At 38.4% G+C, this 128347-nt stretch overlaps 8 protein-coding genes and 1 long non-coding RNA gene across 10 annotated transcripts; 3 read left to right on the top strand and 6 right to left on the bottom strand.

The window, feature by feature from the left end:
- Window positions 1-5050: 5050 nt before the first annotated feature.
- LOC103445087 (limonoid 21-O-acetyltransferse-like) lies at window positions 5051-6698 on the bottom strand. Its single transcript, XM_008384054.4, has one exon. The coding sequence runs from the start codon at window positions 6602-6604 to the stop codon at window positions 5171-5173; it is 1434 nt and encodes a 477-aa protein (XP_008382276.1). The 5' UTR covers window positions 6605-6698; the 3' UTR covers window positions 5051-5170.
- Window positions 6699-7277: 579 nt separating this feature from the next.
- Window positions 7278-10917, bottom strand: LOC103445067 (cytochrome P450 714C2-like). The gene is made up of 5 exons (XM_008384036.4): window positions 10446-10917; window positions 9261-9487; window positions 8893-9134; window positions 8307-8679; window positions 7278-7866 (listed from the first exon to the last, which is right to left on the bottom strand). Exons 1-5 carry the CDS (start codon window positions 10762-10764, stop codon window positions 7441-7443), a joined length of 1587 nt encoding a protein of 528 aa, XP_008382258.1. The 5' UTR covers window positions 10765-10917; the 3' UTR covers window positions 7278-7440.
- Window positions 10918-37637: 26720 nt separating this feature from the next.
- On the bottom strand, window positions 37638-40723 carry LOC103445066 (cytochrome P450 714C2-like). Its single transcript, XM_008384035.4, has 5 exons — window positions 40292-40723; window positions 39960-40186; window positions 39558-39802; window positions 38917-39292; window positions 37638-38229 (listed from the first exon to the last, which is right to left on the bottom strand). Exons 1-5 carry the CDS (start codon window positions 40575-40577, stop codon window positions 37804-37806), a joined length of 1560 nt encoding a protein of 519 aa, XP_008382257.1. The 5' UTR covers window positions 40578-40723; the 3' UTR covers window positions 37638-37803.
- A 7638-nt stretch (window positions 40724-48361) lies between these two features.
- LOC103412066 (putative casein kinase II subunit beta-4) lies at window positions 48362-52397 on the top strand. The gene is made up of 5 exons (XM_008350667.4): window positions 48362-48957; window positions 49597-49815; window positions 50822-50931; window positions 51022-51187; window positions 51847-52397. The coding sequence occupies exons 1-5, from the start codon at window positions 48696-48698 to the stop codon at window positions 51975-51977; spliced, it is 888 nt and encodes a 295-aa protein (XP_008348889.2). The 5' UTR covers window positions 48362-48695; the 3' UTR covers window positions 51978-52397.
- Window positions 52398-78108: 25711 nt separating this feature from the next.
- On the top strand, window positions 78109-81816 carry LOC103445065 (uncharacterized). Of its 2 annotated transcripts, XR_011583027.1 has the most exons (4): window positions 78126-79461; window positions 80393-80654; window positions 81229-81544; window positions 81579-81816. XR_011583027.1 is itself a non-coding variant. In XM_008384033.4 (3 exons), exons 1-3 carry the CDS (start codon window positions 78446-78448, stop codon window positions 81406-81408), a joined length of 1458 nt encoding a protein of 485 aa, XP_008382255.1. In that variant the 5' UTR covers window positions 78109-78445; the 3' UTR covers window positions 81409-81816. The 2 variants fall into 2 exon arrangements, 1 of the variants encoding a protein (XP_008382255.1); XM_008384033.4 differs by having other exon boundaries at window positions 78109-79461; window positions 81229-81816.
- An 887-nt stretch (window positions 81817-82703) lies between these two features.
- Window positions 82704-84601, bottom strand: LOC103445064 (large ribosomal subunit protein eL43). The gene is made up of 5 exons (XM_008384032.4): window positions 84481-84601; window positions 83556-83595; window positions 83178-83266; window positions 83007-83089; window positions 82704-82914 (listed from the first exon to the last, which is right to left on the bottom strand). Exons 1-5 carry the CDS (start codon window positions 84481-84483, stop codon window positions 82851-82853), a joined length of 279 nt encoding a protein of 92 aa, XP_008382254.1. The 5' UTR covers window positions 84484-84601; the 3' UTR covers window positions 82704-82850.
- Window positions 84602-86938: 2337 nt separating this feature from the next.
- Window positions 86939-90628, top strand: LOC103445063 (metacaspase-1-like). The gene is made up of 5 exons (XM_008384031.4): window positions 86939-87464; window positions 88925-89255; window positions 89804-89924; window positions 90013-90273; window positions 90377-90628. The coding sequence occupies exons 1-5, from the start codon at window positions 87086-87088 to the stop codon at window positions 90434-90436; spliced, it is 1152 nt and encodes a 383-aa protein (XP_008382253.1). The 5' UTR covers window positions 86939-87085; the 3' UTR covers window positions 90437-90628.
- A 1488-nt stretch (window positions 90629-92116) lies between these two features.
- LOC139197549 (uncharacterized) lies at window positions 92117-95172 on the bottom strand. The gene is made up of 2 exons (XR_011583026.1): window positions 94889-95172; window positions 92117-92541 (listed from the first exon to the last, which is right to left on the bottom strand). It is a non-coding gene; the product is annotated as an uncharacterized lncRNA (long non-coding RNA).
- A 2121-nt stretch (window positions 95173-97293) lies between these two features.
- LOC103445060 (eukaryotic translation initiation factor 4G) lies at window positions 97294-113243 on the bottom strand. Its single transcript, XM_029105527.2, has 10 exons — window positions 113029-113243; window positions 112710-112913; window positions 112330-112469; window positions 111980-112129; window positions 111683-111756; window positions 111514-111570; window positions 109877-111241; window positions 106678-109781; window positions 97948-98142; window positions 97294-97852 (listed from the first exon to the last, which is right to left on the bottom strand). Exons 2-10 carry the CDS (start codon window positions 112865-112867, stop codon window positions 97522-97524), a joined length of 5574 nt encoding a protein of 1857 aa, XP_028961360.1. The 5' UTR covers window positions 112868-112913; window positions 113029-113243; the 3' UTR covers window positions 97294-97521.
- Between the last annotated feature and the right edge of the window lie 15104 nt (window positions 113244-128347).

Genomic DNA, 128347 nt, shown 5'->3' with positions numbered 1-128347 from the left:
TTAATATCATAAACATCATGGATAAGATTCGTGTTGGTAGATTGTTCGATCTGCAGCTCGAGACAATATTTCTCTCAACACTTTATAATTTTTCTTGACTCTTCAGGAGTCTCAATTTAATATCATCAACTCTTTAGGAGTTCTAATCTAATGTCATTGACTTCTTGCAAGAGATTTTAGTATGTTGCAACAATATTATAATAATAGTACTCACTAAGGCAATTTATACCATTCATTGGTATTGAATACATATTTCATGCCTTACCCTTCGGGGGCTTACTTCAAGCAATTTGAATCATTCAGGGATTTTCTACACTTCATGACACATTTTCCTTTGGAATTTATATAGAGCAATTTGCTCCCATGTATACTTGAGGGATTTACTTATGGAGATATGATGCAGGCGACTGACAACCCTTCGTATATAATTCTCCATTCATATGAACTTGTTTACAAGAGTATAATTTTAGGTTTCAATACCTTGTGTCATATCATGTGAGTGTATTTCACTGTATTACAAATGCCCAATGTAACCTCCTTGGTTCAACATCTTTTGGCTATTTGTATTATATTCAAATATATAGGTCCATTTTTCCACGTTCTTACAAAATTGTAATGGAATTGCCCTTCTCCATTTTGGCCAATAATTTTGTTGACGAAAAAGAACGGGACTCAATATCAACACAGCTCATTGATGAATTTAGTAGCTAGTTGTAAAAACCAAAATTACCATTGGTTATCATCAATTTGTGATCCCATATTATCATGTGCATACGCATGCATAAAACTTTTCATTTCCTTTGGATATCCATTGCCTCTTCAAAGGCATTACACTATCTCTTCTAGGATAGTCGTAATTTAGAGAATGTGGATTATAACCTCATCTAGAGCGTTATAGAGCTTGAATTTTAATCTCCACTTCAGGGAGTTGAGTCATTTGGAACCTATACGTTTATCATGCTTTATGCATGAGACATCAACATTCCCATGTCCGCGGATTGTTTTTTGTGGGACGTATATCCATGTGGCGACTGTCATACTTCTGGCATGCAACAGTTATGCTTCGGGAATGCAATAGTTCAGTAATGCCATATTCTTCTTCTTTTCGAATGATTGAACCTTTTGAGTCTATGGGTCTGCCACGCTTCAGGCGTGCAACAGATAAATCATTTTCACATGGAACGATGTTATTTTCTCATCGTTCTTCTGGAATGATATCTTATGGAACGTTATTTTCTTATCATTCTTCTGGAATGATATTTTCTCATCGTTCTTCTGGAACGATGTTATTTTCTCCCCTTAACGGCGAGAATATTGTCTTATCAAAATGACAGTCCGCAAACCACGCGGTAAATGTATCCCCAGTCAAGAGTTCTAAATATTGAATGATAGATGGTGTTCAACATCATCTGCGATGATGCCTCATTTCAATACGTTGTGGCAGTGCAATAGGCACAATTATAACACAACCAAAAATTCGTAAATGTATAATGCTTGCTTAGTTCCCAAACACGAGTTGTACTGAGAAGTATTGATGGTTGGTAACATGTCTCAATCGAATTAATAATGCATCATGTAAAGTTTACATGTCCCCATGTAGAAAACTGGCAATTTCATTTTCATGAGCAGAGCGCAGGTAATCAATTTCATTCGCTTAATAAATACTTCTGCTAAACCATTTTGAGTATAGACATGAAGAACTTCTAGTCCTTATTTAATAGTTTGTAGACTAAGACTCTTATGTCACTGAGACACTTATGTCCTTTATTACAATTAAGTTGAGGCACTGTGGCACTTCAAACTTACAATACTCATCAAGGAACTTCATGTCTTGATCTTGAGGATCAAAGGACTTCATGCCCGATCTTTTTGCATGATGAAACTTCAGGTCCAATCATTTTTATATGATAAGGATCAAGAAACTGCAGATTATGATCTAATCAAGAAACTTCGGGTCCTTGTTACACTCATCATAACAAAAGATAAGTACAATAAATAAATTAAAGCAATAGGGGGTAATTCCAGCCATAGTAAATAAATTGCATTTAAGTAAATAAAGCTTGTGACAAGGGCTTTAATTCAGCACCATTCACATAAATCAAAACTTAAAGCAGTAGGCGATAAAACTGTCCATGGTAAATAAATTGCTTTAAAGTAAATAAAACTTATGAAAGTGTTTTAAACCAACACCATTCACATAAATAAATTGCAGTAAAGAGCTTGTAATGTTGTGGTTGGTGGAGATATTATCGTTTTTTTCATATAACGATATTTCGCGAGTATTTCTTTAATTATCGCTATAATATCGATATTATCGATAATATCGCGAAAATATCGATAGTATCGCGATATTATAGATAATATCGCGAGATGAACAAAAAAATATTTGAAAATTTCTGAAAAGTCTCAAACATGCACATAAAGGGATTCGAACTCCTCCCATCTAACTCCTTCAGTGCCTTGACCACTATACCACTTATGTTTTTGTGAAAACATGCTAAACTATTTATATATATGGTTTGTTTTTGAATTCTTTTTGCAAGAAACAAATTTGCACATATTCCAAATTTTTTGTGGTATTATATTTTAAATTGTGTCAATTAATTACTTAGTCAATGGCATGTGGTTTTTAATTTTTCTATTTTTTATTTGGTCACTTACATGTATGGTTGGAAAAAATTCTCAAAAATCCCAAACCAAACCGAAAAAGTCCCAAACCAAAACCATCCCGAAAAATACCGAAATTTTCGATATGGGATTGGTTTCCAAATCCCATTTGTTTGGTAATCCCGAAATCCCGAAAAATACCGAAGTATTCGGTTTCCTATTGACTTTTGGGTTTCGGTTCTTGAAAGTCATTGTCATGGTTGCTGACTACTCTTCACAATACACTTACTCTACACATAGAGATGATGAAGATAGTGAAAATTTTGAATCTCATAGGAACTCTATGTGGTACTTAGTCACTCATGTATCTTACCATGCAATGTATAAAGTGTAAAATATTGTACTAATTCATTATATATAAATGATTATGGTGTGTTTAAACTTCTTTCATTAATTACTACATATTTTCTACACTCACAATATTTGACAGCTCGCTATATAATCAACTTAAATCAGTTAAATCCATCATGCAATGCATTTCATTCTAATTTTTTGTGATAAACTAATAGATAATTGACTAAATAAACATCCTGCAAAGTTTCAATAAAAATTTCCAAGTTTTTCTTACAATTTCCGTGGTTTCCATGTAATTTTTATCGATATCGATATTATCCCGATATTTCCATCGATATTTCCGTGTTTTCGGACTACCGATATTTCCGATATTACCGATATTTTCTTCCTTGGCTGTCACAACAACCTTTTTGTCCCTTTTTTGTTTTATTATTTCTTCTTATTCATTCACATGCTATCATTCCAAAAACTTTTGCTTTTTTTTTTTTTATATATTTGTTTTCTTCCTTGGTTTCCACATGATGCCTAATGCACCATCATTTTTCCTTTTATTTTATTATTTTGTCTTATGCCTTTTCAAAATGTGATGATGCATCATTCCATTGTTTTTGCCCATTTTTCTTTCTTTTATTCTGTGATATTTTGGTTAGCAGAGGTGAGAGGTAGGTAATGATTCACCGGATTTATGGCGTTGTGCTTTCCACTAACTTGAGAGCTTCTCGTGCTGATAACGTGTTGTAAAATCGACGGTGTGTGCAGTGAAATAAACAAACAAGACACAAAATTTACGAGGTTCCTCTACAGTCAGTATGACTGGAGTACGTCCTCGGGGCAACAGTGATGCTTTCATTATAATCTGAAGTAATAAGAGTACAAAAATAACTCTCTCTATTGTCTCCTCTCGCCTTCCTCTCTTTTCTCTCTTCCTCTTTATCTCTTTTCTCTCTTCCTCTTCCGTGAGTCTCTCAACCTTCTTCACATCTCATTCATTTTATAAACAAAAGAGAACACTATTCACTTTACAAATTTTCCACAAATGAATAGTGAAAATACTGTACATAAATAGTAACAAACTATTCATGTAGGCCATCCACATATTATTCACAATAAAGAATTATATGTTTATTATCACCCTTAGACCATCTCCAACCCTTGGGCTAAAAGCCAAATTTTTTAGCCCGGAAAATTTGGTTTTTAGCCCAGAAACATCTTTTCTGCTCCAACCCTTCTGCCCTAAAATTTTAGCCCGGAATTATTAAAAAATGAACTTAGGCTAATTTTTTTCTTAAATCAATTTTTTTAAAAAAAATAAATATGTAGATTATTGTAAATTAATTTTATGAACATTTTAATCTAAAAAAATTTAAATTCCGATAAACATTTGGCATTTAGCCCGGGAAGAAAGCTGTGGGGAATTTGGCCCAGAAATAACATTTGGCATTTAACCTAAAATTTTAGCATGGGTTGGAGAGTGTTTGGGGGGAGTAATTTGGCTTTTAGCCCAGGTTTAGAGAAATTACCCCCCCCAAACACTCTCCAACCCATGCTAAAATTTTAGGCTAAATGCCAAATGTTATTTCTGGGCCAAATTCCCCCCAGCTTTCCCCTGGGCTAAATGCCAAATGTTTATCGAAATTTAAATTTTTTTAGATTAAAATGTTCATAAAATTAATTTACAATAATCTACATATTTATTTTTTATTTTTTAAATTGACTTAAGAAAAAAAATTAGCCTAAGTTCATTCTTTAATAATTTCAAGCTAAAATTTTAGGGCAGAAGGGTTGGAGCAGAAAAGATGTTTCTGGGCTAAAAGTCAAATTTTTCGGGCTAAAAAATTTGACTTTTAGCCCAAGAGTTGGAGATGATCTTAGTGAATAGGGTAATATACACAACTTAACAAAGAACAATGATTTCAAGAGTTACAAAAGATGAAGGGCTAAAGACTCCATCTGTATTTTCCACCAACCACAAATAATGACAAAAAAAATTACTTTCCCACTAACAACCAGATAATGACAATTTATAATCAATATAATTTATTTAATATTAAAAATGAACCAACAGGAAACCCACAATACTCCACATCACTGTTTTCAAATTTATTTGCATTTGAATATATATATATTTTAACAAAGAGGATAGCTTTATTGATAACTCGGAAGATATCAATCAACATACTGGAGTGAGAATCCATGTATCTATCAGTGATTAACCAAGGGAAATGCTGGGGTTCACGGAACCAAATGCAAGAAGCTCCGGATCAGACTCAAATATGGCCATTTCTTGTTCATCCAAGGTCACCCATGCTTCGATACCATCGTGCTGTTTTGTGTCAGCCAACAGAATTAGGTTCTTTCTGACACCTGGGCTGGTGACCCAAGCAGGTTTCCCCCAACCAAAATCGATTTCATACAGAGGAAGCCTGCACAGACTGGTGGCCCAATATCCATATAAGCCTTTATTTCCCTTATAAAGATCAGCCCTTTCTCTCTGAGACTCAGATACCACCAAGAATCCCTCCTCGCCTTTAAATCTGTTGGCCTTCTTGGCCCGAAAGTCTGTCAATCCTTGCCTCATTTTGCTCACTAACTCGTGTAGTTCGGTCTCATTTTCTTTGAATAACATTGGATGTGACCAAAACCAATTCCCCATGACATTTTCCAATATCTCCGGGACAATACTTCTTCGCAAGCTTATCATCTGGGTCAGCACCATTGGTCTCATCCAACTCTCAGGCTTCAATTGACGGGAAGCAGCAATAGAACATTTCAATATGATAGCCAAAACTAGATTTATGTTTGATGGGATGAAGGTCTGGACCACACCCCCATTATTCGACTTGAGGCTGGCTATCTTCGAAATATCGAATACAAGCCTTCTTGTAGTTAAACTTTGAATTTCCATGCTGGCGTTGATGGATGGCAGGGACAACTCTCTAGGAGGCAACAAAGACCCTCCAGTAAACTCCGGTGGCACCAATTGAGCTCCGAGCACTCTATCTTCGCGATTTATCGCTGCCCATGTTCGCATGAATGTGTGGAGTGATGTTCCATCTGCAAGCTTGTGTGAAGGTGATGCAGCAACAACAATTCCTCCACAGTTGAAAACGCTGATTTGAATAAACAAAAGTACAGATCCCAAGGCTTCTTGGGCGGTTTTAGGATCATTGTCGGGGATAAAGTTGGTGAGTAAGTTGATATCAGGTTGTTTGAGAAAGTCTGAAAGCTGGCAGTTAACCCGGGCTTCAAGAAAATGAGCCCCTTCATCGTTGCACTCCACCAATGCAGGGCTTTTGAGCCGGCCAGCCAGTGGATAGAAGTAAACTAAAGCTTTTGATAAAGACTCTTGCAACCGTTCAGATTTTGTCTCTGAAGTTTCGGCAGCAAAATTAGAACCGTTGGGGTTTTTGTATAACCATATGATAGTTGCAGTTACAGTAGAAGGAATAAGTTGGTCCAGAAGAGAGAGCTTAAGAAATCTATTGTGATGAGGAGTTGGAGATGATGGTTTGATGATCTTTCTTGAGGTGATTTCTACCAGTGAATGGATATTACAACTGAATAATATTCCATGTCTAATGGGATGGAGACTTCTTCTGTAGGTGGTTACTATCCTCTGAAACTTTGAAAGAAAAATCACCATAGTTTGGTGCTCCAGAGTGCTAAGGTAGAAAATTAATTATGAGGAAGAAGTTTGCCAGAAAGAGAGAGCTTGAAGATGTCTTTATAGAAAAGCATAGGGATCGTTTGTACTCCACGTCCTTGAATAATTTATCTGTCTTTTATTTTTTTAGTGTTCATTGACCAAAAAGAAATACCAGGAAACATGCATCTGATAGTTTTTCTTATAGAGTGGTGTTATACCCCCACCTTATATTCCCACCCTCCATAAAAAGTTCAAAAACACATAAACTCTTCCTCACCCACCAATATTCCCTAAACAACCCTACATATATTTTTGTTAGATTTAAAAAAGATAAATAATTTTAAAAAGCAATTATTAATAAGACCTTAGTTAGTTACAACAACGGAGGATGGGTGCCATTCTCGCTGACTATTTGGCACGGTGACATGTTTAGTCTCCACTTTTTTTGGTGTTGGTAAAAAATATATAATGTCGTTGCCAACATACTTTGGCATGTGGCACATCTTAGAGGAGTCATACTTTCCTAGCAAATATAAATACTGTGACCCATCTAAACTTATCTAACCTATGATCCATATGAATGCGTGTAATCTTATGATCTCATAATTTCTGTCCTTATAATTGCAAGCCGATGGAAAGACGTCTTACCTATATTATGAACAAAACAAGCTTTTTCACTGAACAAGTTCTGTTATTATTCTGCCAACAAAACATCATAGTACATACACCAAAATAAAGTAATACCTTAATAACTTGAATTCATCCAAATTGAAAGACATCTAGATAACTTCTTGTTTCAACGTTTACAGTGAAATACAGAAACACAACTGCTGTCACACTCTCTTCAGATGGAGAATTACTCCATGCTCAGGTTCAATGACCAACCTACAAGCTGGCGAGTGCTGGTATGCCGGGGAGAGTGAGAAGCAAAACTTGGAAAGAATAAGAGATAGAATCACCTTCAATTCTGTCATTGCTAAGTTTTTGCCAACACAAATCCGAGGACCAAATCCAAATGGCATATAAGCCTCAGGAGACTTGCAGGCAGCAACAATTCCATGCCTAAATCTTTTTGGATTGAATTGAAGGGCGTCAGGGCCCCAGACATCAGGCAGTTGCTGCAATATTGGAACTGGAATCTGAATGTTTGTTCCCTTGGGAACTACGATTTTGTTGAACTCGATATCTTTGAGGGCTTGTCTTACAACAAACACAGCTGGTGGGTACAACCGTAAGGTTTCTTGAATCACCATATTCAACTGCCAACATATATAAATGGGTTTAACATGAAATCAGTACTTGGTAGCCTATAGACTCAAGCAATCGCCTCAGTAAAAACTTATTATGAATCTGTACACATATAGTAACATACTGCATGCTTTCATTACCCAAGTATATATGTTTTATTGAGTATTCCTTTTATTACTAGAACTAGTCCCTATAAATACTTTTTTGACAAATATTCAACACATATTCACCGCCTATAACCACATCCTGAGAAGCACCTAACATGTGCTTCTTCAAGAAGCACTTGAGCTAATGTCATGATTGTCATCCCAACGTTTATCTATTTTTATATCAAACCCTATAAAGAGCGCATTTAGCAGCACTGCGAAAAGAGTTTGAAACAGGATCATTAAAAGAGCATCTGCAGTGATTAAAATACATAAAGATGTATTGTGTGTGTAAAGTAACATACTGTTTTCATGCTTCGAAACATATCAGCATCTGGAATACCATCCCTGAAAATTTCAAGCACCTCAGCACGGACATGAGCTTGCCACTCTGGATGTGTAGCTAACAACATCAAGCTCCATGTTGCTGTGATGGCGATGGTTTCATGGCCAGCAAAGTAAATACTTTTGCAATTATCCACTATGAAACTATCACGGGAGTAACCTGAAAATAGGTTATCAGCATCATCATAATTTTTTGCCCCCTCTAGTATCATTTGCATAAGGTCCTTCTCATGAGTAGCTTCAGTACTGCGTTGCTTCGCAGCCTTTAAGATCATTGAGTGGATCTCTTTCTCTAATCTCCCTATCTGTCTGTTGTTTTGCGTTGGCAGGTATCTAGCATTTTTTGAGACATTTAATTAATTATGAAAGATTAGTATGACAAGGATCGAATGCAGAATGCAGATATAGTCATGAATATGTATGCCCCATGTACATAGTAAAACTATTTGAACTAGATGCTTCGACTGATGAGATCTAGCACACAGATGAGATCATGCCAATATGCAGTATCATGAACATTAGATTTCTTGTAACAAATAGATATACCTTGCACCGGGAACCCCAATGTTTCCATTCGACATGATTTTCTGAAGAGTTCTGAGCTTTAAAAAAATTTCTTTCCCTTGTAAATAATTACTTCCAAAGGATGCTCTAGATATGATATCTGCTGACAAGCTTCTCAAATCATCATCCACTCTAAAGACTGAACTTCCTCCCTCACTTTCGATTTTATGCTCCCAGTTTCTTACCATCATTGTTGTCGAGTCCACCATCAAATCCACCATACCCTTGAAATTAAACAGTGAAGTTGGATCTATAAATAAAATACGCAAAAATGCATCATAAAAAGCATACATCCAAGTGATATCTTACATTTACAATTACTTCTTCTAGTATGAGACTTAGTGATTCACCTTAACCTTGTCGGAGTAGAACTCAGGAGCAATAATCTTTCTTTGGTGTGACCAAATCGGGCCGTTTGAAGATAGAATGCCTTGGCCTAACAGAGGCTTGCGATCCTTAGACAATTTGTAAGCAGGCTGCCCTAAGTTCAAAGATGCCAGGCTAAGTTCCTTCACCATCTCTACATCTGAAACACTTACATGCTGAATGATTCCAGTTGAATACATGAAGATTGGCCCTGCAACCAATACATATATACAAGATTTGAATATATGATGAAGATTTGGGTAGCTTTCTTATTATCTGCTTAAACTAAAAGATAATAGTAAGAAAGAGAACTCTATTAAATCAAATTACATCTATAAGAGTCCTTGTTATATTTCAATGATCATCTGACAATCAAAGTACATATATGTGTACTACTATTTGGTCCAAAGAAAAGGAAAAAAAATTCTGGTTAATTTTAGCAGGACTTCTTATATTTCAAGTTGTAATTTTGGATTGCCTTTGATCCTTGTAAACTCTGAAATGTTTTTGTTAATGTCTTGTAATTGATTATTTTCTCGTAACTTAGGATAAATAAATACGAGCTTTGACAAATTAATGTGTGCACAATGAGATACATTGGATAGTTGCAAAGTCTTTTGTGCTACATTCTCTAGTCTTCTGGTCTTGTGTATGAATATCTACATATCAGTTAGAGACTTGCTCTAGTCTAAATTGTCATATTAGAGCATGTACGGTTGGAGAGTTACCTCCATGATTAACGAAAAGCATTTCTCACTGCCTAAAGCTGTAAAGAGCAGATTCTCCAATTTTTCATTCTTTTCTTTCTTACCAACCATATTGAGCATTGGTATTCAACTGTAGGTGAATTGGGGCTTTGGTCCTGAACTAAAAAGTGTTGGTTCCCGAATATGAAGCAATGGTCATTTTGGATGACTCAGTTCGAACTTTCGTCCCTTATTTACCCCTTAAATCCATTATTGTGGACAAAAGTTCTAACGGTGTTTTTCAAAAGGACCATTGCCTTGCATTGTTACAAGCTCGTAAAGTAAACTAATACTCATGGATTTTTAGTTCAGGACCAAAGCTCAAATTGAGTCAAAGTTGAAAAGGAGTACTCCAATTTTCTCCGACCAATGACCAACAATTGGGAGTGTAAACTTTAAGATATTGACAGAAATGGGATCTACCATATTCGTTTCGCCATTGCACCAGATGAGGGAAAAGGGTTGAAGGCCAATCATGATTAATGGAAACACGATGGTCTTTCGAGATCGGACTCCTGCTGGGTGCTGCAGCTGTTGACTTCTTCGTCACCTCGAGCTTGAACCTTTTCATGTCCGGGATATTTCCAAAGATAATTGATGAAGAGGGAGGTCCTCTGATTCCTTGCTTTTCAAGCTTTGATCTCTGCCTCCTTTGCTTTAAAACCAAAGACTCGTAGAGATACAAAAGCAATATCACAAATCCACCCAACAACATAGATAGCATTATCTTTGCTGCTGCCATTGTTGCCTCTTCTCTCTTTCTTTCTCTCTCTCTCTCTTTCTTTCTTTCTTTCTTTCCTTGTTTTCTGCTTTTTTTTTTCTCGTTTCTTTTTTAAAAAAAGGGGACGTTGTCCTCTCTTTCTTTTCCGCTCGGTATCTCTTTTCCGAATTCAATTGAGATTTTCAAGAATTTTAAATCTTTTAATAAATTTAAGGATATTCAATTAAGATTTTAAGTGATTATCTAAAATTCAAGATGTATTCAATTATAATTTTAAAATAGTTTATTAAAATCGCTAGAAATGCGGATGTATTCAATTAGAATTTTAAAGATTGATTTTAAACAATTTGATAAAGATGAGGAATTATAGGGAATTAGAAAGATTTCGTAGTATATTTTAAGCATCTACAAATCTTACATCTTCTCATTAGATTTCGAGATAATTAAATTAAAATTTTATATGGAATCTCTATAAATCAATTAAACTCCATAAAAATCCATGGATTTATAAATCTATTAAATTCTCGCAAAAAACAATTTTTCACTTATAAGTTAGAGTCTTCAATTCTCGCCAAATGTGAATTTGACCACATCATTAATAGTTTATTGTGAAAAAACTAAGCCTAGCCCTTTTAATATAGATAATATCGTTTGTTAAAAAAAAAAAACAAAATCAAACCAAAACAATTTTTCACTTATAAGTTAAGAGTCTTCAATTTTCGCCAAATGTGAATTTGACCACATCATTAATAGCTCATTGTGAAAAAACTAAGCCTAACTCTTTTATTATAGATAATATCGTTTGTTAAAAAAAAAAAAAATCAAACCAAACCACAAGTCGACAATGCATGTAAAAGGAGAGTTCAATCCCTTCTGTACAAAACTGAACAGAAACATTGCGACATCTATTGCCCAGTAAACAGAGCCAAGAAATTACATGCAGAAAAGTTAAATCATTGGTAGTTGACAACAAATGTGATTCCCCAGGCCCATCCTGGTGTGGATCTTATATCACAGAAAATAGTAGTAGGAAGCATTCTAGAAGCAGCTGAAAACTGTGTTATGGGCAAAACTCCAAGAACTTTACAATCCGTGACACGCTAGGCTAGCTCTCTCTTTCACACACACACACACATATCTATATATATTATATGGGGCGGATCCTTGACACCATACACAAGATTTGACACAAATTTTAGATCATTAGATTAACCCACTTTTAATGGTTGAGATGTCATGACAATTAGTTTTCTTTAAGTGTTTAAACAAATATACATTAGAAATTAAAATCTGAAAATTTTAAATTATTATGACTTTAATTTTGTCTCTTCATTAGTTAATTGTGTTTTGACTCTGTCATACTCCCCTTACCTTCCATTTTTTCCTCTTCTCTGTCAATCGTCATATGCTCTTCTATACTTAATCATCGAGTCGGACTCATCTATTCTTCTACAAACCCTCAAACATGGCAAGGAACCTGACACGGAGATTGGGAGTATCCTTTTAGATATTAGGAAGATGGTTCTGTAGTTTGAGTCAATTTCCAACGAGTGTTCCTCGGTGAAGTGGCTACGGTGGCAGCTAGGGGTGGGGGGAATTGCTATGGGGTTTTTCATTTCCTTATTTTTTTTCGTTTAATATTCTTGTGGAATATGTAAATCTCTCTATTCAACTTAATGAAATGAAAATATATCATTTTGACCAAAAAAAAAAAAGGGAACTTTAACGAAAAGCACCCGGTACTGTTCACTTTAACGAAAAACCACATTTTTACACTAAAAAGTCAATCCTGGTACTATTCACTTTACCCTTTATTTTGTCCTTATCATTAAAACTCAAAGTTTTCAAGCCCTTTTCATTAGTTTTCCTAAAAAAAAATGGATATCATGTATGTTTGAACAATATTATGAGAAAAGAAGAACAATTCTTACCACCGCTGCTACCATGTAAAGTGGTGGGTTTGTTTCTTAAAACTGAAAATGATTACTAGGCTGCAACTCTAAACAACCACATATGATGATTAAGGACAACACAATTAGGTGAACTAGTACAATCAAATAGCAACGAGTTCTTGAAGAATTTCAACAAAAGACATGAGACTGCAAGAAATTCAGAGATGACGAAGAGACAAAAAACAAAGAGAAAATTGCAAACAAACAAGAAAGAGATCAAGCAAATCATATTAAAGGGAAAAAGAGAGAATGAAACATAATTAATGGTGTGTGTATATATATTATTAAGTAGGGATAGGACAAAATTGAGAGTAATAATAAAGTAGGAACATCTGCAGTTTGGAGTCTGAAGTTCTATTTAATATTATCAAGTGGAGTTTTTTTTTTTTTTTTTTTTTTGGTGAACAGGATGCTTCATTATCTGGACAAAAATGACAAATTGATACATAGAAGGCCTACACAGAGGCAAGTAGCCTAATAAGGCAAACAGACCAAGTAGTGTAAAAAGGTAAGTGATTCCACGACACTGCATCTAATGCTAAAAGCGTCACCCCTCATACTACCGGAACAGGACCTAGGGAGGGCAAGGAAAACCATCATTACACAGAACATGGACTGGGGAAGATGGAGGTCAATTGACCCAGATGAAATCACACATTTCCCTACATTGTCGCGATGCCAAGTAGTCCGCAGCCGAGTTGGCTAGTCTTGGAATCTAAGACCAGTGACAGTCATGGAAAGTCTCCCCCCTCCTTTTGCTCTTCACTAGAACGGGAAAAGCTTCCCACCTGCCCATTGTTGGCTTATCTCTGAGACAAGAAATAGATTCCATCGAGTCAGACTCAATGATAACTGAAGTCCACCCCATATAGATACCCAACTCTTATCCATGCAGGATTGGTAGCCAAGAAATTGCCCTCCGAATCCCACGCCACGACACCTGCAAACCCCACACCCGTACTCACCACCCAACTCGCATCCACATTGATTTTTATAAACCCCGGGCCAAGTGGGATCCAACGAGCCGGATTATCCGAGATAGGATTGTTGGGCAAAGGACGATTAACTGAGAACAGGAAGCCTCGGTGAAAGCTCCAACCGAGATGGATAATGCCGTAATTACCTGTCTTGGGTTGATTGGTTGGTGGTTGAAGACAAAATTGCATCTTTTTTTCCAAATATGCCAACACGTAAAGGCAACATAAGACATCAATCTCCTCAACTCACGCTTTGATCTGTTAGCAGAAGCAAAGATAGCAAGAAGCCAATTTGCCCATGTCATTACATCCTCTCTCTTTATCCTGAGGTTCAAAGCATTACCAAACCAAATCAACTCCACCAACGGACATATAAGTGCTCAATGGATTCCTTATGTGAACTACATAAGGGGCATAGAGGTGATGGAGATGATCGTCTTTTAAATAAGTTCACCATAATAGCAATAGCTGCATGAAGAGTTTTCCACATAAAGCACCTAATTTTTGGTGTGGTCTCCAAATTCCACAGCGAGTTGGGTATGGAAGTAGATGTGGAAGACCTCAGCATCCTTTGGGGTCGGTTCCTCGCATAGGCTCAATGGTATCCGGATTTGACCGAGTATGTCCCTGTTTCTTGAAAGGCCAAACCAATATGTCCCTGAGCATCAAATTCCCAATATGAGTCTTCAAGATCGCATCAAACTCCCAATCCAACACAAATGGTTTTAGAAAATCAATATCCCATACCTCAGTTTCTGGGCAGATCAAAGATTCCACTAGAGTATTATATGTGACTTGCATCGATCCCAAATGAGAAGGTCTACCTGAGGGAATGGACAGAAGCCATCGACTTCTGACAAGAAGGTTGGACCAAGCCTAAGAAGCTCTTCCACTCTGCTTAGCCTCGAGGAATGAACAATTAGGGAAATAGCGAGCTTTATCAATCTCCAACATTGTTTAGCTAGTAGGGCATCATTGAAATCCACAAAACTCCTCAAACCTAAGCCTCATTCAGCTTTTCGTTTACCCAATTTTTCCTTTGATACCCAGTGAATTCGATTCTCACCTCCTTTTTTCCCCCCACCAAAACTTTGAGATCATTGAATCTAACTAGTTACACATAGACATAGGGAATTTAAATAGATTAATCGGGTATGCCGGAATTGCTTGCGTCACAGCCTTTATCAGAACCTTATGTCCAGCTTGTGAGAAGGTAGATTGCTTCCACCCTTGTATTTTCCCCAATAGTCTTCCTTTTACATATCCCAATCCACATTTCTTCAAGCAGCCCCAGATGGCGGGAACACCTAAGTATAGACTCAGGTCCTCAACCATCTCCATGCCGAGAATGCCGACCAACTCTGCCGACAAGATTGCTAGGATGTTCCAAAAAAAAAAAACACTTGATTTGAGCTTGTTGACTTGTTGCCCTGATGCCGAGCAGTAGGCATCAATTAACTGGACTAAGTGTCAACAATTTTCCTTTTCTGCTTTCAGGAAGATAAGAGTGTCATCTGCAAAAAAGATGTGGGAGATGGTTAGACCGGTTGGGTTCATTTTCACCCCTTCAATCCACTTCCGATCACTGGCCTATTGAATAAGAAGTGACAATACTTCATTAACCAAGAGAAACAAGTATAGGGATAATGGGTCCCCCTATCTAAGACCACGTGAGGGAGCGATTTTTTTCCCAGGCCGTCCGTTCAGGAGAATGGCAAAATTCACTGAAGAAATACATCTCATTATGAGACTTCTCCACCGGTTGTCAAAATCCATCTGCTCCATCAGCGCCATTAAGAAATCTCACTCTACTCTGTCACAAGCCTTGTGCATATCCAACTTGATTCCAAGCTCAAATTTACTTTTTTGTCCTTCTCATTTTGAGGAAATGGAAGATTTCATGCGCGATTTTGATATTATCTTGTATTTTTCTTCCGGCCACAAATGCATTTTGGGTAGGGGAGATCAAGTCTAGTAGAAGAGGTTTGAGGCAATTTGCTAAAACCTTCAAAATAACCTTATATGAGTAATTACATAAGCTAATGGGGCGAAACTGCTAAACAGACTCGGGATTTTGCACTTTCAAAATCAACACTACGTGAGTAACATTAATCCGATTAGGATTATGAGCTCCATACATCAGGTTCCCAATTAGATCATTCACATCCTCATCAATGGTGTCCCAATAGGAGTGATAGAATATACCTTGAAAACCATCTGGACCCGAGGCCTTTAGTCCCCCCATCTGCATTGCCGCATCCTTTATCTCATCCACTGAAACCAAGTTTATGAGGGAAACATTCATTTCATCACTAACTGTTGGGGTGATACAATTTAGGATGGCTCCCCAATCCCGCTGCCCCATTGAGTGAACAGATCAATGAAGTGCATGTCAATTATACGACAAACCTGACTTGGATTATCCACCCACTCCTCATCATCATTTTTTAACGATGCCAGTTTGTTCCTCATTCGCCTATGTAGAGTAGATTGATGGAAGAACGTGGTGTTAGCATCCTCCTCCTTAAGTCATTTAACTATTGATCTTTGCTACCAAAAAATATCCTCTTGACTGCATAGGTGGTCCACTTTTTCGACAGTGCTTCAATTTCCTGAAAATTACCTCTCCAATCTTCTTAGAGGCTTCCCAATTGGTTCATCATCTCCTTGATATGCCAACCTCACTGTTTGAATTTGTCTATACTCCAACTTATCAATTTAGAACAACACTCATTTATCTTTGTTGGTACCATATATTGGGCCTCGTCTTTGGGCCTCATTACTGAGCCCATAACCCATGAAAGAGGGGAAAAAACCCTTATTCTATAAAATGGACTCTCCCTCACCCTCATTCGGAGGGTCTCGCATCCAAAGACACAACATCACTCTCATACAATTCTCCTCACAACAATAGAAGGAAATACCATATCAGCCAAACAGAGAGTAAAATGGCAAGGGCTGCATCCACAGAGAGCTCCATTACCGATCTATTGTAATCCATACATTCATACAGTGAAATGGAATTAACATCAGTGTGGACGTAGCCCAAACATTGGGGTGAGCCACGATACATCTTTGTGTTCTTGTGCGTTTATGTGATTCACGGTCGGATTTATGTTGGTCCAAGATCCACCAGATGTTGTGCATCAACAATCTTCAAATTCCATCGCTCCAAGGTGTTTCTCTCACATGGATTTTCCCATATTCTTTTCACAACCTCTCGGCAATCAGCTTCCTTCACCAGCAGGCCTCAAATCAAATAGTTTTTTTTTTCCTTTCCCATCATTTGGTTCACATCAAACTAAAACAGGGCAATGGTCAGACCCCAAGATAGTACCATAGGTGACTGTAGTGTTTGGCCAAAGCACCTGCCAACACCCATTAATTAATCCTCGATCGAGCCGAGCCTTCACCAATTGTCCATTTCTAGGAGAAATTTTTAATTATGACGGGTACACAAGTGGTACATCACGTGTTTCAATAGAAATTGTGGGAAATTTTATTTTTTAAGTTATTAACTTTTTAGCACACATATCCCACCATTTGTATAATAACACGTGGTGTACCACCCTGTGTACCAGTCACACTGAAAAATCTCTCCATTTCTAATGCCCCTCCAGGTGAATTTAGGGTCGTTAAAACCCAAGTTCATAACCTCTAACTTGGTCATAAATTCCTCCAGGTATTTTAGCCTGTTATATCTAACCTCTGCACCGTTCAACTTTTCATGGTCCCACAAGAATTCATTAAAATCATCGCCACAAAGCCATGCAATGTTATCTGAGCTAAATTTCTGAATCATTCCCCTCCAAAAGTCCAACTTCTCCGCGCGGTATGCAGTTCCATAGACTCCTGTGAATCGGAACACACACTGAGAGTCAACATAGCTGCATCTATCATCAATAAAGTGTTTCAAGGACACCACTATTTCCACCTTCACTGAATCATCCCACCAAAGGCTTAGACCACCAGCTCTCCCTACCGGAGCGACATTGAACCCATTAAAGTAACCCATACGCCGCCTAATACCTTGTATTCTATGATATCTAATTTTAGTTTCCAAAAGAAAGATCATAGAGGGTCTGTTTTTCCTAATTTGCCCATGAAGGGTATAAACTACTGTGTCCGACCCAAGACCTTAGTAGTTCCAAAATAGATCAATTATGGTGACCGTGTGCCTATTGAAGGCCAACCGTCACCACCTAGAGATGAATTTCCCGCTTTCTTTGCCAATTGGGCATGTTTCTCCCCCATAGAGATCTCTTCCATGTATTCCCACATATCTGATACTCTACCGGGACTTTTTGAAGCTCCTCCTCCTCGTAGATCGTTATCTTCATCATTAGGCATCTTTCTCTTATGCTTATATTCCTTAGTTTTTCTGGAGCCTTCTTTTTCCTCTCTTTTATTCGTCTACTCTCCTCTGTTTTTGCTTTTTTCTTTGGGGAGTGCACCATCTCTTTGCTCTTATTTTCCAACTCCCTCTTATTGATGATGCCACTCGCCTCCTCCCGAAGAATACCACCTCTCTTAAGCTCAATTTCATACTTGTCTCTGCCCTCTGTTTCATCTGTAGAATTTGGTTTTGAGTTTGTGACCTAACAACTCCTCCCTCAGTCTGAGTGTAAGTCTTTTCCTCTATTTCCTCAATCATGACCGTTAGGATTTCTTCCTTGCTCGCTATGCATCTCCACGGGCTCAAAGCCCATAACAAAGCGATGGTTCAACAGAAGCCCACAACCTTCCATTATCCACTGGGTTGGGTTGAGATTTTGTCCTTCACTCATTCTTTGCATTCTATGCCACCTTTTTTTTCCCTCTTCCTTTGTCCTAATGCAGTATCGCTAAGTTAGGGTCCACTGTGTCATGTGCTTATTTCGTGTTGGCCTCCCTAATAATGTCCTCCATGCGTCTCTAGTTGGGGGGCCTGGATCCCACTCTTATTGCACCAGCATCCCTTCTTTCCCTCGAGGCAATAGCTACAAGTCTTGGAGGTTTAATGAAATCTCGAATTGGTGCAGCTCTTGTCCATTCTTTGTACCCAGCCGTACCACCCCTCATGGGTTTAAAGGAACACTCAGTATTAGAGTGTCCAATTCTACCACATCGATAACAAAAGTCTTGCAGTCTTTCATACCGAAATTCAATCCAAGTGTCATTATTATTGTCCCTTGGAAGCCAACACCCAGTGGTCAGAGGGTTTGAGGTGTTCACAGCTACTTTTAATCTCAAAAATCCCCGAGCTTTCCTTGGGGCTTCTAATTCCTCAAACTCCCCAATTTTTTAAGCCAGACACCGCACATTTTCTTCCGAGTTGAGATATGGTGGTACCCCCCCTAATTGTACCCAAAAGGAGACAACTTCCATATTAACTTCCTCTAGTTTAGATATGGTGGTACCCCCTAATTTGTACCCAAAAGGAGACAACTTCCATATTAGCTCATGTGGCCATCTTTTAATAGAAAAAATATGTTTCATGACTGCCCACGGCACCCGTTTTAGAATTTTAGAAGTCATACTTTCATCTTGGACAGTGATAATGAAGGTATTTTCTCTGATCCACTTGACTTCAACTTCCACCATCTCCTTCCAAAATGATCTAAGGATATTTCTAACCTCCCCCCCCCCCCAAAAAAATTGTATAAAGTTTTGTTAACCAACGCAGTACCCCGAATTTGACCCCCCTTGCTCCAGTGTGGATAGATCCATGATATTTCTAACCCCCCTCCCAAAAAAAAAAATTGTTGAAAGCTTTGTTAACCAACGCAGTACCCCTTAATTTGACCCCTTGCTCCAATGTGGATAGATCCATATTCTTCTCCGGTGGACCATCAATTCCTCCATTTCTACTCCTCCCCCCCCCCCCAAGCAATTTGTTAAGAGTTTTGTTAACCAACGTAGTACCCCCTAATTTGACCCCTTACTCTAGTGTGGATAGATCCATATTCTTCTCCAAGTGGACCATCAATTCCTCCATTTATACTCCTGCCATTTGTCTCTATTTATGAGTTGTTTCACCAACACCTTAAACATATATGTATCCGAGGTAGACCGTTGAGGCTCTACCTAAATTTTCACTCTGTTTTTCCTTTTCTATCATTCGCACCTCACAGCTTTTCGACCCTAATTGTAAGTACACAAGGATCACAAACATATTAGTAAGAAGTTGTATACCTCCATTAATTCCCAATTTGAAACATACCTTGCCATTAATGTCCGCTTTCATGGTAACTAAGTAGTTGCCCTTTGTATTTTACGAATTAAATAACATGAGGTCTTCCTTTCTCTTTCCCTTGTCAGAGTTTGGTAGGAATAATTGTTGCCTATTCATTTTGCCCTGATTTCCTGATCTATCAGCACCAGTAGGGTTTCTTTTGCACTTATCACTGATGGACAAGGATTGTCTGCCCTCCCACTTCATGTGCCCTCCTGTTTGTGTAGTCACGGTTAAGCCACGTTAATATTTTATATTACTATTCATTTTTGTCTTATTATCTCTATAAAAAAATATAAAATATTGATATGGTACGTCCAGGATCGACGCGTGACGTCATCCAGCATCCGTATATCTAACAGATCCCGCCTCCGATATATGTACAAGGCATAACTCAAGATCCAACTGCGTAATAATTTTTCGTAAGCTTTATGGCTGCATCTAACCTCCTCGTTAGACTGCCTACGTACCCTAAACAGGGATCAAGCCATTTGTAGTTCATCTATCACTACCCATCTACATTTACCAATGTACATTCAAGCCGAAAGATATAACATTCTTCAATCAATCAATCATTAGAACTTGACAAGTATGGAAGTACTAGATTCAAGGCTACATAACAATCCAATATGACAATCAAGGTTTCCATTCCACCCATCATATAAGTCACTATGTTTTCAACATGAAACCTTAATCTACCGCATGTAACATATCCAAGAACCAACAAAGCACAATATTATTCTCAAGCTATTTCAAGTAACGAGACTAATCATAATAATAACAATCATATCCCACATCATTCTGCAATCGTTCTACTTAATCAATCCTAAAATCACAGATGCATGATATCTACAATTACTATGTTATTCAATCAACAAGGTCCCATATCAATTCACAAATTTTAATAAAGGTTCCATACATAATTCCCCACCTGGATTCCAAGTACTAACATGATAAGTCTAATTTATACACAATGTCTACTGTGAACAATTCATATTCACTCGACTCTAAGGTCGGACTACCTTTACAGAAATAAGCAATAGTAGGGATTCCAGACCACTCAACAGAATCTAACCAAAATACTAAGCGACCTCTTGTAATCTCTTCAGACCTGACATTTGTACAATCAATGCCTACACCATGGAAATGGTGCATCGGCATCAAGAATTCAAATATGCTGCAAAGCTTGGGTGAGTGACAATAATACAAGGATGTGATAATAATGATAAAGTCAACCATTAATCACAATTTACATCTCTTTAATATAAATCATTCATAAGGAATCAATACCAAGCCTTTGTAACTCCAAATGAGTCATTCAGACATCCAACGGTTCATTTGAAACAAATCATAACAGCACACAATCATACTCTCATACAACACAATGAAAAGTAAGGTTAAGGCGACACAGTTTGGCCGAAGTTTACATCTCTGAAGCTATCTCAATCCAAATTCAATAACCCCAAGGTGAACACGATCCCAGACCATCTCTCAACGAAATCGTGAAGTAGGAGGGATTCCGGACCATCTCTTAACAGGATCCAAGTGGGTACGATTCCAGACCACTCAACTAAACCGAGCGTAAGTCCAAGAAATATAGCAGCGCTCAAAGAAGAAAACACGAAACAAGTACTCAAAATACAAAAGCTCAATGAAACAAGAAATGAAATAATGATACGATATGTGAAATAAGTCTCGAAGCAACAAACCCCATGACAATGGGTTCATGGTCCACTCCTAACCCTCACATTTCATCACATCAGGCCAATCATGCAAATCAAATCTCATTTCAAATATGCACATCAAATTACTTTCCATCGAACAATTCATCAAGCCTTCAAATCACATTTCACAGATATCATCCATACACAAGTCAAATCACGACTAATAAACATAGATTCACATTATATAATCAAGTGATATCCAATCAAATCCTTATCATCCCCAGAATGCGTAAGGTCCCCCATCGCGGATATACCAAGCAGGATCGTATATACTTTCTCTTAAAACCAATTCCCTTCTTTGAACATATTAACCTAATCTGTGTAAGTAGTATTGGCCTATTGGGAAATTAGAAATCCATGAGTGAATCATAATTCTCAACCATTTAAATCAAATGTATGTTATGAACAGATTATCACTTTGATTCAAAAAGAACTATAAATGGCATAGTCATTTCAACTTTTATACCGAAGCAGCCCATTTAGCTTTTGTGTATATAATAGATAAAAGCAAGCATCTGCATAATACTAGTCTTGAAAAAAACGTGGCTAGTATATGATGTTGATGCACAAAATCAGTGGGGACTTTGGTACAACATAAAGTGTTAAGTTTGTGACCTTCGCTAGATTACTCTGGTCACTAGTGTAGATAAGTATGTAAATGGATAAGGACAGGGAAGCAAACACAAGATGTTCGTGGTTCACCCAGATTGGCTACGTCCACAGAGTAAAGGAGTTCTCATTAATTGTGAAGGATTTACATAAGTACATAGATTTAAGCTCTCCTTTAATGAGTACTACTGAATGATTTAGTACAAATGACATTAGGAAATATTGTGAGAGAATGTTCTCTATTTATAGAAGAGAGTTTCTAGTTTCATTCTGACATTGACACGTGTCGTGTTGTGATTAGCTTCTGATGTTGACACGTGTCGCGCTATGATTGGCTTCTGATGTCGACACGTGTCACGCTATGATTGGCCTCCTGGTTTGAGGGAAACTCTTCTGGGTTATTGACGGTATAACGTTGACCGGTACTCAGTAGTTTCGGGATTGATCAAGTATGGTACAAACATATGACATGCAATTGACTCCACCCAATTAATTATGTTATACAAATATCCCTTTCAGGTATCATACCAAAATAGGGTTTAGGTATTTGTGTATAAAACTAGCTTTTGTATCATATATCATATAAAAACTTGCACATACAACAACTGCATATAAAACTAATTTCCCATAATAGCATCCAATAATGACCATAAAAGAAATTTAGAGAATCAGAGAATAATTACCAAAGCTTTCCACCCATTGGATAACAACATACGAAATCATGTTTATTTCATGATTCAAACCCACCTTCTGCGACCCTCTTCTTTCTTTTCTCATCCCTGCCTTCTTTGTTACCCTCTCTCCTTCCTTTCAGTTCTTGTTGTCCTATGTCTCCACTTATACAATTGGATTTAAGTTGGGGTGGTAGAGTTGATTTATACCATAGGGACATAGATGGAGGAAAGCAAGATGTCATGGTGATCAACCGCGAGATGAATTTGGGAGAGGTGGTGGGAAGTGACGACCTCCTTCCTTCTACAACCCCCCACTAAAAAAATGAGATACAGAGGGAGGAGAGAGTGCTCTAGAGTCTTCCCCCTTCTTCTTTTCTTTTTTTTTTTCTCTTCCTCCCCTCTTTCTAATTTTTTTTGCCCAATTCCACTTATAATACCCGGTCCCTTTAATCCCAATAAATGTTTGGGCTTTTTAGCCATAAGTGGAAATTAAAATAATTCCCACAATTTATAGTTTCACAACTTCAAACGTCCGTAACTATACCGTTATAACTTGGACTCGCAAACGGCTTTCGCCTATGTGCTCGTAGCTTCGAGACTTATTCGAAAACGTTACTTGTGACCTCAAAAGGTCAACGAATTTTAAATAATTATTTTTCAAACTTCACTCTTCGTAACTAGTTTAACTAAAATCTAAATCCAAACGATTTAAAATAAATTCTCGAGAAATAATATAAAATCTCAATAGCACAAATACATAGATTATAATAGTGAAATCCGGAAACAGGATTTCACATAACATCTAGTTTTTACTTTGTTGAAAGTAGTCTTGAGCTCAAATCTCGTGAAAACGTCAGGCACGGATCGGAATGGCCCAGCCCAACTTTCGAGAAAAAAATTAATATATCAGGTAAATTGTATCTTATTCATCAAATCAAAGACCGAGTATCTATCTTAAGATGAAGAAGATAGTTGAGGAAGAGAAAGTAAAACAGAAAACGCAGATCAGAAGGAGGTCCCAAACCTTGTTAGTTTTCTAGAGCATGTTCAGTACCTTCTTAGATTCAATTTTTAGTTTTCAAAAATAATGAATGTAGCTAAATTACTTAGTACTCATTAGTATCAAAAATAAAATAAAATAAAATAAAAATTAATTCATGTAATTTCCTTTTATTTTCCAAATGTAATTTTACTGTTAACTTTAGAATTCCTTAAATAAAGGGAATTGTTATTAGCACTCCAAAAATCTTATTATACACTCCAAACTTTCTATATTATAAAAGAAAAATACACTTGTGAGGAGTGTAGAATGAGAATTTTGGAGTGTCAATAACACGTCCCTAAATAAATTGATGTTTTTAATTAATTTTGATATTGATAAAAGGACATTTAATCTATAAACTGTTGGTTTATTAAGGGCTGGTTTAGGATTGTGGTGCTTTAAAAAAATTATTAAAAAAATTTAGAACATCAAATATGTTTGGTAAAACAAAAAAAATAGTGTTTTTTTTAAACTGTCTTCAATGACAGTAGAAAAGTAGAAGTAATGCCTACCATGCTTCTAAACAAGTGGTTTTTTCAAATCATAGTAATCGGCGCCCATTTAATTAAATTTCCAAATAACAAGTATACCCCACATATTTTATAAAAGAGATGTGATATCCACACACCCTTTTTTACTTCTCTCACACCCTTTTAATTTTCGACCGTCGGATCGGATGAATTGAATAAGATCAAAGGACAGAAATTAATAAATGGTATGAGAGAAGTAAAAAGGGGGTGTGTGGATAGCACACCCCTTTATAAAATTACAATCATTGCGCTTACATTATTTTCTTTGATAATTATTATACCACATTAAATAGTATATCTTTTTTAGTTATATATTCACAACAATTTATATAAAAGCTTACCAAACACTCAGACTCTATTTTTTTTTTTTTTTGTTAAAAGTACTTTTATAAAAAACAAATATTACTAAACACTCAAAAACTTTATTTTACAGCTGTTTATTCTTATAGCACAGCAAAAACAGTTTTTTTTTAAAAGCATAGCAATACCAAAGTAGCTCTAAAACTAAATGTTAATTAATTAAATCAAATTATGGGGATTACCTCAGTGGTGACGGTAGATGTAGGGTGATGAATATAAGTAAGTAATGACTAAATTTTTCAAAAAAAATGAAAATAACATGGTTCAAAGTTACTATTTTTCTAAAATTATTTGGTTCTTTTTTTTTTTTTTTTTTTTTTGACAAACAATATTATCTGCATTAGGGGGAAATGATGGGCTTAGTCTCACAATAGGCTAGCATAATTCTGTTCATTTTATGACTTCAACATATTCGTAAGTCATAACCTTAGAAATATGAGTAAATAGATCAAGTTTGTATACTAGGTTAAGGGTCTTTGTAATATCCCTCTAGTATGAAGGCCATATATATATATATATATATATATATATATATATATATATATATATATATATATCCCACAAAATATTAAAGGAGAGTTAAAACCAAACTAGGAAGGAATCCACCCTAACCTAGGAAACCTAATTACATTCCAAAACTAATTGGTTGACTCGCGTCGACATTCCCACTTAAGTTGGTGTGTAGATATCTCTTAGGTCCAACTTGTCAAGTGAGTCACAAACCTTCTAGGAATGATTGCATGTGTTAGAATATCCGCTAGTTGTTCATCTAACTTCACAAATGGAATATCAACCAGCTTAACATCTAAATTTTCTTTGATAAAATGTCTACCTACATCAACATGCTTGGTTCTATCATGTTGTACCGAGTTGTTAGTTATTTCCCTTGCTGCTTAATTATCACAATACAAAATCATATACCTTTCCGACTTGAACCCTATCTTAGTAAGAAGAATCGGCAACCATAAAAGCTCACAAATACCATGAGCTATTCCCATATACTTGATCTCTGCTGAAGACCTCGCCACCGCATTTTGTTTCTTACTCCTCCAAGTCACAAGATTTCTGGCTACAAACGTAAAGTAAATCGATGTAGACCGCCGATCTATAATATTTCCTGCACAATATGCTTTAGTGTATCCTTTCACTTCCATATGTCCATGTTTTCTGTACATCAACCTTTTCCCTAGAGCTTCTCTTAAGTAACTCAAAATTCGCATTACTACTACCATATGGTCTTCACTGGGAACATGCATGAACTAACTTGTGGAGCCAAAAATAATCACAAGGCGACACGTGGATTTTTGACAAAAAAAAGACAAAACTACCCTTGAGGTATACCGGGATTCTTACTCACAAGCAACAGACAATTATCCTTCAACCAAGTCAAAAGTGCCCAAAATAGGTATCAACTTAAAACCTAATTTATTCATATATTTCCCATTTCATTATTTAGCTAATCAATTAGCTAAATAATATACTTATTCCTTTCATATTTCCTAAAATTGACTAATTAAGGGATTAATTACCTAATCAATCCCTTAATTATCAACTAAACCTCCAAATTATAACCAAAAACCCACTAGGGCCGGCCATGCCCTTTATTTTCTGTTTGTTGCTGCCATTTTCTCCCCTTTTTATGAAATTCAAATAGCTAGTTAATTAGGTTATTACTATTTGCTAATTAACTAGCCAATTATTTCCATAACTCCCTAAAATAACTAGCCCATTATCTCCATAACCCCCCAAAATAAATCACCCTTTCCTCTCCTATAAATTGGGTCCCATTTTCACAAAACACTAGTTCCAATTCTCTTACAAAAAAATCCCAAATATTCTAAACACTATTTCTCTCTAAAATTCTAACTTTGGCATCGGAGGTTCTTCGGCCAAAGCCCCCCCCATTCATCGTGGGTGCGTGAGGCTCTTGGCCTTAACCTAAGGTGCTAGTTGTTTTGTAGGTGCAAAATTGTCCAAGATCGAAGAGGAGAAAATTTGCATCCACAAATTGGTGCTTTCATTGAGAGTTGAAATCCATACTCGTAGAAGACTCTCGCACAAAAATGTTTTTTCTTTATTTTCTAGTCCGTTTGAATATTTTTCATACGTTCTTATTATTAGAATTTTTTACTTGCAAAGGTTCTTTGATAAAATGTATAAGCAAAATATAATGGTTAGAAATTTAGAAAATTCCATAAGTGAAAATTCTAGTGTTCAAGAAATGGGAGTGCGGAGATCCGTGAGGCAAAATGCGACAATAAGAGGAGCGGCATCACCACCACGAGTTTCCACCATGGGAACCACCGCGGTGGCTACCTCGGTAGCCACCCATGGCGAGGTCCATGGTGCCTTCACCACGGCCACCATGGGAACCACCGCGGTGGCTACTTCGGTAGCCATTCGTGGCGAGGTCCATGGAGCTTTCACCACGACCCAAGCCGTGCCATCCAAGTTTACATGGACCCAAGCCCAAGCCTCGCATTCATATGCACCGCGCATTGAGCAGCCTGCTTCCGTCGAGCAGCCCACTCCCGTGGTCCAGCCTGCTTCCGTCGAGCAGCCTACTCTCGTGGCCCAGTCTGCTCCTGCCAAGCAGCATGCTCTCGTGACCCAGCCTACTCCCGACGAACAGCCCACTCCCGTGGTCTAGCCTACTTCCGTCGAGCAGCCCACTCCCGTGGCCCAGCCTACTCCTGCCAAGCAACATGCTTTCGTGACCCAGCCTGCTCCCAACGAGCAGCTCACTCCCGTGGTCCAGCCTGCTTCCGTCGAGCAGCCCACTCTCACGGCCCAACCTGCTCCTGCCGAGCAGCCTGCTCTCGTGACCCAGCCTGCTCCCGACGAGCAGCCCACTCTCACGGCCCATCCTGCTCCAGTGGCTTTCCAAGCAGCCCAAGTCGGCCCAAGACTATCTCAACCATCCGGACCTACCATCGAGCCGGGGGCATTCTCACCACATTTTTTTACGGATTTGACATTTCCCAACTCAAATCTCACGCCCGGAGTCTACCACATTTCCACTGCCCAAGGAGGCGCATTCCTTCCAAGCTCTTCCAATCCAAATGGTGAACAACACTTATCTCGACAAGTCATAGAGTTGACGAGCGCCCTTGCACAATGCATCGGGATCCAACGTGCCCCGGACGAGGTATCCCGAAGTAGGACAAGGGCAGACGAACCTTTCCAGCAGCGTCCCGGTAAGCAGCCACTCGACCAGCCACGAGCCGAACGTTCAGGCAGTGTACATTCCTGATTGGGCCCCCGAGATAACGTATACTCCCATCTTAGCACGTGGAGGAGCGTGTACTCTCGACTAGGCCCACGAATGAGCATACATTCACGGTTGGGGTCACACTCCGATAGTCAACATGAGCAACCTTCCGGACAAAGTGTTCATTCATGGCTAAGCCCACAAGGAGCATCATCCACCTCACATCAGAGTAGGCAGCACAACGGACGGAGAGAAGCAGTCACTCAATCCAGCTCAAGTTAAACCAGTAGCCTGCGAAGAACTCGCTCGCCTGCTAGGAACGCACCACATGCACTGCATCCGCGGCATAGACGAGCCAAACACATGGAAGAGCAGCCTAGACCAGCAAGTCATGGCTGGGGGCAGCCGAGAGCTCCGCTACCCCAACAAAGGCAAATTCAGGAAGAAGTAGAGAGACTCTTGACCAAGCGATTGCATGATTTCCAACGCAACGAGGTCACCGACGAAGCACTACGATGGAACATGACCAACATAAGCAGGTCACCCTTCACGGACGAGATCGAGCAGGCAGAGCCTCAACGAGAGTTCAGCATGCCACATTTCACATCTTTCAAAAGGGATGAAGACCCGGAGAGACACTTAAAGCGCTACCGAAGCGCAATAAACAACGATGATCTCATGTGCAAGATATTCGCCACCACTTTACAAGGCGAGGCGCAAGATTGGTTCTACACCCTGCCGCCACAATCCATCCGGAATTTCTACGAACTTTCTTTGGTTTTCACCAAAGAATATTCATCCTATCGCTCGATCAAAAAGAAGTCTGATCATTTGTTCGACGTCAAGAAGAACCCAAATGAGTCGCTTCGAGACTATGTGAGAAGGTTCAAAGTAGAGAAGGCAAAAATAGTCGGATGCAACGACTCGATAGCTAGAGTAGCCTTCCAAAAAGGACTTCCAGCAGACCACCCGCTATTCGGAAAATTGATCATGAAAGAAGATCTAACTCTGGCAGACTCTTTTGCTTTGGCAGAGAAGTATGCACTTTGGGATGAGGCTCGCCAATGCACATTCAAGGACTTGAAGAAGTACCCGACATCACCTCCCTAGAAGCAGCGGAGGACTTATTCACATGTTTGATTGTATTTTAAGTAGCAATAAGCTCTACCATCATGCGAGAAGAGATGGGGGCCCGACTACCAATATTCCACAGTTACCTGTATTCTACAGTTCAAAAGCTCTCCTCGATGCTATTAAAAATTCAAAAGCTAACTTTGGCGATAGTTTTTGCAACCCGAAAGCACAAGTTTTACTTTCAAACGCATGCAATCATCCTCATGACGTACTATTCTGCCCAATCCAGACGTGCGACGATAAAGGCGTAGACCCTGGCGAATGTAAAGTTTTCTGACGAAGGCAACACTGGAAGGACACACTCGAAAGCAAGTTTTATCCTCGTCACCCTAAAAGATTCTACATAGGAGCAACATGTACCGGTAGTTGAGTACCATTTCTTGCTGCGCACCACACGGTCCTAGCCGACCCTTGCTCAATGATTCAACTCTAGAGTGGCCCAATACCGACAGTTGAGCATCTCCTGCTGCGTACGACATGGCCCCATCTCCACAGCTCTCTACTGCGCCTTCACGCCGAGCCTAGGTGACGCAACAGAGCGGCCCAACGATGCCTCAGAAGTAGCCGAGCACACTCTAGCTGCGCCTACTCCACCCGATGGAGACTTCTGGCATTTGCATGTCGACGGAGCAGAAAAGCCTTCATCACTACCGGCAGAGAAGGCTCCAAAAAGATGGATCCTATCTGGGAAGGTCCGTACAAGATCAGCAGAGTAAGGGGCAAGAGTAATTACACCCTCGCCACCATGAAGCGGCAAAAAGATTGAAAAACAATGGATGGCCTACAATCTGAAGAAGTACCATGTGTGACCTCCCGCTACATCAAAACCCGAAGACTCAAGAAGCTCGACGGGCACCACCTCACAAGCTGAGGACTATCCAGTTATTATGCAGTTCCTACCTTACAGCTAAAGTTCTCGTTCGTTTCACTTGTTTTTCAATGAGGAATTTAGAAGTAATCACAACTTGGCTTGGCTGCATGCTTACAACAACTGATCACTCCTGCACTTCAAAAGAAGACCGCGCCCTTCTTAGGGACTTACCGCAGGAATTGCGCCCCCCGATGGACCAACCATGCTCTCCAGTGCGAGAGGGTAAACTAATTGCTCTCCAACTCGAGAGGGTAAACCAATTCCCCGACACCCACATGGGTCAGCTCTCCAAGAATGGGAGGATAAACTCTACACTCCAAATATCCAGACGTGGATGAGCCGAGCTGCCCTAGTATAACTAGATGCACGATGGCTTGCGCCGGGATTCCTAGAAGTAGCCGCAATGGTCTTTTTCAAAGCTTAGCTAACTGAAGGATTTTGGGTCTCTTGGCCTAATCTGTGGGGAACCGGGCCCTAGAGACGGAGAGGGCACATTACGCAGTACATCCGATGGACGGCTGCCCTAGAATCTTAAAGCTGCTACCGAGTGCACTAAGGTAGCCTACGGATTCTTGAAAACTGCCTACGGCTTGCCCTTCGAGCAGTAAAGCCACACTAGACTTATACAACCGCACATTCTTGTGAAAGGTTAAACAAGCTAGCACGCATATACGAAGTTTTATCCACTGCCGACATGCTACGTAGTCGATAAGCTTCAACTCTACCAAGCGCGGAACAACCTATACCAAGTCCTAAAGTGTTGTGATACTTGCTGCGCAACCTACGGAATTGGAGAAAGTCAAGGTTAACAGCCTAGTGGTTACGCGGACTTGTCTGCTTCTGTAAGTAAGGTATCCTGCTGCCAACCCAATGGCTAACAACTTTGCAAAGTTCTACACCAACACCTACGGCTGCATAGGCTACGCGAGCTTGTCTGCTTATAAAAAAAGTAGCATGCCTGCCACTGGTCTATCAAGTCTAAAGGTTAGGGCATGAACAAAAGAAGCGAAGATGAAGAAAAGCGAAGGAAAACATGTTTATAAACAACTAGCAAAGGCCAAAGGAGTTCAAGCAAAACAAGAGCTACAAGGAAAAACAAAGAAAATCTTAAAGGCTACCTAGATGACTACACTTTAGCAGCCTGGACATCCCATGACTATTCGGTCGCCACACCTTCAGCAGCCACGAAGCTCTTAGCAGCGGCATCACCCCCGATTGCTCCAGCCTGGGTACCAACTTCTCCAATTACTTCACCAATACCAACATGGACGCGCTGCAGCTCATCCACTTCTTTCTTCAAAATTTCGTTGATCTTCAGTACACCTTGAAGTTCCAACACTTGGGGTTCAAGCCTATCGACGATTCTCTTAAAGTGGATCACTTGATTATAAGTAACAATCAACTTTTCCTCCTTTGCATAAGCAGCGAAAGAAGTCTTTTGGTTTTTTCTCAGCCGGCATCTCTTAAGCAGGCTGGGAAGATCCCTTTTCCCACCTTCACTTGCAGCAGGATCCACAACGGTGATTGGACGAACCAATGCATCCGCCTTGATCCTATTCACCTCTTATTTTGGGAGCAGCCTACGTTTCTCATGACGAAGAGAGTTAAAGTAGCCAACGCCATTCGTGGTACCCAGCAGGGGAGTTCAACCCAACATTCTAGCAGCCCATGAGACCCACAATCTCCTCATTTCTCTCAATCACCAGCCTGGTCCGAGTCAGGTCCAAGAGCCCAAAAGACATGAGCCATGCGTCTCGCCTAGTATTGCGCTCAACGCCACAATCCGCGACCCCAGCTGCACAAGCTGCCCTTGGCTCAAGCCAAGCCAAGCTGCCCAAGCAGTGGTCCCTGCCACGACATCTCCTCGGCCCATGCCAAGCCAACTCCTGGCCCTTGCCAGCCGATGTGCCGCACCACCCCGACGGCTGCCCTACAATAGCACCATCCAAGAAGAAGGCAAGAAAAATTAAATTTTTCTTACATCGGTGCGGCATGGAGAAGACGAAGAAATCAACGAAAGACGGTCCTTTGCACGGACAAGATGTAGAAGATTGCTAGAGGGGGGGAACAAATATTCTCTAACTTTCTCTCTCTTGTTGGGTAGAATAAATCGCTCTCTAAAGTTGATTTAATAACCCACTTAAGGTGGACTTAAATAGGCTTTGAGAGAAATTTATTTCCCTTTCCTAGAAGGATCTAATTTCCATTTAAAGAGAGAATCAACATCAAAATAGGAAGCGGTCTTAAGTTTCCTAAAGCAAGAAAATCTCTACACCTGTTGCCTTTTCCTACAAGCAGCCCAACAGGTGTGGGGGCATTTGTGGAGCCAAAAATAATCACAAGGCGACACGTGGATTTTTGACAAAAAAAAGACAAAACTACCCTTGAGGTATACCGGGATTCCTACGCACAAGCAGCAGACAATTATCCTTCAACCAAGTCAAAAGTGCCCAAAATAGGTATCAACTTAAAACCTAATTTATTCATATATTTCCCATTTCATTATTTAGCTAATCAATTAGCTAAATAATATACGTATTCCTTTCATATTTCCTAAAATTGACTAATTAAGGGATTAATTACCTAATCAATCCCTTAATTATCAACTAAACCTCCAAATTATAACCAAAAACCCACTAGGGCCGGCCATGCCCTTTATTTTCTGTTTGTTGCTGCCATTTTCTCCCCCTTTTTATGAAATTCAAATAGCTAGTTAATTAGGTTATTACTATTTGCTAATTAACTAGCCAATTATTTCCATAACTCCCCAAAATAACTAGCCCATTATCTCCATAACCCCCCAAAATAAATCACCCTTTCCTCTCCTATAAATTGGGTCCCATTTTCACAAAACACTAGTTCCAATTATCTTACAAAAAAATCCCAAATATTCTAAACACTATTTCTCTCTAAAATTCTAACTTTGGCATCGGAGGTTCTTCGGCCAAAGCCCCCCCATTCATCGTGGGTGCGTGAGGCTCTTGGCCTTAACCTAAGGTGCTAGTTGTTTTGTAGGTGCAAAATTGTCCAAGATCGAAGAGGAGAAAATTTGCATCCACATAACTGACTGCACTCATTGCATAGGCAATATCCGGCCAAGTAAGTGATAGATAAATTAATCTTCCCCCTAACTTTTGATAATACTCCTTATTGGTCGAAACTTGATCTAGATAGATTGCAAGATAATGATTCTGCACAATTGGTATGTTTCATGGCTTACACGCCAGCATACTTGTTTCAGATAAAATATCCAATACGTATTTATGTTATGACAAGTATATCCCTTCACGAGACCTAGCCACTTCAATTCCCAGGAAATACTTCAGTCTTCCTAAGTCCTTCATCTCAAATTCAGAAGACAAGCACCCTTGTAGTCTTTCAATCTCCTTTGTATCATTACCTACAACAATCAATCATCCACATATATGATAAGTAAGGTCACTTTACCATCCTTACTCTTGATTGATAAAGTGTGATCAGAATTTCTCTGCCGGTATCTATGCTTTTTCATAGCCTGAAAGAATCTCCCAAACCATGCTTCAAGTGACTGCCTAAGACCATTCAATGCCTTCCGAAGTCTGCACACTTTCACACTCGAGTTCACAATATCGTACCTTGGTGGAAAGTACATGTATACCTCTTCCTCTAAATCTCCATGTAAGAAAGTATTTTTTATGTCAAGCTATCTCAGAAGCCAACCAAAGTTAGCGGCTAGAGACAACATAACTCTAATGGTATTCATCTTTGCAACTAGAGCAAAGGTTTCCTAATAATCGATACCAAAAGTCTGTGTGTATCCCTTTGTTACCAACCTTGCCTTGTATATATCAATAGTTCCATCTACCCTGTGTTTATTGGCAAATACCCATTTACAACCTACTAGTTTTTTTCTTTAAGGAGTGACACCACTGTCCACATATTATTCTTTTGTAAATTCTCAATTTCAACCTGCACTGCTTGTGTCCATTTCGAATCCTTCAAGGCATTTTCTACTCTCGTGGGTATTTTTATATCTTTCATCTGCTGAACTAATGTGCAATAACTGGGCAAGAGACTATGAGTAGGAACATAGTGTGCAATTGAATATTGCACATTTTCCTTTGAATATTGCACATTTTCCTTTGAAAAGTATGCTTTCCATGGTTTTGTCTAGAAGGCAATACATAAACAAGTTGAGTTCTATGCAAGTTAGTACTTACCTCAGGGATATCCAGTTGATCTTGGACAGGTACTAGAGGAGTAAAAGGATAGGAGTAGTAGTGTACCCCATGTTCATCAGGTGGACTAGACCTTGACTGTGTGCATTGACTATTCTAGAAATTTAGTGGCTCACTTAGGTTGTTCACCTAGCCCATTTGGGTCGTTTAAAGAGACAACAGCAGCTGGCCTACTTAGGCTATTTATTTTCTCGGTAATCGGCCCATCTGGGCATTCTTGGCTCTCGACCGCTTGGCCTATTTGCTCACTAACCAGCCTATATGGGCTTTCTTCACTTGCTACACGCCCACGTGGGCAATCTCCCAAGAGGCAGTTATGGTCTCCTTTATTGGGCCCTGCATATTCGGCTGGCATATCAAACCAGCCATAGTTCTCATCTGTTGTCGTCTCCCCTTGAGAAGTATGGCTGGGGAGGAAAAATAATTCCTCTTCAAAGAAGGTGACATCTATAGTGACATACATATGCCGAGTAGACATATGGTAACACCGATAGCCTTTTTGTTGTGGACTAAAGCCAAGGAAAACACACCGGACTACACACGGATTAAGTTTGCTTTGTTGATTTTTGCGAAGATGGACATATGCTACACATCCAAAAACTCATGGTTCTAGGTGAAGAGTGGATGGGAGGGTAGCATGGTCTGGAAACACGGCCAAGGGAGTTCGAAAAGAGAGAACTCGAGAAGGCATGCAATTCATAAGGTAAATGGTATAGGTCACCGCATCTATCCAATATGCTGTGGATGCACATGCAGCAACTATAAGTGCTTGGGTAGTCTCAAGAATGTGGCTATTCTTTCTTTCTACCACTCCGTTTTGTTGTGGAGTCTAAGGACAAGTAGTTTCATGAAAGATACTGTGTTCCTTGAAGAATTGAGAAAGATCATGATAATATATTCGCCGCCATTGTCCGATCAGAGAATTTTAACAGGGAATATGAGTATTGGTTGCAAACTATAGAAAAGAATGTCTCGAAGATTTCACCCACATCACTTTTATTTTTCATAGGATACAACCATATCATTCAGGTACAATCATCGACCAATGTTACAAACCAAGGTACATCATGCTGAGTAGTAACTGGAGATGGCACCCACACATCAGAATAAATCAACTCAAAAGGAATTGTGATTTTATTAAAACTTGGAGAAAAAGAAGCACGATGACTTTTAGCTAAGGTGCAAACATTACACTTTAAGGAAGAGTCTGAAATATTATTAAACAATGACGGAAGTAATTTCCTTAAGTTTCCAAATAAAGCATGACCTAATCGATGATGCCATATCTGAACAATCTTCATCTTTCCACTGCTATGACTTTAAACATGATGAACACATCCCCGTGACACATCATCTACATAGTACAACCCCCTCCTCTTAGTACCACAATCAATGGTCATCTGATTTCAGATATCCTGAAGTAAATAGAAAATAGAAAACACTAGCACAACACAGTGTAATTGCTCAGTGACTTGGCCCACAGATAATAAGTTACTGGAACATGAGGGAACAAGCAAACAATTATGTAAAGAGAGATTTGAGGTAAGTTCCACATAGCCCGCCCCTGTAACTAGAGCAACACCCCCATTTGCCGTGATAATGTTATGCCTTGGTAGTGGTGCCATAAAGACGAAGAGGGTTTGATCGTAAGTCATATGATCAGTAACTCCTGAGTTAATAATCCAACCTGTATCTTGATCAACGAAACCAATTAAGGTAGTGCTCTTATTACCTGGACCATCATATTTATTAGAAGAAATCATGTTTAGAATGGACAACTGTTGCCCAATGTTCTTGCTCCCTTTCTGTGGGTAAGTCATGGCCCTCGGTGCTATAGCTCATAGCTGCTCCTTGAATTCCAGGCCCATCATAATAGGCTGCTGCCACGACAATGATTCCTCCAGACCCATCATGTCTTGCTTTGGTCCTTTCAGAACCATCATAATGGGTTGCTATCGTAGCCATGCCTAGCTTAGCTTCAACCTTCTTTGCTTGGGCTAGGCATTTGTTGCCTGGTTTTCCTTTAATTTGCTTTCTTCGTTCCAGGAACCATTCGGGATATCCATGTATTTCGAAACAAGTATCTTTTGGGTGACGAGTTCCATTGCAGTTGGTGCATTGTAGCTTGTCATTCATCGTTTTCCAAATTCCTTATAGAACGTGAAGAACCACATAATGGTTTACTAACCATGGCCATTAATTGACCACTATCAGCATCCTTCTCTCCCAGCATGGTGTTGTGTTTCTCGCCAAATGGTATTGAAGTACTCATCTATTCCAGGGACGGTTTTCGATTGAATAAGCATGCTTCGAACCGCATCCAATGAGTCATCTAGTCCTGCAAGAAAGTCGTACACCCCATCTTTTTTAAGATCGTCCTTCCTACTCTTCAAGTCAGCTGCACACACCATCTTGTTGGCACGTCATTTATCCATCGCCTGCCATACCCTTTTGAGTTCTGCAAAATAGACATTCACCGGATGTCCTTGTTGCCTTGCATCGTAGCTCATAATATTGGGACTCTTCTACCCCATCATAGAATATTTGGCTGACACTCTCCCAAATATCATGTGTCGTTGGTATCTCAATGAATAGGCCAAACAGATGTGGTTCCAAAGTTTTTAGCAGCCATCCTTGGACGATTGCATCCTCAATGTACCACTTCAAAAACCCAAGTTCTGTCTCATCCACTGCCGAAGTCTTTCCATTGAGATATCCCATCTTATTTAATCCTTCCGCGTGAACCTCCATCATCTTCGACCAAATTTTAAAGTTTGAATCATTGATTTTGAATCTGAACAATAAGGTACTCATTTGGAGATTCATTTGAACTAGGAATCGAAACCCCAATTGGAATAATTACTCCTTCTCCAGCCATAGCAGCAGCAAAGTTGTGTTTTGGCTTTCTGGGTGTCTTGCGTGTGAGTCCCTTGTCTCAGAACGCAGCACAAGCGATAGGGTTAGATTACAGACAATAGGATTAGGTTTAGAGAAAGAGACCACGCCGAAAAACTCAGCTCTGATGCCAAGATAAAGTTTGCATATTTGGTTAATTCTTCTTGTTGTATCATCTCTCCAATATGGAGGCCATATGTATACATCCCACAACTTGTGGTACAAGAAATATTAAAGGAGAGTTAAAACCAAACTAGGAAGGAATCCACCCTAACCTAAGGAAACCTAATTACATTCCAAAACTAATTGGTTGACACACGACAACATAAATTTGATGCAACTTTGCTAAATTTGAGCACATATGAATAAATTGATGCAACTTCACCAAATTTGAGCAAAAATATTGGCTTATGTACAGCCCACCCGATTCTCAAATCGTGATTACGTCCTGTAAAACGTGAGCTTGTTATATTAATAAGAAAAATAAGCAATCAAAGGAGGGCTTGCATTTTATTTCAAATATGTGAGAAAAGAGTTTGCAAATGATCCATTTCCACATTGCATCCTACATCGACATTATAAGAAAAAAGTTAAGAGTTTGCCGATCTATATGCCCTATGATAATAAAATCGACTGTTGGCAACATAATTTTACACTCTCCTCACATGGAGATTTACACCATTTCCAGGTTCAATAACCAAGCTAAAAGCTGGGCAGTGTTGGTATGTAGGTGAGAGTGAGAAGGAAAACTGGGATATTATAAGAGCCAGAATCACCTTCAATTCTGTCATGGCAAACTGTTGCCCCACACAAACGCGAGCACCAACTCCAAATGGCAAATAAGCTTGAGGAACCTTGCAAGCCCCAAGAACTCCATTCTTGAATCTTTCTGGATTGAAATCGAGGGCATCGGGTCCCCATAGATCAGGCAGCTGCTGCAGTATTGGGATTGGAATCTGAATGTTCATTCCTTTGGGAACTATGATGTCCTTGAGCTTAATATCTTCCAAAGCTTGTCTTATGACAAACACGGCCGGTGGGTACAGACGCAATGTTTCTTGAATCACCATATTCAACTGCCAATATATACAGATACATTATAAAGATTTCAGAATATAAGTATATATAATTTTTGTTGAAAGGAAATAAATTCTTATTCCAAATATGGAATTCCACATGATATTTTAATTTTAGACATGTTTGAGAGTGCTTCTGTATAACTATAAAATGCTTTTAGTCAATAGTGCCTTTGTTAGAAAGCAGTAGTTTTGTTGGAAGCATTTAAAATGTTTCAACTAAAAGTCTAAAAATTCAGGTGTTTTTCTGGCCCAGAATGGCTTCCTGATATGTACTTCTCTGAAGCACTTAAAGTTGGAGGTGGATTGTCTGCGCTCTCATTTCCATACTCTTCACATCCCCTTTTGTTTGTATGGTCACGATTAAGCCACATCAACATTTTATATTAATTTTTTTATAAAAATAATAAAACAAAAATAATAGGAATATAAAATGTTGACGTGGTTTAACCGTGACCACACAAAACAAGAGAGAATGGGAAAAGTATGGAAATGGAGGACAGACAATCCACCTCCCTTGAAGTCCTGACTTTTGTCGATTTATGTCAAATACTATTAAAAGCGGTTTTACCATGCATTGCCAGAACAGGGGACAAAAAAAAAAAACTATCCCAAACAGGATCACTAGCAAATGTATGTAGTGAGTAAAATTTAGGAAGATTTGTATATGTGCTGTAATTAACGTACTGTTTTCATGCTTCGAAGCATATCAGCATCTGGAATAGTCCCCCTGCAAATCTCAAGCACCTCAGCACGAACACGTGCTTGCCACTCTGGATGTGCAGCTAATAACATCAAGCTCCAAGATGCGGTGATGGCGGTGGTCTCATGGCCAGCAAAGTATATATTTTTGCAATTATCTACTATAAACTTTTCTTTAGAGAGACCAGCAGAAAATAGACTATCTGCATCGTCATAATTTTTGGCTCCCTCAAGTATCATTTGCAGAAGGTCCTTCTCATCAGTAGCCTCCATACTGTGTTTGTTTGCAACCCTTAATATCATTGAGCGGATATCTTTCTCTAATCTCCATATCTCTCTGTTGCTTTTTGTTGGCAAGTATCTATATCGTTTGGGCCATTAACGGAAGCATTAATATGATACGAATGAGGAATTTGAAGATATAGTGAGCATATTGTACTGTATTTTGCTAATGACATCTCAGATACTTGCTAATGAAAAACAACGCCGCTTGTTTTTGTTTAAGTGACCATATATCATAATGCAGTAACTGCAGCACAACTTAAACAAAACCACTGCAACAATATCTATTATGGTTATTAAATAAATTAAGTACGATCATTTGAGCGTCCTTGTAATATATATACCTTAAGCCAGGAATCCCAATGTTTCCCAGCTGGGACATGACTTTTTGAAGAGTTCTGAGCTTTAAGAAAATTTCTTTCCCTTGTGAATAATCGCTTCCAAAGGATGATCGTGATATTATGTCAGCTGACAAGCTTCTCAAATCCTCATCAACTCTGAAGACTGCAATTCCTCCCTCGCTTTCGATTTTACTTTCCCAAGACCTCAACAACGAGGTGGTAGAGTCCACCATCAAATCCACCATACCCTTCAAAGAGATTTGCAAGCATAAACATTAGTCATACCGAAAGCAAAGAATTTTTTTTCTTTTCTCAAATACATTCGAAAGTAAATTAATAAAGTTTACACCTTCACACAAACACCAAACTGAAGCAATCTTTTTACAACTGAACTGAGTGATTTACCTTAACCTTATCAGAGTAGAATTGAGGAGCAATGATCTTCCTTTGGTGGGACCAAATCGGGCCATTTGAAGCTAGAATTCCTTCGCCTAACAGCGGCTTCCGGTCCTTGGATAGGTAAGCTGGCTTCCCTAAGTTTAAAGATGTGCACATGCTAACTTCCTTCACCATGTCTACATCTGAAACACTTACTAGCTGTATGCTTCCACTTGAATACATGAAGATTGACCCTGCCACCAATTACTACTAAGTAGGCATGCATGTATAATCCAACAGCACAAAGACGGCCAAAGAGAAAACAGAGAAATAAAGGTAGTGTGATCTATGGGAATTACCATACTCATTTCTCCACTGCACCAGATGAGGGAAGATGGTTGAAGGCCAATCATGAGAAATACTAGTTTCTGGAGCTCTTGAATTCTTCGACACCTTGGCTTTGATGCTTTTAATTTCTGGGATATTTCCCAAGAGAAATGATGAAGGAGGAGGCCCTCTGATCCCTTGATTTTCAAGCTTTGATCTCTGCCTTTTTGGCTTCAAAACCAAAGACTCGTAGAGATATAATAGTAATAGAAAAAACCCACCAAACAAAACTGACAATGTCATCTTTGCTGCTGCCATTGTTGCTTCTGTTTTCAGCTTCTTCTTGTCTTTCTACCCTTCCTTTTTCGTTTTAATCCACCTATGTTCCTGCTAGATATTCAGGTTTTTTTAATTTCTTTTGTGGTCTTTAGTACATTTAAAGTGATAGGATCCCTCTTTCTTTTGTCAATTAACAATTTAACACTCACAGGATGGATTCAGACAAGTTTGTACAGAACTTGCGACCAGGACTCGTGGTCTTCTCTTTGTTTTTGGCCTCTTCTGAGTTTCTTTGCAGTGTAGCACCCACTACATGTTTTTCTCTTTTCGGCAAGTCCTGAGTCGGCACCATATGGACTCCAATCTGATAAAGAGGAATAAAGTAGGCACTGCAGGTGAGGTATTCTCACGTAATCGGTAAGGCTACATTAAAAATATTTCTTCGAGTACAATTTTTCAAACTCAACCACTCTAGAAAAACTTATTCTAAGTGGTAGTTATAGTACCTACGTAGCAACGACGCTTTTGTTATAGATTTGTATTCCAGCTAATGAAGGTAGCATGACTCCAATGATCCATCTCCATCAACCTCTTTGCAAAATGTATAAATCGAATCAACTCATTCAAGGCTAACTCAGAACCTTGAGTGAGTCATTGAATATTCAAGCAAACCAACACAAGTTGTGCTTGAATCTATAAGATATACTATCCTATATGAATCCAAATGATATGAGAATAAAAATTCTTTCAATATGCTGAGGTGTTTGAACTGTAAAGTGATGAGTCGATATTATTCTATAAATATATATATATATATTATCTTATTCTTAACTATAATTTATTTTTCATTTTGGTAAAGTTTTGATAATTTGTGCTGTATTTTGTTTTAGGACATGCAAATTTATTTTGAGCATAGAGTCATGAAATGGATGTTGGAACCAAATTCACACACCGTGAGTGATGGAGAGGCTCAAATCTGTTTACGTGTAAAAGGAAACACAACCATAAATAAGCCTAGAACCCGGGGGTGTGCCGGTCAAAGGCTCTCAGATGACCAAGTTAGTGAGCAATATTAAGACTAAAGCAATACGCTAGAGAAGTGAATAAGTGTGCAGAGATTGAGTTACCAAAGATGAATCCTAAAATGATGTATTTATATCAATCGAAGAGAGAACCTTTTAGGATAGTAGAATCTATATTAAACCGAGAGAATCCATGAGGATATCTAGGAAGTAGATATTGTATCCTCATTAGTGTGATTACTTGCGGCGCACGCCAATCATTAGATTGTAAGGGCTCCAAGGTTATAGGAAACATATTGATTCCATACTGGATTAGGTACCTGAATCTTGTGGAACAAGAATGGTCCTATCTCAACAAAGTTCACAAACTTCGCCCACTGATTTCGAAACAGGATGATGGTGGCATTGTTGATCCATTTAATTAATCAGCTCTGCTATAGAGGCTGTTGAGTCCATAACCGGACTTTTGAGGTAGGCGTACTTGGATCTAGCTTCTGTCCTGGAAAATCATGGTCCCACTACAAAGAAACTTTAGAGTAATTCTAGTTGGAGTAGATTCGTGAGTCTTTCAATATGATAGTGTTAAAATTTTAGATTTTTATTCCATGCCGTTTGACCCTAGTGGAGAAAGACCTTGCTTAAACCGTTTATACTACAACTACTTGTTCCCTTGCAAGTATTTTTTAGGTGGCATAAAAAAAACTCCCTAAAAAAAATTGAAAACCTTTCAAAAACCAATTCAAGAACCAACAGCCATGAAATGATAGAATTAATAAACAAACTCAATAAAGTGATTTGAGAAGTCTCCTACAAAGAAATAGATAATTTTGAATATCAATAGTGATTTACAGATCGATTTATGAAGAATCAAACAAATATGAACCTCAAATGGTTAGATTCATATAAGAGTCCAGAAAACTAGAGAGAGTTTCTGTCAATGAAAACAATCAGTACAGACGAAATCGCTTAATCTCTATACTTAATGAAATTGTGGTGCATGCTTTGCATGAAATAGCACCACAGAGAGAGAGAGAGCGCAACGAAGCTTCTCACCTTTCTCACGCAAGGCAGTTACAAGTCAAGGTAAATGAGACATTTAAGAAAGTAAAACACCTTGCAGTTAATGACATGTTACTGGTTACAGCAGTGAAAGGTAAGTAAATGTCAAAAAATCATTTAACTTAAGATGAGGTTAAATGACATGTGAAATGCACATGCAATGCATTATACTTTTGCTGCAAACCTTGGGTGTATTGTACATGCCTTTGCCCATTTCATCGCAACTTTGGACGGATAGAAGCATGGATTTTGTTTTGAGTTTGTCTGGCATTCAACGTGGTGTGGAGCCAATTTTTGTGGCGGTCAATTGATTTTCAAATATGGCTCACTTTATTACCTTGCTTCAAGAAGACAACAGGTTTCAAAAATTGCTATATTCTTTCATGAGGTGTACCAACTACATGGTTGCCAAGCTCAATTATTGCAAATCGGGACACCAAGCTTCTGAGTTATTTTTTTAGGAGCTTGTGGAAGTTACACTATCGCCTATCACCCTCAAAAAGACTGGCAAACTGACATTGTGAATCGCTCATTGGGAAACATTTTTGCGTTGCTTAGTGGATGAAAATCTCAAGTCGTGGGATCAGAAGTTATGCATTGCAAAGTTCTCTTACAAGCTTTTCGTCAATTGCAGCACTGGAATGTGTCCTTTCTATGTATTATCTATGGCTTAATTTTGCGGGCACCAGTTGATCTTGCTTATGTCCCAGACAAGAAAAGAAAGAGTAGCAAGGCAAAAACTTTCACTGATAACGTCAAACAGGTCCATAGCATGGCTCATAAATGCCTTCAAGAATCAAGTTAGAAATACAAAAGCTCATACGGATTCCATAAGGTGCATGGTCGAGTTTGATGTAGAAGATTTTGTTTCGGCTGTTTTGTACAAGGATCGCTTTTCAGCTGGTAATTACAACAAATTGTTTGCAAGAAAAATTGGGTCATATGAGATTTTTGAAAATAATAACCCAAACGCTTATCGCCTAAAATTACCAAGTCATATTCGTACATTTAATGTATTCAATATGAAACACCTGATTCCATTCAAAGGTGATACTGAGGAGAACTGACTTCCAAATTCGAGGGCGAAATTTATCTAACCTGGAAAGGATGTAAATGTGTTGGCAATACATTCATGGATCGTTAGGAGTATTTGGAAAGGGTCTTAAGTATTTCAATTAACCAAGTGGTGTGTTAAATAAGGTGCTGCTCAGATTTCTGATTAACTTTTGTAGTTTCAGTTTTCTGAGGGCTTTAGTTGAAGCTTTATTTCATTTTGTCTTTTCAAATTTTCTGAATGTAAATTATAAATGTTACAAATCCCACTTCTTGCTGAAAGTAAGGTCAAATTTGGATGTTTTGATTAATGAAATATTTAGACTGCTTTTTCTGTGTTTAGTGCCTTTTTCTTGTGAGATTGTTTGAGCTTTTGGAATTTTCAGGTCTCTCCTCGCACTAAAAAAATAATGAATTCTAAATTTCAATTCTCATTTTTCTTTATTTAGTTTCTTTTTGCCATCATCTTGCATCATTTTCTTATCTCATGAACAATCTCATTCTATAACAACCTTAGCATGAGATTGCAAAAGATATTACCGAATATAAAGAATTGCCTCGTCATTTTTGCGATTTTAGTTAGAGCTATTTTAACACCTATCTTTAATGATTAGCTGCTTGTAATTGCGATATAGCTTCTAAGTAACTATTTAGTAGTATATATATTGTTATAACAAGCTGATGATCATAATCTAAGATTTCATTCAAACATAAATGAGAATTATTCTCATTTAGCACTTGTTTTATAAATCCCCGTTTAGGCGTTAAGGAGTTAGCCACCGCCTCGATTAATCCCTAAGCTTTTGAAAATTAAGAAGGGGGCATAGACCAACCTAGGTTACGACTCTAACTTAACAGAACATAGATGAATTTCATTTTTTTTTAATAAATTGTACAAGACTTGTTGAATAATTGGATAAACAGTCATTAAATGTTTGTCTCCTATACTTTCAATATGTTTTGATATTGTATAATCTATATGTCATTTTATTTCACAATTTATGTATCCCAATATAATACGTAATTTTTTAGGGGCGTTTTGATGTAGGCGCCTCGCTTTTGATTTTTGTTGATTAAACATTTTTTTCTACAATTTTATTTGTGGTACGTTTGATTGTATGATTGTTTGATTATATTGGTACGTTTGATTACTTGTAATAAGGGTACATTTGATTTTATGGTAAATTTTGTTTCTTGGTACATTTAAAATCTAAATGTACCAAAAATTGATACGTTTATTTTCAAATGTACCATAAGTTTTAAATACATTTTTATATATAACTATACATAAAATTTTGAGTGGAGTCGTTCAAAAAGAAGTTTCTACGGTCCCAGACAAAGGCCTATAGACACTCCGGTTAGAAGATGCAATTACAAGATAGAAGTAGAGATAGACCTAGGAAGACTTGAAAAGAGACTCCAAGAAAAGACTTGGAGTATTTGGATCTAAACGAAAATGTGGCACAGAATCGAGCGCAATGACATTCTAGGATTCATACAATCGACTCCACTTAGTGGGATAAGGTTTTATTGTTGTTGTTGTTGTTGTTGTATACGTAGAATTTTAACAAATTAATGAAGTTTTCGTATGAAAGTGTTAATAAATTTTTTTAATGAAAGAATAGACTAATTAAATATAATAAGAGAAACAAAAAGTTACTCTTTTTTTAATGATAATGAGGAATTAGTTAATGTTTTTAATAAAGCCACTAATTTAAAATTCTTTGATTGTAGAAAATTAGTTGTTAGCTAACTTAAATGGATGTGTGTGTGTGTGTATGTAGAAAATTAGTTGTTAGCTAACTTAAATGGATATGTGTGTGTGTATTTGAACAAAAATGGATAAATATTAAATAAATAGATGTTTAGTCTAAACAAAAGTAGAAAAAATTGGAGTCAGCTGTATGAAACAATGTAAGGGATCTTAATTACTCTATTTTTTATGTATAAATACACCTTTATTTATACGTATAATAAGTTTATTTAAATTTTTTTTTTTTAGAAAAGCCTAAATCTCCGCATGCGTCCCGTCTAAATGCCTTGGCGCTAAACCCTCCACGCCTTTTAAAACTTCGCCTTTTAGGCATGCTTTTTTTTTCTCGCATTGTAAACTCATTGTATCTTTATGAGTGGCTTCTTATACTCGATTAGAATTTTCTTACCTGCCTATCATCATTCTCATAATTATACTCATTAGACATGAAAAAAAAAACTTCAATACCATTCTTTAGACTCTAATATGCGAACCAAACGAGCCGTTAGGCAATCTCTAACTGAAAGAGGCTAAATATAATTATGTCCAGAATTATAGCTTTGTAAAAAATTATATTTAAATGAATAGTACCATACCATTTTTATATACCATCTCTAACCGGCTAAAACATAGTCCCTCAATAATTTTATTATTTTTAAGTTTTTCTTTAAGTTTATTCGTTAATTAAATTAAGCTACCACATTAAAAAATAATATCCGAACATATCTTGGGTGTCATTTATCACTAAAAGAATGTGAAAAATAGTGTAGAAATACCAAAGGCATTTATAGAAAAAATAATAATAAAAATTTAAATCTTTTTTTTTAATTCCTTCTGACAGCTAACTTCTACAAATTGAATTGAAAATTATCAATTATCAAATTGAAAATGTTATTTTGATGCTTTCGAGCAGCCCACTCTGATGCTTCTTTTGTAAAACATTATTTGGAAATAGTTTTAACATATTGATCATGATTGGGTCCATCTCATCCATTGGATAACATTGTAGAGGATGGCAAATCGGGCTTGGAGGGGGCTGACTTTCGGCCAACTTTTGACATGGTGGGTTCCACACATTTTTTGCCCAACTCTCTATTAGAGATGAATTTTTACTAAAACGAGTCATTTTTTAGCATTTAACCTTTGGGTTATTATAAAAAATGATCTATGAGATTTGCATGATCAATAGAATGGTTCATGAGATCGAAAATCAATAGAAATGTTCTCTGAGATTGTTTATCATCCATGATTTTGGTCATTCCGTTAAAAACCATTTTGAACAATTTTCAAAACTCTGTAACTCAATCATTTCTTAACCAAATTCGACTCATAATATATCAAAATGAAGATAGGAAAGTGTAGAATAAGATTATACTATTTGGAAGCCCAATGGTTGCCATAGATGGCCGTAAAACAGCATGAAAAGTGACTGGTCCGTTGGAAAACTGAAAAACTCGTCGAAAACTGGGTAAATTTTAAACATTCATAACTTCTTCAATACTCAACCAAATCGAGTGATTTAAAAACGAAAATAATACTTCTTGACGAGACGAAGAGAATGGTACCTGTTTCGAAGACTAACTCGTCGTGGTTTGGTCGGACAACGGCTCGAAAGTGGCTAACCATTTTCGAGTTAGCCACTTTCAAGTAGTTTTCCTGCCAAACCATGGAAAGTTAGCAGTAAAGAAAGATACCATTCTCTTTGTCTCGTCGAGAAATATGATTTTCGTTTGTGAATCACTCGATTTCGTTAAGTATTGAAAAAGTTATGAACGTTTAAAGCTTACCCAGTTTTCGGCGAGTATTCCAGTTTTTCCTCGGACTAGTTACATTTCAGGCTATTTTCCGGCCATCTCCAACAACTATTGGGCTTCCAAATAGATATAATCTTGTTCTACACTTTCTTATCTTTATTTTGATATATTATGGGTCGAATTTGGTAAAGAATCGATTGAATTATGAAGCTTTGAAAATTGCCCAAAAAGTTTTTAACGGAATGACTAAAATCATGAACGATGGATAATCTTCGGGACCATTTCTATTAATTTTCAATCTCAGTGACCATTTCTATTGATCATGCAAATCTTAGTAACCATTTTACATAATGTCTCAGCCTTGGACTCACATGTCTCAACCTTGGACTTGCATTAGGTCAATGATTAACAGAGTTCAAAACTTGAAAGAAAAAAAACATACGGCATAGACCTCAAACTCGAGACCATGAGCACAAATTTATGTTCCTGCACTCAATAAAGTGCGAAAATCCTACATCTTATTTTCGAATTAAACGTCTACGTTTTAAAAGTATTGATTAAAAACTTGGTTAAGACTCGAGATTTAAGATGTAATACTTTGAATTTGGAACTTAAAATCGCATGACTCAGATCCAAACTCAAGGCCCGAACATGAGACACATTAGCTAAGATTTCAGAGCTGAATTAAAAGAAAATAAAAAATAAAAAAAACTTTGCTCACCATCCTAAAATGATAGTGATGCTCATTACTTAATTGATTTCCGTTGGATGAGTTTGATTTAGTATATCAACTTCACAAATCTCAAAATTTAAATTATAGGTAAAAAGGGTAGTGTCATCCATAAACCTATTTATACTTCTCACACATTCTTCTCAATTTTAGGTCATCGAATCAAATAAATTTAAGAAGATTATCGAGTCAAAAATAACAAGTGTGCGTAAAATGTAAAAATGAGTTTGAATAGCACTTTTGGTAGAAAAAATGCACTTTTTTTAGTAGAATGATATATTTTACATTAAGGAGAGAGGAAGTTCAACTAAGTCATCAATGGGCAGGCTAATTTGGCATCGAATTCGTCTACAAGATTTGAACTTATGACATAAAAATGAATACAACTAGACTGTTGTAAAAAAAAACATTTATTAAAAAAATAAAGAAAATGAAGAAGGTGAATAAAAAACAATAAACGGTGGGACTAGAAAACAAAGATGAGACGGGGGGCACCAAAGAGCATTTTGCTCAACAGCTCGTGCCCCATCTCTCCCTCCCCGCCCAAACCCTAGCTCTCTCTCCTTCGTCCCCCCTCGCTCCCTGTGTCTCTAATCTTCGATCTCACTCAGATCCTCAGAACCTCCAAAACACCTACACCGCGCTCACCCCGCTCTCGAAAATCTAGGGTTTTATTCAAACTCTCCACCGCGCCATGGAAGGCCACCACAGGGCTTGACACCCACCCTTCTCCCTCGCTTCAAATCCAAGAGCCAAAATTCACCCAAAGGGGTTCGAAATTAGACCATGTATAGGGAACGTGGCGGTGGAGGCGGTGGCGGGTCGTCGAAAACAGAGATTGTTGGTGGGTCGCTAGACCGCAAGCGCATCAACGATGCGCTGGACAAGCACCTAGAGAAGTCCACCCCATCCACATCGAGAGCTTTGGCTAACAGTAAAGACAAAGAGAGGCTCTCTGTGCCCTCCACTTCCGCTGGTAAATCTCAGCTTGATCACCGTGCGGTGGCAGCCACGGCCGCCTCGCTCGCCAAGAACAAATGCTCTGATGGTCGGTATTGTTTTTGCTCTCTAGTTGTTTTCGGTTTATTTGGTTTAAATTTGTTGGATTTTGGTTTAATGGTTTTCGTTTTCGTATTTTTATTGGGAGTTGATAGCTAGTAATGTGTTTTAGGACTAAGATCATTACTACAAACTTTCTTATATGATCTGGGTTTGTTCCATGTATAAATGGTTTTCTCGTTTTCACATGCTAATTTTGTAATTCAACGTCCTTTATGTTTATGATTACGGATTAGTCACCGAGAATATATGGAATGTGGGTCTAATGTTATTGTATGCTGAGTTTATGTTTGGCAAAGGGGCCCTGATTATGTAATATGCTACTTTTAGTTATTTTTTTGCAAAAACTAGGATATTACTAAGTTGAAAGTTCACTCATTTATTGCTTGTTCGGAGTAGAATGATTACTTGAAATGGAAAGATTCTTAGGTGTTCCAAGTCTTAAAAGTTTTCAATTTTATTTCTTTTCCAAATTCTAGTCTCACACTTGTGTAACTTTACATCTTTTTAGTGTTTGACTAATGAATACGCATGAAATCCGTAGAAGAGGACTAAAAATCTACTTGGTAGACATTTGCATTGGAAATTGCCATGTCATTCTTACATAGTTAGTTTGCTTTAATTGCAGAGGAATCTGAAACAGACAGTGAAGAATCAGATGTCAGTGGTTCTGATGGAGATGACACTTCTTGGATTTCATGGTTCTGCAATTTGCGAGGGAATGAATTTTTTTGTGAAGTTGATGATGAATACATCCAAGATGATTTTAATCTCTGTGGATTGAGCAGTCAAGTTCCATATTATGATTATGCACTTGATCTGATTTTGGATGTTGAGTCTTCTCATGGTAAGAATTTGTCTATGCTAATGGGGCTTGTTGTGTGTGAATGCATGTGCATAATTTTTTTTCCCTTCAAAACCATCTTGTTTACATCTTTTAAAGTAAAAGTAATGACAATTGCATACTATTTGATTGTTAAATTTAGGCCACTCTCTTTTAATAAATCTCCTTGGAGTGAAATGCTATTAGTGTTTTATGGAAATTAATCAATTGTCTGCTTGAATTATATAAACTGATTTCGAGACAAGCCAGGTAATATGTTATATAATGTAGGGGGTTTGCATGTGCAGTTTAGTTGGTTGGAAAGTTTCTTGAAAATATATTCCATGAAAATAAATTGGTACAGTTCTAGTTAATATAAGTAAAGTAGTCTAGTGGATTACAGATTGATATGAAACTTATGAAGTAGTTGGCGAAAAAGAAGATTGGTGACACCCTATTGAGTTTTCAATTGGTAATGGTGGCCCTATGTGAGATCTGAATCAAGATGCCTTGACATGTGTAGTATGGTTACTGGTGGTGGACATCTTGCTGGATATTGGGTGACAACATTCGACCCTGTCTTCAGTGGACACCAGCAGCCCATTAATATTGTTGTTTTCTTGAGTTGGTTTTGCATTTAGCATTATAGTGAGGAATAAAGATTCGTAATTAGGTTTTGGTATGGTTTTTTGGTCTAAATTTTTTTTTATGGGTATGAAATATGAATACTTAATTTTGAAATATCAACGTGGGACTTGGAGATCAAAAGTGAAAGCATGCAATTCCTAGATGAAACTGCGGTAGAACTCCAAATAACGTATAAAAAGGATGATATTGGGGTTGAAACTTGGATAGTGGGTTGTAACTTGTAAGGTACGATGAAATAAAGTATACCCAGGAGCTAATGCTCTAATATCCTCTCTATCCGTCTGTCTGAATTGCTGTCTCTCTCTGTATCTGCTCTGGTTGTGCTTGTTTTTCCTTTTTGTCATTGAGATTGAGGCACTTAATAAATGGGGACTATGTCCAGGTGATATGTTCACTGAAGAGCAGAATGAGTTGGTTGAATCAGCAGCTGAGATGCTATACGGTCTTATTCATGTTCGATACATACTGACTAGCAAAGGAATGTCTGCAATGGTAAGATTTTGACCATTGTACGTTTGCATTTTGGCTTCTTATTGTATCTTCTTTTTTTTGGTTAGAATATTGATCTTAAAAGTTCTACAGTTGGAGAAGTACAAGAACTATGACTTTGGAAGATGCCCAAGAGTGTACTGCTGTGGACAACCTTGCCTTCCAGTTGGTCAATCGGACATTCCTCGTTCAAGCACTGTAAAAATATACTGCCCCAAGTGCGAAGATATATATTACCCTCGATCGAAGTACCAAGGCAGTATCCTTTAATGCCTAAATTTTGCATCCGCACCGAAGTTTTTTTCATAGTTCTCTCTTTTCAGTTTTGGCTTTTCAACTGCTAGATGAGTCTTCTTACAAATTTTGACGAAAGAAATCTACCCATTTTGGTCTTTTGTAGAAGTTGTAGTTAAGTTCAATGTTGTTCTCTTGGAAATATCATTTGACAGTCTAATATTATGCTTGGGGTCTTCTACATTTTAGCAGTTTCATTCTGTTCTTGTCGTTGGCACCAGGCTGAGTGCAACTGCTTGAAAAAAAAAACTACTTTAATTGGTCAACAATGTCTTTCATTTCCAAGTGTCAATATCAGGAGTATGAAATTTGGGCATGCATTTTATTTGATCATTGAGTGGGAAGTGTAACAACTGAATTTGCAGGCACTTGAATGTTTGCTGGTGGTTATAAATGAGCTTTAATAAATCGTTAGTAGGGTGTAATGTCCTTCCTGGGACTGATATTAATATTATAAACAAATATCAGATTTGCATAACTCTGCTTATGAAACCACTTCATTTGTTCCTTTTCAATCTCTCTCTCTCTCTCTCTCTCTCTCTCTCTCTCTTGTTAGTATTTTACCATATTCTAGTTTTGTTTGACTTTCTGATTTTATATCTCAATTTCCTTTACACTTTGAAGATATTGATGGAGCGTATTTTGGAACCACATTTCCGCACCTATTCTTGATGACTTATGGACACCTTAAGCCACAAAAGGCGACACAGAGTTATGTTCCAAGAGTTTTTGGTTTCAAGCTCCACAAGCCGTAACCACAGTGCAAGCGGAAAAACCTGTGATGAGGTTTACTATTAACCAGCCTTGGTTCTTATCTTGCTTCATGCCTCCGTTGGTAAAGGGACTGGCTGCGACAAGTGAGGTAAGATGCAGTAGCTCAGAAACTACTACAAGTGATCTACCATTGGAAATGCTTAAAGTGCAAGTTGGCCTATTTGCAGAGCAAAATAGCAAACCTTTCTTTGATTTTTAATCATGAGATAATGGAGCGCTTGTAAGTTATTTCATTTTGTTTATTGAGATTGATGTGCTTTGCATTAGCGGTTCGTGTTTGTCATTCCATTTACTATGATTAATCATGCTCCGATCTTATGCCCCTTTGACACAACTATCTTATGCCCCTTAGACACAACATTCCTGTTTATATATTTAATGTGCTACTATTATTTGCTTGATGGATTTAATGCCAAGAACGGTAGTATTTGAAGTTAAATCGCACTTAGAACATGAGTTTTTCATTGTGTTCATGCAAGGTGGTGTTTGGTCCCTGTAGTTTGGATGTTTTTACAAGGATAGTGATGGATTTGGCTTCTGTAGTTTTGTTGTTTTTACAATTAGGTTTTCGACCAGGTCCCTGTAGTCGTGTTTTGTTTTAATCAAAGAGATTGAGAATTTGTCACTGGTGGACGAAAATTTTCAGTTTCTCCGTGATGTAAACAAAACTTTCGCTGCAGATGTCCGACCTGAAAAGTAAAGCTAAAAAAACACTCGAACTACAGAAACAAATTGGTCGTTGTCCGAAAGGGATGCGAACTTTCCTTTGGATCATCTAAAGACATGATTGGAACTGGTACGTCTAAACTTATCTGAAGTATGTATTGATGGAACTCTTTTTGTCAATAAAAAAAGAGAAGATATTTTTGTTTTCTATCACAACAAAAATGTTAAAGTTAGTAATGTAATTTTACAAAACAAAATTTAGTTGTTTTTGGTTTAATCCTCACAGGTGATTTTATCATGGCTTTTTTTATTAGCACCCCGCATATTGTTGAATGCACCCTACAAAAAATTCAATATTAAATTACTTATTTATTCTACTATGCAATGACAATTTCGACTTTATTAGTTTAAAAAAAAATTATTCCAAATACATCCCACATCACTTTTAATGTATTATTTATCTTCTTCAATTATCAAAACCCTTCCACCCTCCATTGTTGAACAAAATCCTAACTAATGAAACTACAAGTACATTGATTGAGAAAACCCTAACAAAATGTCTATGAATATGCCAATGCTATTGATCACTGTGACTGCAAGAAATTATTTTCTCTCCAACCACACATTTTATCACATCCCGGCATTTACTATGTCGAAAAACTTCAGAACTTATGCCTTTGAACTAGCTCTGTGAATTGCAATGCCAACAACTTGAAACTTTCGATAATTCTATTTTATTTTTTATTTCTTTTGTTGTAGAAAAGTTACATAAGATCTTGAGTTTGGATAATTCTTGAGTTTGGAAGTGACATAAGATTTTCCAATTTGCACAAAGATAAAAAAATTTAAGATAAGTGTTAGCGTCCAAATCGGTTAATGATAATATGCTCTCAAGCTGGAAACAAAAAACAAGTCAATCACATAAGTAATTAGCCTGGGAACAGCAAGGTATCTAGATTCAATCCATCAAAATTAAAAATGAGTATTATAAAATTTGAAGAAATTGGGGTTTATATAGAAATATAATGTGTGTTTTGAGAATGTGGGGTGTGAGGGTATTATGAAGAGGTATGTGAAGTGTATAAAGATAATTTTTAATTGAAAAAGTAAATGCGGGGGTGTATTAGTATGTGAAGTTTATTCAACAATTTGTGAGGTGTTAATATAATAAGCCTTTTATCATATCTAATTTAAAAAATAAAAAAGTAAAAAGTAAAAAGAAAAACAAACATCTCTCTCTTCACTCCCAAGTTCTCTTTTTCTCTTCCTCTCTACTTTAATTTTAAAAACAAAAGTAAAAAATTTCACGCACTTTGTATGTGGACATATACTAGTTAGTTTGAAAGTGAAGTTGTTTCACTGTCTAATGAAATTCATACAAATTGGTGGACATTATTATTTTGTCTATGGTTTTGCAACCTTTGGAACAATCTAACTCGGTGGCCAAAAATGTGTGACAAAATACAAATTACGCACTTTGGTTCTCACTTTTTGTTCTTTTTTGGAACATAGCAGATTGGGAGGCTCTAAGGCTCCGTTTGGTGGGTTAAATGAGATAGGTTGTGATCAATTAAAATAGACGTGAGTTCAATCCGGTGTTCGTTATGTCAAATGTGAGATGGATATGACTGGGCATGATGTGTTATATGAATTCAAATAAAGTAGGTTATCTAATCTATCTTTATACATGGATTACAAGTCCTGTCTTACAAGTCAACGCCAATCTAATCATATTCTTAAGGCTAAATCTCATTCATCCCACCAAATGGGCTCTGTTTTATAGTTTTGGTTCTTAATCCTTAAATAAAATCAATGTAATTATTTACTGTAAAATTTTATTATTATATAGCGGGAGAAATGGGTGGTAGTTATAGCCGAATGTTGAGAGAAATACACACAAGTAGATATACAACTCGTGATCGTTAAAAATCTTCCTCAAAGTGAGAAGAATATAAGGTATGATTGCAATTGACCACCAACATTTTTACTCTTCGAACACTATACCTCGATTGTAAATTTTTGAGAGAAGAAAAAAAAAAAAGGAAAACTAATGAAAAGGGCTTGAAAACTTTGAGTTTTAACGTTAAGGACAAAATAAAGGGTAAAGTGAATAGTAACAAGATTGACTTTTTAGTGTTAAAATGTGGTTTTTCGTTAAAGTGAACAATATCGGGAGCTTTTCGTTAAAGTTCACAAAAAAAAAAACCTCGATTGTAATTAACCACCAACATTTTTATTACTTGATATTCTAATTAAATGGAATTTCAAAAATTTTGCATTTTGTTTGTACCAGACTTAACCAATTCTGAAACTACCGAGCATCGGTCAACGTTATACCGTCAAGGACCCAGAAGAGTTTTCCTCCAACCAGGAGGCCAATCACAGTACGACACGTGTCAACATCAGAAGCCAATCATAGCGCGACACATGTCAACATCAGAAGCCAATCACAACACGACACGTGTCAATGTAAGAACAAAGCTAGAAACTCTCTTCTATAAAAGGAGATCATTCTCCCACAATATTTCCTAATGTTATTTGTACTAAATCATTTACGAGTACTCACTAAATGAGAGCTTGAACCTATGTACTTGTGTAAACCCTTCACAATTAATGAGAACTCCTCTACTCCGTGGACGTAGCCAATCTGGGTGAACCACGTACATCTTGTGTTTGCTTCCCTGTCTCTATCCATTTACATACTTATCCACACTAGTGACCGGAGCAATCTAGCGAAGGTCACAAACTTAATATTTTCTGTTGTACCAAAGTCCCCACTGATTTTGTGCATCAACATTTGGCGCCATCTGTGGGAGCGACACTTATTCCCACTCTCTTAAGCTTTGTCAAGCTGGTTTCCCCCATTCGTACACTCTCTTTTGACCAGACATCCCTCTCCAACATGGGGAGCGAAGGTAGCCACATCACACATAATGACACCCATCTTGCACCTAGTGTGAAGCAACGAAAGAAGGAAGGAAATATGGCTACTTTTTAAGCTAAAGTCGATGAGCTAGAAGCTCAGAACAATAAGATAGCAATGAAGAATGAGGTCCTCCAAGAGCAGTATGAGAAGCTCTTTGAGACGCTCCATGAAATTAGACGTACTCAAACACGCAAGCTCGTTACCCCTGTGGACATCAACCATCATCTGGGTGCCCCCCCAACATGGAGGGTCACATTCCTTCGACATGGGTATCCCTGATGAGGAGCGAGCTAATCATCAAAACATTGATTAACATGAGATTTCTCTTAACCCAGCTGCTTCGACCCGAAGCAGGAGAAGTGAAGGAAGACACCTCCTTGCAGAAAGGTTGGAAGGATCGAAAGCCGTTTATCGTGACTGCCGAGACTTCCTAAAGTAACGTCGAGAGAATCCCCTCCACATATGCTCGAAGATCAATGACCTAAGGGTTTCTGAAAGACTCGGTCCCCTCTCACGACCTAGGCCAGCTGCCAATCTAGGGAAAGACCGACAAATCCTAGAGGAACATGAAGGTACATGAGACTCATAGATGTTTTGATAGACATACCTTGGAAGTCAGTACGGCGAATCCAGGGAAAAATCACATGCTCTTGATCAAACCTTCCTACTTTCAAGAGGAGATGGAGATTTACGAAAGAAAGCTTCAGTGGTACATGACTCTACTCAGGACCCTTTTGTCCTCCAACTCCTTAAGGAAGTAAACAAGTTGAAGGCCGAACGACAGGCTGAGATACCTGATTGGAACCAACCTAGGCCTGACCCTCTTACAAGGAAGATCCTCGACACCCCCTACAAGCAAAGACAAAGCAGAAGCTTGGCTTGTAACTCTATACTGGAAAGGAGGACTCGATTGAACACCTTAACCTCTTTGAGTTCACCATGGCATACCAGATGCACACCGACGAAGAGTGATATCTTCTCTTCCCCTCCACCCTTTCTGGCGGAGCTCTAAACTGGTATTGTTGTCTTCCACCTGAGACGGTAGGCTCATTTGAGAAATTGAGGAGACTGTTTATTTCTCAACACATTTTCCAGACCGATCGCTTACACTCTGCGGATGACTTGTACACTATTCACCAGAAGCCAGATGAGTCATTACGTATGTATGTTGGCCGCTTCAACCATGAGTATTCTCGTTGTGTCGAGGCAGACGACAAGACTGCCCTCAAAGCCTTCACGGTAGGCCTACGTGACTGTTTCTTTAATTACATGATCAATGATAACACTTAGAAGACTTACTCTGAGGTGATAGCGCAAGCTTATAGCCATGCCTCCGCTGAAGCAAGGACACATCAAGAGAAACTCCAAACAACCATCCCCTATCAGCAAATGGGGAGTGGAAGCCAGACCCACCCCAATGAGAAGACCTCAACCTTCCAAAGAGCAGCGGTGCCTCCCCTTGCCATACTTAATACTTTGCCAAGTCAACAAACATATCAATCTCAGGGCAAAAGGAAAGATTTACATCCTCATCAGTCTCATTTTAGTAAAAGGAGTAAGGGACATTACCGCGATAACCAAGGGTATTGCCACGATAATCCCCGACCCTAGGCAGTCAACACAGTGGGTCAAGCACGTGTCAGGACAGGCCCTAGCCCGAGGTATAAGGCATACACACCTTTGAACGCCACATGTGTGACCATTTACCCCCAACATAGCACACCTGATACCGAAGCCAAAGCGCATCAGTCACCCTGGCTCCTACAAGCTTAGAAGCTCTAATGGCAAGACCTTTAGCCATCCATGGAACGCTGATCACTTGAAGTTCTATTACAAGTAAACTCACATTGTACAAGTGTTAAACTTCAGCCGTTCGGCATCCTATGTAACGAAGACCATTTCGCATGAATTCAATAAAAAAGTGATTTAGACAACTCGGTCCTAATCCTCTTATATTCCTAGCAATGAAACACTCGGGTTTAAAGCTTCAACATGAATTCTTCCAACATGAAACAAAGTCTAAATATATGTCAACAAGACTATACAAATAAACGAAAAACTTCACAGTATATTCGTTCAATCATACATTCCAACACATTCATACATAAGCCAATTGTGCTTCGAAAGGGTTCAACATACTTTGTGTCATTCAACACTTATTACAATGTGCCTCGACACCTTGCCCTTATTCTTACCAACTAGGTGACGAAGGAACTTACCTTCGTGCCACCAACCAGGTGATGAAATGTACAACCCGTACTCTAATATTATTTGGCAACTTGCCACTCTTATCACCAACCAGGTGAAGAAGGAACTCACATTTGTGTCACCAACCAGGTGATGAAATGTACAACCCGTACTCTAATATTATTTGGTAACTTGCCACTCTTATCACCAACTAGGTGAAGCAGGAATTGATCTTCGTGCCACCAACCAGGTGATGAAATGTGATGAAGGAACTCACCTTCGTACCACTAACCAGGTGATGAAAGCAACTCACCATTCATTCCACCAACTAGAAGACGAGTGGTACAACTTGTACATATGAACTCCTAGCATTCACAAATAATAAAAAACCCTCAAGCTTTACAACTCAACTAGGGGAGCACTTATGCCTAACAAAAGTTATAGTCACTAACAAAGTCTTATTGCAAGCCAACAACAACTTCAGTGCATGGTATACGAAGGTCAAGCTATTCAACCCTCTTGCATATGCTTCAGACATTTCTTCTCTGTAACAATGCAAACACTACAACTCGTAGAAAGCTTCACACACTCTTCATTAAGACTATTCGAAGCAAATTCAATTTACATGGTTCATCCAAACCTTCAACTACAATAAGGTGTGGCTTGTATATGTTGTCTCCCTTACATTTTCAAATTTCCAGTTTTCCAAAAACAAAAAAAAAACAAAAAAAATCAAAAAAGGGAAATTGGAAAATTCAACAAAGCTTCATCAATGGAAGACAACTACAAATTCTTAAAAGCTTCACACACTCTTGATCAAGATAGTGTGAAACAAAACCAATTTATGGTGCCAATAAGAGCTTCATCAATGGAAGGTAACCACAATTCTCAAAAGCTTCACACACTCTTGATCAAGACAGTGTGAAGCAAAACCAATTTATGTGCCAACAAGAGCTTCATCAATGGAGGGCAACTATAATTCTCAAAAGCTTCACACATTCTGGATCAAGACAGTGTGAAGCAAAAACAATTTATGGTCCCAACAACAGTTTCATCAATGGATGGCAACTACAATTCTCAAAAACTTCACACACTCTTAATCAAGACAGTGTGAAGCAAAACCAATTTATGGTGCCAACAGGAGCTTCATCAAAAGAGTTCATCCATAATTCTCAAAAGCTTCACACACTCTTGATCAAGACAGTGTGAAGCAAAACCAAATTATGATGCCAACAAAAGCTTCATCAAAGGAGTTCAACCACAATTCTCAAAAGCTTCACACACTCTTGATCAAGACAGTGTGAAGCAAAACCAATTTATGGTGCCAACAAAAGCTTCATCAATGGAGGGCAACTACAATTCTCAAAAGCTTCACACACTCTTGATCAAAACAGTGTGAAGCAAAACCAATTTATGGTGTCAACAAAGCTTCAACTCCAAAACTTCACCTACAAAAGCTTCAACTTCAAAGCTTCACCTACAAAGCTTCAACACAAAAGCTTCACCTATAAGACTTCCACACAAAAGCTTCACCTACAAAGCTTCAACTCCAATGCTTCACCTACAAAAGTTTCAACTCCAAATCTTCACCTACAACAGCTTTAACTCCAAAGCTACACCTACAAAGTTTCAACACAAAAGCTGCACCTACAAAGCTTCAACATAAAAGCTTCACATACAAATCTTCAACTTCAAAGCTTCACCTACAAAAGCTTCAACTCCAAAGCTTCACCTACAAAAGCTTCAACACAAAAGCTTCACCTACAAAGCTTCAACACAAAAGCTTCACCTACAAAGCTTCAACTCCAAAAGCTTCAACTACAAAGCTTCACATACAAAGCTTCAACACAAAAGCTTCACCTACAAAGCTTCAACACAAAAGCTTCACCTACAAAGCTTCAACTTCAAAGCTTCACCTACAAAAGTTTCAACTCCAAAGTTTCACCTACAATGCTTCAACATAAAAGCTTCACCTACAAAGCTTCAACACACAAAAGCTTCACCTACAAAGCTTCAACTACAAATGTCAAAAACTTCACACACTCTTGATCAACATAGTGTGAAGAAAAATCAATTCATGGTACCCAACAAAGCTTCAACACCAAAGCTTAAAAAAAAAACAATATATATATATATATATATATATATATATATATATATTTTTTTTTTTCGAAAATTATAAAAAAAAATCGAAAATTAAAAAAAAATTCAAAATTTCAAAAAAAAATCAAAAATTTCAAAAAAAAAATCAAAAATTCGAAAAAAAAAAAGAAAAAAAAAGGAGAGCCTATGCCTCCCATTCTTTGGGCCTAACAACTTTCATAACAAATGTACATGAAAGAGGAGTTTTGAGTTACCATTTAGAAAGGAAAATGGTGAAGTTTTGTTATTTTGGAAACTTGGCTACTAGTAAGACACCTCATTCGTCAACTCCCTTGACCGGAGACTTGGAGGACTTCTACCATATGCTACTTAACCTTGATACTCGGAAGTCTCACTACCACTTAGTGACTTGGATTTTTCAAGTCTCAAACCAAGAAGTTTTCCTCACTTGGGAAATTAAGGGAGCATTACCTCAACCTACATGCTTCACTCACAAAGTTTCAACATACAAGCTTCAATAAAAGAAAAAAAAATTCAAAGAACTTAGTGAAGGAGGCCTTAGTGTAGTTAACACAATACGTTGAAATGAAGTAAAGCTTATTTATTGATATCTCCGATAAGTTACAAATATGTACATATACATGAATCAAAATAAACAAACAAGAGGGAGTCTTCACAAAGGTTGCTCAGGAGAAGTCTCAGTAGTCAGCAGAGCCCCAGGAAGAGGAGGCACCAGAGGGTGATCATTTGGAGCCTCAGTATTGGGCAAAACCCCAAAAGGAAGAGACATCGAAGGTTGATCATTTGGAGCTTCATAACGCGATACAGCCCCAAAAGACGAAGACAATAAATGCCTTTGGAACAAACCCATAAACCTCTGATGATCAAGTAAAATCTGACCATCAGATTCCTGTAGCTAGTTAAGCTTCCTCTTCATGTTTGTAGCATAGTCGTGTGTGAGCCTATGCAATTGTTTATTCTCATGCTTGAGCCCTCTGATATCCTGTTTGAGACTTATCACTTCAGCTGCCAATGATTCAACTTGACGAGTTCGAGTAAATAAGCGTTGGGCCATATTAGACACATAACCTGCACACTGAACACTGAGAGCTAGAGAATCCTTAACAGCCAACTCATCAGACCATTTGGAAAGTAGTTTGTTATCTTTAGGAGTGAGAAGGTTCCTGGCCACCACCGCAGTGGTCATATCATTCTTCATCACAGAGTCCCCAACGATAAGACAACCAATAGGGGATAAGAAGGATGGGCGCCATATGTTGTCTTGAGGAAACATAGCTATCTCTTCACCAAAGTTGAAGTCAAAATGATGGTCGGATATGCCAGACATTTTCAAAAATGATGAATGAGAAATGAGGTCCAATAAATCTCTGAAGTACAAAAATAAGGGGAAAATTCCTACAAGCAATAACTCTCTGAATGTACTTCTTGCACACAATTAGTGCCCCTATAAAAGAAAGGGCAGGAAGGTCGTTTGTTCAAAAATAGAAGAGGCACCACTTTCTGCATTTCGAGAAGCGGATTTTCCTGAGTAAAATATGTCGACAATCTCCATACGCAACATCAGCGCTTCAGGTACCACATATAACTTTGCGAAAGATCTCTGACAAAGTTTGGACACATAAATTTTGAAGGTCCAGCTACCCTACCATAACCCATAAGGGTAAAGGAACAACACCACTGTTTGATAACTGGAAAGTCCCTATGTGTGTCACCCTCCGTGCTCCGTGGCAAGGCAAACTGGAAAAAATGCCCAAGCTTTACTCACATCGAGAAAACACTCCCAACAGTATTGCTTTCTAAAAAATCGAAGAGGCACCGCTCTCCAAATCTCGAGAGCCAAACTCCCACTAGGATTGTTTTCTTAAAAATCAAAGAGGCACCATTATCCGAATCTCGAGAGCCATACTCTTAACAGGATTACTTGCTCACCATTCTCCAAACCTCAAGAGCCTTACTCCCAATAGGATTACTTGCTCAAAAATCGAAGAGGCACCGCTCTCTGAATCTCGAGAGCCAGACTCCTAAAAGGATTGTTTTCTCAAAAATCGAAGAGGCACCGCTCTCTGAATCTCGAAAGCTAGACTCCCAACATGATTGCTTTCTCAAAAATTGAAGAGGCACTGTTCTTTGAATCTCGAGAGCCAAATCCCCGATAGAATTTCTTGTTAAAAAACCAAAAACTGAAGAGGCACCGCTCTCCGAACTTCGAGAGCCAAATTTCCTTGGATAAAGCTTGTCTGCAATCTTCACACGCCACATCAACTTTCCAAATACCACAGACCACTTTTTCAAAGTGCTCTGACAAAGTTAAAACACGTGAATCTTGCAGCTCCCACTACATTGCGATGACCGAGAAGGGTAAAGGAACATCATTACTATTCGCTGTTGGGACAATTTATATATATGTTGACCTTCATCCTCCATAGCCAGGCAAACCTGTAAATAAAAAAATGTTCAACTTTTCTTCACATCCGAGAGGGCACTCTCAGCAGAGTCTCTCAAAATACTCAGCTTCTTTTTCCCTGATAATACCTCTGCAAACAAGCCACACCAGAGCAGAGTATCTCATATCATCAGGGTTAAAAAGCAAGAGTATCCCATATCATGCTTTTTCCCTGTCTTTTCCTTTGCCCTTGCTTTTACCTGCAGGATAAGGAGAAAGAACGCAACCAGTCGAAACCTGAAATCAAACTTCCGATCTGAAACTGATTGCCCGGAATCTTTGCATGGTTGTTTGCCTAACATTGCTCTCGAGTACTCATCCTCAACTGTTGTCAAGGTCGCGAATTCTTTTGGCAAATACCTCAGAATAGTTGATACAATATTGGCTCTTTACACTGAAAGCTGCCAAGCATGGATGAGTCGCTGAGAAGTAGTGCTCTGAATGACCAGTCAAATGCAAAGGTTGCGCACCACTTCTGCAATACAAAAGATTGAAGCAGAAGGTTCAACGATGAGCTGGAACAGATCACTATAGCACGACGCCCTCCCTGCAAAACCGCATAATCCAGACGGAGGAGTCTAAGTCAAATCCAAGCTCGACATCGTTGCCCTATCTGAACAGCTCGAAAAGCTTCAACAACCTTTCGCTAATGCCGTCGCCAAAGAGCAAAGCCTCACCATGCCACATCCATTACTTTGTCAACAGCAAAAGTATCCCATATCATCAAGGTCGAATGTTCTATAGATTTGATGGACTTGTTTTGACCCTCAAATTCTTGAGTCGGCCTTATACTCTAGAGGAAACCAGAAAACCCTCCTGCCAAGTTCAAGAATAAGCGTGTGGAAAGTTACTTTTTCAAAAGCAAAAGTATCTCATATCTTCTATTCTTCTTTTTCTTCTCTTTATCCTTCTTGATGCCTGCAAGATAGGGAGAAAGAGAACAATCAGCTGGAACTCGAAATTAAACTTCTAATCTGGGACTGATTGCTTGGAACTCTGATTGCTTACCTTGTCTGTCACCTCTTTTGGCAAATCTCCTAGCTCGACGACTTGGGGGACTCGTTTTACATTGTTTATATCGCGCTTGACCAAGCCTGAAACTACAAGTAAGCTTCAAGTGAAATTGATACATTACCTTGTTCATTTCCACCGATTAAAGATACCACCCCTGGATAGAGGAAAAGTACTTTGAGAAAAGATGCCACATCTACCTTTGAGGCAAAAAAGGTGAGTGAAAACGATGCCACACTTCGGTACTTAGAAGTTTCGTGATCACTCAGCGGCTTGGATCTTGCAAGTTCCCAACCGAAGAGCTTCCCTCACTCAGGAACTTAGGGGAGCACTGTTTGTACCATACTTGAATAATCCCGAAACTACCGAGCATCGGTCAACGTTATACCGTCAAGGACCCAGAAGAGTTTCCCTCCAACCAGGAGGCCAATCACAGCACGACACTTGTCAACATCAGAAGTAAATCATAATGCGACACGTGTCAACATTAGAAGCCAATCACAACGCGACACGTGTCAATGTTAGAACAAAGCGAAAAACTCTCTTCTATAAAAGGAAATCATTCTCCCATAATATTTTCTAATGTCATTTGTACTAAATCATTCACTAGTACTCACTGAAGAAGAGCTTGAACCTATGTACTTGTGTAAACCCTTCACAATTAATGAGATCTCCTCTACTCCGTGGACGTAACCAATCTGGGTGAACCACGTACATCTTGTGTTTGCTTCCCTGTCTCTATCCATTTACATACTTATCCACACTAGTGACCGGAGCAATCTAGCGAATGTCACAAACTTAACACTTTCTGTTGTACCAAAGTCTTCACTGATTTTGTGCATCAACACATTTCAAACACAGTAACTTTGGATTTTGTTAAGTTGGTTAGAATTGTGTGCTCATCCTTTTGAATTTTAAGCATACTATTTGTTGGTAGTGTGATGCATTCATGCCAAGTATAATATCCTTCTTTTACAGTGTATACGATCATGGTAAGGTTACATTGATTAACACAAACAATTATTACTATTACAAAGTTGGTAGTTACGTTGTGGACATCTTATTACACTGTTAATGTAGGTTATTATACTTAGACACGATTGTGTTTGTACCATACTTGACCAGTCCTAAAACTACCAAGCACCAGTCAACGTTATACCGTTAAGGACAAGACGAGTTTCCCCCTAACCAGGAGGCCAATTACAGCGCCATACGTGTCGACATTAAAAGCCAATCATAGCGCGACAGGTGTTAACATCAGAAGCCAATCACAATACGACACGTGTCAATGTAGAACAAAGTTAGAAACTCTCTTCTACAAAAGGAGATCATTCTTCCACAATATTTCCTAATATCATTTGTACTAAATCATTCACTAGTACTCACTAAAGGAGAGCTTGAACCTATGTACTTGTGTAAGCCCTTCACAATTAATGAGAACTCCTTTACTCCATGGACGTAACCAATCTGGGTGAACCACTTACATCTTATGTTTGCTTCCCTGTCTCTATCCATTTACATACTTATCCACACTAGTGACCAGAGCAATCTAGCGAATGTCACAAACTTGACACTTTCTATTGTACCAAAGTCCTCACTGATTTTGTGCATCAACATTTGGCGCCGTCTATGGGAATGACACTTATTCCTACTCTCTTCAGCTTTGTTAAGCTGGTTTCCACCATTCGTACACTATCTTTTGACCATACATCCCTCTCCAACATAGGGAGCGAAGGAAGCCACGGCACACAGAATGACACCCATCTTGCACCTAGTGCGGAGCAATGAAAGAAGGAAGGAAAAAAGCTCGCTCTTCAAGCTAAAGTTGATGAGCTGGAGGCTCAGAACAACAAGATAACAATAAAGAATGAGATCCTCCAAGAATAATATGAGAAGCTCTTTGAGACGTTCCACGAAACTAGGCGTACTCAAACACGCGAGCTTGTTGCCCCTGTGGACATCAACCATCATCTGGGTGCCCCTCAACACGGAGGATCACCTTCTTTCGACATTGGTATCCTTGATGAGGAGCGAGCTAATCATCAAAACATTGATCAACATGAGACTTCTCTCAACCTATCTGATTCGACCTGAAACATGAGAAGTGGAGGAAGACACCTCATTGCAGAAGGGTTGGAAGAATCGAAAGCCGTTTATCGTGACTGCCGAGACTTCCTAAAGCAACGTCGACATAATCCCCTCCACATAAGCTCAAAGATTAATGACCCAAGGGTTTCTGAAAGACTCAGTCTCCTCCCACGACCTAGGCTAGCTGCCCATCTAAGGAAGGAACGACAGGTCCCAGAGGAACATGAAGGTACAGGGGACTCGGAGGTATTCCGACAGATTAGCCCTAGAAGTCAGTACGGATAGTCCAAGGAAAAATCACACGCTCTTTCTCAAACTATCCTACTTTCGAGAGATGATGGAGACTTACGGAAGAAAATTCCAGTGGTACATGAGTCCACTCAGGACCCCCTGGTCTTACAGCTCATTGAGGAAGTAAACAAGTTGAAGGCCGAACGTTAGGCTGAAATACTTTACTGGAACCAACCCAGGCCTGACCCTCTCACAAGGATGATCCTCGACACCCCCTTCAAGTGAAGACAAAATAAAAGCTTGGTTTACAACTCTATACTGGAAATGAGGACCTGATTGAACACTTTAACCTTTTTGAGTCCACCATGGTATATCGGATGCACACCGACAAAGAGCGATGTCTTCCCTTACCTTCCACCCTCTCTGGCGGAGCTCTAAACTTGTATTGTCGTCTTCCACCCAAGATAGTAGACTTATTTGAGGAACTAAGGAAACTGTTTGTCTCTCAACATATCTTCCAGACCGATCGCTTACATTCTACAGATGACTTGTACACTATTCACCAGAAACCGGACGAATCACTACGAGAGTATGCCGTTCTCTTCAGCCATAATTATTCTCGCTGCGCTGAGGCAGATGACAAGACCGCCCTCAAAGCCTTTACGGCTGGCCTACGTGATTGTTTCTTCAAGTACATGATCAATGCCAACACTTGGAAAACTTACTTTGAGGTGATGGCACATGCTTACAACCACACCTCCGCCGAAGCAATGACATACCAAGGGAACCCTCATATGGTTAACTCCTATCAACAAGTGGGAAGTGGAAGTCAAGTTCTACCAAGTGATAAGATCTTGGCCATTCAAACACCCATTGCATCATCTCCTGCCTCATTTAGCTACTCGCTAAGTCACCAAACGTATTTATCTCTTGGTAAGAGGACTGATTTTTACTTTTAGCAAGCCCATTACAACTAGAGGGATAAAAGTTCATATCAAGACAACCAGGGATGATCGTACCGTCAACTATTATGACTATGGGGCTAAGCCTCACTCTTTCAAAATGGAGGACTAGGTACTGAAGGAAATGCTAGTATAAGAAGGAATACATATCACAAATGTTTTGACTCTCAACCGCTTAAGATCTTTTGTCACACAAGCCATTCGACAAATATTTAAAGAAGAGGGAATTCAGCCAACTTCTTCTGAGTCGTTTGCATTCCTAGCACTGGAACACTTGGTCTATGCTGACCTACCCCTATACTCCAACGCAGAGCTTCAACATGCGTACTTTGACACAAAGTATGTGATACTAAGTGTTACAACCAACATGGTTCACATATCGAAAGCATGGATCCTTTCATGCATAGCAAAATATTCATAAGCATCACTCATGTCAATCAACATAAACATCATACATTCCAACACATTCATACATAAACATCATACATTCCAACACATCCATACATAAGCCAACTGTGCTTCGAAATGGTTCAACATACTTTGTGTCATTCGACACTTGCTACAATATGCCTCGACACCTTGCCCTTATTCTTACCAACCAGGTGTTGAAATGTGAAAAAGGAACTCATCTTCATACCACCAACCAGGTGATGAAACGTACAACCCGTATTCTAATATCATTTGGCAACTTGCCAATCATGCCACCAACCAGGTGAAGAAGGAATTCATCTTCGTGCCACCAACCAGGTGATGAATTGTACAACCCGTACTCTAATATCATTTGGCAATTTGCCACTCATGCCACCAACCAGGTGAAGAAGGAACTTATATTCGTGCCACCAACCAGGTGATGAAATGTGATGAAGGAACTCACCTTCGTACCACTAACCAAGTGATGAAAGCAACTCACCATTCATTCCATTAACCAGAAGACGAGTGGTACAACTTGTACATGTGAACTCCTAGCATTCACAAATAATTAAAAACCCACAAGCTTTACAACTCAACTAGGGGAGCACTTATGCCTAACAAGAGTTATAGTCACCAACAAAGTCTTATTACAAGCCAACAACGGCTTCAGTGCATGGTATACGAAGATCAAGCTCTTCAGCCCTCTTACATCTGCTTCAGACATTTCTCCTCTGTAACAATGCAAACACTACAACTCGTAGAAAGCTTCACACACTCTTCATCAAGACTGTTCGAAGCAAATTCAATTTATATGGTACATCCAAACCTTTGACTACTACAAGGTGTAGCTTGTATCACAATCTCTTGCTCAATAGTGTGGAAGCAAAATTTGTATATGTTGTCTCTCCCACATTTTCAAATTTCTAGTTTTCCCAAAAAACAAAAAGGGGAAATTCAACAAATTTCAAGTTTTCCCAAAAAAAAAAAAAAAAAAAAAAAGGAAATTGGGAAATTCAACAACTTCAACAAATGGAGGGCAACTACAATTTTCAAAAGCTTCACACACTCTACATCAAGATAATGTGAAGCAAAATCCATTCATGGTACCCAACAAAGCTTCAACCTCAAAGCTTCACCTACAAAGCTTCAACACAAAAGCTTCAACACAAAAGCTTCAACAAATGGAGGGCAGCTACAATTCTCAAAAGCTTCACACACTCTTGATCAAGACAATGTGAAGCAAAACCAATTTATGGTGCCAACAAGAGCTTCATCAATGAAGGGCAACCACAATTCTCAAAAGTTTCGCACACTCTTGATCAAGACAGTGTGAAGCAAAACCAATTTATGGTGTCAACAAGAGCTTCATCAAAGGAGTTCAACCACAATTCTCAAAAGCTTCACACACTCTTAATCAAGACATTGTGAAGCAAAACCAATTTATGGTGTCAACAAGAGCTTCATCACTCTTGATCAAGACAGTGTGCAGCAAAACCAATTTATGGTGTCAACAAGAGCTTCATCAATGGAGGGCAACCACAATTCTCAAAAGCTTCACACACTCTTGATCAAGACAGTGTGAAGCAAAACCAATTTATGGTGTCAACAAGAGCTTCATCAATGGAAGGCAACCACAATTCTCAAAAGCTTCACACACACTCTTGTTCAAGACAGTGTGAAGCAAAATCAATTCATGGTAACCAACAAAGCTTCAACCTCAAAGCTTCACCTACAAAGCTTCAACACAAAAGCTTCAACAAATGGAAGGCAACTACAATTCTCAAAAGCTTCACACACTCTTGATCAAGACAGTGTGAAGCAAAACTAATTTATGGTGCCAACAAGAGCTTCATCAAAGGAGTTCAACCACAATTCTCAAAAGCTTCACACATTCTTGATCAAGACAGTGTGAAGTAAAACCAATTTATGGTGTCAACAAGAGCTTCATCAATAGAGGGCAACCACAATTCTCAAAAGTTTCACACACTCTTGATCAAGACAGCGTGAAGCAAAACCAATTTATGGTGCCAACAAGAGCTTTATCAAAGGAGTTCAACCACAATTCTCAAAAGCTTCACACACTCTTGATCAAGACAGTGTGAAGCAAAATCAATTTATGGTGTCAACAATAGCTTCATCAATGGAGGGCAACCACAAATCTCAAAAGCTTCACACACTTTTGATCAAGACAGTGTGAAGCAAAATCAATTCATGGTAACCAACAAAACTTCAACCTCAAAGCTTCACCTACAAAGTTTCAACAAATTGAGGGCAACTACAATTCTCAAAAGCTCACACACTCTTGATCAAGACAGTGTGAAGCAAAACCAAGTTATGATGCCAACAAAAGCTTCATTAATGGAGGGCAACCACAATTCTCAAAAGCTTCACACGCACTTGATCAAGACAGTGTGAAGCAAAACCAATTTATGGTGTCGACAAGAGCTTCTTCAAAGGAGTTCAACCACAATTTTCAAAAGCTTCACACCTCTTAATCAAGACAGTGTGAAACAAAACCAATTTATAGTGTCAACAAGAGCTTTATCAATGAAGGGCAACTACAATTCCCAAAAGCTTCACACACTCTTGATTAAGACAATGTGAAGCAAAACCAATTTATGGTGCCAACAAAAGCTTCATCAATGAAGGGCAACAAATCTCAAAAGCTTCACACACTCTTGATCAAGACAGTGTGAAGCAAAACCAATTTATGGTGTCAACAAAAGCTTCATCAATAGAGGGTAACTACAATTCTCAAAAGCTTCACACACTCTTGATCAAAACAGTGTGAAGCAAAACTAATTTATGGTGCTAACAAAAACTTCAACTCCAAAGCTTCACCTCTAAAGATTCACCTACAAAGCTTCAACATAAAAGCTTCACCTACAAAGCCCCAACTCCAAAGCTTCACGTACAAAGCTTCAACTCTAAAGTTTCACCTACAAAAGCTTTAACTCCAAAGCTTCACCTACAAAAGCTTCAACTCCAAAGCTTCAACACAAAAGCTTCACATACAAAGCTTCAACACCGAAGCTTCACTTACAAAGCTTCAGCACAAAAGCTTCACCTACAAAAGCTTCACCTACAAAGCTTCAACACCAAATCTTCACCTACAAAGCTTCAACAAAAAAGCTTCAACACCAAAGCTTCATCTACAAAGCTTCAACACAAAAGCTTCACCTACAAAAGCTTCACACACTCTTGATCAAGATAGTGCGAAGCAAAATCAATTCATGGTACCCAACAAAGCTTCAACCCAAAAACTTCACCTACAAAAGCTTCAAAACAAAAGCTTAACCTACAAAGCTTCAACACAAAAGCTTCACACACTCTTGATCAAGATAGTGTGAAGCAAAATCAATTCATGGTACCTAACAAAGCTTCACCTACAAAGTTTCAACACCAAAGCTTAACCTATAAAGCTTAATATAAATATATATATATATATATATATATTTTTTTTTTTTTCGAAATTTGAAAATTTGAAAATTCGGAAATTAGAAAAAAAAAAGAAAAAAAAAGTTCTAGGTCTCCTCTTCTTTGGGCCTAACAACTTTCATAACAAATATATATAAAGGAGGAGTTTTGGGCTACCACTTAGAAAGGAAAACGGTGAAGTTTTGTTACTTTTGAAACTTGGCTACTAGCAAGACACCTCCTTCGTCAATTCCCTAGACCGGAGACTTGGGGGACTCCTACCATATGCTACTACACCTCGGTATTTGGAAGGTTCACGACTACTCAGTGACTTGGATCTTTCAAGTCTCCAACCGAGAAGTGTTCCTCACTTAGGAAATTAAGGGAGCACTACCTCAACCTACATGCTTCACTCATAAAGCTTCAACATATAAGCTTCAACAAAAAGAAAAAATTCAAAGAACTTAGTGAAGAAGGCTTTGGTGTATTTAACACAATACGTTGAAATGAAGCAAAGCTTATTTATTGATATCCCCGATAAGTTACAAATATGTACATATACATGAATCAAAATAAACAAACAAGAGGGAGCATTCACAAAGGTTGCTCAGGAGAAGTCTCAGCAGTTAGCAGAGCCCCAGAAAGAGAAGGCACTGGAGAGTGATCATTCAGAGCCTTAGTACTGGGCAGAACACTAAAAGGATGAGGCATCAGAGGTTGATCATTTAGAGTTTCATTACGCGGTATAGCCCTAGAAGACGAAGACAATAAATACCTTTGGAACAAACCTACAAACCTACAAACCTCTAATGATCAAGTAAAATCTGACCATTAGATTCTTGCAGCTGGTCAAACTTCATCTTCATATTTGTAGCATAGTCATGTGCGAGCCTGTGCAACTGTTTATTCTCATGCTTGAGCCTTCTAATATCTTATTTGAGACTTATCACTTCAGCAACCAATGATTTAACTTGGCGGATTCGAGCAAATAGGCGTTGGGCTATATTAGACACAGAACCTGCACACTGAACACTGAAAGCCAGAGAATCCTTAACAGCCAACTTATCAGACCGTTTGGAAAGTAGTCTGTTATCTTTGGGAGTGAGAAGGTTCCTGGCGACTACCGCAGTAGTCATATCATTCTTCATCACAGAGTCCCCAACGGTAAGATGACCAGTAGGGGATAAGAAGGATGAGCCTATATGTTGTCTTGAGGAGGCATGGCTTCCTCTTCACTAAAGTTTAAGTCAAAACAATGGTCAGATGGGCCAGACATTTTCAGAAATGATGAAGGAGAAATGAGATCCAATAAATCTCCGAAGTACGAAAATAAGGGGAAAATTCCTACAAGCAATAACTCTCTGAACGTACTTCTTGCACACAATTGGTGCCCCTATAAAAGAAAGGGCAGCAGGGCCGTTTGTTCAAAAATCGAAGAGGCACCACTCTTCGGATTTCGAGAAGCAGATTTTCCTGAGTAAAATGTCCCCACACGCAACATCAGCTCCTCGGGTACCAAAGATAACTTTGCCAAAGATCTCTGACAAAGTTTAGACACATAAATTTTGAAGGTCCAGCTACCCTACCATTACCCACAAGGGTAAAGGAACAGCACCACTGCCTGATAATTGGAAAGTCCCTATGTGTGTCAACCTTCGTGCTCCGTAGCAAGGCAGGCTGACAAAAGTGCCCAACCTTTACTCACATTGAGAAAAATTCCTACAGGATTACTTGCTTAAAAATTAAAGTGGCACCGCTATCCGAATCTCGAGAGCCAGACTCCCACCAGGATTGCTTTCTCAAAAATCGAAGAGGCACCGCTCTCCGAATCTCGAGAGCCAGACTCACAACAGGATTGCTTTCTCAAAAATCGAAGAGGCACCACTCTTTAAATCTCGAGAGCCATATCCTCAATAGGATTGCTTGTTCAAAAATCGAAGAGGCAACACTCTCCAAATCTTGAGAGCTAGATCCCCAACATGATTGCTTGTTCGAAAACCGAAGAGGCACCGTTCTCCGAACTTCAAGAGCCAGATTTCCGTGGATAAAATTTGTCTGTAATCTTCACATGCAACATCAGCTTTCCAGATCTCACAGACCACTTTTTCAAAGTGCTCTGACAAAGTTAAAACACATGAATCTTGCAGTTCCCACTACATTGCTATGACCGAGAAGGGTAAAGGAATAGCGTTACTACTCGTTGTTGGCACAATTCTTATATATGTCGACCTCTATCATCCACAGCCAGGCAGATCTGCAAATAAAAAAATTGCTCAACTTTTCTTCACATCCGAGAGGGCACTCTTAGCAGAGTCTCTCGAAATACTCAGCTTCTTTTCCCCCAGATAATACCTCTGCAAACAAGCCACACCAGAGCAAGAGTATCTCATATCATCAGAGTTAAAAGCAAGAGTATCCCATATCATGTTTTTTCCCTGTCTTTTCCTTTACCATTACTTTTACCTGCAAGACAAGGAGAAAGAAATGAATCAGTCAGAACTTGAAATCAAACTTCCGATCTGGAATTGATTGCCCGGAACCTTTGTCTGATTGCTCACCTAGCATTACTCTCGAGTACTCATCTTCAACTGTTGTCAAGGTCAGGAATTCTTTCGGCAAATACCTCAGAATGGTTGATACAATATTAGCTCTTTACACTGAAGCTGCCAAGCATGGATGAGTCGCTGAGAAGTAGTACTCTGAAGGATCGTTTAAATACAAAGGTTGAGCACCATTTCTGCGATATAAAAGATTGAAGCAGAAGGTTCAACGATGAGCTGGAACAGATCACTATAGCACGACACCCTCCTGCAAAACCACATAATCCAGACGGAGGAGTCTAAGTTAAATCCAAGCTCGACATCGTTGCCTTATCCGAATAGCTCGAGAAGCTTCAACAACCTTTCGCTAACACCGTCACCAAAGAGCAAAGCCTCGCCATGCCACATCCACTACTTTGTCAACAACAAAGGTATCCCATATCATCAGGGTCAAACGTACTCTAGATTTGATGGATTTGTTTTGACCCTCAAATTCTAGAGTCGACCTTTTACTCTGGAGGAAACCAGAAAACCCTCAAGCCCAGTTCAAGAATAAGCATGTGGAAAGTTACTTCTTCAAAAGCAAAAATATGTCATATCATCTCTTATTCTTTTTCTTTTCTTTATCCTTCCTGCTGCCTACAAGATAGGGAGAATGAGAATAATCAGCCGGAACTCGAAATCAAACTTCTGATCTGGGACTGATTGCTTACCTTGTATGTCACATCTTTCGGCAGATCTCCTAGCTCGGCGACTTGGGGACTCTTACTACATGGTTTGTATCGCGCTTGACCAAGCCTAAACTACAAGTAAGCTTCAAGTGAAATTGATACATTACTTGTGCATCTCCACCGATTAAAGATACCACCCCTGGATGAAGGAAGAGTACTTCCAGAAAAGATGCCACATGTACCTATGAGACAGATAAGGCAAGTGAAAACGATACCATACTTCGGTACTTAGAAGTTTTGTGATTACTCAGCGGCTTGGATCTTGTAAGTACCCAATCGAGGAGCTTCCCTCACTCGGGAACTTAAGGGAGCACTGTTTGTACCATACTTGACTAATCCCAAAACTACCAAGCACCGGTCAATGTTATACCGTCAAAGACCCAGAAGAGTTCCCCTCCAACCGGGAGGCCAATCACAGCGCGACACGTGTTGACATCAGAAGCCAATCATAGTATGACACGTGTCAATATCATAAGCCAATTACAATGCGACTCGTATCAATGTCAGAACAAAGCTAGAAACTCTCTTCTATAAAAGGAGATCATTCTCTCACAAGATTTCCTAATGTCATTTGTACTAAATCATTCACTAGTACTCACTAAATAAGAGCTTGAACCTATGTACTTGTGTAAGCCCTTCATAATTAATGAGAACTCCTCTACTCCGTGGATGTAGCCAATCTGGGTGAACCACATACATCTTGTGTTTGCTTCCCTGTCTCTATCCATTTACATACTTATCCACACTAGTGACAGGAGCAATCTAGCGAAGGTCACAAACTTAACACTTTCTGTTGTACCAAAGTCCTCACTGATTTTGTGCATCAACAAATTGGATTACAAAACCAATGTTTATGATCACACCATGGAAGTCTTGTTACAATATAGAATAGGTTATTAACTAGAATGCATCACAAAATCACACAATGTTATATTACAATAACGTATAACAGTGTTACATTATAACGTTAACATTCAACATCAGTATTACAGAAAAATGTAAAGTTATAATCGTTCGAATTTAACAATCGTAATTCATAATTAATTCCACATACAAACGATGATTGCATTATACTACCAATTAGAAAATACAAAGTATGTCCGCAGTCAGCACTTGCACTCCAAACAGAGGAAATAGTTATTGTTGCTCTAAGAGATTATTGTAATTGCAGTTAATTGTAATGGTTTTCTTGTCTGAGACCAATTCCATTGATTGGACAAGTTCAACTCATTAATTTCGACCTTTGTTCTCCAAATTCTCCAAATTTGAAAAAAAAAAACGCACACACACACACACAATTGGTTGGTTTATCCAGAAACATAAAACATATGCACATTTTTAAGTTGTGACTAAGGGGAAGTTTTTTATTGTGATCGGTTCATGGATAGTACACTACGTGTTTTTATATAAGTGGTGAGAAATTTTATTTTTTAAGTTATTAACTTTTTAACATACATATCATACTATTTATATAGTGAGACGTGATGTACCATCCTGTGTTTCTGTCACAGTGAAAGATCTCTCGTGATTAAGTGGTTGAAGGGAAGAGCCGGGTTTGATGGAGCAAATGATAGATTTGTCTGGTCAAGACTTCAAAATAATGGTACCATCTACTTAAATATATGTATGCTATAAGGTTCATGAATTTCAAAATCATTGAAGCATTCTTTTCTTGATGAACAAGTTAGGATGGATATGTTTGGTCAAACAAAATCGAATCACAAGATCATTGCTATGTTTAGGGGGAGGATTTTCAAGTCTGAAGATATTTTAATTTGAAGTATTTGTTAGATATGAGATATTAAAAATCCTTTCATGACCATTTCAAAGGAAATGTGACAAGCATTTCTAATTTTCTTATCTAATATTTTGTGATCCATTTCATAGTAATTCGATATTAATTCCTTTTGGATTTGGAAATCTCTTGAGACATTGAAATCCCTAACCCAAACATAGCCTAAAGTATGTCGGGAGAAAATTGTGGAGTGCATTTTTTTTAAGCATGGTGACATTTCATTCTATGTGTTACCCTTCTGTGAAGGTTTTTATTTTATTTTTATCCAAGCGATAGTCTATCAACATTCAAATTAAAGGGTACCATAAAACTTATGTGAATTTAAACAATATCAATAATCTATTTCTTTTATGAAAAATAGAAGAAAGAACAAATGAAACATTGTTTGATACAACGATATATTTACACTAACAGTAGAATAAATTAATATAAAATTGGTTATTCATGATTTTCAAATTTAAAACCTCCTACTATACTCTAGTACAAGGTAAATGAGTACCTTTTGGCTAATGGCTTTTTCACTTTCGACTGATATGACACGTCATTGATGACGAACTGTTTTGGAAAAAGCTAAGCCCTTTTGTTGAGCAAAAAGCAACTTCAATCATCTTGAGATTTCCTTTTGTTATCTCATGTCAAATTATGGATGGGCCAAGAATCGGAAACACAACCCTAAACCAGTTCATTCTTCAATTAGGAAAACCCTAAGCGATCACAAGAGTTCGTAGCTCTTTCAGAAATGAATATTATCAGTCTCATATTGATTCGGTACACGGGTGGTCGATCAAGCTTTTGTTAAGACCTCTTTTCCCCAAATATTAAAAAAAAAAAAAAAGCATGGATACCATCGGAATTGATTTCACATTGGCGTGTTACACCCTTCGAATGGTTCAAAAATAAAGCATTCGAAGACGAGAATTTAGATACTTGCCATGGTGGTTATGACAATCTTCTCCAACCCAAGCAAAGAGATGCATTTCTTATACTGGAAGCCTATTCTGTATTCTGGTTGTAATTTTTCCCTTTTAGGGATGGACGACGCTCCCAAGGGACATCACCCAAGACTAATCGTCCTATTTCCTTCAAGAAGACCGCTTTCTTAAATGCGCTCCCGGTACAAACTCTCTTCCCTTTTCGTAAGAGCAACTCCACCCATGGAGTTTGCTCGGGGGACAGGCTCCAGGAAAGGGCCCGAGGGCCAGTGGGAGGAGGTCCAGCGTTGAAGGGCCCGAGTGAGGGTGGGAGCCCGAGTTGCAGGCCTATGGAAAATTGACAGGCCTGCTGCCCGAGGGGGGAGGCGTCATGCTGACGCAAGGGAGAAAAAAAAAACCATTTTTTGTGTCAAGCTGGGTCCGGCCTTTTTAATTTTTTTTTATCTATATGCATTATTTTCACTTTTTCTGATAGGTGTTGTATTACAGGAAGAAAAAAAAACCATTTTTTGTTTTCATCATTACTTTCTTGGCAAAAGAATTAAAGATATTATTTTTAGATACAATGACACGTGGCGCAACGAGAACGATTTAAAAAATCTTATCCGAAATTACAAATAATTTTATTTTGTATTATTTAAACAAACAAAAAAACTAATATTTTATTGCCTATTGCCAGGGGGAGGGCTCCAAGGGTGGAGATGCAAATGACAATTACTGTTTATTAATGGCAGTTACTATTCATTAAAGGCAGTTACTGTTCAATGGGTGGATTCAATAATGGATTGTCAGGGAGAGGGCTCCATGGGTGGAGTTGCTCTAATGTCGATTAGTATAAAAAAATATAACTTGTAATAAGGAAGAAATAATAATGGCAAAGACTTTGTCTCCTCTCCTAAAGAAAATAAAAGACTTTGTCTCCTAGCTGGTACTACCCCTCGGTCTTGTAACTTACCACCCACATCTTTCTCTATTTATGACATTCAAGAGTGAGGTTTGGCAATTTATTAGATAAGACCATGTTTATTTAGTAGACATCATCCTTTGTCACCAATGATTTTCGCTAAAATGTAAAGGGAATGACTATTTTCGTATAGAGTAGTTGAAAGATAGCCCATGCGGTAAAAATGCTAGGATTTAAGATTAAAAAGTGAAAATTTCGTCAACTTCCCGTTAATTATTAGTACATAAAGGCTCATAAGTAAGATTTAAAAAGATAAAGTTAGCCTCATATGTAACCTTACGTGCTAATAATTAGCGCAGAGTTGATTTTAGATCTAAATTCTAATAGACATCACCACAGAGGCTTAAATCTTAATTTTTTTTTTACCATATGAACTATCTTCCAACTACTCTATCATTCCGAGAACTGATAATCTAATTAGGCATTTTGTCTAACTATGGTTGAAAATAAACGAATGCAAGAACTCCTCTTCTATATAGAAAATCACATGCTTTTGTATAAACTCTTTTTGAATTAGTCTGAGGAGGAGAAGGCGGCACATGTTTTCTATAAACCTTGGTTACTCTTAAAGTAGCAAAAGACCATTTACAATTTAAAGAACATATTTAATTGCATAATACGCGTATTTACTGTTTCAGGCAAATAATTATTTTACCCTCGCCGTCTTATTTGTCGCTTCGAGTTGTCAGATATAGCCGATGGACCCCTCTCTCTCTCTCTCACTCCTCTCTCTCTCCTTCCTGACTTTCTATCTGATACTTCAAAATTGGAAATTGACGATTGTATAAACACTCCACTCTTTTGCCATTAATTCTGCGCACGCCCCGCTCTTCCCAACATCTCTTCTCTCTCCCAATAATCTCAACCCTAACAAAAATTAAGAGAAACATTCTCCCAACCCCACAACCAAATCCAACACACAAAAAAGCCCTTCTTCTTCTTCTGCTTCTTTCTGTTCTTGTTGTTTGTTGGATTTAATTGTTGGTGTTTTTCTTCACTGTATTGTGTTTTTCCATATGTAATGCATCAGAAGAAATCAGAAGCTCAGATCGGAACAGAAAGCATTGGCGTCTCTTCCGATTACAACCCAATCTCAGCCTCTGCCGCCGCCGCCGCACCACCGCCATCGCCGCCTTATTCTTCCTTCTCCTCTATTTCCCACCAATTCAATCACATCTCCCAATTCCCTCGCTACCCATCTCAACATTTTCCCCACCATGACCCCCCAATCCCGCAAACCACACCTTACAAGCGACCCCTTTTGACCCAAGCCCCCTCCTCCCTCTCCAAATCCCCGACCCTCCACAAATTCCCACCTCCGCCGCAAAAACCACCTCTCTTTTCCCCTTCCATCGCTGCCAAATCCACCTTCTTTCGCCTCCTCCGTCGCGTTAACCGCCTTCGCCGCCTCCTCCTACTGCTCTCTTTGCCCTTCTTTTACTTCCTGGTCTCTCACCCTAGCCACTCTTTCTTCCTCGACTTCCTCTCTGCCTTCGCTTTCTCCGCCGCATTGCTCTTCTCCCTCAATCTCGCCCTCCCCCGCCTCCCGTCCATACGGCTGTTCCTCGCCAGGTCTTTCCCAATCAAGCTCAAGACCTCCTCTAGGCCGCCGCTCCCGGTGTTTTGGTCAATCGGGTCGCGGCCCAAAGCCGAAAAGAGAGGGAATTCGGGGTGTTGGGTTCAGGTTTACAGCAATGGAGACGTGTATGAGGGTGAATTTCACAAGGGGAAATGTTCAGGAAGTGGGGTGTATTACTATTACATGAGTGGGAGGTACGAGGGGGATTGGGTTGATGGTAAGTATGATGGTTATGGCGTCGAGACGTGGGCGAGAGGAAGCCGGTATCGCGGTCAGTATAGGCAGGGCCTGAGGCATGGTTTCGGGGTGTATAGGTTTTACACTGGGGATGTTTATGCAGGGGAATGGTCTAATGGGCAGAGTCATGGGTGTGGAATTCATACCTGTGAGGATGGGAGTAGATATGTTGGGGAATTCAAGTGGGGTGTCAAGCACGGCCTTGGTCACTACCATTTCAGGTAACTTTGCCACTGATTTTCGGGATGTTTGCTCTATTATTTTGTTGCTTATGTATTTTGTTATTGCGATACCGATATTGTCTTATTGATGTTGTTTCCGCATTGTCTCTGAAGGTTTTTGGTTAGTCTGCTCCTTGTTTGTGATAAGATTGTAAAACTGTTAATTATGGATTGTGCCACTTGATGTAGGTAGATTTCTGCATTTTACTACTTCCCTTTGGTTTTACTTTAGGGAAAATTCTGGATTCATAAACATCATCAACGGGATTCAGTTCTTTTGGTTAAAGTTTGTTGTAGGACTAAAATAATGATGGGCTTTCATCTCTGTTGTACGTAGGCAAGTGAGATGATTGTTGCTGGATATTCTGGGCAGCAAGTACTTTAGGCATTGGGTGTTAGGATTGTTACTGTTGTGGAAAAAAAGAAGAAAGGATGTGAACAGATTTAAATAAACGGATGTGGGTGATGCTCGAGGGAGTGCAACATATTACTCCAAAAGATCATGAAAGTGGAGATGATTTCTAGGTAGTACTAGGGTTGTTCGCTTAACACTTACAGAAATGAACGGCATAAGTGGTGGAAGAACTTACTGTCTAGTGCTTGAATTACACAACTCATCCCAAGATAAGATTTGTGAACAATATTATAACCTTTATTTAGCATGGGACGCTAAACTGTGCCTTGCTTATTTCTGACCGTGTGTTTTAAGGAGAACAGTGATATATGTTGATAATGAAAATTTATATACTGAGATCATTTTAGTTCACCTTTTATCATATATTGAGAGGCAGACATGTTTTATTAATGGGCAATTATTTTTGTGTTTGGTTTCGACCTTATATATGTAGGGCTATCTCTGTTGTGGCTAAATAGAAACCTATTTGTAAATGCTCAGAATTTCTGCTTTTTTTTTTCTATTAAAAAAATTCAGAAATGGTGACACATATGCTGGAGAATATTTTGCGGATAAAATGCATGGGTTTGGGGTCTATCGATTTGCAAATGGGCATAGGTATGAGGGAGCTTGGCATGAGGGTAGAAGGCAAGGGCTTGGTATGTACACGTTTAGAAATGGGGAAACTCAAGCTGGTCACTGGCAAAATGGAGTCCTTGATGTTCCAAGCACACAGAATGCAAATTTTCCTGTATCTCCCGTTGCTGTTAATCATTCCAAAGTACTTAATGCGGTTCAGGTACATACTATTTACATAAAATATTTGTGTTTACCCTCTGCATTTTTCTGTGGCATGCATTCGTAGCAGATGTTTAACAATTTTGTGCCCTTAGTTGGTTTGGCCATTGAACGGTATGGTTGGTCAAGATGTTTATAGTTTTTGGTGCTCACCATATCACTTTGTGTCAAGTTAAAGAAGATTGCTGAAGCCAGGATCCTAGAAAAAATTACAATTGGCGTGACTTAGAATTCGTTCTAGCTCACAATTGTAACCTGTAATATTTAATGAATTTTTGCATGATTATGTTTCACTCCATAAATGGGGGTAAGGTTAGCCGACATTCACCTCTCCCAGACCCTGCGTAAAGCGGGAGCCTTGTGCACTGGGTACGACGATTATGTTTCATACTTTTTGGCAATGAAAGAAACACATGTAGCACTCATACTCTGCAACTTCAAATAATCCTTGATTTTTTCCAGTAATCACGTTCTTAGGGAAGCATGAAATCGGGTTGACAATTATTATAACACTGAATAGCCAATGGTATTTGTTGTTAATCTGTTTTATTATTCTGTGTTATACTTACAATCAGGAAGCAAGAATAGTGTCCGAGAAGGCCTATGATGTAGCCAAGGTGGATGAAAGAGTGAACAGGGCCGTAACAGCAGCTAATAGGGCAGCAAATGCAGCTAGAGTAGCAGCAGTGAAAGCTGTCCAGAAACAAATGCAGCATAACAGTAGCAGTGACCACATGCCAATTCAAATTGTATGAAAATCCCAATGAGGACTTATTTATCCATGCAAGTTTGCGAGGTGTGAGAACAAGAGGAAGTTTTATGGTTTCCCTTCTCCGGCAGCTTCAAGTTTTAGGTTCGTGTACTCTTTCGGCATCTTGTGTTGAGATGATGGTCCTTCTTTAAACTCATTTATGGGGAGTATCAGAGTTTACATCTATATTGTTTGTTAGGTTGTGTGTGCATATAGGGAGAAAGAAGGGGGAATGCTGGTCGGCATCCGAGTACTTTACTAATTTTTCGCTCTGCAATCTTAGCGCGTGTTGTGTATAGATGAGGTAGATGTAATATATAAGTTGTGTCCAGGTAAAACCTCGACGCAGCCAGTGTTGTATGTTTACTTTTTAGTATTTTAACAAGGAGATTAAATCTTCAGTAACCAATAACCATTGTACCTACGCATTTTAATTTTTTTTGTCCATGAACATGAGCACAAAGCGAGTCTTTTAATCTTATATATCTCGATTCAATATGGTCAAATTATGCGGCGGCTTCTCAATTTGACATTTGTGTATAAACTTTTCATTTTGTGATTTGAACGAGTTACTTTTGCATTTGCATGTACGAAGGAAAGATTCATATTCATAACGTGCCCGGCCAAGCAATGTTCGGCCGTATTGGGCAATTTAGAGTTGGAAGCGTAAATTTGCTTTTACGTAAGAATGGATTACCACTAGTGGTACGGTTTAAAAATATTCTTCACTTATAAGTGAGATTGTGAGATTCGAAGTTTAACTCTTATCGAGAGTTTGATACTTAATCATGACTAACACATTGTATGACTTAGCCCACATTCTCCTCTAATATTGTTGAATGAAAAGAGGATACGTGCGTGCGAGAATTTGCTTTGTTTCGAGGGAATCAGTCGTGCGAAAAAGTAACTTGTTTAAACTGATGAAGGGTCAAAAGACTAAAAACCAAGGAAACTAATAAACCTATAGATATAGAAAGAGACCCAAGGGGCGGGGCGGGTCCAGCCGGTTCGGGTACGGATTTTGTAAACTCAAAACGGATCTGATCCAGTCCCTTCAATTTTGGTTACTTAGGTTTTACAAAATTTATATCGAACACGAGACATACTCTTTAATTGACGGGTATTGTTGCGGGCATTGCACTTCGAGATCACTTGCACAAAGACCATCCATGAAAATTCATAAAGACGTCCATGGCAGTTTTGCTTAGCAAATCATAGAACAGGGTTCGAGGTGTGGATATCGTACCTACGAATTTGCTAATAAAAACATACCAATGCAATATCACCTGAAAACGTAACTAACCAAAACAAAGATCGTTTAACTCAGTAACCATTACTCCGCTTAGTCAAAACTAAAGCTCCGCATACAAGTACGTAACAAAACATAAATCAAACTTTTAAGAAAAGGATAGATGGTTTCGACGAAAACAAGAGAATAATGCAGCTCTAACTCTCGGTCTGCTCCCTCAGCCTTCGGATGGTGCTCCTAACGGTCACAGCACTAGCAGTACTGCAAAAGATAACAATTAAACACAATTATAATCTCAGTATAGAAAGTCAGAAAGACATGACAAACAGAGCCTATCAATAGAAGGTCCATACTTCAGTGTGTAGGCGCCTCCAGCTTTCACTTTGCCACAATCTTTGCAACCCCAAATTCCAACAGCCTTACGCTTCACCGCGTACTGCAACCAAGCATTTTTAGTACAAGGGTTGCATTTCTAAACCTAACTTTTCATAAGAAAACCAGACTTTAGATAGTAGGGTAAGTACCTTCCCACAGAACTCACAAAAGTACTTGCTGTGCTGAGAGACTTCCATCTTCTTGATTTGCTTCCTCAGACTAGCACCATATCGGGTGCCTGAACCCATACAAAATAAGTAATTCACCTTTATAACATAAACATGTAAAATATTGTAACCATTTGATCATGCCAACAACAAATCATCCCTGTTTACTAAATAGTTTCTAGAAATAGGACCCCACCAATTCAAAATCCAAAATTTTCTTTGTGAACCGTGTGATTGTGTTACACAATGATTATAAACATCGAAAAAATAATCATTAAACCGTTTCCCCATAATCCTTCATTTCACCACAAATTCAAAAAAATATATGGGCGAAGAAAAAAAAATGCAAAAGGCACATACCGTACTTCCCAACAATACCCGCCTTCTTGGTTCTCTTAGTCTGCAATACACACGAGGAAATCAAAGTGGAAAAGTGAGGCAACAAATTCAAGTTCATACTAGAATGATTTAGATAAAGAAAAAAAAATTACAAAACACAATGATAACACTAAAGTTGTGCCCTGCAAGTAATGAATTTCTTCGAAACCATAATAGAACACAAAGAACAAGGCACATAAAAGGGTTAACGCGACAACTCTTTTTAACTCCAAGTACCTACCTACAATGTTGTACGTAGGTAAACACTTGGAGCTCAAAAGAGTATGGCACCAACCATCTAACGAACTCTCTTGAACTAAAACACATACAATCAGCAATAACAATACACATAAAATGTAAAGGAATAACTTCCTTAAATTTGCCACAGTTCAACACAAAGAAACCCTTTTGACTCCAAGTCTCTACCTAGAATGGTGTACCCAGAAATCAACAAACAACGACTGCAAGGGGACCGACTATCTTACGAAATCTCTTGAACTAAAACACATACAATCAGCAATAACATTCGACAGAAATAATTAAAAATATTAATTTCCTTAAATTTCCCGCAGTTCAACACAAAGAAAACCCTTTTGACATTCACACTCCATAAGCCACAGATTATATCTACAACAAATTTTGGGGGAAAAAAATCATGTAAAACCCACCAGAATATTTAGACATTTCACACTTTTTACTGATTAATCTAACTCAATAGCTTTTTGGGTCTCTGTATCTTCCTGTCTTACAATTCCCATTTGAACCCAAAAATTAAAAAAAATGAAAGCAATATGAGATTTGAATACCAATTTGCAGATCTAATTTGCAGACGCACAAACTTATGCAATATATTTACGAAATAAATTTTCTGTAACACCAGAACTTTTGCAGGGTAAAGGAAACGTACCATTTTGGAAATGGGGACGGAGGAGCTAAAACCCTAGAAATCTCTGTCACTTCCAGCAGCCCGACGTCTACCCTCGTTCCTTTGGTTGGTTTTTATATATGGTGCCTCCCCCAGCGTGCGTTAGGGCTTTTTATTTGTCTTGGGCCTTTTCCTTGGTGGTCCAGTTACAGTCCATTAGATAAATATGCTGAACTGCCGATTTAGTTTATAAATTTTTACCGAGTGAAATTAAGTCTTTAAGGGCCTATTCGATATCTTATTTGAAAAAAATTATCATTTGTTAAAACATTTCTTGAAAACAATTTTCTTTAAGACTCAAAAGTTGATTGGTTTGCCATTTAAAAGTTTTAAATCTTACAACTTAAACTAGACAAAAAGATCTAAAAAGAGGGGGTCGCAGGAGAGAGGTGGAAAGAAAGTAAGAGATGATTGAAGAAAAAAGAAAGAAAAGAGAGGATCGGACGAGATAAAGAGGAAGATGAGTGAGAGAAATAACATAGAGAATGAAGAGAGCGAATTTGAGGAGAGACGAAAAAGGTAAAAAAAAAAGGAGAGAGAAAGAATAAAAGAGAGAGAGAGATAGATTTGGAGTGAGAGGGGAGGAGGGAGAGAAAAGAAAAGAATAAGTTTAAGTTTAAAAACTCTAAAAACTCATTTTTTATGTATTTAGAGGATATACTATATTTTTGAGTTTGTCTTGAGTTCAATTTTTGAAAATAGTCATACCAAACAAGTTTTTAAGGCCTAAAACAAACTTGAAAATTGTTTTTTAAGTTTAAAAAGTTGGATTCAAGTAGAGTACCAAACATACCCTAAATTATTATTATTTAAATATAAGTCCCTAAACTCATTACAAACTCCTATTTCATCATTTCTGTTAGATTTCAAGCTTTTCAATCCTATTCCTTTTTAACTTAGGTCATGTGAATTAAGGATGACGCATTTGAAAGGTAAAATCGTCATGACATCGGTCATAAAACACAAATAGCACAAACACCCTTCTCCACATTTTTCCCGGTCAATTTTGCCCTATTTATGAAATTTGTAAAGCTCAATTTGCAACTTTTTAATGAAAAAAATTCGGTATAAACATTAAGGGCTTTCCATTTGGCCATCACAAAGCAAATTTCATGAAAATAAGTTCATACCATATTTTCTCTACTTTCAATCCAAATGTAAAGTCTAATTCCACATATCATGCCAATTGTTACAGCCCAAAAACCTCGCGTACAAGTCCAACTACATCTTGAAGCCCAATCGTTGTAAAAATGCCACAAGCCAAGCCTAAAGTAAAGTCCTAGGCAGTATTTACAAAACGGGTGTGATATCCACACACCTCATTTTACTTCTCACAAACTTTTTTAATTTTCGGCTGTCGGATCAGATGAATTGAAGAAGATCAACGGACAGAAATGATCAAGGGTGTGTGAGAAGTAAAATGAGGTGTGTGGATAACACACCCCTTTACAAAATCTGTCTTGCGGCGTGTGGAATATGTGGCGCGTGTTGTTTTTGTCTTAACTATTAAGTAAAGTTGGTTAAATGTTTTTGGTTAAATTTTAAAATTTTGAAATCCTTTTAATTAATTTCCTTTTTTTTATTAGTTTCTCTTAAAAATGCGAACTTAGTTGGCTGCTAGTTTTTTTATTTTATATTCTGATGTATTTACAATAAGGGTTAAGAGAAGGGAATTGTTATTGACACTTCAAAAATCTCATTCTACACTCTAAACTTTCTATATTTGGAAAGCAAAATGCACTTATGAGGAATGTAGAATGAGATTTTTGGAGTGCCAATAACACTTTCCTAAGAGAAATAAATAACATCAAACTTATTATTCTCTAGATTCGAACATAAGGTTTCACATACATACATATACATACATACATAACATAATATACATACATACATATATACATAACATAACATAACATACATACATAACATAACATACAATAGTAAAAGTTTGATTTTTACTATTTTAGTGTGTAAGCTTTCTACATGCATTAAAATAGATGTCGGGTTAGTATCATACCAGTAGTACAAAAAAAAAAGAAAAAGAAAAAAAAGGAGTTTCCCTCACCTCTCTTCTTCTATGTTTATTTTCCTTGTCCGACACACGTATAAAATGAATAAACAAAGTGATACATTAATTTCGTTACAATTCAATCTATGGCAAATGTTTCTCATTTTGCTTATTTATAACAATTTTTATTGTTATTAAAATTACAATTTGTAATTTTGTATACACGGTTGCTTCTTTTAATTATTTATTTTATTAAAAAGAATTCCCTACTTGTATCATTAAAGAAAGACCATTAAACAAAAAAAAAAAAAAACGAATTCCCTACTTGAATTCAATACGTGTATTTCCAGGCTTCTTTTGTTTTTCTTCCAGTTCGCGCGTAGGGAGCTTACACGCATCTCTCTCTCTCCATATATCCAATTTCGCAGTCTCCATCAATCCCAATCCAAACCCAGTTTCCCTCTCTCTCTCTCTCTCTCTCTCTCTCTCTCTCTCTCAACAATCACAGAAATCCATAGCTCCCACTTTTTCCCATTCTACCTCTGCCCTTTTCTCCAAATTCCAGTTTGACCCACCACCATGTATAATATGCTGGTGAATTGCTGCCACTGCCGCACCCCTCTCCAGCTGCCCCCCGGTGCCGATTCCATCCGCTGCGCAATCTGCCAGGGTGTCACTATAATTGCGGACTCACGTGGCCTCCATCAGCCTCCAGCCTCCCACGCGCCTCCACCTCCCGCTCCTTACTCTCACGCCCCGTCACCTCCCTCCCCCTACTGTCACGCGCCTCCAGGCCCTCCCCCCAACACGCACGGGCGGAAGAAGGCTGTGATCTGCGGGATCTCGTATAAGTACTCGAGACATGAGCTCAAGGGTTGCATCAATGATGCCAAGTGCATGCGGTATCTCCTCATCAACAAGTTCCAGTTTCCAGACGATTGCATTGTCATGCTCACCGGTATACATATATGCATGCATGCATGCAATTTGATTTTGCATAAGATAACATGTTGTGTGTAATTCTGAATATTTGCTCTTGGTGTGCATGTATATGTTCTGTTTTTGTTGGGCGCAAATTTTGCGATGTGATTTGGTTTGGTTTCTGGTGATATGATTTGAATTAGCATGTTCTGAAGATGCCCTAGTGAAAAAGACTTTTGATTTGATATTTTGGACGATAAAGGTTGCGACTTCGGGGTAGGATTTGTGAGAAAAAAAAAGAAGGTTTGGATGAGAAATGCAGCTGAATATTCTTAGTTGGTGACGGTTTTGAATCGGAAAATGGATTGTTTCCTATGTGTTTGGATAGTTTTTGTGAGAAGGTTCGGATGAGAAAAGAACAGCTGAGAATCTTACGATGAAGTAAAAGTTTTAGATAGGAGAGAAGGGAAGATATGAGTGATGTTAAAGGAGTGGATTTAATCATTGATGATAAAAGGAAAAATGACCCAAGATTTTTTGAACTACTAGGTATTGAATTTGCAATGTGTGTTTTATCTTTGGTAATTAATTATCAAGATTGTCAATGGCTAATCTGGGTAAAGGGAGGGGTCATGAGTATTACGGTGACCCGTGGTTGTTAGTCTAGCCCCGTCTATCTGAATGATAGATCTCAGCTCAGGAAATGAGAAGTAGGCAAATCCTATTGGTAGTCACCTATGACTCTTGATTTTCTTCCACGAACAATAAAAGACATTACTTATCAGGAAAACAATAAATTATCTGGTAATGTAGGATTGAACAGTGCATCTCCCAACTACACTAGCTGAACAAGACAGTTACCAACAATTAGCTCAACGTAAGGAATGCTGTCAGGGAACTTGGGCAACGAATTGTTGTGCTTGATTTGATTGTTTGATCCTCAATGCGCTTATTATATATCAGACTTATGGAGCTTGTGTGGCTTTCATACTGAGACTTTACAGTCCATAGGAACCTTAGGTCAAGAACCGTAGATACGTACATGGAGAACATTTACTGCGTTAGCACTTGCAGGATCATTTTATATCAGAGCTTGCAGGATACTATTGCAACTTCCGGATTGTTGTCATTAAGTTGCACAAAAATCACTCATTCTTGTAGCTTTACCCTGATCATCATTGGTGGTTTCTTTCTTGATAACCTTTGCCCCCTTGATATCTATTGAAGCTTCTCCCCTTTTTGAGGTTAACCAAATGACAAAGCAAATGTTTATGTTGGGATTGAACTGCTAATAGTTTTGAAGGATTAGTTTTATTGCAATTTCCTTTTCCAAAGTTTTTGTCCTTTCAATGTTCTATAAACATTCAAGTACGGAGTCATTTGCCCTTCTTTCAGATGCTGTCATTCACCTTCTGAACCCTTTCGTGAGTTGTATCTCAATTTCTTGTTTTTAATAATACACGTAGTGTTAAATTGTACTCATTTTCTGAACTGCAGAAGAAGAAACTCACCCTTCCAAGATTCCGAACAGATACAACATTAGAATGGCATTACATTGGCTTGTACAAGGCTGTCAACCAGGAGACTCCCTCCTGTTTCATTACTCTGGTCATGGTTCACAGCAGAGGAATTATAATGGTGATGAAATTGATGGTTTTGATGAAACCCTTTGTCCCCTTGACTTCGAAACTCAGGGTATGATTGTTGATGATGAGATAAATGCAGCAATTGTAAGGCCCCTTCCACCCGGGGTTAAGCTTCATGCAATAATTGATGCTTGTCATAGTGGCACCGTGCTAGATTTGCCCTTCCTTTGCAGAATGGACAGGTTAGTTTTCAGTAATTTTGATCCTGATATGTAGATTAACATTTGTCAGGTATGCATGTGTATCATCTCATTAGTAACTGGAACCATATGAAAAATCAACAATTGCCATTTCTGAACATTATACTTTTGGTGGGATGGACTTCCATCTAGTAATCATGCTAGACCTGCCGAAAAATGGCCAGTTCAGAGGGTGGACACTTAGGCATTTGCCTTGTGGCCCTTTCGAGCAAAGACTTCAAACTATTTAAAAGAAATGGGGAACCAAATCCTTAAAAAAGTCTTTTCTTTAAGTTCCTGCTGTTATAGTTTGAGTCCATGAATTTGCCAGTTTCCATATGCTAAAGGCAGAACTTTCACTATTGTTCCGTTATCTGAACTTATGCATGGATGATCTTATAATGTCCAGTTAAACATGGTGTTTATGAGTATTGTCATCATTCTCGAATTCTATTGTGTTCTTCCCCTGATTTTCAATGTGTCTACCTACTTGATTACTCCTCATCTAAAATAGGATTTCTTATGATAGATAATTTCGCTTCTTGATTTAGGGGCGGACGATATGTATGGGAGGATCATCGCCCTCCATCAGGCATGTGGAAAGGATCAGGCGGTGGAGAAGTCATTTCCTTCAGTGGTTGTGATGATGATCAAACGTCTGCTGATACATCAGTAAGTTTGGGGGAAAAAATAGAGTTGGTAAAACTATAGTTTAAACTCCTACTAGAACATTATCTGATCTAATGCTTTACGGGCACAGGCTCTATCGAAGATCACATCAACAGGTGCTATGACCTTCTGCTTCATCCAAGCAATCGAGCGTGGACAAGCGAGTACCTATGGAAGCATACTCAATTCTATGCGCTCTACCATTCGAAGTACGGGTACGGGTGGTGGTGGTGGTGGTGGCGGCAGATTAACATCTCTCCTTGGTGGTGGTGGCGGCGGCGGCGGTGGTGCTGTGACATCCCTAGTCAGCATGCTTCTGACAGGAGGCAGTGCTACTGGCGGGCTAAAACAGGTATTGTCTCGCGCAATATTTATTAGGTTTTCAAGTTAAATGCTGGTTTATAGTCATACGATACTAACAGCCTGATGCGTCGCTTTGCTTTGCTTTGTGGCAGGAACCGCAACTAACTGCCTGCGAGCCATTTGATGTGTATACTAAACCTTTCTCCCTATGATTCTTTTCTGTCTACGTGCAGATTAACATATATACATATATATATTGCGAAAAGAAAAGGTAATTTAGGTCTAGATTCTGGAGGGAGGATACAAATCCTTTGATGAGTAATAAATAGATGAACACATTTTTTTATTGTTGTGGTGAAACAATGGCAATTGTAAATTGTGAATTTGTGTCCGTTTACTTGTTACCGTTCTCTTCTTAACAGGTTAGTATGTAAGCAAAATCTTGTATTGTGTTTTTGGCTAATCACTTTAGAACCTTGTTTTGCATTAGATTGTAGAAACAATTACACTCCGATTCTACGAGAATTTGGTTTCTTGAAGAAAAAGAAAAGAACACTAGTGTTAATGTGTTGGGCAGTGTTACTGCAAATCTCCTTAGTTGAACATTTTACCAGAATTTATAAGTCTTTGTTGCAGTAGTGTTGGGCAAATCTCCTTGGTTGAACTTTATATGATCCTTGGAGTTTTCGGCATTTTTGTTTATTAAAGTTTTGTTGTTCTCTTAGCTGAGTCCAAAACTGTAAAGAATAAAAATGAAAGAAATTAAGCACTATTTTTTATTTTTATTGTTTAAATTTTGTCAAAGAAAGAAATTGAGCACTTAATTTGCTGCTACGTGCAAGAGAAAACATTGCTTTTGTTAGAGGAATATCACACATATAATGCAAGACATTGAATCTACTTGTTACCAAACATGCTTCCCTCGTCCTCCAAGCAAATCAGCACTTCTGCAATATTACCTCTCGCTCTCTTCGAGCACTTCTAGTGTAGCAAGGCCTCTTTGGAAAATAGGCAACTCAATCTTTTTAAATGCGCAGTAACTGTCTAAGTGCATCTCCACTCATAAGCTAAATAACCTAAACAATACGTATTAAAATAATATTAATTTTTATTTTATAAAATAATGAAAGATAACTAACTTTATTATTAATTTCGGATAATAATAAAAGATTGGTAGAAAGTATTTGAAATATTGAAATGTAGTGTAAAAGTGAAAGGACATGGTTAGGTATTTATAAAAAAAAAGGAGGCAAATTTTAGCAATGGTCCTTCAACTTTATTTTCATGACCATTAGTTCCTTAACTCGTCAAAATGTGTAGCTATGGTCTTTTTCACTAACACTGTCAATGGTTCTATTAAAATCAGTCACATGCGAGGCATATGAGACTAACTGTAGGGGCAATTAAGGAAACATACTATTTCCCTTGGGTTGGAGTCGATTGAACGTAGCAAAGGGGGTTGGATAGGGTTTTGCTAGGAGGGTTATGTGAGTTGTTTGAGTGCTCTGTCACGCCCCGATCCCGACATACGTCCAGGATCAACACATGACGTCACCAAATACCCGTATCTCAACCTACCCCGCCTCCGAGATATGTACATAGCATAATTCAAGATCCAAATCTCATAGAAATTTTTGTATATTTTATGGCTGCATCTAACCTCCTCGTTAGACTGCCTACGTACCCTCAATAGGGATCAAGCCATTTATAGTTTATTGTTTCACTACAATCGAATATCCATCACATAAAACGTTTTGTCCCAACAATATACCACAATGCATATTATGCGATATATCAAAGAACAATGACGAAACACAACATATTTTCTAGCCATATTTATCAACAAGTCTAATCATAACAAATACAATGACATCCAACATAACAATCCCACATGACGATTAACATTTCCACTTCATCCATCACATAAATCATCATGTTTCACATATCACCGCAAATCATAGTATGCAACATCTCAAAGAACGGTCAACGAAGCACAATGTTATTATCTAGCCACATTGGTCAACAAGTCTAATCATAATGGCAACAATCACAACCAACATCATTCATAATCACATCAATCAATATCACATATCATAGACCGAAATGAAGGGCTAGAGCGACACAGTTTGGCCGAAAACTACATTTCTGGAAAGGGAATTTTGGACCATCCAACATAATCAAAGCACCAAAGGGGACTCCGGACCATCACTCAACGGAATCGCGGAGTAGAAGGGATTCCGGACCATCATTCAACGATCCAAGCAGAACTTAGTTCTGGACCACTCAACAGAACCGAACGGAAGTCCAAGAAGCATAACTACGGCTCAAAGGAACAAGACATGATTCAAGTTAGTCAATTCACGAAGACTAAACGAAACGAAACAATATCGAGCAACAAATCCCTATCACAATGGGTTATCGGTCTATTACCAGACCTCACATCACCCAAGCAATTCAATAAGCATTTCAATCACATGTCACAACCATTTCCAATACACAAGTCAAATCACATTTCACTACATCATACCAATCACTATGTTTCCAACATTATATCTCAATCTATAGCTTGTAACATATCAAGGAATCACGAAGCACAATATTAATATTTAATTACGTTAATCAATCAGTGAGATAGCATATCATTTCACGAATTTAATTAAAGAACTCTACATAATTCCCTACTTGGGTTATGAATAATAACATGGTAATTCTAATTTGTATTCACAAGATCCATTGTGGGTAATTCCCATTCACTCGAATCTAGGGTTCTAGACTAATCTTATGGGAATTAGCGAAAGTAAGGATTTCGGACCACTCAACGGAATCCAACAACATCGGGTTCCAGACCGCTCAACGGAACCAAAATATCAAGCGGTTTCTCACAATCTACTCAGACCTGTTATAGGTAAAATCAATGCCTACATCATGGAAATGGTGCACTGGCCAAACGGAACTCAGATAAGCTGCGGAGCTCGGGTGAGTGACAATAATTCAAGTATGAGATATTCAATAAAAACATACCATCGATCACAATCTATAAACATCAAGTATAGAATCATGCTTTATGGAATCATAATCAAGTCATTGAAAACTCCGTAGGAGTCACCCAACATCCATTCAACCAACCAAAATTCCCAAAAACCATCGTTCATAAGTGCATTAAAAACTAGGGTTAGAGGGACGCGGTTCGGCCGAAGCCTACATAAGTAACCAAATAGGAAGTGGCCCCCCCCAATGCGAATTAACCAAGCAAAGTCACTCTTACAACTGTTAGAAAGTGATCACCCAATGAGGATTTACCAAGCATGATCGCTCTTAAGCATACATGGCCATAAAGATCGCCCAACGTTGATTAACCAAGCGCGATCCATATATAGTAAGGTCCCCCAATGCGGATTAACCAAGCATGACCTCTAGTGACCCCCCCAATGCGGATATACCAAGCAGGACCATCAATGTATAACTACTACATGGAGTAGTAAGATCAACACACAACCCACGTACCCTTATCTCATCCGTTATGATTTACATCGTAATCACTTACACTATCAACTTCTCATGACCACTATCTTATCATACAAGCATAAAAGTTCTACATAAACTTCTCATAAGATTTTGGGTTCACATCGTCATAAAAACAAAGGAAAACTAATGAAAAGGGTTTGAAAACTTTGAGTTTTAATGATAAGGACAAAATAAAGGGTAAAGTGAATAGTACCAAGATTGACTTTTTAGTGTAAAAATGTGGTTTTTCGTTAAAGTGAACATTACCGGGTGTTTTTCGTTAAAGTTCCCTAAAAACAATCATATACATCATACTAATCATACATATCTAACCACATTTCATAAACGTTTCCAAGCTACAGTCGATTCACAATTAATAAACATAGATCGATGCTAAAAAAAATAAAGATAACAATTCAATAGAAAGTACATTTAATAAACAAGTATAACTCAATATGGTGCCGCTAATACATATATCGAGACACGTCAACTGGAAACGACACGTCATCGTGATGAACCAACTAAGCTCCATCAACAACAAACTAGAGATAAGCGACACCCTAGAGTAGAGCACGTTGACTAGAACATCAACAGTCGATAAGGTAGGTCCATTAAGGTCAACAACCTAAGGTTATTCAATCCGGAAGATCCGCACATCGGATTTTCGATCTGTAAGTTCTCAAAGGTCCAACAACTGACAACTAGGGTGTTCACAAAATTGTACAACGAACCAACGATCGGATTGTCATCAATCACACAAATAAGTGATGGTCCAATTTGATCACCACACCAAACAATTGAATTTCGGGAAACCGAGTTAGACATAGGTTTACAGGATCACTAAAAGGTATTTGGTACTTAGACAACACTCGTGGACGATCCCACGCACCGCCACACGCGGGTTAGTTAAGGTGGAGGGTTTAGAAACCCCAAATTTTCAACATTAACTAAATAAGCTCAAATTTACGTGGTAGTTAGAGCTCAGCAAGAGAAACACTTTTCACAACTAGGCCAATGACAAATTCTAACCGGAAACCGACCAAAATCACCGGTGAAAACCGGATTTCTAAGGTTCTACACACCCAACTCTAAAATGAATACGAAAGCACAAACTAAGCATACCAACTTGAAGATTATGAAGAGGAGATGAAGTTTCATACCTCACTTGAAGGAAATGGTTGCCGGAATCGCCGGAAAATGACAAAACCGCCGGAAAACCCACGGGACTTTGCTGCCTCGAACTGGAAAAATGGATAATAAAATGGAAAATCTAACATACAGAGTTGTAGGGCTCGTCAAGAGCTTTCCATAGACACCAAGATCACCCAAAACGGAGATCGGATGAAGGAGATACAAGCGGATCAAGTTTGTGGTTTTATGGGTCGAAAACGCCCCAAAACGGGTCAAAAAAATCAGACCCCTTTTTTTTTTTTTCCTTCAGAAAACTCCCTTCTTTCTAATTGATCCCTCCCTCTTTTATTAAACTCCCTTAACTTTTAACCCACATGTGAGAATTACATAATTCCACAATTTATAGTTCACAACTTCAAATGTTCGTAACTATACCGTTATAACTCGAACTCGCAAACAGCTTTCGCCTATGCCCTCGTGGCTTCGAGACATATTCGAAAATGTTACTTGTGATCTCAAAAGATCAACGAATTTTTGATAATTACCTTCCAAACTTCAAACTTCGTAATTAATTTAATTAAAATCTAAATCCAAATAAATTAATATAATTTCTCAAAAATAATATAAAATCTCAATAATACAAATATGTAGATTATAATAGTGAAATCCAGGAATGGAATTTCACATGCTCAATCGTCAATCCCTCCAAAACTGATAATACTCGGTGCACTTGGGTTTGCAATCGGAAATTTGGATGTTTTAAGGTTCGATTTCGTGGGTTAGTTTAGCAGAGGATGATGGAGTTGTCAGATGTCATGATATTGCCAACGATGGAATTACGTTCCTCCGCATCTTGTCTTCTTGGTACTATTGTAACACATCCATGCTTTTCCTCCAAGCCTTTTTCCTCATTGGCAGTGGCTTCCAAATTATTCATGTTGCTCTCGGGTTCAGTGAACTGCCTTCTCTTCCATGTGTTCTCCTTTATACCAATGCAATAAAGCCTTCTCCCTTCTCCTCTATACTAGTGCAGTAAAGCTCTTCCACACCACATCGTCCATAACTGCTTCAAAACTGAGTTTCGGAGGTTGTTTTCCTTCATTAAAAGCTTATTACTGCAATACATGGTGGGAATTTGAGAATTGGGCGTGGAGGAAGTTTCAATTGGGGGATGGTATCGACTTCAACCTGGGAAATAATATGTTTCCTTAATTGCCCTTACAGTCAGTCTCATGTGCCACGCACATGACTGAATTTAACGGATTTATTGACGGTGTTAAGGAAAATGATCATAGCTACACATTTTGAAGAATTGAGGAACCAATGGTCATGAAAATAAAGTTGAAGGACCATTGCTACAATTTCCCCTAAAAAAAATTATAATTTTTTATATTTTTAATTAGTTTTTATTTTATTTTATAATTTTCTAATAGTTTGAATATTTTAGATTGTGGTTAACGTCTTGCCTTGCGTCACATAGGCAGGGTGCTGGGCTAGGCAATTGTTGTCTGGCTTCTCCATCGGGCATCCCTTGAGCCCAAATGCCCGAGCGGGTTGGAGCGTTTTGGGGAGGGGGAGGGAGTGGATTTGGTTGCCTATCCCCAAAGCAATAAGCAAGGATGGAGTTGCTCTTATCAAGACCCGTAATGTGTCAATACCAAGCTACTCAATAGTCTGCCATTGCGCATTTCATTCCCAACGAGCAAGCAGGAACACCAGAAAGAAGTAATGGTGGCCGCAAGAGTTTAAACTCTTTCGTATAGCATGGATGAGATAAGAGATGGAGCATTGGTTCTTGAAAATTTTGACTCGGAGTTTTGGTCTTTAATTTAAAAATTCATGAGCATTGGCCAGAAACTTGTATAAAATGTGGAGCAAGTACTTTAAGTTACACCGTTGGTTGTTAGAAGTTGTGTCCCTTAATGCTTCTTATAACTTTTTTCTTTTTAACAAAAGTTATAACATCATAAAGGAATATTGTTCTGGATCAAAGCTCCAATTAGGTCAAATACAAGGACTAATACTGCAATTTTCTTTTCGTAATGAGACAGAAAATAAATTGAACAATAAACAGGTTCTGCCTATCATATGATATTGCATATGCAAAAGGTACGAGGCATTCTCGTCATACTTTGTTCCGGAATGAAAGCAACAACATCAGAGGATCTTCAGGCAATTGAACATTATTGAGGAACCATAAACGCCTTTCGCTCTCACTTTGTATGGAATCGAAAACTGAACCTATTCTAATCCAACTTAGCCGATCGACTTTATTGGACAGAATCGAAATCTGAACATATTTTATCGACTTTTTTCGGTTACAAGGCTTCCAAAGTAGTCAAATCATTCAATCTAAAACTTTACAGAAACCGACGGAAGAAGAGAAACGGAGCATTGAGATGTACAAAGATTGCTAGAAAGAACAATTGACAAGGACGAGAAAATGATGCTCAATTGAACCTTTGGTCACTGCAGAAATATTGTTAAGAAATAACATTAAAACATGGAGAAATTAAACCCCCCCCCCCCCCCCATCCCATCCCATTACATAAATTTCCCAGGGCCCTCCATAAAAAATATTTTTGCAAATTCGTCCAGAACCCTACTAAAAGCACTAACCATGAATTCCTTCTAGCACGATTTCAACGAGCATCGCTAATCTCTAAATAAATTTCTCTAGTATCCTTGATTTGAGAGGATCTGGGGGACGAAAAGTCTCTAACCGCAAGTTGGAGGACATACGGATCTCATTCAAACCGCTATCTCCTTTCTCTGATTTGATAATCTCCAAGGCACTCCCAAGAACGTTGCCTGCAAGCCCGCCTTTCAGAAGATGCCCTGGCTCCTCTCCACCTTCTTGTATTAATTGGCCAATCTGATTCAAGGAAATGACATTTTCTAAAATGACTTTGGCAAAGATAAGGCCAAGAAACTCTGGTGCTCTCGGGGCATCATTCACTGCATCCTCTAAGGAGGACAGAACAGCTTCAAACCTGGGCAGATAAAAGAAATTAAATAATAGAAAAACGCACAATACCGAGAAGACCGTCAATTTCAATAACCAAATGCAGATGTAAACTTTCCCTACCCTTTGATGAGCTGAGGCTGACTCAAAGTTCCATCATGGTTCTTTGTAAGGTTGACCAGAAGCTTTGCCAGGAGATGTCTTTCAGTGTCCTTCCTCTCAAAAGAGTCTGTGACCCAAAGAGAGATAATCGACGGATGGAAGCTTGGTGAGTTCAGCTCTTTAATGCATAAAGCAACCTCTTTCTCGTCTCGAGCACTGAAAATATGAAAGAAAACAAAATTGAGGAAGAGCATATGAAAAATCTTTAACGAGAGTTTAAGGAAGTTCTATAATACATCACACCCATCCAAAGACAATGCTACAGTTATTACTGTCAACAACATAAACCATATATGAGGTGTATAAGAATAATAATAAACCAGTGCAGACCTCCTATTCCAAAATGGATCCATACTTTTAGAACAATTCTGCTTGCTTTCCCGCAAGTATATACAACAACAACAACAACAACAACAAAGCCTTTTCCCACTAAGTGGGGTCGGCTATATGAATCCTAGAACGCCATTGCGCTCGGTTTTGTGTCATGTCCTCCGTTAGATCCAAGTACTCTAAGTCTTTTCTTAGAGTCTCTTCCAAAGTTGTCCTAGGTCTTCCTCTACCCCTTCGGCCCTGAACCTTTGTCCCGTAGTCACATCTTCGAACCGGAGCGTCAGTCGGCCTTCTTTGCACATGTTCAAAATCACCGGAGCCGATTTTCTCTCATATTTCCTACAATTTCGGCTACTCCTACTTTACCTCGGATATCCTCATTCCCAATCTTATCCTTTCTCGTGTGCCCACACATCCCACGAAGCATCCTCATCTCCGCTACACCCATTTTGTGTACGTGTTGATGCTTCACCACCCAACATTCTGTGCCATACAACATCGCTAGCCTTATTGCCGTCCTATAAAATTTTCCCTTGAGCTTCAGTGGCCTACGACGGTCACACAACACGCCGGATGCACTCTTTCCATCCAGCTCGTATTCTATGGTTGAGATCTCCATCTAATTCTCCGTTCTCTTGCAAGATAGATCCTAGGTAGCGAAAACGATCGCTTTTTGTGATCTTCGCTAGATTGCTCCGGTCATTAGTGTGGATAAGTATATAAATGGATAGAGATAGGAAAGCAAACACAAGATGTACGTGGTTCACCCAGATTGGCTACGTCCACGGAATAGAAGAGTTCTCATTAATTGTGAAGGGTTTACACAAGTACATAGGTTCAAGCTCTCATTTAGTGAGTACAAGTGAATGATTTAGTACAAATGACATTAGGAAATATTGTGGGAGAATGATCTCGTAATCACGAAACTTCTAAGTATCGGAGTGTGGTGTCGTCTTGACTTGCCTTATCTGTCTCATAGGTAGATGTGGCATCTTCTCTGGAAGTACTCTTCCTCCATCCAGGGGTGGTATCTTTAACTGGTGGAGATGCACAAGGTAATGTATCAATTTCACTTGAAGCTTACTTGTAGTTTCAGGCTTGGTCAAGCGCGATACAAACCATGTAGTAGGAGTCCCCCAAGTCGCCGAGCTAGGGGGTCTGCTGAAAGAGGTGACAGACAAGGTAAGCAATCAGAGCTCCGACTGATTGTTCACCTTCTCCCCATCTTGCAGCAGCATGAAGGATAAAGAGAAGAAAAATGAGAAGAGATGATATGAGATACTTTTGCTTTTGAAGAAGTAACTTTCCACAGGCTTATTCTTGAACTGAGATGGAGGGTTTTCTGGTTTCCTCCAGAGTATAAGGCCGACTGAAGAATTTGAGGGTCAAAACAAGTCCATCAAATCTAGAGTACGTTCCACCCTGCTGATATGGGATACTTTTGCTTTTGACAGAGTAATGAATGTATCGGCACGTGTGCTGTTACGCTTGTCTCCACATGCTTCCTTGTATCCTTCGCACTTGCCCTATCTGTTCCTCAAGCAGATGCGGAATCTTCCCTGGAAACATAAGATGTTGAAGATGAGTACTCGAGAGCAATGCCAGGTAAGTAATCAGGTAAGGGGTTCCAGGCAGTCAGTTCCTGGCTGGAAGCTTGATTCCAAGTGCTGACTGATTGCTCTCTTTCTCCTTGTCTTGCAGGTAAAAACAAGGCCAAAAGAAAAGACAGGGAAAAAGCATGATATGGGATACTCTTGCTTTTAACCCTGATGATATGAGATATTCTTGCTCTAGTATAGCTTGTTTGCAGAGGTATTATCGGGGGGAAAGAAAGCTGAATATTTCGAAAGGCTTCGTTGGGAGTGCCCTCTCAGATATGATGAAGGGTTGAGCATTTTTGCAGGTCTGCCTGTCCGTTGGGGATGGAGGTCGACATATATAGGAGTCTCCCTAACAACAAGTAGTAATGCTATTCCTTTACCCTGCTTGGTCATAGCACGGTAGTGGGAGCTGCCTGTTTCACATGTTTTAACTCTGTCAGAGCACTTTGAAAAAGTGGTCTGTGGTATCTGCCTCTCGAGATTCGGAGAACGATGCCTCTTCGATTTTTGAGAAAGCAATCATGATGGGGGTATGACTCTCGAGATTCGGAGAGCAGTGTCTCTTCGATTTTTGAGGAAGTAATCATGTTGGGAGTCTGGCTCTCGAGATTCGGAGGACGGTGCCTCTTCGATTTTGGAGCAAGCAATCTTGTTGGGAGTGTTGTCTCGAATGTGAGTAAAGGTTGGGCATGTTTGCTAGTCTATCTTGCCACGAAGCACAAAGGTTGACACACAGGGACTTTCCAATTATCCAGCAATGGTACTGTTCCTTTACCCTCTCTTCGATTTTGAGAAAGTAGTCATGTTGGGAGTCTGGCTCTCGAGATTCGGAGGACGGTGCCTCTTCGATTTTGGAGCAAGCAATCTTATTGGGAGTGTTTTCTCGAATGTGAGTAAAGGTTGGGCATGTTTGCTAGTCTACCTTGCCACGAAGCACAGAGGTTGACACACAGGGACTTTCCAATTATCCATCAGTGGTACTGTTCCTTTACAGTTGTGGGTAATAATATGGTAGCTAGACCTTCAAAATTTATGTGTCTAAACTTTTGTTAGTGCTGTTTCTTTGCTATTCTTTTACCTTTCTTGGTCAGAGCGATGTAGTGGGAGCTGCAAGCTTCACGTGCTCAACTTTGGCAGAGAACTTTGGCAAAGTTATTTGTGGTACCCATGAGCTATTGTTGCGTGTGGGAAGTGGGTGATTGAACAGTAAGATTCATGTGCTTTCTACTTCACCAGAAGTCTTCGACAGAATGCCCATAATTTCTGCAAAGCTGAGTGTGCGTGTGACAGGTGCTGACAAGGCTAGAAAAGTAGGTGCCTCTTCGATTTCTGAGATCGGCCCTCGTGGTCTCTGAGCAGCCCAGCTTTTGAGAAAGCGAGCGCCTCTTCGATTGATTCGGAGAACGATGCCTCATCGATTTTTGAGAAAGCAATCATGCTGGGGGTCTGGCTCTCGAGATTCGGGGAGCAGTGTCTCTTCGATTTTTGAGAAAGTAATCATGTTGGGAGTCTGGCTCTCGAGATTCGGAAGGCGGTGCCTCTTCGATTTTGGAGCAAGCAATCTTGTTGGGAGTGTTTTCTCGAATGTGAGTAAAGGTTGGGCATGTTTGCTAGTCTACCTTGCCACGAAGCACAGAGGTTGACACACAGGGACTTTCCAATTATCCAGCAATGGTACTGTTCCTTTACCCTCTCTTCGATTTTTAAGAAAGTAGTCATGTTGGGAGTCTGGCTCTCGAGATTCGGAGGACGGTGCCTCTTCGATTTTGGAGCAAGCAATCTTATTGGGAGTGTTTTCTCGAATGTGAGTAAAGGTTGGGCATGTTTGCTAGTCTACCTTGCCACGAAGCACAGAGGTTGACACACAGGGACTTTCCAATTATCCAGCAGTGGTACTGTTCCTTTACCCTTGTGGGTAATAATATGGTAGCTAGACCGTCAAAATTTATGGGTCTAAACTTTGTTAGTGCTGTTTCTTTGCTATTCTTTTACCCTTCTTGGTCAGAGCGATGTAGTGGGAGCTGCAAGCTTCACGTGCTCAACTTTGGCAGAGAACTTTGGCAAAGTTATTTGTGGTACCCATGAGCTATTGTTGCGTATGGGAAGTGGGTGATTGAACAGTAAGATTCATGTGTTTTCTACTTCCCCAGAAGTCTTTGACAGAATGCCCATAATTTCCGCAAAACTGAGTGTGCGTGTGACTGACAAGGCTGGAAAAGGCTGGAAAAGTAGGTGCCTCTTCGATTTCTAAGATCGGCCCTCGTGGTCTCTGGGGAGCCCAGCTTTTGAGAAAGCGAGCGCCTCTTCGATTTTTGAGATCGGCCTTCGTGGTATTTGAGCAGCCCAACTTTTGAGAAAGCAAACGCCTCTTCGATTTCTGAGATCAACCCTCGTGATCTCTAAGCAGCCCAGCTTTTGAGAAAGCAAACGCCTCTTCGATTTCTGAGCAGGCGCCTCTTCGATTTCTGAAGCTTCGTCGAGTGCAGATTTTTATAGGGGCTGGCATTAAGTTCCAAAGCACACTTGAATCTCCACCAGTAGAAGCTTCATTCTTGCACTTCTAAGATCTTGATTTGTCCGACCTCTTCTCTCTTCAACACCTTTGAAAATGTCTGGCCCCTCCGACCGTCGTTTTGACTTGAACCTTGTTGAAGAGGCAGCCCCGCCTTCTCCAGACAACATATGGCGCCCATCCTTCGTCTCCCCTACTGGTCCTCTTACCGTTGGGGATTCCGTGATGAAGAATGATATGACCGCTGCGGTGGTGGCCAGGAACCTTCTCACTCCCAAAGATAACAGACTACTTTCCAAACGGTCTGATGAGTTAGCTGTTAAGGATTCGCTGGCTCTCAGTGTTCAGTGTGCAGGTTCTGTGTCTAATATGGCCCAACGCCTATTTGCTCGAACCCGCCAAGTTGAATCATTGGCGGCTGAAGTGATGAGTCTCAAACAGGAGATTAGAGGGCTCAAGCATGAGAATAAACAGTTGCACCGGCTCGCACATGACTATGCTACAAACATGAAGAGGAAGCTTGACCAGATGAAGGAAACTGATGGTCAGGTTTTACTTGATCATCAGAGATTTGTGGGTTTGTTCCAAAGGCATTTATTGCCTTCGTCTTCTGGGGCTGTACCGCGTAATGAAGCTCCAAATGATCAACCTCTGATGCCTCCTCCTTCTAGGGTTCTGTCCAGTACTGAGGCTCCAAATGATCCCCCTCCGGTGCCTTCTCTTTCTAGGGCTCTACCGACTGCTGAGACTTCTCCTAAGCAACCTTTGTGAAGGCTCCCTCTTGTGTGCTTATTTTGACTCATGTATATGTACATATTTGTAGCTTATCGGGGATATCAATAAATAAGCTTTCCTTCATTTCAACGTATTGTGTTAAATACACCAAAGCCTTCTTCGCTAAGTTCTTTGAATTTTCTTTTGTTAAAGCTTGTATGTTGAAGCTTTCTGAGTGGAGCATGTAGGTTGGGGTAGTGTTCCCTTAATTTCCCGAGTGAGGAAAACTTCTCGGTTGGAGACTTGGAAAATCCAAGTCACTGAGTGGGATCGGCTATATGAATCTTAGAACGCCATTGTGCTCGATCCTGTGTCATGTCCTTCGTTAGATCCAAGTACTCTAAGTCTTTTCTTAGAGTCTCTTCCAAAGTTTTCCTAGGTCTTCCTCTACCCCTTCGGCCCTGAACCTCTGTCCCATAGTCGCATCTTCTAATCGGAACGTCAGTAGGCCTTCTTTGCACATGTCCAAACCACCGTAACCGATTTTCTCTCATCTTTCCTTCAATTTCGGCTACTCCTACTTTACCCCGGATATCCTCATTCCTAATCTTATCCTTTCTCGTGTGCCCACACATCCAACGAAGCATCCTCATCTCCGCTACACCCATTTTGTGTACGTGTTGATGTTTCACCGCCCAACATTCTGTGCCATACAGCATCGCCGGCCTTATTGCCGTCCTATAAAATTTTCCCTTGAGCTTCAGTGGCATACGGCGGTCACACAACACGCCGGATGCACTCTTCCACTTCATCCATCCAGCTTGTATTCTATGGTTGAGATCTCCATCTAATTCTCCGTTCTTTTGCAAGATAGATCCTAGGTAACGAAAACGGTCGCTCTTTGGTATTTCTTGATCTCCGATCCTCACCCCTAACTCGTTTTGGCCTCCATTTGCACTGAACTTGCACTCCATATATTCTGTCTTTGATCGGCTTAGGCGAAGACCTTTAGATTCCAACACTTCTCTCCAAAGGTTAAGCTTTGCATTTACCCCTTCCTGAGTTTCATCTATCAACACTATATCGTCTGCGAAAAGCATACACCAAGGAATATCATCTTGAATATGTCGTGTTAACTCATCCATTACCAACGCAAAAAGGTAAGGACTTAAGGATGAGCCTTGATGTAATCCTACAGTTATGGGAAAGCTTTCGGTTTGTCCTTCATGAGTTCTTACGGCAGTCTTTGCTCCTTCATACATATCCTTTATAGCTTGGATATATGCTACTCGTACTCCTTTCTTCTCTAAAATCCTCCAAAGAATGTCTCTTGGGACCCTATCATACGCTTTTTCCAAATCTATAAAGACCATGTGTAAATCCTTTTTCCCATCTCTATATCTTTCCATCAATCTTCGTAAGAGATAGATTGCCTCCATGGTTGAGCGCCCTGGCATGAACCCGAATTGGTTGTCCGAAACCCGTGTCTCTTGCCTCAATCTATGCTCAATGACTCTCTCCCAGAGCTTCATTGTATGACTCATTAGCTTAATACCCCTATAGTTCATGCAATTTTGTACGTCGCCCTTATTCTTGTAGATAGGCACCAAAGTGCTCATTCGCCACTCATTTGGCATCTTCTTCGTTTTCAAAATCCTATTGAAAAGGTCAGTGAGCCATGTTATACCTGTCTCTCCCAAAAGTTTCCACACTTCGATTGGTATATCGTCTGGGCCTATTGCTTTTTTATGCTTCATCTTCTTCAAAGCTACAACCACTTCTTCCTTCCGGATTCGACGATAAAAAGAGTAGTTTCTACACTCTTCTGAGTTACTCAACTCCCCTAAAGAAGCACTCACTTCATGTCCTTCATTGAAAAGATTATGAAAATAACCTCTCCATCTGTCTTTAACCGCGTTCTCTGTAGCAAGAACCTTTCCATCCTCATCCTTGATGCACCTCACTTGGTTTAGGTCCCTTGTCTTCTTTTCCCTTGCTCACTTATCACTGTGCTCAGGCCACACAGCGCGCCACTTACGGGTGACGCCCTAGCTTTAGCGCGATTTTGTTCTGGATTCATTTTCATAAGGATTCGACGTGGTCATGGAGTGCCGGCTGTCGACTACCTGACGCCCTCCCCCTCCTCCTTTATCCGGGCTTGGGACCGGCCATGTAAGACATAGGCGGAGTTGCTTTCCCGCAAGTATATAATTAAAATAAAAAACCATATATGTAGAACACCATCTAAGATGAGTTCTTGGAAAGCCAACGATTGAACATCTACAATATATACTAAATCTTTAAATGCCAAAGATTAAGATCATCCACCATACATAGGTCTGATTCTGACATCAAATGGATGCATCAGGGCAAGAATGAGTTCTTTTTATTTTTTATTTTTAAAAGAAATAAAAGAGAATGAGTTGTTTTAATATGGTAAGAAGAAAGAAGAAAGGGGGGAAAAACATGACCGGCCACAATTAAACCATACACATTTAGATATCACATTGCTTGTCATTGCACTCACTGCATTCAAGTCAACCTAGAAGTTTCCAAAGTAGCAGGTCAAATGTTGTACAAAGTCTACAATTCTCCATGCCAAAATAACTTCCCAAGGTTTCTCAATATCCATGAATGCACAACAATAAATTCAGCAAAAAATTAAGAGGGTAGATACCCCTCCAAAAAATTAAGACATCCGTGACAAAAGATAAAAAAAGATTTTCATCTTCAACAGCATAAAATGATCCAAACTTATTTATTTCCATATCTGCATTATTTATGCAAAGAAACCCTAAAGTATATTTTTCAACAGATGTGAAAAAACATAAAGATTTGAACAATTGCAATCATATGGTTTAACTAAAAAGTGAATTTTCCAACCAAGATCTAACAATTAAAGATGAGTTAGTTATCAGGAGGAATGTTAAGAGTAGATAGAAATCAATCTTACTGCCTACATTATTTTATTTTCTTTTCTAAAACAAATATTTAAAATTAGGACCTCTACATACACCTCACTCATCCCATGCCACTTGAGCTTGGCTTATGGATCCCATATTCTACCAACTGCATTTCCGAGAGTCCGAACGAATTGTGTATACCACTTTACAACATAGCGTACAAGTAATCACACAACAAAATCCATAACAACTAACTCAACTCCTTTACTTTTATTGTTTTTTTTATTTTCCTTTCTGTCTTCTGTACCACCTGTGCGGTCCATTCAATGCCAGAGAAACAATCCCGATTCTATTTATGCAACTTGAAGTTGACCAAAAAAATTGAAAGATGACCAACCATTGCTCCTTAGTCCTATCCATTCCCCAGACACAGAACGAATACACAATCACATTAAGCAAATCATAGGCAGATTATTTTAGCAAGCAGAGAACTATCACATCTGAAAGATGCATTGAACTAAGAAAATAACATAACAAATTAGAACAGTCTAAAGCATGCATGAGACAACAGTTTCTTAACCCAAAAAAATAGCAATGAGAAAGGACTGCTCTCTCAAAAATAAGAATATACCTGTAAAATTCTTTAATTGCTGCCAAAGACAGATCTCTAAGACGGTCTTCCGTCAATACATTTTCTGAAGGAACATTTTGTGTTAAAGTTGCTCCATGTGCACGTGTGGGTGGTGAAGTTGGAAGAGTTCTATGATCTGAACTCCTCAGGTCCCTACCACCAAAACTTAAATTACGCTCTGATACGCTTGACTGATCATAAGCAGCTGGACCTGAAAATCTATCTGGCATATATCTTGGCACAGGATCCTCCCTTGGGTTGTAAGTTGTCCGCTCTGAAAGAGAACTGAAACCATTCGAACCAGCAGTCATCCTCCTAGAGTCTCCAGCACTGGGAGGCATCTCAGCCAAAGGAGCAGCTGACATTGATGGTGGTCCTCTGATGGACATTCCTCTGGCAAGACCACCCTGGGGACCCAAAGTTATAGAATCATCACCAATTGGTCTGTGTGTCAAGGGAACTGACAAGGTCCTACTCTCATAAGAATGTCTTTCATCTGTACGGACATCCTGACTGCCATAACCACGAACCTGAGCAGGCATCCCACGGAAACCACCCATATGGGCATTAGGTGAAGATAACATAGTCGATCCTCTTGGACTGAATTCCATAGGAGGCCCCCTTCTAGCTGATGGATTGATTCCAGGACCACGGGCCAGCCTACTAGACTGTGCCTGTCGTTCTTGTGCAGCATCTCTGTGTACTTCCTCAATCTTTTTTGGTCCTTCAACTTTCCTCCTCTGCTGCCATTTATTCTTTCTCAAATCAATTGCATCCTTCAACATGAACCTAACCCTAGAAGATAATTTCATGTTATTCGATAAGCTTTTCATCCTTTCAAAATATGCATCCATGTGCTCCTTGGCTTTCGGATGATCAATCATCTCCCCAATTGTGCTCATTAGTTTGCACAAAGCTTCAATATCTTCCTCATCTGGAGTCTGTTGCTGACCTAACAACTTTTTAATGCATTCGTGCATAATTCTCTCAGTCAACATTTTCTTTTTGTAAAGCTCCCCAATTAATCTAATGTTACCCAACATTCGTCTTCGCGCTTTGATTCTTTTCTCCTCTCTTTCTTCTTCAGACTGTTTCACTTGACCCTCCTCATCGGCCTTATTGGCCTCCTCTTGCTCTCTTTCTCCCCTCTCAAATTCCTCCTGGCACTTGTTCAAAAGCAATCTCTTAAAAGTTATCTTTTCATTGTCCTCACTGAAATCAGGCAACTCTCCAGCAAGATAAAAACAGAAGTTAGCATACATCTCACAGAAAGTAGGCTCCATAAGAGCCTTGTCAAAGATCTGTGAAATGACACCAGTTAGAGTCGTTGCATTATCTATATTAACAGCTTTCACTTGCTCGAATAGTTTTTCAAAGTTTTGAGGAGTTAACTTGTTCAGTATAGCCTTTAACTGCCTTTGCTTGGCCTGCTCTTCATCACTCACTTTACCCACTTCATACTTCCTGTCAGCTTTGTGCATCACCTGTAATGGAGTATGAGGAGAAGGCATCAAGCCCTTAGGTTGAAAATTTGTAGCTCTCTGCCACCTGTCAGCATCAGAATTATTTCTTTGCATCCCTCCCTGATGACCAACAGAGTGAGCAGGCCCAGGCAGGATCCCTCTAACATGCTGCTGAACTGATGTCGGTGCACGTGGATTCCTCAAAACACCAAAATTTGGTCCTTGGCCAGTTCGGAAATTGGCAGCACCTCCCTTATTCCATCTATCATCATCCATTATTCCACTCCCACGACGGTCAAGTCTAGCGGCCCCTCCTTGCCTATCAACAATTCTTCCCGGACTAGGGAGCGAATCATAATCAATAGAAGTAGCAGCATTCACATTAGCATCCAAGATCTCTGCTATATCAGACAAAATTTCAAAACCTTCTGGAAGCTCAGTAAATTGCTCAGAAAATTTCATAAGGAAATCTCTGGAATATTTCTTCGCCCCATGTTCATGTCCATCTTTGTCAGAATCATCCACTCCACAGACCAGCTCTCCAGTATCTGAGGTTTCCAGTTTTAGGGTAGAGATGTCAGCAGCGTCTTCCCAATCCTCTGGCTCAGCTTTAACCGGTGCATCTTTCTCTCTCCCTACAGCATCTTGCTGAGGAGCATCAGTAGCTACCTGCTTTGAAATTATACTGGTCATAATACTTTCAGTGTTTTCAATACCCTTCTTTTCTTCAGGGTTCTTGTATGCCCCATAAAGATCAGAGGTCACGCCAGCAGCATCTGCCTTAGAAAGAATTTCTTTTCTTTTCTTCTTCCCCTTTGAAATAGTACTCTTAGTTCTATTCAGTTCAGGTTTGTCCCTGAAGTCTGACTCTGAACGAGAATCCCCACCACTACCAATATTCTCAATATTTCCCTCACCACCACCAATATTCTCCTCACATGTACCTTCAGTTTCAGTTTTTGAAGTTCTACCCGAAAGTTCGGTAGTTTGAACAGAAGAAGAATGCTGCTCTAATTTGTTAGATTTTGAAAAAAAAACTTCACTACCACCCATACTATCACTTCTGCTTAAAGAGGCATCCATTCCACCAGATTCTGCATGGAGACACTCATAATGGCCCTGCCCTCCTTGTGCAGTGTCTGAGATTGCAACAGTACTTCCCTTAGCTGTTTCCTTCACAACAGAATGATCTGCAGGTACTTTAGCAGATTCCAGAGGTTTTACAGAGATGGATTCTGCAGAAATACCATGAGCTTCAGTATCCTGTTTGTAATTTCCAGACAAACTTTGTTCTGCCCCCATCAAGTCACGCTGTCCTTGTTCATCTGGTTGTAAAGAACTGTCTAGTTGAGTACGATGAACGGAATCTGAAGTACCAACAACCATCCCAGGAGCAGATATTTCAGAAGAGATGGGAATAGTGCCTTGCCCAATAACTTCAGTCTTTGATTCCAAACAATCAGCAGTAGGAGCACTAAAATCTGACAGTGGTTCCTTCGCTGACTTTGAAACAGATGCACTAGTTACTGGAGCAAGAGTTGTATTAGCTTCTACAGTGCCAGAAACATCACTAGTAGAAGGTATACCATGCTCTGCAGACTGAGACAGAACGCTTGATGTAGAGCTAGACTGCCCAACAACCTGTCATCAAGGATGTAAAATGATGACACAAATTTAAATGCTACTGTTAAAGAGAAGAAACTAGAAGGTTATCTAAAAATACTGAAAATAAGTACCTGAAGCTGTGGTTGAACATTTCCCTTCCTCCCTGGATTCTTTTGCTGATCTATAATTGAGTTTGACCGACTAAGAGTTTCTTTTTTTCTGGGTTCAGTGATGATCACAACTGGTGCAGACTCCTCAGTTGGGGCAGCTGCAGAAGAGGACAAAAGATTTGAAACCTGTTTTTCAACTGAAGCAGTGGCAGGTGCATTTGCAGATATTTTTTCCATCACCGGCAATGATTTGAGGATGGATTGGTCACCTGCAGATTGGATAATTTCTCCAGATTGTCTCACAGGCTTTGATAATTCACCCTTTTCAACAACAGTTGAGCTGTTTGGCAATGGGTCGACAACCTTCTCTCCAACAGTTCCAGCAGGTGGTTTAATTACAACAGGAATAGTTGCTGATGGAACAGAGGCACTTATATTATGTACATCACGTGCATGTTCCAGGTTAGGTGGATCCACCACATTGTGCATAAGGGACCCAGACTTGCTAACAGGCAGGGTACTATGAGATGACGGATTAATGAAAGGTACAGGTTGGGAACCCTGGCTGACTGGATAGCTGAACCTCGGTGCTTGTGAATTGGGCGGCATATGACTACTAGTTAAGGGATGAGAACTTGGAGCAGGATAATATAGGGAGCTGGGATTGTAAGAATTGGCATAAAAGGTGGTAGTATGAGGATGGGCAAATGATGGAATAGGCTGGGATTGAGGAGGAATGTTTGGGTGAGTCCTGGGGGCTGATGGCCCACTATCTGGATATGAATCTGTCCTTTTATCAAGCCTCAACTCTTCATGTGTATCTGGATGTGTAATCTTGACAGGAGTTTTACGAGGGCCGCCAAACTTCCTACCCTGTTGTTGGGGGTATTGTGATGCCATGCTGATCCCCAAGTTGCCCATCTGAGGTATTTGAGGACCCATTTGGGGGGTAAAAGTCATGTTCTGGCCCTGATGCATAATTCCCTGGGGCTGCATTGGATGGGGCTGGAGACCTTGAACAAACACTGGCTGCTGTACTTGAGTACTACCAATTGATAATTGCATAGGCATTGGCATTTGAATTGAACTGGCACTCATACTCTGAGATTGGATCTGCTGGTTGGGGCCACCAAATTGCACTGGAACCTGTGGCTGATGAAATGGCATTGGCATGGACATCCCAGCCATTGGATGAGGAGAAGGTTTCTGAGTTTGACTAGGAGGGGGTGCATGTGAGACTTGCACATCCTTTTTAACCTTGGGTACCATATGAACCTCAGCAGCATTAGGTTGATCAATGGACGCTGAATCTTTCCTTGGTAACTGCTGTTTAGGAACAGTAGGGACTGGCACTGAAGGCACAACTCTAAAAGAATCATGGCGCGCCTGCATGTTCAAGCATGACATAGTGATTTCACAAATTAATAAACAAAATTGAAAAGCATAATGATACCAAATTACTCATTGAAATTAAGTCATTTTTAAATTCATATACAAAGAATAATATTTCATGAAACAAGTAAACAGAAGGACATAATAGGAAGACAAAAACTACTGTATACATACACTTCTGCCAAAAAACATCATGTGCAGTTGAACCAATCAGACTATTCAGTAAAAAAAGGCAGGAAGATGAGAGAGAAGAAAAACAAGCTAACCTGATCACGTTTCTGCTCATCCAAATTTGGGGGAGCTGAGCTGGTTCGAGCAGGAATCTACAAGGAACACAACTTTCCACTTTTAAAAACATGCTATAATTTGTTCAGCGCTTAGAAATACAGGAAATTAGAGAATTTTAATCAAGAGTTCGCTAGCATATAACAATACCTGCATCCCATTCATGAAGCCAGGGCTTATAGACCCAAACTGAAAGGCAAAGCCCTTGGACGCATCTCCTGGGGCTAAAACCAACAGAAAATGTTAAAACCTGATTATTGGCATTTACTAATATATCATAAATCATATATCAGCACGTTAAAATCATTACTAAATCAACTATTTGGGATAACACTGCCAAGAGAATCTAGCATTGACATCACAACATTACTATATGACAGTGAAAATACGCCAACATTCCCCCAACATTGAGTACAACAAAATCCATGGTCCAGAGTGTGAACTTACGCTTCGCTGGTGTAGTGGGTGTTCTTGTGTCAGAAGTCATGGAGGCAGATTGAGAAGTGGGAGGTTTTGGAACAGTTCGGGAGCTTCTCTGAGAGGCTGATGCTTCAGCTGTACGGGAAGCTGTGCTTGCAACAGGTGCATCAGAACCTCCTACATCAGATCAATCACAGGAAAACATTGCCAAGAAATGAGAATCAAACAAAATGGGCAACACAGATTTAATAAAAAAAAAACCATTTATCTCAGATTCCCAAACTCCTTCAACTGCCCATAAAAGTCTATTAAAACAATCACGACACTATCATATAAATTTCTAGAATGAAAGAGAACAGAAACTTCGAAATCTGTACCATGCAATTGGGGCTGTGCATGGGCTCCGTTTTGTACAACGCCACGTTGTGCAAAAGCAATACCGGAATCCTGAGTATTTACAGTGGTTACACTTGCCCTGGATTGTCCTCCTTGTGCATTGTTATTATTCTTCTTATAACTGAATATTTGAAATAAAAATCATCAAACCCTAACTTCCAACAATCTCAAAAATTCCAAAACGTATTTAAAAAAACCCAAATTTGAAATTACAATCAAAAGCAATATAATTGCATGGATTGTTAAAACTTCAAAGTCAAGTAAAACTGATCAGAAACAAACTCTACACAAAGACACATATGCAATAAGTAGATACGATAGACACACAGAGATATACATATATATATATATATATATGCACCTGCGGTTGGAGGAGATGGAAGGGCCGGGCCCACCGGCGCCGGTGCCCTTAGGGTAAGATGTTGTGTATCCCCTGTGCTGCTGATTAGAGCTTGCGGTTCGCCCTGTTTTCCGGTACTGCGTCTCGTTCTTATCCGACCTTGATTGATTGAAGGACATATATTCCTACGCTTAATTCCCAATTTTTTTTTCCTTCAACTTTTCTCTGCAACCAAACACGCAGATCCACAAACCCCAAATCAAATCAATCAAACCTAGTTATCCGAAAATCTTACCGTAAGCGAGTGATTAAGAGAGTGATTAGGGTTTGATTGGAGTACCTGGAGAGTGAGTGAGGAGAAAGATTAGGGTTTTATTGGGAAACCATGAGAAAGCGCAGAGTGAAATGAAAGAAAAACTTGAAGAGAGAGAGAGAGAGAGAGAGAGAGAGGAGAGTTGTTTTGGTGTTCCGGTGTTTTGGTAAGAGAGAGAAGGGGAAGGGGAAGGGGGAGGAGAGAGAGAGTGTGTGTTGTGGTAACAAACCGACCCGTCAAGTGGTCAAAAGGTAGGGTTTTTAGGAGATCAGAAATCACAAAATCGAATGGGTCTTGTTTTTTTTAATCCCTCTCTTTCGTATTTTTATTTTAATTACCGTTCATTGTCCTCTTTTCTAATTATTTTTGCTTTTTACTATTCATTCTTTCCATTCATTTATTATTTCCACCTTTTCTCTCTCTGTACCTAGAGTATAGAGTATAACCCACCTTACTAAGCAACCTAAAATAAAACAAAAACCTACAAAGCTTGGTTGCGCCTATTTAATTTTTTCGTTTTTTTAATAGAAAAATGCCTGCATTAAAGAGAAAAGCCATTGGGGCATCCGGTTTGGATAGAATCAAAGAGGAAAGCCTGATGGGCTTCTAAAGGAAGAGTTCTATCTCAAACATGAAAATCAAAGACCGAATAACCCACTATAGTAATAGTATCCGTCAGAAAATTTGCTTTCCTAAGGACATGCTTTCAGCAAATTTCCTCAAACGACCCGGCAAGCCACCGAATATATTCTAGGATGGTCTTCAATCTCCAAGGGGGGTTATAGGATCCACTAATAGACTCAATCACCAGTTTTAAATCACCCTCCACCATAATACGAGTCAAGCCTTTAGCCTTAGCCAACCACATGCCATCTTGCAACGCCAGGCATTCCGCAACCAGTCTAATAATATTTTTTTCACTTCTAAATCAGAGTTTTTTCTTGTCTGTCAATCTAGTGCCAATATGACTTATACATTAGTCCATATAAAGGCTTTACGCACACTATTTGATATATTTAATGAAAGTTTAACAATTAGTTCAGTTAAGGCTAAATTGATACAATTTTAATACCTTATAGTGCAAACTAAGAAATGTAGTTCATCAATATTTATCAAATTTATTGTCAATTTTCTTGATTTTTAACTTTTTATATCTTTCTATGATTATGATTTTTTTTTTGTTTTGCTTTGTGATCGCTGGTGAACAGAGGCCAAAGGAGGTGTGGCCACATCTCAGGTCGTCAGAAATCAACCCTAAGAGGGAGAATCTGCCCCCTTGATTCCTCTTTACTGCACGGAACCTGCAGAGAATGTTATTGCTCCTCTACGCGCTTTTTTTTTTTTTATCTTTACTATAGGCGAAAATCTATCCCACCGATATAAGTGAATGCCCGTTTAGCATCGGTTTTGCCAGTGAATACTTGGAAATAAGTCCAAATATTGGCATTTCTGGTGCAAGTCGCGACTGTTGCATAAGGCAATGGTTTAAAGGAGTTGAAACTTGAAGGAAGAAAAAGGTGACGGTTCTTGGATTTACAGCTATTTAAGTTGAAACGCAAAGTTTTATTTTTGTTGTGGCTAACAATGTTACAGATGCAAGCCACTTCTATTTTTTTTCCTTCTTTTTTATTATTATTTTGAACTATTATCAAAAGTTTTCAACAAAAATTTTATTAAAAACCTCAAATATTGTGAAAAACAACTGCGTAACAACATGAGAGATCAATGCTTAAGTAAAGGCATGGTTGTTTATATTGAGATAGATGTTTTTGCTTTTATTGGTAATGAGCCTATTATGCCACGGTTTCATGATATGAAACCTCACGCGACAACAGTTGTAAATTGTTTTTATTGATAAAATATGAATGAATTAATATTATCTACTATCTAAAAGAAATTGGTTGTCTAAATATTTTTAGGACCTTTTACCCTTTTAAATTTCACCGCTCTTCCAGACAATTCCTGACTTTGCCACTGTTTGTGATAGTTTTGATGCAACAATATCTTTTGATGAAGCTTTTATGTTTGTGTTTCGAATGGACCATTTTGAGTTGTCCATTGTACCTTCTTATGGTGTTTTAGTGAAGCATCTTAGTCAAACAAAAATAAATGTACATATCCCTCCTTTAGTGCATGGATCCCACATGGCATTTTGCTTACCAATTTTGAATCATATGCACATGTAATCTAAGGAGTTTTTTTTTTCTTATTTACCGATTCTCTTTTAGAATTTTAATCATCTGAATTCGGTCTTTTTTCAATGACTAATTAGTCAATTTCTCCTTTTTAAGATGCTTTTCTATTTTTCCTTCTTAGTTTCAATTTCTTTTAACTTTTTAATCTTTATCTTTATCTTTATCTAAGTGTCCTTTAGGAGGTGTATTTTATTGAGTTTTTTGAGGACTTTAAAAGAGTTATAAATGCATGAAGTTTAATAAGGATTCATAGACTTCATGTGAGTTTAAGGGAATTCATTCAAAATCTTAGGGGAGAGGCTTCACTTCGTAAAGCCTAAAAAACACTATAAAATCTTTCACTCCTAGCGACTTCGTTGGATGACCATGCTTGTTCCGCAAAACAAGTCATCTGATCTGGATATGGACACAATCAAATCCTATAAGTCTTGGAATCTATACAATCTAAGGATAGGCGTGCGCCACAAGTAATCAAACTCCAACAGTATAAATACACCCATCTAGGGTTCATATATGGTAACGCAATCTTTACACTCTAATTCTCTTGCCCATTGCTTGAGTTTAAAGATCATTCACTACCTTGACCATCGAATAGCCTTTGGCCAGCACATTCCCCCCTAGCCTAAGGTTTGCTTACAGTTGTTTTACTGTTTTGCAGATTGTTAAGGATTACTTGGATTTGTGCTCAACCACCGCTAACAGAGCATATTTGGTTCCAACATTTACATTATATCATCTTTTTCTTAGAAATACACCGATTTGATTCTCCTTCCTGAAGATATATAGGCAATCCTTCTCAGATTCATCACACCCCCTTGTGAATCAAACCTATTTTTTTGCCATAAAAACTTTATTTATCTTATATGTTCTTTCCTTACTCTTTTTAGTGATGTAGGGAATACCCCACACTCTTTGAACAAAGCATAAAATTTGAAAACTTCGCGCATGAATGCAAGTTTAAAATTCAAAGTAGCACTGTTAAAGGAGTCTTTCTTAGCCCATCCCATGATAAACGGTTAGCAGCTTGGGAGACTCAAACTGTAATATGCGCGGCAATGGTTGGCAGGCTACGAGTACGGACACATGAGCCCCTAACCTATAAGTTCAGTACACCCTCTGGCCAGGGCGGTCCTAAGATTTTGGAGGCCATATGGGAGACTCAAACAGAGGCCCTTACATGGTCTAAATTTTGGTTGCTATATCTTCATTTATAATTTATATATTTTTTCTTCTAGTGTATAAATTGGTAAAAACGCAAAAGAAAATAAATAAAAAAGAAGCATAGTTTGGTGGCTATGTACCTGTATGCATTCCCTATGTTTTTGGGTTTGAAATTCCTTACTTTTTAAATACAAAAAGCATGTGTGGTGGCTTTGTACCTATCATATCACGGTACATATATCATAATCAGAACCACTTATGCTCTTTATTATCAACAGCTAAACAAATCACTAGTTATGATATTTCTAGCATCTTATAATGAACTATTAGTTTTTTATTGCATTTTTTTTTCTCGCCCTAAAGTGAGGATGATTCTAACCCTCGCTTGGTTAATTGTCGTTAGATTAGTTAAAATTTGAGATTCGTATCTTAAATCAATTAAACCAAATTAATCTAACGGTAATCAATTCGGTGCGAGTATCACCTGCTCACCTACACTTTAGTGTTGTGAGCAAAGTTGTACTATAATTGTTTTATTTTTTATGGATGACTAAATGATCTTCAAATGGAATGAAAATAGATGATGCTTAAATGGTGACCAAAAGTAAACGAATGATATGTATTCAATTAAATGATGTCATGGATGGAAAGGGGGCCTTTTAAAGATTATATCTTCAAACTTTGTAGGATTTTAATTAATTATGATATTCCTAAATATAGATTTATTTCAAAAGTTATCTTTTAAAATGATAGAAATTAACAAATATTTAAAAAAAAAATAATGTAGATCAAAAAGGCCCAAAATTATTCCACATGGAGTTGAACCCGTGCACAATTAAATGTAAGAATCAGCGCTTGACAACTCCTCTAAGGCAACGTTGCCAACATACTCTATCTATATGTGTACATTATAAAGGTTATTAAATTCAGGGGCCTCTAAAAAATCGGGGGCTCTGTGCGGTCTCACCCCTGGCACCCCCTTAGGGCCAGTCCTGCCTCCGGCACCCTGAAAGTTTATACAACTAGCAAAGTTATGGGTTATAACATTCAAACCTGGGCTCTATGCCATTTAAGGGAATATTTGAAAGGGGCCGATCCAAAAATCATCCGAAGGTGGCTTTGAACTCCGACCCTGAGTACGACTACTTCTATCCTGGACCAACGTACTAGGTCAAGTATATTCTGCAACATTGTATGTTAGTAAGTCTAAAGGGGGCATCCAGACAAGGAAATCCCTAAGAGGAATTTTATTCCAATGGAGCTCTGATATGCTCTGACTAAGCCAGTCAAGGTAGTCCAATCGAAAATGCTCAGGTTCGATGCATAGGGTCTGACAAAAGGATTCAAAAAGTGCTTTCGACCCACATGTCGATAACCAAGTCTCCATAAAACTTTTGTTTAAGCTTCACTAGATATTGGCACGCGATCCAGTCTCTAGGAAAGAAATCCCTTCCTAGTACTACATTGCAAGTATTGAAAACCTTGATCCAAGAATTGGGCCAAGGTAAATTTTTTTTATTGGTTTGTTTCTTGCAGGTTGTTTCAAATATGGTTTGAAATTCTTAAATTGATAAATGTATTGATAAGCATAGAGCGAAAGATTCTTCATGGGTTTAATGTTTTATCTTTGATACCGGAGTAAGGTGGTACTCCGGATATCTCAATGAGAATACTTTATGGATGCTAAGTTTGGAAGGTAATGTTTCTCCGAATCATCATTATCGATGGGGCTTTTGAGACCAGATCCACAAGCTTACTTGTATTTTGCTCCGTTGCTTATTTTATTTCTAAAAATTCGTTTACTTTGGAAAGATTTTATCGGATTTAAATAAGAAGATGCAAGACAAGTAAAAAGTTCGCACAAGTAGACCTGGCATTCGTGTCGTATTTTCTGTGTTCGTGTCATACTCGATATCTTAACAGGTTGTGTAGTGTAACACCCGTTAAAATAAACGGGTAAAATGACCCGACCTGATAATATTAACAGATAATATGATCCGACCCGTTACCCGTTAAGGAAAATATATTTTAAACCAATATATAATCAAATGAAAAACATAATACTAAATAAGAATATACATACTTATTTATCTTACGGCTGTTATTTAAGTGAAATAGAATCCAATGGTACATATTTACTCTCATTTATCTTACGGCTGTTATTTAAGTAAAGTATTTAATAGTTTTTTAATTAATGTAGAAGTGTAAAAAAATATAGAAATATATATACAAACGCTTGTAATGACAAGTTTTACAACTTTCGTGAAGAGCTTAACTTCGAAATTCGCCACTATAATCATATAAATCATAGATAAAAATTTAACCATTGATTGTTGTTTACACTTATGCTTCATTTTTCTCATCAATTTTTTTTTTTTTGGATTTTCTTTTTTGAAAACATGATCTATTAGAGGATATAGGAAGATGAAGGGTTTGGATCGTTGATATTATGTTCAGAGTTTTACAGTTAGTGAAAATATTGCTTGATGTTTATAAAGTTTCTACAAACTATATGACATCAACTCATATTTCAGTTAATCGTAAATATCAAAATCGTGATATCAAAGATCTGAACCATTCATCTTCTTACATTCGCCAAATGATCACGTTTTCAAAAAAGAAAATGTTAAAAATGAAATTCAGTAAGAAGAATAAAACGTAAATGACAATCGATGGTTAAATATAAATTTAAGGTTTATGGATTATAGTGTTGGATTTTGAAGCTGACCCCTTCATGAAAGTTGTAAAGCTTGTCATTATGAGTGATTGTATATTTTTTTTTTACATTTTTTTACACTTCTACAATAGTTATTATTGATTTTGCCCTCAAATAAAAAACATTATTCATGAGGGTTCGGAGGATTTTAAAAATCTAATTGATAATGTAAGTGTAACCATTATCTACTCGTGGAGTTATAATGATGAATCACAAATGTTTATATATTCTTTCCAAGGAAGAAGATATCGGTAATATCGGAAATATCGGTAGTCCGAAAACACGGAAATATCGATGGAAATATCGGTAAAATATCGATATCGATAAAAATTACATGGAAACCACGGAAATTGTAAGAAAAACTTGGAAATTTTTATTGAAACTTTGTAGGATGTTTATTTAGTCAATTATCTATTAATTTATCACAAAAAATTGGAAGGAAATGCATTGCATGATGGATTTAACATTATCAAGTTGATTACATAGCGATCTGACAAATATTGTGAGTGTAGAAAATATGTAGTAATTAATGAAAGAAGTCTAAACACACCATAATCATTTATATATAATGAATTAGTACAATATTTTACACTTTAGTACCACATAGAGTTCCTATGAGGTTCAAATTTTTCACTATCTTCATCATCTCTATGTGTAGAATGAGTGTATTGTGAAGAGTAGTTATCAAATGATAAATCCCCAAAATAGTTTTGCATGTAATTGTTAATATACCACCCATATGGATCCGAGATTGGTTGAGGTTGTCCATAAGAAAAATCATTTGAAGATTGAGGCTGGGATTGTTTCCATGAGTCGCTCGATTCCATCCCAACAGGAATGGGATATGAAGGGTAGGGAAATGGTTGGTTATGAGTATAACCATAGTTACTACTTCCCAATCCAACAGAGTCTGAAGTTCTAGATAACGAGTCATCTTCTTGACTTGACAAAATCCCCTTGCCTCTTTCTCTGCGAATATAGTCCTTCCCTATGGCACAAATTCCTGGTCCTGCCCGCCTACTGCCATGGTCATCATCCTGTGTTGCATGCGTGAAGTTTGCCTCACCAGTGAAGGGGCTCATATATCCGGGAGGTGGTGGTCCATAATAGTTTCCATATCCACCACCACTACCTCCAGCTCCACTATGTCCTTCATCATTCCCACCTCCGGTGGTAGGTGAGTCTCCTGATCTTGTACTAGAGCTATCATTAGTATCAGCACGATGTTGTGGTTGTGTAGGATTGGAAGAAGGTGGAATTCCAGTGTTTCTTGGTCTTGGGTGCAAAAGTTCTTCGAAAGAGTCAGAGCTGCTAGATCCCACCTCCTCCTCTAATACTCTTTCTACATTTATCCCTTCATTACGTGCTTCTTCAGCAACTCTGGGAGCTGGGTTGCCTTCATCATCATCTAAATGAAGAGGTCTAATCCATTGAAAAAGTTGGTTACCCTCCGTATCATCATCTTCACCAACAATATCAAACACATCTAGTGGGTCACCACGGTCGACATGATCGATTTCTACTTCCTTATCTCGAATTTGAAGCTTCATGTTGTAGTAGCAATAAACTAATTTTTCCAAGCTACTATGAGCCAACTTATTTCTTTGCTTTGTGTGTATGAGTGCAAATGTGCTCCAATTTCTTTCACAAGCAGATGAGGAAGCTGTTTGTGATAATACTTTAATTGCTAACTTTCTCACAGTTGGTGCATCGGTCCCATACATGATCCACCATTCAGCTACAATGAAAAATAATGTTGATAAGCCTAATAACTCCAACAAATTCTATTATAAACTTATAGTGAAATATGTTTATACTCACTAGGAGACATATTTGTTCGAGCAGCAACTGATGTTAGTTCTCCAAATGTTCTTCTTGCATCTTTAAACCATGTTAGCTGAATACAATAAATTGTGTTAGTTTAATCCAACAAAGTAATTATTATAATTTAAGTAATTGTGTATCTCATTTCCAAATTGGCCAACTGCTGGTGATACAGGGTCTAATTTAGAGTATACATTATGTACAACACGTATAAGGTTACCATCATCTCCAACACCGAGTCTGTATTGGTATCGGGGATTCAAATAATATGCTGTTCAAAGAAACACATACTCTAATAAGAGAAATAATACTTATGCAACTAAAGAAATGAATTGCAAATTATGACATAATTTATACCTGCTGCATGCAAATCGTGGTATAATGTTTTATACCATCGGTCTTCAATTATTTTTATGACCCACCTTGCACCATGTTTTCTTTCCAATTCATCCTTCACTACACGCATCAACTCATATACTGCCCCCATAGTAGGATACACTTCTGTGTCAACGATCCGTAAAACTTTGTAAAGAGGTTCAAACACTTGACACACATGTTCTGTTTGAGTCCAAAAAAGCATGATCAAGTACTATACTTTCCACCATACGACCTGTATTTGAGCGGCTGAAATTGTGGTTGGCCCAATCGTCACTAGTGAATAGTTGCTTCAACCCTGCTTTCTTCTTGAGTAGGCTGTTTAATGCAATATAGTTGGTGGCGAATCGAGTGGTAGCTGGACGAATAATTTCTCCTTTGCAAAATTCACGCATCTTTGCCAACAACCAACCGTGATTGTAAATATAATTTGTGATCGTTCTAGCTCTTTTGACCACAGTAGCAACATTCTCTCTCTTCCCCATTACCTCAAACATGAGATCAATACAATGTGCTGCACATGATGTCCAAAACACATTATGATGCTTCATTAATTTTTTTCCAGCTTTGACAAATGCAGAACCGTTGTCGGTCACGACTTGGACAACATTATGCTCTCCCACCTCCATGATTACATCCCTCAATAATTTGTAAATATACTTGTAATTCTTTATATGGTCTGAAGCATCAACAGACTTCAAAAAAATTGTCTTTCCCTTGGAGTATACCATGAAGTTGATGATAGATAATCTGGTCGGGCCGGTCCATCCGTCACACATGATTGTGCAACCATTAGTTTCCCACTTTGACCTCAACTTGTTAACATACTCGCCAATGTCTTTATACTCCATATCCAAATATTTGTTTCTTATCTCATAGGGAGTGGGAGGTTGTACTCCAACACTGGCCTGTTGACATCCCACTACCATATTTTTGAAATGATGTGATGATGCCTTCGCAGCAGGGACATTTTCATAGATAAAGAACTTGCTAATTAGACGCCCCATTCCCTCCTTCACATTACCTCCCTTGAAATAACTCCAAACACTCTTTTGACGTGCGTTGGATGACTTATATAAACTTGGGGCTATTGGTGGTGTTGGTTGTGATTCTCTAAGACTGCCTCCCCGTCTCATTTGTGCACCACCACTTGTCCCGGAACCTTGTCCCCTATTAGGAATTTTATGAAGGTGTTCTCTTTCCCATGCTGACTGTTTGGAGGCACGTAATGCTTGTTTCAAACTGCGTCGTTCTTCAGGTCCCATGTCATCATCACATTCGTCCTCATCGTCATCATCATCACTGTCAACCGCTTGGCCATAGACTTCTCCCCGTAGCCCAGCTCAAATATTTTCCATTCCCTGTGTTATCTTTTCCTTCTGCTGTTTTTTTTTAATAATGTGCTGATGAATGCCTTCACTTCTGGGGGGACATTATCGCATCGTTGGACATTTTTTGATGGATCTAATCCACTAAGATGATACTTCAGTCGTGTCACTCCGCCACTCTTCATTACCTGACCACAATATTTGCAAATTGTGCCATGTTTGTTTCCGTCTATTGGGTCTCCATGTTCCCAAGCTGGATCACGTTTACTGGACATCTTAAACGTACCTATATTTATTTTTCATGAAAATTAGACAATTATTTTTTTATAAAATAAGAGAACCTAAATAATAAAGTTATTCTACAGAAGAATTAAATACAAAGTAAAGAAAATGATTGTAAAAATTTAAGTAATTATACAAATAATATGGAATAATAAAACCTAATATTAATGAATAATAATCCAATTTGATTATAATTCAATTTAATGAATAATAATCCAATTTGATAAAAACAAAATCCTAATATAAAACATGGTGATGAATAATAATCCAATTTGATAATAATCCAATTTAATGAATAATAATCCAATTTGATAATAATCCACCAATTTGATAATAATCCAATTTAATGAATAATCCACCAATTTGATAAAAAAATAATCCTAATATAAAACATGGTGATGAAAAATAATCCAATTTGATAATAATCCAATATAATGAATAATAATCCAATTTGATAATAATCCAATTTAATGAATAATCCACCAATTTGATAATAATCCAATTTAATGAATAATCCACCAATTTGATAAAAAAAATAATCCTAATATAAAACATGGTGATGAATAATAATCCAATTTGATAATAATCCAATATAATGAATAATAATCCAATTTGATAATAATCCAATTTAATGAATAATCCACCAATTTGATAAAAAAAAAATCCTAATATAAAACATGGTGATGAATAATAATCCAATTTGATAATAATCCAATTTAATGAATAATCCACCAATTTGATAAAACAAAAATCCTAATATAAAACATAGTGATGAATAATAATCCAATTTGATAATAATCCAATTTAATGAATAATCCACCAATTTGATAATAATCCAATTTAATGAATAATCCACCAATTTGATAAAAAAAATCCTAATATAAAACATGGTGATGAATAATAATCCAATTTGATAATAATCCAATATAATGAATAATAATCCAATTTGATAATAATCCAATTTAATGAATAATCCACCAATTTGATAAAAAAAAATCCTAATATAAAACATGGTGATGAATAATAATCCAATTTGATAATAATCCAATTTAATGAATAATCCACCAATTTGATAAAAAAAAAATCCTAATATAAAACATGGTGATGAATAATAATCCAATTTGATAATAATCCAATTTAATGAATAATCCACCAATTTGATAATAATCCAATTTAATGAATAATAATCCAATTTGATAAAAAAATAATCCTAATATAAAACATAGTGATGAATAATAATCCAATTTGATAATAATCCAATTTAATGAATAATAATCCAATTTGATAATAATCCAATTTAATGAATAATCCACCAATTTGATAAAAACATAATCCTAATATAAAAGAATAATAATCCAATTTGATAATAAAAAAACCTAATATTAATGAATAATAATCCAATTTGATAATGAAAATGGTAAGGGAAATAAAATAATAAATAATATTAAACATATTAAAATGATCCTAGGGAATAATTATACAACATTACTTAATTACTTAAAAAAATTAACATGTAATGGTTAACATTACTTAATTACTTACAAAAATTAACATGCAAGTATTAATTACTTAAAAAGATTAACATACGAGTCCACACAAATTTATTTGTTGTTGTATAAATTACAATAATATAAATTTAAGTTTGTAAACTTACCTTAAATATGGAACCCTTTGTGTTCAAGCTTTGGAATGGATCTGGAATGACTTTGAAAATGGTAAGGGAAATAAAATAATAAATAACATTAAACATATTAAAATTATCCTAGGGAATAATTATACAACATTACTTAATTACTTAAAAAAATTAACATGTAATTGTTAACATTACTTAATTACTTACAAAAATTAACATGCAAGTATTAATTACTTAAAAAAATTAACATACGAGTCCACACAAATTTATTTGTTGTTGTATAAATTACAATAATATAAATTTAAGTTTGTAAACTTACCTTAAATATGGAACCCTTTGTGTTCAAGCTTTGGAATGGATCTGGAATGGTTTTGAAAATGGTATGGGAAGAAGAAGAAACGAAAATTCTGTGAATGCCTCTGATACTCCACCTCTGATAAGGTGAAAGAATGTAAGTATATAACAGACATTGACACACTGACACTGTTTTACATGTGAAAGAATCTTACTGACTGTCACACGATTTCATTATGAAAGCAGTATTATTTGTTGTCCATGCTCTGAAATTGCAAAAAGTTATTTGGATCATTGTATCAGAGAGCTAGAGATAGGTTTTGAATTATTTGGTTTTGAATTATTTGGATCATTGGATCCTTTTTTTTTCTTACACGCCACCACACAGACAGTCAAAAACAGTGAAGAACTCACACTCCACCACACACACACTTCGAGACCCCCCACACCACACCACACACGCACACCACACACGGAGCTCAGAGAGTCTCGATCATTCATTCCTTTCTCGAATCGTCTCAATCTCTCTCTTCTCTCTCTTCTCTCTCTGAGTCTTCGTTCTCAGTCTTCTCCCTCCCTTCCCCCTTCTCCAGTTCTTCCACACACACACACAGACTCATCTCTCGAATCTCGATCCTCCTCGTCCGTGTCTCCCTTTGCTCCTCCCATCTCACCCGCCCTAAACCCAGCCGTCGACACCACTCGATAACCGCCTTCTAAACCACCTTGTTCCATGGAGATGGACCGGAATTCATCGTAGTCCCAGCCGTCGACACCACTGAGGAGCACGACGTTGTCCCAACCGTCTTGGATTCGTGAGGAAGACGACGTTCCCAGGCTCCTACTTCTCTTCTTCTCGGCTTTTAATTTTAATTTTTGTACAGATTTCAATTTTTCTGCATGTTGCTTGATTTTTGTACTGAAATCGATTTTAGGGATTTAGGAATTAGGGATTCAGTTCATTTGCTTTGATTTCGAATTTGGGGATTTAGGGATTCGGTTAATTTGCTCCGGCGTTCTTCTCGGCTTGTAAATTACAATTTTTGTACAGATTGCGATTTTTCTGCATGTTGCTTGATTTTTGTACTGAAATCGATTTTAGGGATTTAGGAATTAGGGATTCAGTTCATTTGCTTTGAAATCGAATTTGGGGATTTAGGGATTCGGTTAATTTGCTCCGGCATTCTTCTCGGCTTGTAAATTACAATTTTGTACAGATTGCGATTTTTCTGCATGTTGATTTTTGTACTGAAATCGATTTTAGGGATTTAGGAATTAGGGATTCAGTTCATTTGCTTTGAATTAGAATTTGGGGATTTAGGGATTCGGCTTTGTACTGAAACCCTATTTGCTCCGGCTTTGTTCTCCGATTTAGCCAATACAAAATATCGCGATAGTTTCGAAAATATCGCGATATTATCGATATATTTTTCCGAAAACAAGTTGGATAGTTAATAAAATATCGGGGTCCCAAAAAAACGATAATATCGGCGATATTTCGTCGATATTATCGATATTTTCTTCACTGATTCTTTCACATTTTTCATACTTGTATGTATGTCTTCTTAGTTCTTGCCTACACAAATACTATACTAGTTTATTTTAATTTTAGACAACAACATGTTAAGTAAAATTTATCCTAATAATGATAATAAGGAACTCTCATAATAAAAATAAATAATGACTAAAACTTTTTTTTAACTTATATAGAACAATAATAATACAAAACTATATATTTAATATAGAATATATTGTATATATTAATATGGCTATTGTATTTTATAATAAATCTTTTAGTAATTAAAATTTAAAATTATCAAAATATTTTTTTTCTTAACGGGTCGAAACGGGTTACTCACGTGTTACCCGCGTGTATACTCGTTAAGAACATGCTATTAACGGGTTCTTAATGGGTCACTCGATAATGACCTGATTAGTTATTGTGTTGACCCGAAACTTGTTATTTTCGTGTCGTTTTCGTGTTGTGTCAGAAACTGTCGGGTCTAAGCACAAACACATGTTTATTATCAAAGTCCGAGTAAAAGGGCTCAAATAGATACTACAATTTTGGGGTGACAAGCCTTCACCCCTGGCAAAAGAAATTTTTGAAGGCTACTTGGCTAGAATCCTTGACTCTAATGGAGTTTTTACTGTAAGACCAATTGTGTACTATGCCCATCTTGTTGTATTCCGAGCAAGATACTATATTAAGGACGAGTATTCTGATAGAGATACCCCACGTCATCATCCACAAATGAAGGATGAGGAAGAAAGCAGTGACGAAGAACCCCCTAATGAATCTCAACAAGTTATTAGGATTCCACCCATATGCAAGGACTGCATGAAGGGTACTACGAGGGGTGAATGTTATGGAACAAATCTCAAAAAGCAAAGGCTATTAGCATGAAATTATGGCTAAATTGGGTATTACTTAGCTTCGTTTGGCAGAGATTGTTGAGAAAAAAAAAAAGAAGGTTTTTGGTTGAAGGATTTCAAACATCAAAAGATCAGAGAGGAAACTGAGTGTGGAAAGAAAACTTTGGTTAGAATGCAGAGGTTCCATGGTGTGAAAGTGAAAATGACTAGAAATCTCAAATGGGAAGCAGCTATTTAAAGTAAGTCACTAAAGGATCTCGCCGTTGAATGTGAAAAGTCTTTAGTATTGGGACTTGATGCGTATAAGATCGAAACCACTTAAAGAAACATGTGATTGGTTTTTGTGAAACGTGTACACGAAATGGAGGCATTTGTCATCATTACAGTTGATTTTGCACGATTCTAGGGGTTGTGTGATAGAAACCAAAGTGAATCAATAGCCCCATTTTAACGCCAAAGGTCAGATCAACACAAAAGTAGAAAACTAAACAGTTTGTATTCAAGCTTACTCCGAAAGGCATGACCTTGGGTAACAATCCATCCTCAAAGGGAACAAGTTGCCTCTTAGATGCATAGTTGGGGGCAATTGTTGGTCCATGATTTTCCAGGGCCAGAGTAAGGCTGATCTGAATGTAGTTGCCTTGGAAGTCCGGTCATGGACTCACCGGCTCTGGGCGAAGCTGGATCAGACGTAGTAGTAGTGCCACCATCACTTTATTCCGGGGCAATAGGTGAAATCCTAGCAACTCTGCTGGATGGCCATGCTTATTCCGCAACACACTCGATTTGATCCGGATATGGACACAATCAGATCCATTAAGTCTTAGAGTTCTTACAATTTAGAAATTGGCGTGCATCACAAGTAATCATACATCCTAAAAGGGTGCAATATCTACTTCTAGATATCCTTTAGAATTCTCTCAACTTAGAACAAGGATTTACACCGGTCTAGGGTTTATCTCTAGTAACGCAACCAAAACACTTGAATTCTCTTGCCCACTGCCTGAGTCTAAAATTGTTTACTAACTTGACCGTTGGAGAGCTTTTGGTCGACACATACCCCCTGGGTCCTAGGCTTGCCCACAGTTGTTTATTGTTTTACAAGTAGTCGAGTTTGAGCACTTCTTCCACATATAACAGTGCGTGAATTTAGTTTCAACAT

This window comes from Malus domestica, chromosome 07 (genome assembly GCF_042453785.1).
Source record: "Malus domestica chromosome 07, GDT2T_hap1".
NCBI classification, from domain to species: Eukaryota; Viridiplantae; Streptophyta; class Magnoliopsida; order Rosales; family Rosaceae; genus Malus; species Malus domestica.
Note: the sequence above shows the minus strand (reverse complement) of the source record. Positions and strands in the feature narration are given on the sequence as shown.

Excerpts from the sequence above, each read along its gene's own strand:
- LOC103445064 (XM_008384032.4), bottom strand. Across the intron at positions 83,267-83,555 it reads GGGTATTGTTGGGAAGTACG|GCACCCGATATGGTGCTAGT; the intron begins GTATGTGCCTTT and ends GTATGGGTTCAG. Across the intron at positions 82,915-83,006 it reads GGAGGCGCCTACACACTGAA|TACTGCTAGTGCTGTGACCG; the intron begins GTATGGACCTTC and ends TATCTTTTGCAG.
- LOC103445067 (XM_008384036.4), bottom strand. The coding sequence starts at position 10,764 with ATGGCAGCAGCAAAGATAATGCTATCTATGTTGTTGGGTGGATTTGTG. Across the intron at positions 9,488-10,445 it reads GCAATGGCGAAACGAATATG|GGCCAATCTTCATGTATTCA; the intron begins GTAGATCCCATT and ends TATTGGTTGCAG. Across the intron at positions 8,680-8,892 it reads ATTGGGGTTCCCGGTGCAAG|ATACCTGCCAACGCAAAACA; the intron begins GTATATCTATTT and ends AAAAAATGCTAG.
- LOC103445066 (XM_008384035.4), bottom strand. The coding sequence starts at position 40,577 with ATGGCAGCAGCAAAGATGACATTGTCAGTTTTGTTTGGTGGGTTTTTT. Across the intron at positions 39,293-39,557 it reads ATTGGGATTCCTGGCTTAAG|ATACTTGCCAACAAAAAGCA; the intron begins GTATATATATTA and ends CAAACGATATAG. Across the intron at positions 38,230-38,916 it reads TGCTTCGAAGCATGAAAACA|TTGAATATGGTGATTCAAGA; the intron begins GTACGTTAATTA and ends ATATATTGGCAG.
- LOC103445063 (XM_008384031.4), top strand. The coding sequence starts at position 87,086 with ATGTATAATATGCTGGTGAATTGCTGCCACTGCCGCACCCCTCTCCAG. Across the intron at positions 87,465-88,924 it reads TTGCATTGTCATGCTCACCG|AAGAAGAAACTCACCCTTCC; the intron begins GTATACATATAT and ends TCTGAACTGCAG. Across the intron at positions 89,925-90,012 it reads AAACGTCTGCTGATACATCA|GCTCTATCGAAGATCACATC; the intron begins GTAAGTTTGGGG and ends TTACGGGCACAG.
- LOC103445087 (XM_008384054.4), bottom strand. The coding sequence starts at position 6,604 with ATGGTGATTTTTCTTTCAAAGTTTCAGAGGATAGTAACCACCTACAGA.
- LOC103412066 (XM_008350667.4), top strand. The coding sequence starts at position 48,696 with ATGTATAGGGAACGTGGCGGTGGAGGCGGTGGCGGGTCGTCGAAAACA. Across the intron at positions 49,816-50,821 it reads GGATGTTGAGTCTTCTCATG|GTGATATGTTCACTGAAGAG; the intron begins GTAAGAATTTGT and ends GACTATGTCCAG. Across the intron at positions 50,932-51,021 it reads GCAAAGGAATGTCTGCAATG|TTGGAGAAGTACAAGAACTA; the intron begins GTAAGATTTTGA and ends AAAGTTCTACAG.
- LOC103445065 (XM_008384033.4), top strand. The coding sequence starts at position 78,446 with ATGCATCAGAAGAAATCAGAAGCTCAGATCGGAACAGAAAGCATTGGC. Across the intron at positions 79,462-80,392 it reads CTTGGTCACTACCATTTCAG|AAATGGTGACACATATGCTG; the intron begins GTAACTTTGCCA and ends AAAAAAATTCAG. Across the intron at positions 80,655-81,228 it reads AAGTACTTAATGCGGTTCAG|GAAGCAAGAATAGTGTCCGA; the intron begins GTACATACTATT and ends ACTTACAATCAG.
- LOC103445060 (XM_029105527.2), bottom strand. The coding sequence starts at position 112,867 with ATGTCCTTCAATCAATCAAGGTCGGATAAGAACGAGACGCAGTACCGG. Across the intron at positions 111,757-111,979 it reads ACCCACTACACCAGCGAAGC|CCCCAGGAGATGCGTCCAAG; the intron begins GTAAGTTCACAC and ends TGTTGGTTTTAG. Across the intron at positions 109,782-109,876 it reads ATGTTCAACCACAGCTTCAG|GTTGTTGGGCAGTCTAGCTC; the intron begins GTACTTATTTTC and ends CCTTGATGACAG.